At 31.4% G+C, this 144,179-nt stretch overlaps 3 protein-coding genes and 2 non-coding genes across 5 annotated transcripts; 3 read left to right on the top strand and 2 right to left on the bottom strand.

The window, feature by feature from the left end:
- Positions 1 to 32,900: 32,900 nt before the first annotated feature.
- On the top strand, positions 32,901 to 35,190 carry LOC126778250 (2-aminoethanethiol dioxygenase). The gene has a single exon (XM_050501738.1). It carries the CDS (start codon positions 33,215 to 33,217, stop codon positions 34,094 to 34,096), a length of 882 nt encoding a protein of 293 aa, XP_050357695.1. The 5' UTR covers positions 32,901 to 33,214; the 3' UTR covers positions 34,097 to 35,190.
- A 1,724-nt stretch (positions 35,191 to 36,914) lies between these two features.
- LOC126778145 (phosphoacetylglucosamine mutase) lies at positions 36,915 to 52,580 on the bottom strand. Its single transcript, XM_050501560.1, has 12 exons — positions 52,353 to 52,580; positions 47,855 to 47,925; positions 46,905 to 47,037; positions 45,815 to 45,910; positions 44,859 to 45,010; positions 44,165 to 44,367; positions 42,228 to 42,352; positions 41,424 to 41,583; positions 40,876 to 41,030; positions 40,347 to 40,536; positions 39,779 to 39,949; positions 36,915 to 39,268 (listed from the first exon to the last, which is right to left on the bottom strand). The coding sequence occupies exons 1-12, from the start codon at positions 52,454 to 52,456 to the stop codon at positions 39,182 to 39,184; spliced, it is 1,647 nt and encodes a 548-aa protein (XP_050357517.1). The 5' UTR covers positions 52,457 to 52,580; the 3' UTR covers positions 36,915 to 39,181.
- A 10,080-nt stretch (positions 52,581 to 62,660) lies between these two features.
- Trnaf-gaa (transfer RNA phenylalanine (anticodon GAA)) lies at positions 62,661 to 62,733 on the top strand. The gene has a single exon. It is a non-coding gene; the product is annotated as a tRNA-Phe (tRNA).
- Positions 62,734 to 63,347: 614 nt separating this feature from the next.
- Positions 63,348 to 63,420, bottom strand: Trnaf-gaa (transfer RNA phenylalanine (anticodon GAA)). The gene has a single exon. It is a non-coding gene; the product is annotated as a tRNA-Phe (tRNA).
- A 16,206-nt stretch (positions 63,421 to 79,626) lies between these two features.
- LOC126778245 (homeobox protein BarH-like 1b) lies at positions 79,627 to 134,765 on the top strand. The gene is made up of 2 exons (XM_050501733.1): positions 79,627 to 80,230; positions 133,515 to 134,765. The coding sequence occupies exons 1-2, from the start codon at positions 79,708 to 79,710 to the stop codon at positions 133,904 to 133,906; spliced, it is 915 nt and encodes a 304-aa protein (XP_050357690.1). The 5' UTR covers positions 79,627 to 79,707; the 3' UTR covers positions 133,907 to 134,765.
- Positions 134,766 to 144,179: the final 9,414 nt, after the last annotated feature.

Below are 144,179 nucleotides of genomic sequence, written 5' to 3'. Positions count from 1 at the left end.
ATTGAGTTAAACAAATAGTCGGCACGTGAAGACATTTAACGCTTTTTATTATACAGAGTTCGTGTTAATTAAAGGGCTTTTAATTGCATAATAATTTATTCATACCGTAACCGTAACAGCCTGTGAATGTCTCAATGCGGGGCTTTAGCCCAAAAAAAGACCTTTTTTGAGGAGAAGGTTTGGAACTTATTTCACCACGCTGCTCAAATTCGGGTTGGTAGAATACACATGTGGCAGAATTTCAGTGAAATTATACACATGCAGGTTTCGTCACGATGTTTTTCTTCACCGTAAAGCACGAGATGAATTATAATCACAAATTAAGCACATGAAAATTCAGTGGTGCTTGGCCGGGTTTGAATCCACGATCATCGGTTATGATTCATGCGTTCTTACCACTGGGCCATCTCGGCCCTCAGATTTTTTCATAGGTTTACTTAAATTCACTGATTACTTCAATATTTTAGAAATATTTTATTAGCTTAATAAGTATGCGTCGTTGGTCCCGTGCTTTGGACGGCACGCAAAGCTTTTGGTTCTGCGTCTGAACTTTTTCCGGCCATGTTTTACCGATTATAAGAGTTTTTTTTATAGAATAGGAAGGCGCACAAGCATATGGGCCACCTGATGGTTAGTAGCCACCAAACGCCCTTAGACATTTACGCCCTTAGAGTAACGGAATAGAGAACGCACATGTGTTTGTGCACACACTTGTGCAATATTATATTTTCTGCGTCGTTGTCTTCTTTACCTTGAAGAAAGTACCTTGAATCATTTTAAGGTTTACAGCTTATATATATTAATGGGCACAAAACACAATACACGTATACACTTGTGCACTATATGTCCTGCGCAGTTGGCTTGTCTTGAGATTGGCTACCGTGGCCGACATTGTTCAGGAGGACATCGTTATCATCATCATAATAATTACAATAAAGACATTTTTCGAAATACTTCGATAACTCAGTATATAAATAAATAATATCCTGGGACATTATTCACGGCCATCAGATCCCAAACTAACAACCTGACAATTGATATACTACATATACCTCTTTTCTTTTGTAAATACATACTTAAGTATATATATAATTGCACCCAGACTCGAGACAAACAGACATATTCATACACAAAAATGTCTGTCCTGGGTGCGTGAAAGGCCGCCTACCAATCTACCAACCTACCAACCACGCCAGCCGGCCCGTCATATAAAACTGTACATATTATGTACTCAATATATTGTTGATGCTAAAATTTGCTACCATTGTTGTTAATTATCTATCAAGAGTTCTCTATGATTCGGTGAACAGAAAATAAAAGAAAACGATTTTGTTGTTTGTAAAAATAATAATTCGATAGTTCGTATTGAATTATAATTCTTACGATTGATAATTTAAAAAAAATCATTATCGTTTTTATAGGCATGTATTGATTGCATGATTTCATTTATTAATACAAACTCCTTTTGTTTATAGAAATAATTTTAAAAAGATAAACGAAGAGTAAGCACATTAAAGTGTTGTATTGCAAAATAGAGTGGGACCCGAATCAACAATGTCGAAAAACGTATCTACACCTACTCTAGGAGCCCGGTGCCATTTTAATTTGAATTGGAAGCTCTTCTCCTCTAACCTAAACGATTTTTTCGTTTTCTTTCGTAGCTTCCAATTATTATTAATTTCTGGTTGTCTTTTTTATAGAATAGGCAGGCGGACGAGCATTTTTTTTTTATTTTATAGAATAGCATATGAGCCACCTGATATTAAGTGGTCACCAACGCCCATAGATATTGGCGTGGTAAGAAACATTAACCATCGCTTACATCGCCAATGCACCACCAACCTTGTGAACTAAGATGTTATATTCCTTGTGCCTGTAATTACACTGGCTCACTCACCCTTCAAGCCGGAACACAACAATACAAGTACTGCTGTTTTGCGGTAGAATATCTGATGAGTGGGTGGTACTTACCCAGACGAGCTTGCACAAAGCCCTACCAGAAGTAAATATGAATTTCAATTAAAAATATATGTATTATAAATTGCATTACTTTATAACAAAGTATAAAATTATATTTTTGTTGCAATGCCAATCTAACAGCGTTACATTTGCCTTAATATACTACTAAAACATATAAAAATGAAAATGTTCTGTAACAAATAAACATTAATGCAAATAATTTATATGTATATTGTGTACAAAAAAAAATGTAATCACTGAGTTCCTTGCCGGTAAATCTAAGTAGAATTTATGCTTAGAACTATGCTTTTTTATTAGAACGTAGGCTTTATAATATTTTGATGACATTATTATTTAAGCTTTTGCCTTATATAAAAAAACACAAAAAAATGGAATTAACTCCTAGTCTACATCAATCCTCGTGATGGATTACGCTCTGTACACAGATTTGCCTCCCTATAAACAATCACTTGACTCCGGTTCTGCTTTTAAGGGCTGTTAGTCGAATCGTGAAATTTTGCCTATTGCAATCATATCGGTTTCATTGTACGGGAAAAAATGTCAACAAAACATACATATATATAAAGTACATATAGCACATGGTTTAAAATATGAGACTTTGGACGTTTAGAGATAACCGTCGTTCGTAATATAGACGCAAAAAGAGATGTTTTGAACGCATTTTGAAACTTTTTGGAACAGTAAAAATATGTTTAAAGTAACAGCCTGTTAATGTCCCACTGTTGAGCTAAGGCCTCCTCTCCCTTTTGAGGAGAAGGTTTGGAGCTTATTCCAACACGCTGCTCCAATGCGGTTTGGTAGAATACACATGTGACATAATTTCAATGAAATTAGACACATGCAGGTTTCCTCACGATGTTTTTCTTCACCGTCAAGCACGAGATAAATTATAAATATGTACAGATGTAATAATAATTACTTGGCTATTGTGTCTAGTGTACAGCCTTTCAAATTGTTATGGGCGTCATAAAAGTTAAAAATAAGTAAGGGAATAGAATAAAAAAGATTGAAATATATAAGCAGACTGACAAATGTACGAACTGATGTTAATTGGTTATCACCTCCCCAAGACATTCGCCGTGTAAGATATATTAACCATACCTTACACTAAGGCACCACCAATTCACTAATGTCACATGTACTGAGCTGGAGGCACGTTTTTATCTTGTATATTTTAAGTACATACCTAATAAAGTTCTCTATAAGGCTACCATGAAATCTTCCCACTGACATTAATATATAACACTAAGCCCATTATCAACCGGCCCATAAAGAGTCAAAGAAGCTTAAACAAATTGACACTCCACTCATTGATTATCTGTGGGCATATCCCATCTCGTTATTATATTATCTGTACCACTCGACTACTACAACGTCAATTAAAGTGTACATATTACATATGTATGCTATGTAGGTATAATGAGATGTCGAGTGTTCGTCTATATTTTTAATATTGCTGCTTGTTGCTATAGGCACAGATTAATAATACTTTGACTGAAAATATTGAATAGAGTTTCACTCAAAAATCCGCTAAATATTAAGCTATGCATTTTAAAAGGTTACAAAAAAAATCATGTTCGTTTAGCAAAAGAGGTGATGTATGATAAGGTTAAATTTTTCCAAAAAAACCTAACATTTTATTAAAATTCCATGTTAATACAAATATTTTCTGCCTTACTTTTTCTTTTAAATATGATATACCTACTTACCTAATAATATTGTTGACAGTTGTTCAGCAATTAAGGACGCGACTTATTTTCATTATAAATTTATTAATTCAGTCAGCAGTTTCACCACAAATTTTGTGTAGAAGATAATTTTTAAAACAATGCTGAGTCTTCCTCTTTCGAATGTCAAATTAATAATGATAGAAAGAGAGAAATCAATGTTTAACTAAACGCTCCTAAACCGCGATTATAAGGCCGTAGAAAAATAAATAGATACCTAAATAAAACTTACAAACGTCTTGTAGAAATAATTATGATTAATTTCAAGAAGTTCGATTATCATAGCTCAAGTGTTACACAGAGGTCCGTTGATGAGGGCTCCCACGATTGACATGTTGCGTCTTAACAACATCTTACATCTGGTAACTAGTTAAGTGTCTACAATCATAGAGACAAACGACTCGTAATGATAGTTGATACGTAAGGCAATTCTCATTGGCTTATATCCGTTCCAACTAGGTCTTTCATTATATTACAATTTCGTTTAAAAGCATGTTATAATTTTTTTTCAACTGTAAAATGTCAACAATGTTAATTTTTTCTTTTAGAACCACCATTATTTCATGAAAATTCCAATTGTTTTTTAAAAATTAAAATATCTTTTTTGAAATTGAAATATAGCCAAGATTGTATTATATTAATTTGTCTTTTTATATTAATGTATTTTTGCTTAATTTCAAATAATTGCGCTATATTTACAAAGGAGTCTAATATTTAAACTCCTTTGTAAAAACAAGTGCTACGTAGCGAATGTTATATTATTAATGATAATTAAAAGGACACTTAAACGTGTTGAACCAATACAAAAAATTGTATAATTGATTTACGATAACCATATTTAATTAGTAAGTATAAATGTGACATTAAAATTTTAAAAGTTAAATAATTATTCAATGACGAATAATAAGTATACGATGACAGGCCGTTGGCGTGGTTGGTAGATACTTGCCGTTCACGCCGACGGTTGTGGGTTCGATTCCCACCCAAGACAGACATTTGTGCGCATGAACATGTCTGTTTGTCGTGAGTCTGGGTGTAATTATCTATATTAGTATGTATTTACAAAAGAAAAATAGTATATGTAGTATCAGTTGTCTGGTTTCCATAGTACAAGCTCTGCTTAGTTCGGGATCAGATGGCCGTGTGTGAATAATGTCCCAGGATATTATTATCACCCTTACAAAAAATAAAAAAAATGTAAATAATACTTAATAGCTATTTAATAATGCTTATCAATTGGTATCGCGTAACCAGCTATAATAAACACATGCACAAATCCACTTGGCTCTTATTGCCTTGTTCATCTCTAATTTGTATCCATTAACGAGAGCATTCAGCCAATTTTGCATTTCCTATCGCTTACAGTTTGAGTCTAGAATTAGGGAGCTATCACACTAATAGCCTTAGCTTACGATACTAAAACGATATTAAATATTTATAAATTTTACCCAATTGAATAGGATGGCTTATATACCGAAAAACTCTGAAGTAATTGTTTTGAAGCTTCAATAGGAATTAAAAAGTAGGCGTGCACTAAATAACTCTAATGTTATTTTTATTTTTTTTATTTAGTTCTGGCTGTCATCACTAATGCTTAGAAATGATTAATAAATCCTTTCTAGAACATTAAACGCCTATAGACTTCATAACAAATAGTAGTAGGTTAGACTTCATACTAGTGTACTGCCCTTCAAAGTGTTGATAAATAATTTTAGAAAAAGAAAACGTTGAACTATTTCATAATATAATCTATTCTGACCTAACGCATTAATTCCTTGTATCGTAATATTAAAAAAAAAGTGCGTGACGGCTTGTCAAAGAAGCAGCTAGTTTGGTCGCTTCGGATAAACAATTACTACTTATTTCTTAGTCTATTTGTCCTTTAAGTTCGTTTTTGTTATTAGTTAATTTTGATTTCAAGTAATTAATGTATAATTTATGCTTATTTAAAATATACTTATTTATAAAATAAAGGATAGTTATTTGTGTATTGATTTTAAACATATTTTTCTCGTCTGGTCTGTAAGACTGTATTAAGTCATAATCAATTCCAAGTTCAATCATAATTGACTTACCAACATCGAAACTTTCACGTTATAATATTAGTAAGTTTCGATTCAATACTAAACAGCAATTTCTCGTCTCGTATGAAAAGCCCATTAGATTAAAAACACTTCAAATATCTCAAGTACAATTGTATCATTTGGCATTACTTGCGTAACGCAAATAGGTAAGAGCTATAAAATCTGACTCTAATAGCGATGGTTCCGTTCAAATACTTGTGCGTCAATAAAATCAATTCTAATATTATCATAGAATGATAAACACGGTTTGTGTTCTAACCTTTTTTTAGATATAGCATATATGCAAATGATATTGATATCATATACATAATTGTCTACAATAATAGCAGTTATCATTTAATGAGTAATTAATTATTTTTAAATTGTTTATATTATGTAACTATATTGTAAGAATAACTTCGAAACTCGACACAGTAGGGCTGTATTGTGTAAAAACAAACTCGAAACTCACTGCAGATACGTTCGTGAAATCTCAGAAATGACATGTGGCATTGACCATAATATTTATAACATTTCGAGAATACACGCATCAAAGTAGTATCACTATAAGTCGATTGTCAACATTTCATTTTATTTCAGGTGAGTATTGAAGTGATTTCTTACAGAATTGCGACATTAATAATAATTATAACATTTAAAGGAAACGCATCAAAATTGCGTATTATCGTTAGTCAGTTTTCTAAATGTCAGTGAGCTACGATGAGTTCTTACTATAGAGAATGAACAGCCGCGCTTATAATGTTTTGTTGAAATCAACTTGTTTTTTTTATCTCATAACATGTAATTTATTTATTTTAATACTAAGTAGTAACAGTAGTAGTAACAGCCTGTAAATGTCCCACTGCTGGGCTAAGGCCTCCTCTCCCTTTTTTTTTTTGAGGAGAAGGTTTGGAGCTTATTCCACCACGCTGCTCCAATGCGGGTTGGTGGAATACACATGTGGCAGAATTTCGATGAAATTAGACACATGCAGGTTTCCTCACGATGTTTTCCTTCACCGAAAAGCACGAGATGAATTATAACAGAAATTAAGCACATGAAAATTCAGAGGTGCTTGCCCGGGTTTGAACCCACGTTCATCGGTTAAGATTCACGCGTTTTACCACTGGGCCATCTCGACTTAATACTAAGTAACTAACAATAATCCGATAAAACCTTAATCAGTTAGTATGCAATAACGTAGTCAAAAGCTACACAGAATGAATCATAAACATTTCCAAAAATCGTATCCTATATTATAAAAGAAACATTACAATTATCTGTAAATTAAACTAATTATCTGTATTTCTGTAATACAATAATATCTTGTCAGTGTCCAAAAAACGTAACAATAATTAAATTGTTTACAAAGACATAACAAAACATAAAGTAATACACTAACGCTAAACTACTATAAAGGTGGCTTCCCATAGCGCGTGATTTTGAGGATTATTCACGCCGAGCCAATGACCACGGATCGCCACGCACTGCACCGAGGCTCTTCATACCGTGCGTGTCAGTCTGTGTCGATCTTAAGATTCGAATCTATTTTGTCATTCTAAAATGCAAAGTGAAAGAGAACTTATCGCTGTTGCTACAGTTCTCGCACCACAAATTTGCAGAGTTACCAACTCGCAGATCCGACGCACCACTACGGACTTGCTTGCGATTCCACAGACGATATTCTACCCACGGTGCGCCAACTGGTCTCGGTGTCCGTACGTAATATCACCATAAAGACGAAAGCCACCTTTACATCCGTACTTTATTAAACGAATGTCATGAAGTCGTACAGACCGTTTTATTTTACTTTATATAACTACTTAACTCTTCTACACTCCTTGATTAAATAAAATACTACACATTCTTCAGTAGATATTCAAATGGCTTCTGTACGAAATATTACTATTATTACGTATTATCGGATTTAGGGGATAGCACAATCGAGATTAAAAAAAAAAATCACAAATCCGCCGAGTACACAGCTTAAATATATACGTTGTAAAAGTAAAATACCAGTTTAATACTAAAAACATATATATAGCATATTACATAATTATGTATCTCATTCTCATTTATCTACAAGAAATTTTAAGCAGCAGAGTAAATTTGAAGTTTGGTAGTGTTCCCCCCGTACTTTGAAAAGCACGTGAAACTGTCCTATACCTGAACTCTTATTGGTGATGTCGGATCACCATCGCATCGAACAATACGAGTGAAAAGTAAAGTACATGCACCTGTGTTTGTGCATACACTTGTGTACAAACAGAGTACACACGCACTTGTACGCACACACTTCGACTTTGCCATCATTATCATTATCATCACGTTAATATTTTATTTGAAGATTTTCTTTAAAGTAAAACAAATAATATAAAAATTATATAAAGTAAATGCTTTTTTAGTACTTAAATAGATATAACAATATAAGTTTCGCTTGCTTTTAAAATTGAGATCAATTTTAACCCGATGGTGACCGAATTTTAAAATATATTTTTAAAACTTAAGCCGAGATGGCCCAGTGGTAAGGACGCGTGAATCTTAACCGATGATCGTGGGTCCAAACCCGGGCATGCACCACTGAATTTTCATGTGCTTAATTTGTAATTATAATTCATTTTGTGCTTGACGGTGAAGGAAAACATCGTGAGGAAACCGGCATGTGTCTAATTTAATTGAAATTCTGCCACATGTGTATTCTACCAACCCGCATTGGAGCAGCGTGGTGGAATAAGCTCGAAACAGTGGGACATTAATAGGCTGATACTGTACTACCACTTTTAAAACTCTAAGGTACCAGGAAATATCATAATAAATGAAAGCATATTTTGTAAAGCACGTCGTACCTCTAACCTCTCAAGATGTAAACAGACAAGGAACAAGCAGTAGCAGATAACCGCCAATGGGTTACACACACCACTTAAGGGTTGCGATGCTTTATTGTAATAATGCTGTGCGATGATAGATTTAAGTCATATCGATAAAAATATATATATAAAAAATTTACATTAATATGCGAAAATTTTAAGAAAATGTTTCTTGGACTTAAATGTTTTTAAAATTATAAATGGATAAAATTTAAATTTAAGTTTTTTTATTTTTATTTAAATTCTAATGATAGTTAAAGACTATAACAAAAAACAGTTTTTATTATTTGTTGATATTTCTTTATCTGTTTTATGTGTATAGAATTAAAAGTAAAAGTAACCCTTCAAATTGTTTTAATTTATCGACGAAAATCATCCAAATCGATAAATACATAATATTGAACTTTTTGACATCGATTAAATTAAGCTGCCCCTCACTAGAGCCTGTCAAATGGAATATGCACTTCAGTCATAAGTTGTGTGAAGAGCACTTCACCTGTTATTTATGTTTGCGTGCGTTATCTTCGTGACGATGCGCAGGAGTCGGTGGCGAAATAGATGCTCCGGTTATCGATAACGTCGACTGTTGTCAGTGTTGGAAACGTACGTGACTATTTCAAATTAGGAACCGATTTTGTTTTGCAAGAAATTAAAAAAGTTACTTGTTATTTCAATAAGTGGTGATATACGAAGAGTGACATACATTAACCGTATGTTCATATCCAGTTATGATCGCTCAGATTTCCAGGTACTAAATTGTTTTTAAAAAATAATTATTATTTTATAAGAGTAGAATGAGTTATAAGATAACTTCGTAACTAAGCTATTACTCAACTATTAATATCAATACTTTTTTTTAGAATAGGAAGGCGGACGAGCATATGGACCACCTGATGGTAAGTGGTCACCAACGCCCATAGACATTGGCATTGTAAGAAATGTTAACCATCGCTTTCATCATCATTGCGCCACCAACCTTGGGGACTAAGATGTTATGTCCCTTGTGCCTGTAATTTCTTTAAATAATTAATGATTTTAGAAACAAATATGGAAAAACGACTTATGGTTATTAGCTATTGGTATATTTTTATGTGTGTCAGGCACATACAGACACACTTATTAAATTTAATTTCAATATCGATTTTTTGAGCACACGACAAAATATTTGAAGGTTGGGTTAGTAAGCTGTTAATAATGTCCTCCAGACCGTTTTCGGCCACGGCGCCCAATCTCAAGAGAGATTAGCCAACTACGCGGGAGATATTATAGTGACAAGTGTGTGCGCAAACACAGGTGCACTCTCTATTCCCTAACTCTCATAATCCGATGGGACAGCAATCCGACACGACCGGAAAGAATTCAGGCAGGACCAACAGCTTTACGTGCTTTCCGAGGCACGGGAGTGTACACTGACTCCGTGCTGCTACTGAGAATTTTCTGAGAGAAAAACCCAATAACTTTTTATTGGCCCGACCTGGGAATTAAAACCACGACCTCCAGGTCTGCGGCCTTACATAGACCAACGAGGCAGTCAAACTGTTAATAATAGATGTAACATTATAACTCATTTGTGTATCATTTCATATTGCAGAGAATAAAAGCAATCAATTACATAAACATAAGCTCTTTACGTTTTATTGCTCGAAACAAGTGATCTAAATGGAGAGTAATCGCGGCTGGTCCGATTTTGATATGATTTACGATAACGACAATGTAAGTGCGGCGGAAAAACTCGTAAGTAGGAGAGCTTCATTCCGCTTGCCAAAAGAATTAGCAATGAACAATCGCAGAGAGAAGTGATCAAGACAAATAAATTTCAATTCTGTTGGTTAAATAGCTTTATTGAAAATCTGCTTGGCCTTAAAGTTCACTGTATATTTTTTTGGTCAATAATTTTTTTTCACTGTCCCTTATGAACCCCATAACTTTCCTTAGTTTAAAGTGTGTATAGCAATCCAAGTTAAGAGTTTAATTATAATCTAAAATTTCCACGTGTCAGGCAGAAAAACAAACATTAATATTTTTGTACATTTCTAAAGGGCAGATTAATTTTATTATTATAACACATCTAAGATCAATTTAACTTATAATGGCAACATTATATATAATTTTAATTAAAAATAATATACAGTTGTATAGTTGACAGTCCATATGAGAAGTGGCGTTGAATTGGGCAAGCGAAACTCAAGTGGTCTTTTAGAGGCACATTTAGTCTGCATTCGGGTTAATGGTGGCCAGCACCGCTCGTACATCTAGCGGTAACAACATTGTTGTTAATATGAAGTTAAAAAACAACATTGTTGCTTTATTATATAATTATTATTGGTTTAAATGTATACATATGATTGTAATATGTATATATATGTTTGTAATCAAACCAGTTTTATAAGTAAATTATATATATATATTTTACTTTTTACAAACACATATATAAAATATATATATATATATATATATATATATATATATATATATATATATATATATATATATATCTGTACTAAGCAATACTTTTCAATGATTGAACGTTGAATCTAATGATGATGACGTATGATGACGTATGACCGATCTCGTCCATGGCAGACAATCTCAAATGAGAATAGCCAACTGTGCAGGACATATGATAGTGCATAAGTGTGTAATTTTACAATACCATAATACTCACTCACAATCATAGAGTTCAGGTGTAGGATGGCTTTATGTGCTTTCCAAGGCGCGGGAGTATAGCACTACCATGCACAGCTAATTTTCAGATTTCAGGCTGCTACTGAGAATTTCTAGTCAAAAAAACCAATACAAACTGGGGTTTGAACCCATGACCTTGGGATCTGCAGTCACTAGACCAATGAAACACGCATGCTCCATATAAGATTAAACACGACCTACATTTAAACATCCAAAAAAAACCATGTCACAAAACACGTAATTCTCAAAATAAATCGCGAATAAAGTCTTTTAAAAGAAGCTTCGTGGGACGTGACGGCGAGAAATCAATTTGGAGTCAAACGGGAAAGAAGGCTAATCAAAAGAGATTCAATAGGCGGAAACCGACATTACGGGGAGGGGGAAAAAAGTGGAAATAATTCGTTAATCCCGTAATTGGAGCCCGCTACCGAACCGGAAAACAAATTTCCTATTATTGAACGCTAGGGTTGTCCTGTATTTTAAAATTATTAAGAGTTCTTATAGAAGACATTTGTCTTTTTTTATATATGGTAGATTTGAGTTTTTATAATGGAAATATCTTCAGAAATCATTATGAAAGGTCTTCGTAAATATAATAGAAACTTAAACAACATCAACAAGTCAGATATATGTTTTTTTTATTATCTTCATATGTGTGTACGTGTATCGTGTAAGATGGCCCAGTGGTAAGAACGCGTGAATCTCACCGATGATTGTGGGCTTAAACCCGGGCCACTGATTTTTCATGTGCTTAATTTGTGATTATCACTGAAATTCTGCCACATGTGTATTCCACCAACCCGCATTGGAGCAGCGTGTAGAATAAGCTCCAAACCTTGTCCTCAAACAGTGAGAGGAGGCCTTAGCCCAGCAGTGGGACATTCACAGGCTGTTACTGTAAGTTATTCATCTAATGTCCTTAGGTTATTAATATCTTGCAACATTGCTCTACTAAATGTACAAATTATTACGCTTTGCGATTTATATATAGATCTTATTTTTATGAAAACATCTTATATTTATTATTGATATCGTGATTATTATAATTGATATGCATAACATTTTAACTTTAACAAATTCTCAGAATTAAGCGATAATGTCTTAGATTTTTAAACTGCATCAAACTTACTTAACCCAACTTTCTTTAGTAAATAGTCATTAGTTTATTTTCAAGAACAGAATTCATACGGTTTTCTTTCGAAACGGAGTACATATTTTTAAACAATAAAGTAAGCGTTATAGCCTTAATATTGAATATCCTTAAAACATGCCAATTATACATAATTTTATGAATATTATGATTACAGTTAAGACAGATTTAAAAATGTAAAAAATTGAAAATATATTATTGCCAATATTAATTATTATCAATTTCAACCCTGGTGAAAGAATCGTCGCTTCAGAAAGTGTAGGTAGATAATTATTATTAGAGACTCATTAGAGGACGATTGTCCTCCCCCTGGCGAGCGGTCGAGCGACCTCCCTCACACCTGACCGGACGATTTATTATTGCCTATTGGCTAGGTTATTTTATGTACAGCGTGTTTTTTTAATTAATTTAATAAAAGTAAGTATACAAAATATAGAACAGTGTTAAAAATGTGTCCACTTTTCTTTTTTAAATCAAAACTATACATTGAAATTATTTTTATTAATATGGATTCATAACCTTAAGTCGTATCATGTTTTATTTTCAAATATATTTAAATCATAACATCGTTATTCATTAAATCATAATGTTTTACTTGTAATACATAGGTATACAATAATAAAATAAAATTATATGTAAGATTACCAAATTAGAACATGCTGTATAAGGTTGAGTGCTGAGACTCAGAACGTTTCTAGCTCAGCTTTTTATTTGTCGGTGCTCTAGTCGAGCACCAGCCGACGTGACCGCAAGTCTTACTGCTAACATTGCCAAGTATTATATTATATAAAAAAAACAACCAAATTTATGTAATATTATTTTATTAAATTATTATAACATGTTAAGGTACATTTATTAATTAGAGACATATAATATGATTCCTATTACTCATAAATTTCATTTTAATTAAACAGTATACTCATATTTTTAATCACTTTTATGTGTCCTTGGAAAATCATATGTATTTTTAATTACTTTTATATGTTCTTGGAATATGAATAATATATGAATCTTATTTACGAAATATATAAAGTGTAAAAAAGTTTTAATTCTATAATCATGCTGGCTGGAAACAAAAATAACAGGCATATAAGAAATAAAAGTCAATAACAAAAAAAAAAACACAAATGCATGGCAAGCACGTCTCTGGTGATTTGTTTATTTAAGGAAAAAACAACGTTTTGTAAGAACATAACATATCTAATTATGGAATGATAAATGTGATATTGTTTTAACATACCAAAACAAACCTTAAGTTAGAGCTTCAATACAGCGTACTCCTGAAACAATTAAGGCATGTCCATCAAGCGTTTTTAACTATGATCGACACCAGTTTATTTATTATTCCATCACAATTTGTTGATATTAATCAGTTAATTCGACCACACAATAAGGCGAACTTTTAGAGAAACAAATCAAAATAGATCGAAACGTATACCTTCATGAACTTAATTCATTTTTAAATTAATAATAATATTACATCGATTCGATTCCTTTTTTAAGAATTCATATTTTCTTTGAAATGTATATTCCCAGACCGCCCAAAAAATATATTATATTTAGCTATCACGATATAATACGGCTCACAATATCGCAATCTAAGGTCGGAAATAACGCAATGATCTATCACCGCTTCCAAGCTGTGGTAACTGCCAAGGCGTCCTAAATATTTTTTTTTTAATTATTCAAACAAAACGCTCACATATCAACGTCTAAACAGTTTACTCTATTGTTCGGGGAAATATATTTCGGATCACCTTATAAAAAACGGCAAAGAAAAGGTCGAATATAAAAATTATTAAAATGTTAATTATTTGTCACTTACTCAGTTGAAAATACATTTTTTGTTAAATAGGTAGGCGGATGATCAAATTGACCACCTGATGGTAAGTGGTCACCACCTATATACATTGGCGATATAAGAAATAATACACATTCTATATATTGCCAAAGCGCCGCAAACATTGGGGATGTTATGTCCTTTAGGCCTGTAGTTATAATGTTTCCCTCAGTCATACGTATTTTATATTGGAATAAATAAAAAACATCTCATAATAGTTTGTATTTGCATTTTTCGAAGATGGTATGCTTATTTAGATAATTTAGAGGAATTTAATTTTAGCGTCATAAGTCAAATTGAGTGTTTCGCTAAAGAGTTTGAAGGGTGAGTGAGCCAGTGTAATTACAGGCACAAGGGACATAACATCTTAGTTCCCAAGGTTGGTGACGCATTGGCGATGTAAGCGATGGTTAACATTTCTTACAATGCCAATGTCTGTGGGCGTTGGTGACCACTTACCATCAGGTGGCCCATATGCTCGTCCGCCTTCCTATTAGATAAAAAAAGACGTACGAAAAACAGTTAACAATTCTTTGAGGTATCAACTACAAGCTATATTAAGTATAACTAAAGATAATGAAACATTTTTCATTTTTATTTTATCTGGATGACGTAACATATTACGCAATATATTTTGAACTTGCAACACTAAATCTAAATATTCCTGGTATTAGTAATTGTATGTTATGAATGAAATTAAAAAGTAATTTGTGTACCAGTTTATGAAATAAGAACAATGTGGAAGCGACGGAAGGCACGTGCAGTAAAACGTAGAGAAACAAAACAAATAATATATCACTTTCAAAACTCTGGTAAACATTACATTAAAACGTATCAGTCATTTGAAAACGTTCATCCAGAACGTTTTGAAATGACTTATGAAACTAATAATAAATTAAATTGGAAATAATAAAAACCATTATACAGAATTGTGTGTTAAAAAACTTTGCATAGGTTATTTTTGCCTTATTTTTATTAACAGTTATAGGCAAATATATTTCTGTAAAAAATATAGCTTACGGATAATCTTTTTTATTGTTAATAAAGTTCAAACAATATATGCGTACACTACACTAACAGCCTGTTAACGTCCCACTGCTGGACTAAGGCCTCCTCTCCCTTTTAAGGAGAACGTTTGGAGCTTATTCCACCACGCTGCTCTAATGCGGGTTTGTAGAATACACATGTGGCAGAATTTCAATGAAATTAGACACATGCAGGTTTCCTCACGATGTTTTCCTTCACCGTCAAGCACGAGATGAATTATAAACACAAATTAAGCACATGAAAATTCAGTGGTGCTTGCCCGGGTTTGAACCCACGATCATCGGTTAAGATTCACGCGTTCTAACCACTAGGCCATCTCTAGGCCATATATGCGTACTCGTACATATTTACAACGAAACTATATTTTCTGCATCAGCGGTTATCTAGTGATTGAGTGTACTACTGCAAACAGTAATATCTTTGGTTCACGTTTCAGTGAGTATAATAAAAAAGTTTTTCTGTCAATATTACTCCCCTCCAGTGTCCGGAAAATATGTAAAGTCCTTGGTCCAGAACGATCTTTCTCCGGTCGTGTCGGATTGCCGTCCATCCGGACTATGAAAGTAAGGAAGTGGATCAGTATTTTCGCACATACATGTGATATATATCTCATGTGCAGTCGTCTAGTCTTTGGCGACCGTGGAGGAAGATCGATTAACAGAAAAAATATTATTATATATAAGCACCTCCGAGTGAGCCAAGATGGTTACATCCGCATCTTAACCGAAAATTGTAGGTTCAAGCTCGAGAAAGGATCACTGAATATTTATGTGCCTAATTTATGATTATCTCGTACTCGGCGGTGAAGGAAAACATAGAAAATCTGCTTGTATGCAGCTTGAATAAGCTCTTAAACTTTTCCTCAAATGGAGAGGAGTTTTTGGCCTAGCGATGGGATATTTCAGGTTGTTACTTTACTTTACTTTATATATACTAACTTTCAAAAACTAGCCATGGACATAAACAAAAATACATATATTTTGCTTGAAAAGTTCTTATAAGGTGTTGATTTTTCTACAGCTACTTACTATATTACTAATTTAAAGTAAAAAATTGTAAAAACTAACTAGTACATACTGTAATAAACTAATTTTGAATTATAATAATTATTTGTATTTGTAATTCTAATCCTAGAGAGAAATATGAAAACTTCAAAATTTAATCATCAATTTTCTACGAAAATGAGGTTAAATATAAAAAAGTGAGTTTCAGAACAGATTATACACACATTTTTAATTACGAGCAATTATGATCGGCCGCAACGTTACGAATGTGTACATTTTACTGTTGTCGTAAAACAATAAAAAACATTTTAGTGACACACACACATTGCCGGATAAATAAACAATATACACATGTGGACGTACAAAAAACAAATTGTATTTTAAACGTTCTTCAGGTTGCTATTTTGGTAGGTATTCTAAATGAAAAAGTTTACCCTTTTTCATTACATATTAATTTCTATAATAGAAATATATATATATTAGATATTTTTTATTTATAATCTGCGAACTTTATAGTTCGCAGATTATAATTCTATGTTTATTGATCAGCTTAATATTAATTTATGTAAACACAAATAATTAAATTATTATTTCGTTGTTATCTCTATGTTTAATTTAAAATAAACGAATATAATAGATATTGCTAAATATATTTATTCTACAGTTTTAATGAGGAAGCCCAGCAAATTATAATGTTGATATAGTTTTAAACTGGATTCGCTATAAAACCGTGATAGAGCAGATGTACTGCGGACAAGTAAACACATCTCTCTGGTCGTGTGCTCTGTAATTACGCGCTAAAAATTGACTTTGCTCTAATTTGATCTACTAAATATTATAAAAAGAAATAAAAGATACGTATCAGTTATAAAATCAAACAAGTTAACAGACCATTCCATAAATACATGAATATGTTTACTATCTATTAAATTATTAATATTACTTGTGGAAAAGAACACCAAACTACTAACTTCTCGGTAGGGTCTGTATTCAGAATCCCTAGCAGCTTTAGAGGTGTAGGCATAACTACACCTACAAGACACCAGCCTAGGGGACCGGCTAGCCGAGAGGTCTCACCTAACCAAATATAATACATATAATCTTAATCTAACCGCTTCGGAATAGGTGCCCCTTAAATATCCTAAAATATCTTATAAGACGAATCTACCTGAATAAATTTGATTTTGAATACATCGACGAATTTAGAAAAAAAAAATATTTTGATAAAATATTTTTTTCATTTGTACTATTAAACCCAAGAAATATACTAAATTAACTTAGAAACAGCTGTTATGACAATACATTATATATATATATATATATATATATATATATATATATATATATATATATATATATATATATATATATATATATATATATATATATATATATTGTAATCAATTGATTGGATTTCAGCACATAACGGAATAAATCATTGAGCATAGTCGAGAAATAGCGATGATTATAAAGTTTATGAGCGAGTAATTTTTATAAAACCAGTGATAATTGTGTCGAATGGACGTTGCGGAATGTGAGGTGATGCGTGGCTTCTAATTACAAGCTAACAATAAAATTGTTCTGCTTAATTAAAAACTATAATTAATATATATACTACATAATTTGTGTTACATGTAATTTTATGTATAAGTATACATAAAGTAGTCTATATTAATAAATGATTACACTTTGTTGGTAATGCCTAACTGAAAAAAAACTATTAAACTCGTATACATTAATTTATACATACCAGAAAAAGTCGCGCGTTACATAGAAGGTTTTAGTATATAACCTGTATATATAAAAGTATAAGCTGTCTGACATATCAACGCACGACCTAAGCTACTAGGGCGGAATGAAAATTTGCCCTTGGGTTATTTTACACAGTAGGTTAGCGCTAAGGAAGATTTTTTTAAATTTACCCCTAAGCTTACAAAGGGAATGGAAGTTTGTATGAAAATCCTTCAATTTTGACAAAAGGGCAATGGAAATTGCAAGTAGGTCTGAATTAAGAAGTGACCGAAGCCGGTAAAGAGCTTGATGTATTATTATAGCTTTTTTAGACTATTGACGCGAAGAGCCTAGTAGGTATATCTTTAATCTTTATATGAAACTAACATAAGATTGCTATGTTAGAAATAAGTACGGTAAAATTAATGGTTCATATTGTTTCATGTTGAGATTCACAGTCATTCATTATGTAATACAATATGTTTCTATTAAGTACTTTACTAATCAATTGTTACAACATAATCAAGCATAAGTAAAATTAACATTTTTCATTTTTTTAATAGGCACGAATATAGCAAAGAGCATTCAAAGTGTTCAGATAGAAAGGATCTGATCGTATTGCAAAAATAACCCGAGTTAGAAAAGGCTCTCTCTCCTTCGACTTGCCACGTAACCGAATCAAAAAAAGAATGTTAGCTTACTAAATTTTTTGTAGATTAGTATTATTATTATTTTTTTGTAGATTATTTGACTTAAGTCTCAAAAGTCTCGAAAACTGGATATAGCAGTCTCGAGTCTCAAAAATACGATAAAAACGTCAAGACCTTCGAAAGACCGCGACTACCGGGATGAAAGCCTTAGAGTAGGCTCTACACTGTAGAGCGTGTTGCAAACTAGATTGCTAACAATATTGCATTACTATATATTATAATATTTTATTTCGAATTTAGTCCATATTTGAGCATGTGAAGGGCTTTTGCAGTTAATAAGGCTAGTTTTATAGATAAGCTCCGTATTATAATGACGAAACATATAGAAATAATTCGAAATAGGCAGATAAACAACTATTGTAAAAATATGCTACTGTGAATCATTATTTAAATCTAAAAGCAGTATTTTTTTTATTTTAACGATACATAAAAAGTCATTGTCATCGGTCCCATTCTTAAGCATGGTTTTAGATGTGATAAGACCTTAATCCAAATCAAATTGATCTCCAAGAAGACCTTTATACAGTGACGCACTTACAGATTGTCATTCAAATCTACCATTTGGATTAAAACTATGACAGTATTAAAGGACTTATTATTTATCTTATTTATAATATTACATAATGCTATGTTTATGAGTTTTTTTTTGTTATAGGTAGGTGGAAGGGCCAACGGGCCTTATGGTAAATGGTCACCAACGCCCATTGACGTTGGCGATGTAAGAAATAGAAGAAGAAATTAACCATCTCTTACATTGTTAACGCGCCTCCAACCTTGGGAATAAAAATGTTATATCCCTTGTACCTATACTTACACTGGCTCACTCACCCTTCAAACCGGAACAACAATACTAAGTATTACTGTTTAGCGAATACCTACCTAAGTATCAATTTACTAGGCAAAGAAAATAATTTCCGACGCGCAGTTCAAATAAATAGGCCGTGAAGGAAACGCGGGAAACGACTTTGTAATTATAAACCAAATTCTAATTTTATCTCAACGACTCAATCAAGCTAATAGCAATTAGATATTCAACAATGCGTTCATAATGCTCAGTCAATTAGGTGACCACAAAGCAGACCGATTTAACCGCTAACTCCACACGTGTTCGAAATAAAAATAAAACTACCCATAGACAAGCCGCTTCGCTTCTTGAAATAAGGAGTGCGTTTGAATAAATTGAAAGTACCGTGCGAGTTCACTCGACACGAAAATTAATAATTTATTTTCGGTTGTAGTACACCTTACATATAGTCCTATAGACTATGGGACAAAAAAAATAACGGTTTATATAATAATTCTACAAATAAACACAAAGGATAATTTTATAGCAGTATATATGTATATATTTAGCATCCAGAAGAGATAATGATTTTATAAAAATCTCGTTTTTTTTAAATAAAACATCAAATCATACAAATTGAAGTAAATTACTTACTCAATTACCCTTAAAACCCAAATAATACAAAAGAACACATTCAACAAATCACAATTTGAGAATAATAATTGATTATCGATATCTGTCATCCAACAAAATGGCGGCTTGAAATTAGCGCGCGTCTTTTTTTAAAACACTATTGTCAAGATCAATCTCCTAACTACATATATTAATTATTTATAATTCAGTAGCCTAATCGTAACAGTTTTTATATTGAGGATTTAAAATCGCTAATAACTAGCCCGATTGAAGCGCAGCATCAGCACTTCCGAGCCCGGTAAACAGGTAAGGGAAACATATCAGAGTTTACGCTACTGAAATGTAAATGTGGCTAACGAGTGAATGGATCGCTGAATGAAAATAAATCCCATTTAAATCATACGCATTTCTCGCTTTATTAACTGACTTGTATGTTATATATTATGCACGCGGATTCTTTCCGTTTTAATTATAACATAATAATAAATATAAATTTATTCTGTATCTTTGTATACTATATATGTAATTATATTAGGTATCGTTCGTTATACATTATATTACTAAAAACAAAGGAATGCAAATTAATCGAATATAAGTTCTAAATTTAAAATGTTTAAAAATAAACCGGATAAAACTAGATTTCCACAGAAAACAACTCATTCGTACATTCATATTATCTGGAACGAGTAGCAACCCCTTCCGCCGTGTTCACCAAACTGTAAACATTTTAAACATTCTTCAGAGTAATATTACATTTTATTAGTTTATAGTTTACAACACATAATTAACTAGTTTCCTAGAACGCCGCAGCTTGACGTTCGCTATTAATTTTATTTTAAAACTTTTTTGTCGCTTCAACTAAGACAGTGTTTACGTTATACGCAACACGTATAACGCGGACTGCTCCTAACTTTGTTTATATTTAAAATAACAGAAAGAGACACGAATATTGGTTATGATAATAATAAGATAAAACCACTGCACTATTAAGTAACAAAATTATATAAATTAAAGTGGTTTTTTTAATTACTAATTTATTGAAAACATTTTTAACAACAAAGTTAAATCAGCCGTTGCAAAGTATATTTTCATGACAATTAAAATAGGTATATTCCATTTTTGAAAATGTTCCGACTAAAATTCGCTTCGAGAATTTTCCGCTATTACCGTTGCGCAATAGTTTGAAGTTACCGTTGCGTAGACCATCTTACAATATCATCGTTACCCGTCTCTGGTTTTAAAAGAGTCGGGTTGATCTAATAGGTGTTTAAATTTTTTCTAGGCCCCGGTGTTTGACTTTTTTTTTATTATTATAACTGGCGAGAAACAGAACAATGTCTTAATTTTCGACTGAAAGCATAAGAGGTTTCGTGGTCACGTTTAATGAGCCCTGTTTCGATTTAACTAATCGCTTAACTTCCGTTGTCATAAAGTAGTCGATATTAGTGTTTACGATATTATAATTATAGACACGGAAGATATAAAGCTTTACTTGATCGTATATTAACACCGTTCAAAATGTACCAATATTCTTTTTTAATAATAACATTTTTTTAAAGCAAAGGTTTAAATTGATTAATTATAAATATTATTTATATATATCATATTAAAGATTAATTATATTATTAAATACCATCCTGTTTATGGTACACTTAGTAGATATTTTTCTTAACGCAATGAAAATGGCCAATCCTCTAACCTATAATGCTTTCGAGTTATAAAATACCGGTAGTATTAGACGTTAATTTTCTCAAAAATATTATCATTACGTGGCTATTATAATAAAACAGTAATTTTACTTTAGTACGTTTTAATACTGTAAATATCTTGGAAAGACTGGATGTACGCCAGAGCTTGGAGTTTTGACAATGTTTCTGAAAAAAAAAACATATTATAATCTGTTCCTAATTACATATGTTATATAAAGTTTAAGTTGTGCATTGATATAGTAAGTCTATCAGGATGTTACATTATATTTTTTTAAAGAAATATTAACAATTCCTTACATGACCTACGTGCCCTTGGGCCTATAGTTACACAGGCTAACTCACCCTCCAAACCGAATGTCAATACAGCATATTGCTGTTTGGCGGTAAAATATTGTGTATGATGATGAGTGGGTAAACCATACCCACTCATTAAATACCCAGACGAGCTGTCCCAAATTCAAAAAGTATACAAAAATATTGTTATGTAAAAATCTTAAGTAATTTATCTAATCGCAGATGTAAAAATAGATCGGAAAAGAAAACATAATACTTAATTATTGTGTTTCATTTTACGGAAGCGTAGAGATTAATATTTAAAAAATATTACTCTTTATCAAATTCATAATCAATATAGGTCCAAGGGATGTCATATTTATCTAAAAATATTATATTTATTATTTTTTTATAAAGTTATTTTGGTAAAAAACGACAACAATAGAAAGAATGGTTTAGGAACGAATAGAGAAAAAACATACAAAGAAACATTCATTTTCATTCATATAAACATTAACTGTGTTGTTTTTAAGGCTTAAATTAACTTATGTACAACTAAAATATAAAATTTTATACAAAACATATACGGTAATTAAAGACATGATAAATTTTTAGACTTGGCAAACGAAATTGCAGTCAGACTATAAATTTTTATTCGTCGATTTACCCTCTATCGTTTCTTTACACTACACCCAGAAGCGTCACGTAGTGTTCTTAGTATCACAAGCGGTATAAATGGCCCGGTAAGGTAAACACGGTGAACGGAAACGCCTTGATCGTCTGTCTGTCTGTCAGGCAATAGTTGCCACTAGTATTGTTATGTTGTGAAGCTTCCGTACGAATTTAGCTTTGTAGCTGGTTTTGATATGGTTGTTATAGTTTTTTGAATTGATTTGGAAATTTTTGCTTTGATTACGATGATCTAATGATTCGGATGTAACTTTATTATGGAAATGTATGTATGTATAGCGTATTCCAATCGAATAAGGAGTAATAAACAAACCTTAGATTTAATTATTCTAATTCGCTAATATCTCTGATATTTTATAATACAAACAGTTCTTGATTAATATATCTTTATTTATAATACAATAATCCACATAACTACTTACACTACACATACAATTTAATTTTATGTCCAGTTTCGATAACAACTTCGCCGACTTACTATCAAAAGACACGTAGTTTGGTACATCCAAAGACGAGGGCGGTATTGCTTTTGTAAGAGGTATGGCTTTATCTGTTAGATAAATTATATGTCTTACAAACAAATGACCGCATACTAAATTTATAATCTTGTCGAAAATACTATTTGAGTTGTTTCGACTTACGTTCTGTAATTATTGATTTAACCTAAGATTTACATTGTGCTCGTCATTTAAAATAATAAGTTTTTTCATCAACATTCTCTAGGCAACCTCTAGATATTCTACTGCTAGGGTAAGACCGCCCCTTTTTTGAAGAATTTTGGAGCTTATTCCACCACGCTCTCCAATGTGGTTTGGTTGATACACATGATGAAGATTTTCATTCGACACGTGCAGGTTTCTTTAAGATGTTCATGAGAGCATGTCTCAACATTGCTTGATTATATACATAATATCATATTTTTGCTATCAATACAGTATACCTATTTTATTTTTATAAAGTAAAAAATGAAGTTGTCGCGTTTTATTGTAGTAACGAATACATCAAAACAGAGACTTATATCGCATTATGTGTACGCCCACGCAACCGTAACTCCCAAACTTTTTACATTACAAACAGTTCATCCTCGTCGGTTTGATTATGTTTATTTAAATGTTCTGATATACAATTTTCGAGTCATTCCAGTCTTTGTAGTCGGAATAATAGCCGCTCTGTTTGATGCGAATCGCGAATAGTGCGCACTATTTCTAATGGAACTAGGGTTGCCACCTGCAAATTAATTAACATAAATTTAAAAATCATGTATTTTTTATTTATTTAATAGGAACACTCACAATATACATATTAAAAGGTGGCATACATAACATTCACAGAGAAAAAATCAACTTCAGATGTATATCAATTATAAGTGTACACAACATTCACAAAATATCGCGTCAACATAAAATATATTAAAAAATAATTATTATTGACCTATTCTTCACACAATATAAAAAAAAAACATCCAAAAATATAAAAAATAAAATTTAAATAAAAAAAAATTTAAATAAAACAACAACAGTAAATGTATCATTTCAAGACACAGTTAAATTAATTTTGTTGACCGTGGCGACATTTGTAATGGACTCTGAAACATAATCTTGGGCTGCAAAGGAGATTGATTACATTGAGTAGCACTTACAAGTGTGGATTTAAAATGTCAAAGTCAAAAATCTTTAGTCAATATAGAAGCGTTACACTTGCTTATTGATTGTCATAAATCTACCACCGGTTCGGAAATAAACACTTCAGACCTGAGAAGAACGGGCGAAAGAAACTCAGCGGAGTTTTTTTTATATCTCAGCCTTTACAACTAGTAATATACAACAATAGCCAAATTATATATACCTTTTTTATTTGAAATAACCTGGAGGTGATCGTTTCATTACCAGGGTGTGCAATCATTTAAAAAGTTATCGGATGTGTAATATCCTTTAGCACACAAGCGTTCTTTAACGATTATTTTAAATAAGAAAATGTAAATGTACTTTCTCTCTGAGTGAGAGTTTTTATATATATAATTAAGAAGACATAAGAGCGGAGGGGCTTTATGACATTTAATTTTTAATAGTATACCTAAGATGTGTATAAATTTTCAGCTCTACGCGAGTTACAGTAATTAAAATGTCTATTTTGACCGGTCTACAGCCTTGGCCAAAAGTATTAGGCACCCCAAAAAAATGCTCGAAGCTTGTTTACTAATCGAACAATGAATAAGTGCTTATCTTAGATGACGCGCCGGGGTGGTAAATAATTTCTTAGAACAGCAAGCGGCTATTTGTAAAGGTCATAAAACTTTTGGCCAAGGTTGTATATACACAGAAACTGACTCCCTCGTTGGTCTTTAAGTGGCTAGATATAAGGCCGCAGACCTCGAGGTCCTCGGTTCAAAACCCCAGTCAGGCAAAATAAAAAAGTTATTGAGTTTTTCTGCCGAAAAATCCTCAGTAGCATTTTGGAAATTGGAAGCGTGTACACTCCCGTTTTCCTTGGAAAGCACGTTACGTGGTTCGTCTTGCGCCTGAACTCTTTCTGGTCGTGTTGGATTGCCGTCCCATCGGGTCATAAGAGTTAGGGAATAGTTCTAAATAGTGCACACTTGTGCACTATTATATCCTGCGTAGTTGGTTAATCTCTCTTGAGATTGGCCGCCGTGGACGAAATCGGTCTGGAAGACATTATTATACATATAAAAAAACTTTCTTTACTAAACTATAATATATATTTTTAATCCAGTAACACGTATAATTTTAATTAGAAAATTTTACTTTCATAAAAGTTTACCAGGTGTGATGTGATAATGAGCAAACATATTTATTTCAATACAAAATTTAATGTTATATTAAAATGGAATAGTTTTTCATTTTTGAAATACATACATATACAATAATTCATACATACATATAAAAACATATATTCTCGACTTATATATGTATATCCTATAAATACAAACCACTTAAATACAGTCAACCCTGCAGAAGTTGTTTGTGTTTCCACGTGATTGTAAACTATTGTGTAACTAAATCTAGTGTCATTGCGAAAGATCAGAGGAAATCGTTTTAACCGTTCGCAAAAATATCACAATTTTTATTTTAGAAATCAAAAAACTGCAATTGTATATCTCGTAACATCACCTTTATTTTTTATATTTTGTAAATCAAATGCCCGAATACTGCAAAGGACATTTCCCGCAATCATTAATCAATCAAGCAAGTTCTAGTTCACTTGCACGTTGCTACATTTGGATTAATTGTACAAATCCTAGATAATTTTAAGTGTGATTTAAATAAATCATTACCTAATATTATATATAATTAATAATAAATTTTATATATAAATAATAATCAGACCTAACTTTGATTTCAACATGCCCAAATGGGCAAAATCAAAGTTAGGTCGATTTTAATTGCAAGTTTTCAAACTCAGTAGCATTTGCTTTGTTTTATCATGATAAAAAAGTCTTAACTTCTAGATTTTTAAATATTATTGTTTTTTTTCATGATTTGGTCAAAGTCGAATTCACCTCATGACGTACTTACGTCATTACACGTATTTACGACTTACCGAGGAAAGCAGGACCGAGATGGCCCAGTGGTAAGAACGCGTGTATCTTAACCGATGATCGTGGGGTCAAACCCGGGCAAGCACCACTGAATTTTGATGTGCTTAATTTGTGATTATAATTTATCTCGTGCTTTACGGTGAAGGAAAACATCGTGAGGAAACCTGCATGTGTCTAATTTCACTAAAATTCTGCCACATATGTGTTTCACCAACCCGCACTGGAGCAACACTGGTGAAATAAGCTCCAAACCTTCTTCTCAAAAAGGGAGAGGAGAGGCCTTCAGCCCAGCAGTGGAACATTCACATGCTGTTACGGTTATTGTTTTTTTTTTGCCCACTTTCTACTAAACATAATAACAATAGCAATTGATTTATTATATATTTACATTGCAAATTACAGTACACCACGTACTAACGTTAGTTCTTTACCCCAATAGTGTACGCTTAAAACTAACACTGGATAGACTTTACCGCCAAGCATGAGAAAGCAAACATATTATAAAGGTAAGTAATAGATGAATATGTTTGTTATGTTTTCCAGAACTAAGTTCCGTGAGTCGTGACTTAGGAAACACCTTTACGCCAATTATTATTAATAACAAAATAGAAAATTATGAACGTACTAGTACGTAGTACTTATGTAACGTATATAATTAAATGTTACCATCTTTTTGGCATTTTCATTAATAATCTTTTACCTATAAAATTAACGATATATATCTTTAATTTCACATTTATTATCCTATGAGAACGTGGAACAAAAATCTAATTAATTAATAATAAAATGTATATAGCCTGTGTTTTTCAAAGCATTAGGCTTAAAACCAATTTTTTTATTAAATATGTTTATTACAAAAATCAGCAAAGGAATGTAATCCATTTTTAAATTCACGTATTTAATTTTATAAATAGAACAAGTTTAAGATGAAAGGTTTGCTAATGTTAATTATTAATAGTGCTCTGTAGGCACTAGCCGTTAGGAAAGAGTCGACGAGGATGGTATTATGCGGTAGCACTTTGGATATTAAAGTATCTGGATAAGTTTACCAACGAAAAAAGATAAGGATAATTATAGTATTTACTGATTATAGGTTCAATGATAATTGTTTATTCAAGATAACATAAACAAAGAATCATACCACGGTCTGTATTACTGCCGGGTTATAAAAACATATAAGCACATTAAAATAGTAAAAATCAATATTGTACAAAATCTTTGTATACCTAACACAACGGACACGTCTGTGGAGATATCGTCTGGTGGTAGCGCTTTGTGCAAGATCTTCTGGGTAGGTACCACCCACTTACCAAATATTCTACCGCAAAACAGCAATTCTTGGTATTGTTGTGTTCTGGTTTGAAGGGCGAGTGATCCAGTGTAATTACAGGCACAAGAGACATAACATCTTAGTTCCCAAGGTTGGTGGTGGATTGGTGATGTAAGCGATGGGCTGATGGGATGAGATGGATGCCAATGTCTATGGGCGTTGATGACCACTTACCATCAGGTGGCCCATATGCTCGTCCACCTTCCAAAAGCGACAAGGAATAAGTAACAAATGACAAATGATTGTTACAAATCTTTAAGGACGAAGAATCGTATGACGTGACCTGTTATATTATTATTTTATCAATAAACACAAGAAAATAATTTTACTAAAACGATGGTTTTATAATCAATATGTAAAAAAAACTAGCGTACATTAAATGTTATATAAAAGATATATTCTAGTAAATCAAGTAGCTACAACGTTTGAGTAATCTATAAGCCAAACATTTTAGTTATTATTATATATAATAAATTTCTCGTGCATTTTTTTTTAAATATTTTGCAATATTGATTAACCAATGTCATAGACTATAACAGATATGAAGGAAAATAATGAAAAAAAAACTCAAACGAGTGTAAAATGTTGTATCCTAATAAAATTCTGAAAGTCATAATTACCGCTTAAAGCCATCCAACTTCTCTCGTAACCTGAGCTAATACTAATTGCACATGTTGAGTCGAACAAAAATAAATAATTTCAAATAAAAACTGATGCAATTCCAACGATGATAACTTTTAAAACTAAACGGAACTCGTGTGCCAGTTATTGAAAATATTCTTGTTAAAATAACACTGTTTTTAATATAAAAGGTTAATACTTACTAACCCTGACTTTATTTTGGTATTAGATATTTATTCGATGACAGTTTTTTTTTAAATAATAACGTACCTCACAAACGTTTTTTTCTTTTAAAAGTGACGCCAATTTCCTTACTGTTCTTATTTGACTATGCTTAAGTCAACTGTTTCCAAATACACTACGACTATGACTTTACCGAATGCTTGCAATAATTTGTGCGCTGATGTGCTTTAAGTAATGTATACAAAACATCTAGGTACAAAAAAAACAGCTCGCAACGCGTTGTGGTCACTGTAAAACATTCACATCGTGAAATTAGTATTCTTATACGAGTAAAAAAAACAAAATGCGTTGTAGAAAACACAGAAAGACACAAGTGTATAGCGGAATTCATATAATGACTATCTTGCAATTCGACCACAATGCGTTGCGGCAATCAAGAAAACCCATGAAAATGTTAAGGTAATGAAGGAAAATGTATAATTCTGCCACAGCTTGCTAGTAACAATATAGAAAAATAAAAAATTTAGATATTCTTTCAATGAAATTAAGTAACTCAAGTTAAGTTAACCTGATGTTGTTACTTAGTATAAGGAACTGCAACTGCAGTAGTTCTCAGAAGCCCACCCACGTGCACCTGACAAACAAACAGACGAACGCCAGAACACGGTAGCTTTTATGTACTCCACTCACCCTTAACTCTCACTTCGTAGAAAACTAAATTATATAAATAAAAATCAAGTAGGTATATTATGTTTCAAATTCTTTAGTTTTAACCAAGAGTTAGACATAAGCTAGTGTTCAAATTTTTTTAAATAATTTCTATTTCCCGCCAAACATTACTTTTAAAGCTGTCATATTTACAAAATGGATTGTGATATAGTTGCATTCAGCCTATATTATATTTTATAAGTCATAGTAATTAGACAAACGATTAAGAGCTTTGATTAAATCATTTTATTTTAACTATTATATAAACAGTTTGGCAATGGCATATTTTATAAATCGTCTGTCTAAGTTCGCACAGTAGGATTGTATAAGATTCTATTAAACACACATGTCTGTTTGTCCTGAGTCTGGGTGTAATTATCTATATAAGTATGTATTTACAAAAGAAAAATAGTATATGTAGTATATCAGTTGTCTTGTTTCCATAGCACAAGGTCTGCTTAGTTTGGGATCAGATGACCTTGTGTGAATAATGTCCTAGTATCCTTATTATCAACCTTTCAAAAATTATAAAAAAATGTAAATAATACTTAATAGCTATTTAATAATGCTTATCAATTGGTATCGCGTAACCAGCTATAATAAACACATGCACAAATCCACTTGGCTCTTATTCCCTTGTTCATCTCTAATTTGTATCCATTAACGATAGCATTCAGCCAATTTTGCATTTCCTATCGCTTACAGTTTGAGTCTAGAATTAGGGAGCTATCACACTAATAGCCTTAGCTTACGATACTAAAACGATATTAAATATTTATAAATTTTACCCAATTGAATAGGATGGCTTATATACCGAAAAACTCTGAAGTATTAATTTAAAGTTTAAATTTAAATTTAATTTATGTTCAGATGGCCGTGTGAAAAATGTCCCAGGATATTATTATTATTAGTATATGAGTAGTAATCGCGTATATAAACTAAGACATGCCGTTTTAATTAATAAATATATTCTTAATTGTTGATAAAAATGTATAATCCCGCTGAATTACTTTAGCCGTTTCTTGTCAAGTGTGTTGTGGTTTATCTTTCCGAATGAAAAATGAATGCTGATAAAGTTTTTTTTTAATTCATTCTTGTTTATATTTTGATAGATACTAATTTGATTTACATTAAGATGTAAATTATATTTAAAAAAAAAATTAAATGTTATACATGTCTTAATAACCCGAGATGGCCTAGTGCTTAGAACGCGTGAATCTTAACCGATGATCGTGGGTTCAAACCCACCAAGCACCACTGAATTTTCTTGTGCTTAATTTGTGTTTATAATTCATCTCGTGCTTGACGGTGAAGGAAAACATCGTCAGGAAACCTGCATGTGTCTAAAATTCTGCCACATGTGTATTTTACCAACCCGCATTGGAGTAGCGTGGTGGAATAAGCTCCAAACCTTCTCCTCAAAAGTGAGAGGAGGCCTTAGCCCAGCAGTGGAACATTAAGGCTGTTACTGTACATGCAATTTTTAACGAAATAATTCACTTCCTTACACAAATCTTCAATGAACGTTGAACATTATCTGAATTAGCGTTAACAATAAAATACAAAATTAAGCAATACATTACAACAACCGTTTAGTGTGAAACATTCAAGCCCATTTCTATGTAAAATAGTTCGGTTGTCGAAACGTCCATCTTATTTACTGTATTGATAAATTTATCTATGTTTAGAACTGTGTTAATCGTGTAGTTTATAACGAAATTACGATAAAACAGTGTAACTCGTTGAGTCGTTGCAAACACAATAAAATCAAATGTATCTGTTACATTGAGCGACTTATTTATTTAAGTGGTTTACGGCTCACCACCCGTGGGGAACTATTTTTGAAGACCACACATTTATTTGACCATTAAATTTGACCTCCGTATATATTTACTGTAATGCCTACTTAACGCCTCTATATTGATTTTATTGGGTTCTGTGGGAGTTTAATTGTGGGATTGGAGATAATATAAACAGTTCTCAAGAGAAACAATTGTTTTTATTTCGTATTTAACATTCGGTCATACGATTTGGTGCTAACGAACTTAACGTAAGTTCATTTTATTGCTGCTGTTAGTTACATGCTGTGAACGTGATTTTTGCTTTCGACAGAATACTTTAACCCATTCCACAATATTATGAGAGCTACAAGAAAAATAATAATATGTTGCCACCGCTGAAGGATATTATATATAAATACCACATTACCTACATGATATTTATATTTACTGGTGGTAGGGCTTTGTGCAAGCTCGTCTGGGTAGGTACCACCCACTCATCAGATATTCTACCGCAAAACAGCAATACTTGATATTGTTGTGTTCCGGTTTGAAGGGTGAGTGAGCCAGTGTAATTACAGGCACAAGGGACATAAAATCTTAGTTCCCAAGGTTGGTGGCGTATTTGATATGTAAGCGATGGTTGACATTTCTTACAATGCCAATGTCTAAGAGCGTTGGTGACCACTTACCATCAGGTGGCCCATATGCTCGTCCGCCTTCCTATTCTATAAAAAAAAAAAAATAATATTTATACATAATGCCCTTACCTGCTCTTCTGATCAAGATGCACGTACCTAAAGCTTGGTCCCGCGCCACGGTGTACGGGAATAATTTTACTGATGGTAGACCTTAGTGCAAGCTCGTCTGGATAGGTACTACCCACTCATCAGACATTCTACAACAAAGCAGCAGTAATTGGTATTATTGTGTTCCGATTTGAGTTCCGAGTGAGCCACTGTAAAAAGAACATAACATCTTAGTTTCCAAGGTTGGTGGTGCATTGGCGATGTAAGCGATGGTTAACATTTCTTAGAATGCCCCTGTTTATGGGCATTGGTGACGACTTACCATCAGGTGGCCCTTTTGCTCATCCTCCTACCTATTTTATAAAAATAAAAATGAAGCGTTCCTGTGCTTGCGCACAATATACCTATATATGTACTATGTCTCCTGCGCAGCTGGTTATTCTGTTCTCGGTCAGAAAGTCAATACCTACCAAACCATCCAGATCTGTGTGGATGTTAAGCCAAGTATGCAAATATGACAGTTAGTCACAATATGTATTATAATGATTTATAACATCATCATTATCATTTGCTTATAATTTTCCTATTTACATATTAGGGGTCTAGCTCTGCGCAGTATGAAACTCCAAGAACTCCAAAAAAACGTTTCGTAGACAGCTGACCGTCAGCCTGATGTCAAATATAATTTTTGTGCTTTTGCAGATTGTTTCGCTGCCACCATATAATAGGGTGAAACGATTAAGTGTTTGATTGAGTTCATCTAGCGTCAAGCAAACTATTCTATACATATAACTACTAAAAAACGCGTTCTCCCTCTAATTTAATAACCGCCATTTTGTTGCTGGACAGAAAGGTAAGGTAAATTAATTAATTATTAGCGCGACTTGTGATTTGTTGAATGCGTTCAAATGTGTTATTTGGATTTTTAAGAGTAATTGAGTGAGTTAGTTACATCAATTTATATAAATTGGTGTTCTATTTTTAAAAAGACCAATTCAAGGTTTTGTAAAAATCAGTTCAATTTCACTTCTGAATGCAAAATATCGTAGACAGAGAAACTAATCTCTGTCCACGCTAAATATACAATAAAAAATTGCATTAGGCGACATCTATGAACAAAGTAAGTGCATAATATCTAAATTAATTTTTATGCAGAACGAACGCCATCTTCAGGATATTGTTCAAATATATTTACTTATATATTTAATTGGACATATTAATGTTTATTGGAAAATAAATATTATATTATTTCAATAAATAACAATCTTAATATCAACTAGGATATAAAAAATGTGTTACTTATTATTATATTTTATTACATTATAAATATTTGTAAAAGTATCCGATTTAATGAAAGAACAAAAAGAAAGATTGTCTGAAAAGGAGTAATGGAATGGACGGAAAAATGACGTTTGTCGACAGTTTTGCTTTGTTATCGTGCCGAATAATTTCAACATTTTTTAAGAGACAAAATTTATTGTGTGTTAGTGCGAGTAATTTTCATATGGATAATAAAGATGAAATAAAATCAAATATGGAAATTGTTAACATACCACCAATTATTTCCACTTACCGGCAAGCATTGCATACTTTTGATGAGAAATTTAAAAGCGATATTTCGACCAACTTGAATAAGTTAAAACAAATGATGGATAATTTAAAAGCCGATGACCTAGGTTTTGATCAAAATCTTAATAACCCTTCAACGTGGAAAAGACCAAATAAAGCGCCTTGCACATACATCGAAGTGTTTCAAAATAGTTTAGTGAACATGAGTATATTTGTGTTAAAACCCGGGTTCAAAATGCCTTTACACGATCACCCGCATATGCATGGACTATTAAAAGTAATTTCTGGTGCTGTAAGAATAAGAAGTTTTACCGAATATCCATTAACGGAAATAGTAAGCTCTTTGGACTTCGCTGCTCGAGCGAAACACGAAGCTGCGCGTATAGCTCAAGGTATTCACAAACGTAGAAGATTATTTGCTAAAATATCACAAGACATTATATGTCAGGCTAATTCTGCAACATGTGTTCTGACTCCTACTTTATCTAATTACCACGAAATAGAAGCTTTAAATATGCCAGCTGCGTTTTTTGATATTCTATCGCCACCTTACAATACGTTAATACAGGAAGTAGGTCCAAGAAGATGTGGATACTATTATGTAGCAAATGAGATAAGTACAAACGTTGTAGAATTACAAGAAACTGATGTGCCAGAATGTTTTTATTGTGATCAAGCACCATACTTAGGGCCTATGCTTATATAGCCATAGATTATTTAGAAATGACAAAAATAGAATTCTTAGATAATTTGAAAGTTACCAAGAAAACGAGGTTGTTGTTATGATCTCTATTGTCGAAAGTAACTTGCAACATTTAGTGCAAATAATTTTGTGCCTTTTAAATATTAATGCCAATAAAAATATTCTTAGATGAAAAGACTTAGGTAGCGTTTTGGGTGTATTTGTAAAAGCTTGTCAAATTCAATACAAGTTACCATCTGGTTACAAAATTGTGTCTTAATTCAATCAATCAATTAGATTAAATCAAATATATTAATAACAACACTGAATTGTATTATTTTGAAGAATATCTCAAGACACATTGTTCTATACTAATTTTCACATATTTTTGTAGATATGATGTTGAATTTTAACATAAGTATGAGAATGTTGCTGTTATTAAAATATTTGCTGACATAATCTAAACTAAGATAATAAAATACATAGTCAGAAATGTAAGAGTATGTTTAAAGCTCATAAATAATGCAAATACTGTGCTAACAATTTGAAAGAAAGCTAAAATGCTTCATAAAGCACAATACTGTATTAAAATCATTTAACCAAACAATACAGAATGTTATTTTGTACCAAATATAAACAATGTTACAATAATATGTGTTCAATAAGCAACAAAACCAAATCTGATATAAAACTATATATTCTAAAATTCATCCTTTCTATCATCAACTCACCAATCAGTCGAGATGGCTTAGTGGATAGAAGCCATGAATCTGTGAAAAAATTAATAAATAACATTACAACAATTATTTACATACATTTTCTTATTATAATAAACTACAGATAAAATATAAAAATATCTAGAAACAATATTAAAAAAATATATGTTTGTATAATATCAATGTTCTGTCTTAATACACATTGTGTGTGTACATAAAAAAGGTTTTTTAAACATCACACAAATTTTATGAGGCATAGTTAGCCATTTAATTAATATATAAAAGTTTGTAGTTTTAATGACAAAAGGTGTAAGTATTTTAGATAACATATCTGGTATATGTTTTTTTTTAATTAACTGGTTTTTTTTTATCCAATGTCTACCAAAATAAGTAATCTATGCTAATTTTATAAATATTATAATACTTTTTAATAATCAATACTGTTGGTTTTTAAATTGGTGGCTTAATTAATTACGTAATTTAAACCAAGTATGTTAATTATTCTATGATGCATTCCTTATGTGAAGTCTTTTAATGTAAACAATCTTTTGTTTTTTTTTTAATGTATCAAATTCTTTAAGATGTTTCTTTTTCACAAAGATATTTTCCAAATAAAAGATTGCTTACAAAATAAGATATAATGGAAACAATTCAAACAATATTTTTTGGTTTTTGCGCATGAAAAAATATATAAACACAAATATCTTATATTTATTTCATTACATTATGTATATATGCGGACTGCCCAAGATCGGGATGGTTGGCGTTCTATGGGGGAGGCTTTCGTCCAGCAGTGGACGGCAAAAGGCTGAAAAAAAAAAAAAATTATGTATAACTATTTGTTTTCTTCCCAATTGAAAGTGTTTTACAAAGATCATTGAAGTAGTTGCAAGTGTATACTATATTGAAAGTTCATTTATAAAACTAAATATTCAGCAGGTTGACACCATGAAATACAATGGAATGCTTTTAAAGCCTTAATTGTTTATTTTTTGATATAGTTATTTGAATTAATTAATTACATATTTAAATGCATGTTATTTACTAAGTAAGACGAAGCATCTAGTTTATTCCATCACATTAGGATAACATTCCAATTTCAAAAAGTTCAATTAGAATCAATTGGATTATGGCTTATAAAATAAGGCAATTTTGTAAATTATCACCTGATCTCTATATTGTATTAAATTTTACAGTCATGTTCAATATACACTTATTAAATGTAAATACACATGTATATATATATATATATATATATATATATAGTGTTTTCACATTTAAATATATTTTCTTAGAGTTAAGTTAATTGGTTCTCGTTAATAAAATCTTAAAATTTGTTGCTATTCATGTTTTTTATTTCTCTCTATTAATACAATATAACGGTGATTATATTAATAATATAATTTTGATTATATATGTACGATGCTATTCACATGATTAGGGCGGCCCAATAATATAAAAAAAATCCATTTAACAATTAAAACCTATTTTTATTCGTAGTACTATGCGTTAGCGCATCGTTATCCAATTTGTGTTGTTGTTGTTATAGCGTCCGTAAAAGTGCTTTTACTTTAGTACCATCAACAGCGTATCAGATATTTAATTACAACAAATATTTAGACATTGCAACAATATAAAAAAATCTTCTAATAGTTAGGGACACAAATGATGATGCCAAAAATCTGTTTGTTGTTTTTATTTTAGTCTAGAAAAAAGAATGTTCAAAACTTGGAATATTCGATAAGAGAGGACGAGACGTGATTAAGTAAATAAGTATGAGTTATCACTCATCTCTAATTATTTTGCGTATTTTTATAATCCAAATATCGTAATCGAACACAATTTTCAGTGTTTTCTTCTTTTTATTGAATACGTTTTGCCTTTAATCTGTAAATACTTAGGTAGGTAAATAATAAAAAGCAACAATAATATTAATGATTTATTGAAACAGTACAGCATGACTTGAACACACAATTGCACGTAAATATTAAACAATCATTTAAAATTATAATGAAGAGGAGATTTTTTTTCACAATAAGAATAAGGCATAACATTTCTTTTAGCACCTAATTCAAATATTTAATGTGTCATGTTATAATATTATTTGCGACAATAAAAAATATAACTTGTTAAAAATACATTAAATAAAAATTACTATTAATATTTTTGGTGTATAAGACAAAACTACTCGAAAAAAAATATGTTTATTATAAAAACAATTGTTTATCGCATGCTTGAGATTAACCACACCTAGATCAAAATATAAACGCGATAAATGTGTCACAAATATTGGTATCGTATTTTTATCGCATTTTTGATAAAATACTTTTAGCATATTTCTATGTCTACATAACCATTCGTAAATAAAAAAAAAAATGGAAAAAACAGTTGCCCAATTGTTTTTTATTTTAATACTTTACTAATTTATCAAATGCTGTATGGAATTAAGAATAACACTTTTATCTCTAAATTCAATGAATTATTAACAAAAAATATATAAAAAACAGTATGTATGAGAAATAAAAATTAGCTACCACGGATAAGGTTATACTATTTTTCTTATATAGTAAAAATATAACCGGATTTATACCGCATACATTATTCTTTTAAATTAATTTGAAAGTGAAGTTGTGGAGAAAATCTAAAAAAAATTACGTAATTGTTTAAAAAATTATTATCTTATAGTACTAATTTGTTTATTTAAAAATAAAATGAACTTATAATTATACTTGAAATAATAAAAAAAAACCTATTAGAAGTTATTAATGTTTAAGGTCTTTAGTATGCGAGGCTTTTATGGAATCCAAACAGCACTTTAGAATACCAATAAAATTAAAAAAGTTTATATAAAATTAATATAAATCATTATTAATAACTTTTTAAAACAAGCAACATGATTATTTTAAACATGGAACACAATAACAAATATTGTAATTTCAAAATGGCCGCCAAATAAATGCAAATTACAGTTAGAACTTCTTTGTAGTTTTTTTTTTTTTAAATTATATTATTTTCATGTAAAGTAATTGGCAGTTGTTATAATATATTAATACTTTTACCATGACCAAAAATATAAATGTTATTGTTGTTTTATTTAGCGTCGAATGGAAAAGACCTTAATTAAATACATATATATATTATATTACTTTTAAAGTATAATGTACACTGTTCCCTTTTTAATCATTGCATACAAACTTAATTATAAATTGTGATATTATATTTTGTTAATATTCTATAGACTATTTGTTTTGTCTGGAAATTATGATAATATATTTAGATGGTAATCATGTTATTTCAGTTCTTCGTCTGGATTGCACAAGTCATAAATAAAATCATTTTTTTATTTTAAATAAAAATTAATTAAAAAAGTCATACATACAAATAAAATTAACATAATACAAATTAAACTCGATTTTGGTTTTTTAATTGACTACATATTTGTTTGAAAGTATTATTTCCACCATAACATACTATATAAGCAGTTTTTATCTTACTTATTCATACAACCTTTTATAAAACTTTTATTTTGTGCATAAAATTATAATACAGAAAATCAAATTATTCATCAAAAATTAGTAAAAGAAATTCGAAATATACTCGACTAGTAAAGCGTTGTATTGTTTATAATCTCATCAGACTAGTTACTTTCACAGACATCATTAAACAAAGTTTTTTTTATTATTTAGTGCTCTCAAATTCTATTAAATTGGACGGTGAAAAACAAAGTTACATTTACCCCTTTCCGAAAGTCTATAATTTTTTTGTATCATCTTACAATATAAAGAATAATATGGCAGCTCTAGTTCGAATATCACATTTAATTTTAATTCGTGTTGAAATATTTTAATTGTTTATGTTGATCGATACTTAAATTACTATTAAAATTTGCGACACGACTGAAAATGACATTAATATCAGATCCACAATAGCTAAATTGGGTATTTTAATTAAAGGCAATTATTTAAATATATTTCAAAAATTAAATTAAGATATATGTTTATGCTAGTACAAATGACACGCCGACGTCAGAGCGCATATGACGTCATGGCTCTTTCCAAAGGCAACAATACTGCATATTTCAGTGACTGCATTTCTATTTGAATTATTCTCAGTATTCTTCCATATTTGGATACATTATAATAAAATAATCTTCACATTACAATAAGACGTTTTTATTTTATAATAATATTTTAATACGCAAGGAATAAACGTCACTTTAAGGTCATGTTTTCTACTTGGTCATCTATATACTAATGATTAATATTGATTAAAAATGTCTAATAAAATAAGATGAAATATAATGAAAACGTTTAGAAAGTACTATGCCAATTGGGTCGTATGAGTTATGATTTAATAATATTTTCAGATCACTATAATGTAGATATTAAATAAACTATTCAGGTAATTCCGGCCTATCACCGACTCCTCCGGCTAAATCGAAAACTGCTTGGGCGACTTCGGCTGCCAATTTATCTGCTGACTGTAAACAAGAAAAATATTATGAATATTTGAAAAAAGGTAGGTCATTAAATATAAATAATGGAGATATATATATATATATATATATTTACGGGTGGTAGGGCTTTGTGCAAGCTCGTCTGGGTAGGTACCACCCACTTATCAGATATTCTACCGCAAAACAGCAATACTTGATATTGTTGTCCGGATTGAAGGGTGAGTGAGCCAGTGTAATTACAGGCACAAGAGACATAAAATCTTAGTTCCCAAGGTTGGTGGCGCATTGGCTATGTAAGCGATGCTTGACATTTCTTACAATACCAATGTCTAAGGGCGTTTGGTGACCACTTACCACCAGGTGGCCCATATGCTCGTCAGCCTTCCTATTCTATTAATATATATTTGCATATATTGATTTATATAATACGGGCTAAATATAAATAGTGAAATTAAGCGATTTGTAAATAAAACTGATTTACTTTTACTAGGTAATCTATTGCTATAATATGTACGGTATAATGTTTATGCTAACCTCCTGCGTGTCCGCCTCAGAGTACACTCGCACTACGTCCTCAGTTCCGGACGGCCGGACGAACGATCTACCGCTTGTGTATTTTGACACTAGCTCGTTTATCTTCGTTTGTAAACCCTCGGGAGCCGTGCATTGCTGTTCGGCGTCAGTCGTTGAGATTGCATTTCGATCCTAAAATTATAAGAGTTTATTGACTATTTAACGATATCTCAGTTGCATATATGTATTATACTGTTTATGGATAAAATGTAGCTTTTGGTTCTCTTATTTAATTTGAATATAGATCGAAGAAATGATGATAATAGTGTCTAAAAAAGCCCAGTTACAGATGCTGGGACTTTTGTAATCGTCAGTGTTGGCAGTTGGCACTAATTTGCTTGGAATAACAAGAACTACAATTGGTCAGTAAGGTCTAACTTTAATAACGATATGCCAACACTACATTTAATGTCTATGTTTGTACACATATGCCGCACACCAAGACATCTCTAGTACAAAATCCGCTTAATCGGCCAGGAGGATATCACCAATGCTTTTATTAGAACATTGACCTTGAGCTGTGACTCACCTGCACGGTGACCTTGAGCTGCCGGCAGGGCAGGTCGCGGTAGAGCGCGGCCCAGGCGCGCACGTCCATCCCGCGCGCGCGCAGCACGCTCTCCACGAGGAACAGGTCCGATATGGCGTCGCCCACCGTCTCGTTGGTCACGTCGATGAAGTTCAACAGCAGCGCAGCCGCTTTCCTTTGTTCCGCTTCACTGGAGTAATAAAAGCCTTAATTTAACATCTTGACATGTTACACGATATTAACATTTATTATAACTTTAAATACCTGGCACAGCTTCAGTAGAATATGTATTTAATTAATTACGTCAAGCCCGTCATATAGTGACAAAATATAACCTTAATACATTGTCATATTAAAAAAAAACGGTAAATACACTCTTTGTCTTTAATAAGTATTTTCATTTATATGTACATTTGATATGTAGATATTTATATTTATATGTCTGGTCTTGCTGAATACTTGTTTTCATTACAAATAAAGATCTTTCTATTACCAGTCAGTACTAGAAACAGAAAAATTTATAACATACCCTTCTTCAGCGATCTTCCTGACTACATTCTTGGCTTCTTTGCTGTAAACGACAGTCCCGTGACCATTCGCCTCGAAATATATCCCGATGTCGTACGACAGCGCTGCGTGGTGGAGATGTTTTACACCAGTCTTCACGCACGTCACTGGAATTTTCTAGAAGAGACCATATTTATCTTATATGATATGAACAGATTTGCGATGTTGGGATTAAATGATGCGACTCGTTGGTTCCAAGTCCACTTTAATAATGTTTTATGTACTTAAGAGGCATAGCAACTTACACACACTACAGATTAATAAAGCTTGAAATTAACCAATTTTAATACGCTAAGAATAATTTTTAATATTTTTATATTTAATTTTCTAATTGCCGTTGACATGTGGTTTGCATCTTTGGTGTATATTTATCTTGTTTGATCGCGTTATTTAATTTCTGCATTTTTTTTTCAATCAACAATCAAAACATCATGATTACAATTTAAATGTGTTTTATGAATTGTAAATTAAAAGTATAAATAAAAAACGACAGTGTGCTTAACTGCTTACCAGATCCTGAGTAATGTAGCGTGTGGAAGCACCATTAGCGTACGCGGTTTGAACAAGTCCGAGGCGAAGCTCTGGCGCTCCGCAGGACTTCAACAGCTCCGTTATATAGCTCGCTAGGAGGATCGCGATCTGGTCTCCGTCGAGTAAATGCATTTCATTTCTGAAATTAAGCGACAGTTGTTTACAAAAATATAAATAGAATTATAGGGCATTCGCGGGTATTAGTTGGTTCAATATTAATTTATATAAAAATGGATGTAAGTATGTAATCTGTTTGACATAAATAAACTGTGTTAAAATTTATTAATCACAAACGTTTTACCAATTAACATTAAAGTTTTTTTTAGTGTAGGTAGGCGGACGAGCATAAGGGCCACCTGATGGTAAGTGGTCATCAACGCCCATAGACATTGGCATCGTAAGAACCATCGCTTATATCGCCAATGCGACACCAACCTTGGGAAGTAAGTTGTGACGTCCCTTGTGCCTGTAATTACAGTGACTCACTCACCCTTCAAACCGGAACACAACAATACCAAGTACTGCTGTTTTGCGGTAGAATATGTGATAAGTGGGTGGTACCTACCCAGACGAGTTTGCACAAACCCTACCACCAGTAATAAGTAAGTAAGTACATATATATGTGTCATGGATAATGTTTATACTATATACTTCGCTGTAACTCGGTGCAAGATTACACTGCAGCACATAATCCTTCATACTGTTCAACCGACAGACAAATATGCATACAAAGGTACTAGCTATTGCTAGTAAATTATATTTATTTATTAAGACTATACATACTTGTCATCCAAATAATAATATACAAGACGATCTCCATCCCCATCAAGTGAAGCCACTCTTTGATATGGCACATGTTCAACTCCAACCGGTGGTTTCTGGGATACTTTGACGAAATCCGCACCACACTGGAAAAAAAAATATACACAATAGAAAAAAATATTAAAACTTGCGATTTAGTAAGTTTAGAGTGGTAGAAAACTTTGTGATAAGTGAGCACTTTTGTATGACATGACGTAACATATGACTGAAAATGAGTAAAGTGAGTGAGTGAGCGAAATCAGATTTTTAAAAGAAAATTAACAATGCCTGTTTTAAGGAAATTACTTATATTTCTATTTAATAATAATGTTCTCCAGACCGATTTCGGCCACGGCGGCCAATCTCAAGAGACATTAGCCAACTACACAGGAGATATTATAGTGCACAAGTGTGTGCGCCATAACAGGTGCACTCTCTATTCCCTAACTCTCACAATCCGATGGGACGGCAATCCGACACGACCGGAATGAGTTCAGGCGCAGGACTAACGGCTTTACGTGCTTTCCGAGGCACGGGAGTATCCACACTTCCAACTTCCAGACCCCGGGCTGCTACTGAGAATTTTCTGACGGAAAAACCCAATAAATTTTTATTGGCCCGACCTGGGAATTGAACCCATGACTGCTCCGCGTCTGCTGCCATCAAGTCACTAGGCCAACGAGGCAGTCATTCCTAATTACCGCTCCACTTAAGCGCAAAGCTTGTGTTAGGAGTGGGGACGATAATAACCCAAGGGGTCAGGACCGAACCCTATTAGATTTTTATTTGCCAGCTAAACCATTGCGCTGTTGACGTTGCTATTAGTTCATACTGTATTGTTCATATTGTATTCATATAGTATGAGCATAGGTTTTCTTTTGAAGATACAGCTCCGACCTTATTTTACTACATTGCTCCAATTCAAATTTAAGAACACACATATATAGCCCGTTCCAACCACAAAAAGAGTAAATAAAAACAAATTTGACATCCATTTGACACAATATCATTGGTTGAGATCTTGAATAAAAAATAAAAAATCTGTTTAGTTAAAACACGTATATATAAATAAGTATGTATATCCCTTTAAAAATAAGAAAGAAATGTCATTTTTTATTATAAACGTGTAAAGAGTTTGTATTACATTTAAAAATATATATAATTTTCAAATTCATTTGTTAATTCTTTTGTTACTTTCTTTTGTTTTCTTCTTTTTTGTTATGTCACATTGTTCTTATACATTACATGTCTCAACCGAATATTCCAAACAAAATCTTTGATATTCACTATGGATTCGCGTAAAAATCGCGTTTAGAATGTTCTCGAAGTTGTAATCAGAACTTTGGAGGTAAGATTAATGTGTTTTTAAGTTGTAGTGTTGTGTTATAAAAAAGCTTAAATTAATCAAGAACTGTTTGCAGTAAATACAGCAGAGCCATTAGTAAATCGTGTGAAATAAGTAAATCTAAGATTTGTTTATATTCATTCCTTGATTGGAATAGGCTAATAATAGGCTTTTTACTGGTGGTAGGGCTTTGTGCAAGCTCGTCTGGGTAGGTACCACCCACTCATCAGATATTCTACCGCAAAACAGCAATACTTGATATTGTTGTGTTCCGGTTTGAAGGGTGAGTGAGCCAGTGTAATTACAGGCACAAGGGACATAAAATCTTAGTTCCCAAGGTTGGTGGCGCATTGGATATGTAAGCGATGGTTGACATTTCTTACAATGCCAATGTCTAAGAGCGTTGGTGACCACTTACCATCAGGTGGCCCATATGCTCGTCCGCCTTCCTATTCTATAAAAAAAAAAAAAACATGAACACATACAGCGGATTTGATGTTTAACTGTCTAACATGAGCACATGAATATTCAGTGGCGCACGGTCAGTTTGAGGATGAAAATCAACATATCTTACATTCAAATTCAATTTTCCGCCATTCCCGCCGAGGTTATAGAGAACCAGATCGAGTTCTCCGTCTAAGCTCTTTTTGATGATGTTCAGTTTCTTCCCTCCTACACCATTAGCGCCGTCGACATAGAGCGTGGTATTGTAGTCGCCGACCACGGGTAACTTCTGGCAGATGTTTTTGAACGCACCGACAATCTTTTCATAATAGCCTGTAAACATTTTATAGACAAAGTCACTTACATTTGTTAGTTTATTTATTTATTTAAAAACTTTTTGCCCACCACATTGAGTAGTATGTATGAGTAATATATATATAAAAATTATAAAATATCTTTTGAAAATTTATTACGGTTTCATTATATATGTTATGGATATTAACCAATTCCATCTTTTTCATTGTCTATGCGATGTGGTATGGTGTAAATAATAAGTTTTGAACTTAACCCACGTTTTAGGTGGGGGGGGGGAGAGTGATTGAGTGTAAGGTATGATAAAAGTACCCTGTACTTCCTTGGGGTTCAAGTTTACTTTATACCAAAACATATCAAATCGGTTCAGAGGTTTAACCGTGAAAGCGTAACAGACAGAGCTACTTTCGCATTTATAATATTAGTGTAGATGTGTGAATGTTCATGTATTCAAGCATTTGTATAAGTGTGAGTACTTATTATTTATTAAAAGTGTATGTAAATTGTATTACCTTCTTCGGTGGGAGTTCCATACGTGTTATCGTTGCGACACTTGACACAGAAGTGCAGCATGGGAGTCGTGACGATGCCAAATTCCTTCGCTGTTCCCTTCAGAGCCATCACTCCGTGAACCGCAGCCGCGGCGAGACGGGGACTTGTATATCTATTTAAATATTAAAAAAATATTATATGTAATTTTTTACTGTGCAATTATATTTAAGTTGAGAAATTGTTATCAAATACATAGTCACATAAAGATTATAAAATCAATGTTGTTTCTACTCAACTAGCAATAATCACCCTAACGAGTCCATCAGAAATGTTCTTGTTAAAAATTAACGAAAATTGAGACGCCTTAATAAATTATTATTATTAAACGTCTATTGTCTATGAAATTTCACTAATACACTAAAATGAAAATATATATATTTTTAAAATATATTATTTTAATAACTACTGAATGTCTTTTTTTTCTTGGCAAAGAATTGACAGATATATTTATATCTTACTCTCTCAAAGCCCATTCACCTCTCACTCGCACACTGTTGCTATCTCTCTATCTATACTCACACCGGCAGGTAAAGAGTATGTATCTATGTATACTCTTTACCTGCCGGTGTGAGTATAGATAGCAACAGTGTGCGAGTGAGAGGTGAATATAGGTGGCATTATTTTTAATCCCATTCTTTATCTGCACGTTATACTCCTTGGTGGTAAGAGGCTTCGTGTCAGCTTGCCGAACAACAATATTTAGTATTGTTATGTCCCGGTTTGGAGGGCGAGCAAGCCAGTGTAGCAACACAAGTGACATAACAAATTTAGTTCCAAATATTGGTGGTATATTGACAATTTAAGGGATGGTTATTATCTCTTATAGCTGGTAATGAGTGGTGGTGATCACTTATAATCAGTTAGCCTATTTGCCAGTCTGCCTAACTATAGCAAATTAAAAAAAAAAAATCGTTACCTTGTATCCATGCCGATGTAGACGCTTGCCTTTAAAGCCATATCCGAGTTCACCTCTTTAATGATTTCGCCGGTTGTTGATTCTAAGTCATTGTCGCTGAAAATAAATAAAAACTCAATTATTATTTTTTTAATATAAGAAAAAATACTTTTTGAAATATTTGTACTAATGAATCGAGTTAATTGTAGACAGAGGAGCACTGAGAAAAGTGAGTGTAATTTAATAAAATTAATGAAACCAATTTTATAACTTCATTAAGACAAAAAGAAATATGTATAGAAAAAATACTAATCTGTTTTATTATATATATATATATATATATATATATACATATATATATATATATATATATATATATATATATATATATATATGTATATATATATATATATAATGACTTCATTACACGACGTCGACCTTTCTCTATAATGTTAAACTTAATTTAAACCTTCTGGAAGATATTTGTGCGTAATTAAGAAAAACTACGGACGAACGTACAGAACGTTATATAGTATATATGTATAATGAACTTGACTTGTTACTGCTGGGCTAAGACCTCCTCTCCCTTTTGAGGAGAAGGTTTGTAGCTTATTCCACCACGCTGCTCCAATGCGGGTTGTGTGTGCGGAGTGGCAGAATTTCAATGAAATTAGACACATGCAGCTTTCCTCACGATGTTTTCCTTCACCGTCAAGCACGAGATGAATCATAAACACAAATTAAGCACATGAAAATTCAGTGGTGCTTGCCCGGGCTTGAACCCACGATCATCGGTAAAGATTCACGCGTTCTTACCACAAGGCCATCTCAGCTTTTCGTAAGTAATTAGCTCATAGGACTAAGGTTTAAGCTCAGGGTTGAATAAATAAAATAGTTTGTCAGCTGGAGTCTAAATTGGTATAACCCATAATTCTACGTCTGAACTCTTTCCGGCCGCGTCGGATTTACCATCCCATTGAAATACGAGAATTGAGTAATAGAGTGCAGTTCTGTTGGCGCATAAACTTGTGTAATATAATATTACCTAAAAAGATGGCTAGTGTAAATATGGCCGCCGTGGCTGATATAAGTCAGGACATCAAAATATTACCTGACATTAGCGAGCCTCGTTGCAATTGCTTCCCAGCTCTGTTCCAACATTTCACCGTCTGGGTCGACGAGTTTCACACCGTTGTCTGGTTCAAGGTTGTGCGAGGCGGTTATCATGATGCCAATAGTGCGACCTTGAAGTAAACGGAATCGATTTACTCGATGTAACAAAAAAAGGGATGAAAGTCATAATAATAAGAATTGACAAAATATAAAAAAAGGTAAAATAACGTAAGTCTTTGTGACGTTATTTCATACTTACATATAAGTAAAATAATGTAACCGCTAAAGTATGCTAAATTAGAGAGATTTTCTCCCTTCTAAGAAATATTGGAGCTCATTCTACTACAAGTACTACACAACATACTATACATTACGCTTTCACAGCGAGCCTTAATCGATAAATCTGACAAAACAGAATTAGTCACATGCAGGTTTCCTTTGAAGGAAAATCCTTCAACGCCGAGCAAGAATTGAATATATATTTATATAACAACTCAACCACATCGAAACTGCGTGGTTCTTGACTGGAACTGGATTTGAACCCGCAACCAACGCTTAAGAATTGATGCATTCAATGAAACTATGCCATCTAAGCTCTAAATAAATAAAAAAAAATTTAAATTCTATATATCTTTTTAAATAACTTAAAGCAGAAGGTGTAGCGCGTTCCGGATAAAGTTTTAGTAGTGTCTGCAGCTTTATTCACTTTAAATTCAGACGTGAATTTCATATTCATGTACCTTATATGTGGTAAGTTATTATTTGTACAGACTAATGACTTCAATATCGAGCTAACTGCAATAACATAACCACTTGCAAGGTCGCAGGTTCGATTGAACGCTAATGACTTTATGCCGTGACATATTTTTTTTAAACTTTTTAAATTATTAAGTGTACAACTCTTATATCTTGGAATAATTTAATTTATAACAAAACAAATGTTCTTACCATTTTTGACTCGAGAACGAAGCACTGCGAGAAGTCCCATACGGTAAACTACATGTTCTAGAAGACTGGCTCTGATTATGAAAAAAAAAAATTAGACCATTTTATTTTTAATTTTTTACATCAAAACTTTTTTATTGACATACATATTACTACAATTAAAGATCTAACAGCATCATCGGTTTAGTGACTACACATTAATCAATGCAGATCCTAAAGTCCTAGATTCGAATCCAATTCAAATCAGGTCTGGTCATAAAAAGTTATAGCAACAGTGACAGCCCGGAGTTAAAATGTCAATCCTGCTATCTTTTCAGTCCAGGTTATTCTCCTTTCCCCTGCCATAATACTAAGTAACTGATAAATTTAACTAAGTGTATCGTTTATTTTATCCCATATTCTAAGCACGAAAATGATTATTGTAACTTATCTATTAATATCACAAGTCTTTGGTCTTGTATGCTTCTTAAAACTCGACATAACTAATAATCTTTCATTATTATTTATGGTGCTTAAGTGTCATTTTTGCATGTCGTGGTTACCAATAAGTATGGCAAGTTTTACCCTTAGACCTATTAGTTTGTTAACTTTTAATTTGTAATTATTACTGTTTGCCATGTTTGATGTCTTGGAGTAATGTAATTTATTAACTTCTTAAGACTCGATATAACTATTAATCGCTGTTAGGATATCCAGCACACATACAGATAATAATAGTATCCTTCTGTCTAATCAAATACATTAAGACTAGTTAGACGTATTGCTAACACTATAAAAGATAGATATATGTCGCGTAATGCTCTGTAGTTTTTATTAAGACCAAAGATTATGCTAGTACATTAATTTGATGTGTGTCTTACGATTAACCGACCATTAGTCCGAACATTAACCAAACTTTTAACTTGAACACAAAAAAATAAAGATGTATTATTACTAATACTAAAAATTACTATACTATTATTAAAAATGAAAGTATTATGTACTAAAACCTTCGGAAACAAATGATACGACTATATGGAAATTGCAAAATTCGAATATATACAGCGGACAAACGCAGTTAATATATCAACCTATTATTCTTAAAAAACAAAAATTCCGTCTGTGATGTCTCTAATTTAAAAAGTACATCTAAATATAAACTATAATTTATTATTTGATATAATTATTTTCCATATATTCTATTTATTGCAGTGAATATCTTAGCAGCATATTTACAGTCTATAATAATAATAATGTCCTCCAGACCAATTTCGGCCACGGCAACCATGGACAATCTCAAGAGAGATTAGCCAACTGCATAGGAGATATTACATATAGTGCAAGCATGTGCGCAAACACAGGTGCACTCTCTTTTCCCTAGCTCTCATAATCCGATGGGACGGCATTCCGACATCACCGGAAAGAGCTTAGGCGCAGGACCAACGGCTTTACGTGCTTTCCGAGGCACGGGAGTGTACACACTTCCAACTTCCAGACTCCAGGCTGCTACTGAGAATTTTCTGACAGAAAAATCCAATAACTTTTGAATGGCCCGACCTGGGAATTAAACCCAGGACCTTCGGATCTACGGCCTTACATCAAGCCACTAGGCATTTACAGTCTATATCTACATTTAAGTATATAAATACTTCATTTTTTAATGTTCAAAAATGGTCTACATTGTTTTCCGCAAAAAAATGCTCAAGCTTAGTAAACATTTAAAAAAAATTCTTAAAAAAGAAATATTTTCACGTAGTTTATTGCCTTCTTTTGTCGTTGAAGTCAACAACCAAGGCACATATCATTATTTTGAACTTGACTCTCATTTCACCATTTATGTTTTTGATGGGACATCATTACTTTTTGTACAGAAATTATCTAGATACTATAACGTTAACTGAGATTTATTATAAATTATTATTTCAATATTTTGCGCACATCAATAGTGTAAGATCATTACTGATAAATAATTATTAATAACGTAATAAATACGAATGTCGACTATACTCTTAGATATGAGAAGTTATAAGTACAAAAACTGATATGTTTGGATTAAAAAAAAATTAAGGGTGGTATTCCACTCGTTATATATTTACGTGAAGACCTTAAAGCCCACATAAAGACCGGCTGTCATCAATTTTGATTGCTAATTCTTACATAACAGGCACTATAAATAAGTGTTCCCAACAGAATCAATTAATTGAAAAATTATAATAAAATGATAAAAATTTACTAGTTTCTGATTTATTCCTTTGTATACGCCCAATTACCTATCTCGATGCCAAATTTGAGCTTTCTAGGTCATCTGAAACTGGGTTAGAGTTTTGATCTATAGGTCAGTCAGTGATAAAAATGACGATTTTTGGACGTTAATATCGAAATAACCGTTTGAGGTGTGTTTATGAAATTTGGAGCACCAAATTTGACATGTTTATGTGAAATAGTTTTTGAGTTATGAGGGGGTCAAAAGTGGCTCCAAATGGTTCGTGTAATATTACACATGGTGCTGCTCGCCAGTTCTGTTAGCTTGAGCTTGGTTTGACACACTACCACGTGTCTAGATAATTGCTAATGATAATTTACAACTAAATTATAATTAGCAATAATTGCATTATCGAATTGTGATTTATTATTGACATGATTATTATTGATAACAATATTGTTAAAAGTTCCGTTGAAATTATTTAATTAAAATTGTTTATGATTTGATGATTCATCTGAATTAATTCTTACGAGCACATGATAAAACTAAATTCAAAATTACAGATTCCGAAGATTCTACTGAGAAAACACAGGAAAGGACTTAGTAGTCAAATTCTTCCAAAAATTAAAATAAAATTGGGCTAATTACTAAGTTCAATTCTAATTAATAAACAGTTACAGTATAAACAGACTCTCAATCTTTAATTTACTAAGTAAATGCCCAAAAATATTGTGATATAGACACATTCATGTTAAATCAATAAATATAAGAAAAAACTTGTACTCATTATAAATAATATAATATAGTTATTTTAATTCTGATTACAACAATAAAGATATAGATTAAATGATTACAAAACCACTGATTACATTAACAAGAACAGTCATTAACTCTTTGCGTAATGATAATTGCACATATTTTTTAGTGATTCGTTACATATGGTTTATATTACCGCAACCGTTTCTGTTCTCACTTCTTTTTTTAACTTTTTATTTTTACTTATGCAACGGTACTAATTGTAAGTTTCTTGTCGTGATATTAAAAAATGTATACATCAGAATCCTATTTGTTAATAAATATTTGTTTGAACTTATCTCTAACTAAACCAATTTAAGATATATATATATATATATATATATATATATATATATATATAATATAATGAACTAGCAGTGTTCCATGACATGGCATTTTCTTTTTTTTTAAATATTCCTACAATTTATTTAGCCTTATCTGGACTGGAATCTCCAGTGTATCTCAATATCAATTTCTTTAAAAAAAATCATTGATTAGTTTTGATAAGGTAACAACAGACAGATTTACTTTTAATTTTTTTTATTTTAGTATATCATTAAAGATTAAATATATTTGTTATTAATATTAAGGCATATTTTATTTTACAAGAACATTAAATAAAAATTCTACTTAGCTAGTAGTCTAGTCTTAGAAATGATAATGTTGAATGTAACTAGACTACTATTACATTTTGCTAAAAATAGAACTAAATATAAATAAAAGAGTATTGATAAGGATATATGAACCCAAAGAATTTAAGTGCTTGGCTAAATGCCAATATACTTCAGACACACCTTTGTAGTGCAAATGTATACTCAATGCATACCTAATTTAATATAATACTGTATGTTATTTTAAATAATGTTTTTTTTTTTGTTGGTTATTTATTATGACTTAATGCCTAAATAAAATGTCTACAAATGTGTACAATAGCTTAGAAATATTTATTGTATAAAAATTAATTGTCACTAAAGCCCTAATTGTTTCTTGTCATGGTTAAAATATATTTACAATTTCACTTTTCTTTATATTTTTAATGAATTAAAATAATTAATCAATTAGTTATTCATTTTAAAGTCTAATTAGATATTGTGTAAGCATTCCTTAATTAATTCCAATGTCAGACTAGCATTACAACATACATAGACATAATTATACAAACAAGGTATTTTTTAATCATTTGCACTTTGTATCTTGTTTCACATATGAACTTTTATTAGATATTGAGACTTGAATGAATCTATTTATTTGTTTTGGTAGTACAAGGAGTCACTGACCATAATATCGGTTACTTCCCGTTATAAATTACACAATAAGTGACTCACGAACTATCCAATATAGAATAGTAAAGTGTAAAAGGATATTCGCATCCTTCGCAAAACCTGCCTACGTGACACTTTGAATAGGTGTGAAAGTAATAACATAATACCATTGTATTGCCCTATTTCAGCTTAAATTTGTTTCATATATAGGAAAAACCCTTTATTGACTTTATATTAATATATAATGACGGCGATTACTCACTTGGTACGGAATCCGGCAGTGCCGTATTGTATGAAAACGTCGGTCGTTTTTGGATGCATTTCTCTAGCGAACGCGTACACCACTCGAAGGCTACTCGGCGGCATTGTGGTTGGTGAAATTAATTTATAAGGCCGCGTAGCACTCAGGTACAATCACTTGGAATCAACAAACTTGATTTCTACATTCCCGCTTTGACAGCGGCACTAGCAAGTTATGACTATTTTTGAAATATCGAAATGTCAATCGGTTAAAGTCTAACCGACCATTAGAAAAAGTTACTACAATTGTCAAAATTATTATACGAAAACGAGAAATACATACCTATTCAATCTTATCACATAATATTCTCCGACTATCTATGCTATAAATTGTCAAACTCAAGTTTCATAAAAGTTCTGCTATTACGCTCTAGATGACGCTACGAAACGTACTGTTAGTGTAGCTACTCAAAAATAGACGACGCTTCGAGCACGCATTATTTGTGATTAATATTTATATGTTGTGTTCAATTTATTATTTTATTTAATTATAATATTGTTCTAGATACTACTACTACTACTACTGTAGTACTACATAGTTTCTGCTCATCATCATTAAACGATTATAAATTTTAAGCCGAATGATCTCATACCATTTGTTTCATCTCTTATATATTACATTGGCAGAATATTTTGCGCTTAAATAGCGTAGACACACACCAGAAAAGGAAAAAAAATAAGGTTTTCAATATGATATATCTCTGTCTGTAGTTCTGTATCTACTTTGCTTGAGTTACTTTAAATGTACAAGAAATGAAGATAAATTTACAGGTACGTATTAAATTAATATTCAAGCTAAAATCTATTGTATCATTGCCAATTTAAAACAACAAAATGCGTTTTTGTATAATTGGAATTAGGTACACGATAAAAATTAAATCTGGAAACTTTATGCTGTCTTGGATATAAATCCTAAAAAAATGTTTGTTGTGCTGGTAATGTTTAAAACGAAATAAAACATTATTATATGCATAACTTTACGTTTTAATACTAAAACGAATAATTTAGTACTCGATAAACATATATATAAAAAGTGACACAACTACTCATTGAGTGTACAAAATATTTAGTCAAGGATTTTTAAAAAGGTAGCATACGTTACTATGTTTAAGGCTATTTGCGGATACGTACCTAATAATAATTTTTAAGAGTGTCAGTCCTATTAAAAATTTTAAAATCACATTAATGGGAAAATATTAATATGAAATAAAATTTAATTGTAGACGTGTGGCATTGTCTTTATTATTGAACAATATGCCAAGACCTAAGTTCGTATTGTTGTTAGAGATAACGGCATGAGAAATTGAATTATTTAAGTTTGAATTATTCATTATTTATGGCTGTTGCAGATTTGTCGTTAGCGATTGTCTAATAACTTTCATAACAAATTTATTCCTATTATCTCTATGTTGTCATATTTATGAAAATAATTTAAAAAATATTTATTATTTAAATGAATTTGTTTATAATTAGATTCGCCCTGACTCTCTGTCAGTCCTAAAAGCATTTGATTTTTACACGGATCTTATAAAAGAAACATTAACAAATACTAGAACTGACTACGAAGACCGGTATTAGATTATTTGTCATTCACGTGTCAGCCTTCTTTTAAAAGATCGAAACTGAAGTTAGTCGTTAATACTACGTAAATCCGTATTACAAAAATTCCCCTAGCACTAAATCAATTAGGTAAGACAGAGACATGTGCGTCTATTTGTCTAAATTAGACGACCGCGCCGAACGACGAACATTTGAAGTTTTTCGTCACGCTATGCTGACGAACTAACCGAATCTTCAAACAACTGGATGTGTCATTAATTGGGTAGGCACATTAGAGACGGAATACTTTATGAAATTTAAAATAACAATTTTTTTAAGAACAAAATTAATAATTATAAGTACATGCTAATCTATTTTTTTAACTAAGTTTAGGTAAAACTTTGCGAACGTGCGATGTACTACGTAAAGTCAGGTATCAGGATACATCTAAATAGTAATCCCTTCCCTTTATTTTACTTATAGTAGACTATTGGAAATAAATGGAATGATAAACCAGCAGATATGTTTATAAAAATAAAAATAAAATCTTAAAATATGCCATAAATTAAAAAAGCGTAATCGCTGAGCTTGAATCATCAATATAATCAAAATAAATAATCGGTAAGATTTATGGTTTCTTTTATAATTATAAATTCCTAAAAAAAAACAAAAAATAATAATATGCAACTTTTATTTAATCGTCGTTCGTAAAATTTTAACATCCTTTTTCTGTCAACATCACTTAGTTCGTTCTACACAGATTATAAATCAGCTCCACAACATTTGCATTAGTTAATCCGCACGCTCGACTGCTTCCCTCCAACTAATTAGTAATTAGTAGAACTAAAATAAATGCCTCCCCAATTTGCGCTTCAGGGAACGAGCGGGCATAATCAAAGCTTGAAAACCTTGTAATATTGGATTAATTAATATTTATAATCTGTGACAGGCATACCAACATTGCGCATATCTATCGTTTTTATTTTCCTTGGTAATTATTTTAACCAATTAACGGTGTTTACATATTCTAGACTATTTAGATTAGGTATGTATTTAGCGTACGTACACAAATATTAAATACAAATATTGTATATAAACGGCTATGGCTTGTTAAGAATACTTTCATAATATTCATTTTCATTTACTGAATAATAATCGGCGCCAAATTTTATTTAAAGTTAATTGACACTGCCTGTCACTAACATTAGTTTGATTGATAATAAAATACATAGATAAATACTAACAGTAACAGCCTGTTAAAGTCCCACTGCTGGGCTAAGGCCTCCTCTCCCTTTTGAGGAGAAGGTCTGGAACTTATTCCACCACGCTGCTCCAATGCGGGTTGGTAGAATACACATGTGGCAGAATTTCAATGAAATGCAGGTTTCCTCGCGATATTTTCCTTCACCGTCAAGCACGATATGAATTGTAAACACAAATTAAGCACATAAAAATTCAGTGGTGCTTGCCCGGGTTGGAACCCACGATCATCGGTTAACATTCACGCGTTCTAACCACTAGGCCATCTCGACTCTTAGATAAATACTAAAATAATATAAACTAAGTTATCCTACTCAGTAAAGAGGACAATATTTTGTGTAGCTAGATTGATAAGGATAATAGATACACCTGGTAAGATAAATATATAAATATTATGTAGAACATAAATATATATTATATTGGCTGCGTTTTAGTTTGATAAAAATAGATACTAAAATCGATTCTATCTAAGTATCCTTTCATATTAATTCGTATTACTAATGTATGCGAAGCATTTTCTGTAGAGTAATTACCGGCTGACTCTAACGGGTTGATCAAGATAGCGATGAGGTATGGTCGTCTGATCGTCTGCTGCCAACTCGTGTACAGCTAGAAATAAGATGTGCATTAGTTTTGTTTAAATTGCCTTTAATATATTCAATTATAATACGATGACGCATTTCTGCATCTAATTAATTAGATTAAGTAAATTAGAAAATATAGTTCTTATTTTTATATAGAATTTTAATATTATATAATATGCGATTGAGGTCTGTGTCATTACTGTTCTAGCAATCTTCAAATCAGTAATAGCCTGTTAATGTCCCACTGCTGGGTTAAGGCCTCTTCTCTCTTTTGAAGAGAAAGTTTGGAGCTTATTCCACCACGCTGCTCCAATGCGGGTTGGTAGAATACATATGTGGCAGAATTTTAATGAAATTAGACACATGCAGGTCTCTTCGCTATGTTTTCCTTCACCGTCAAGCACGAGATGAATTAAAAACACAAATTAAGCACATGAAAATTCAGTGGTGCTTGCCTGGGTTTGAACCCACGATCATCGGTTAAAATTCATGCGTTCTAACCACTAGGCCATCTTAACTATTTTCAAAACATAAACAAAACTATATTAATATATTTTGTGCATAAGATCCGTACTTTATTTTTACTTAAGCATCTCTGGTGCCGTAAGCGTTTAACCATAATACAATCTATATAAAAAACTAGTAAATATTTTAACTTACAATTTGCCGCGTTCAGCCTAAATGAGAAATAATATTTTTTTATGCATATTACCTATATGCCGTAATATCATTGTACTTATATAGCATGATGCATACAATTTTTTTTTAAATTATAATCATAAAATTGTTTTAATTTTTGTATTTAATAAAGGCACAAATGCTCTATTTGCGTCCATTTTCTTGTCATAGTTTTCTAGGAAAGATCTATAACCAGTTCGATTTGTGTTTAATACATTTAAATTTACAGCGGGCATATCCTACTTCGACCTATTATATACTTGTAATATGTCCTAATTATTTATGTCCGAATTTTAGGCAGAATAAAAATACCGTTACAAAAAAAGTTCTACACACTAATCTATTATTATTTATTGCAGTTTATTAAGCTAATAATAATTGGTAATATACATATACAATATTTAAAAAAAGTTTAATAAGCTTACAATTATTAATAACTAAGAGTGATTCTATAAGAAGATCGATGATGTCGTCATTTAGGTACTATGAAATATTTTTGCAACATCCTGCACATAAATTAAAGGGCAATAATTTATGTTATTTTTTTATTTAACAAAATTACTGTCTATTATTATAGTTGTAAGTTGTATTTAGTAGATATAACATATACATATGGCAGAAGTAAAACCTCTTTGTGTCAGAAGATTAGGTAAACTCAAAAGGTACATATCAATCGTTGCACTAAATCTTACTATTGAAATATCGCGTTACACCCAATGTTTCACGTAAACAACAATTAAATACACTGAAGCTTTTAGTTTTGTAGCGGTATCCCATGAATCAGATATATATTTATTAATCGTTGAAAATATTAAAATGAAAATGATGAAAAATATTTATCTGTGGACCGTGGCAATTATACTTACTATTTAATATATGTATACGTAATCAAAGCGCACAGTTTAGCATCGCGTCCATCAGGCGGCAGCAATGCGCGACGTGCGCATGCGCTGATTTACGACTACCCACCATTAAAAATACATCGACGCGTTACAAACTGGGATCCTTACCATTAGTATTTATTGTTAGAAACTACGAGTATATTAATGTCTGAGTTCAACATGTCATTTTACGAATTAAAATATATTAATATTCGTGTGCTGTTTTCGAGATCTTTATTGTAAAAATAGAGTAGGTATTCTCTATAAATACCTACTAAAGAACTAGTTTAAGAGTATAGGTATACTTATTTACTAGTTGGGTCTCTGTTTAGTTTCGTCTCCGTAGGTTCCAGTACTACCACTCACCAGTTATTCTCGCTTTTTCGTTTGAAAAGTGACAGCGCTGTCATCCAGTACAGCGCAAGTAACAAAATATATTTTTGAGGAATGAAAATCTCTTAGAATGCTGTCGTCTGGGCTGAAGTAACCATACCTATTCCACCAGTTTTCCACTTGTTATATCAAAAAGCCAAAACACATAGATTTAAAATATATATATCTCTAATAACAATCTGTACCAAATTATACTAAAATTATATATATATATATATATATTCCGTCTATCTGTTAAGGTTAAAACACAAAACTGAAACTGAACTGAAACTTGGCATGAAGGAAGCGTGCACTCCGAGAAAGGACATAGACTTCTGTATTATAACAAGCCCTCCCCCTAATAACATCTCCCACCCATAGGTGGGCGAACCCGCGGGCGAACACTAGTACATTAAAAAGATTAACAAGCATCGTTAGCCATCAAGCTTATATAAAACCTGTTCAATCTCTCCTTAAGAGTTACAACATGAAATTAAAATATTCCTTCAACGATACTTAGTCGAAATCCAAGCAAAAAAGTTAATAAACAAAACCAATCATAAGAACTTAGTACCGAGTATAATGTAATTAATATCATATAGTTTTTTTGTCTATAATGATATCTAGTGGCGGTGGTACCATTAATGATAGTGCGCACATGCACTGATATGATACGAAATTGTGGGTAATATCATTGCAGTAATGGGCTGAATTATTTTCCACGTTTCCATTATCTACGATGGGAAATATGGACGCCTTGTGTGATAGCTTTTAATACATAAAAGATACAAGATAGTGAATATGTAAATAGATCAAGTAAAGTGGTCAAGCAAAATAAATACTACATAAATGAATATTGATATTTATCTGAGTATGTTTCTTTAAAAATTTTGTACATGGTATCTTTTGTCATGTTGCATGTGTCTTGTTATGTTTTGTGTATTGTTAGAATTAATATAAGTAAATTTCTGTTTCTTAAAAAATAATAAATAATATTAAAAAATAAAAATAAATAAAATAAGTCAATATATCGGACAGGTTCGGGATGGATGCGGCCTGCCCATGATCGGGATGGTTGGCGTTCTATGGGGGAGGCTTTCGTCCAGCAGTGGACGGCAAAATGCTGAAAAAAAATATATATATATCGGAATTAAGAAAAAAAATTGCCTTGGGAATACTAGTTTGGAATAACAATGTATAAACTACGTGCATACTCCTTTATTAGTATCTAAAATCTAAACAGGCGAAGCTGCGGGCATATGAATGTGTGATTGTCAGATTACACGTTATCCTTTTTGACGTATCGTTTTGATACAATGGAAAATAAACGTTAATGGAAATTATTTGATGATTGTTGCCAGTATCGCATGACCCGCCGTGCCTTTTCTGTGGATATATTCACTAATTTACTTTTTGCTTCAACGAAAACTTTATTCATATAAACATTAAGATCATAATTCAATGACATAGTTCAGCTTAAATTGGTATTAACGATGTAAAGGGTAAGTATCGATATAATTTTAGAGGTCTATTAAGCTGGTGGAAAATGTTAGGTTATTTAGTAGTACGCCGGTTTCGCTATTACGTATCTATTAGCCGTTTTGAAATATCAATTTGGATTGGTAACGCTAATGTGGCTTTGTTCTAATTTAGTTATTACCCATTAAAAGGTGAAACGATTATCTGCATCTATTTAGTTATTAATACCACTAATCGTAAGTCAGTAGGAATTTACAGCTATTAAATAAAATTGTTTGTGGATATGTTTTGTACTTTTCGAATATGTTTATCTATGTGTGTTACATACACACATAGATAAACATATTCGTATGTGTGTTACATGCACACGTAGATAAACATATTCGTTAATGTAAACTATAGTAGAAATCACAATCGTGTTCAAATTGAAAGCGATCTTGATTTAAATGTTATCGAAGCGACTGAAGTGTACGATTATTAAATTTATTAATCTTAAGCAGTTTAATTTGTTCCTTTACTTTTTTTATTTCGACATTGCATGTCAAGACCCGTTATAGTCAGCATAAACTCAATGAAAGGAAATAGAATCTATTTTTATATAAGGCCGAGAACTTTTATATTATGAAACTAAAGTGATAGTGTAAACTTTGAACTACTTAACCGATTGAGGTCATATACATACATTGTACTAATAATAATTATCTGTGGTATGATTGAGGTCATGTACATACATTGTACTAATAATAATTATCTGTGTCCGATAAGTTACTACCTAGATCACTACATATCGAATTCGAAAACAGATAATGGTAAATTGATACATACAGACAACACTCTGTAGACTTTATAGAAATTCGATATTCATAGAGAAAAATAACTTCTATTTGAAATATTTGCCTATTAAGTACGAAGAATAAAAAAAATAAAACATATCTACATAAATCACCGCTAATGAAATTGCAAAGTACTATCTACTTGATTTTTCTTTCAAATTTTTCAACAAACCATGTAGGTACCTTTATAAGTATTTATCCAAACAATAAGCAGATATACATCTATATGGAAAGCTAATTTCTTGGATCATTTTGTATTTATTTAGTCTGTTTTATATTTTAATAAGAAACATACACACTTTATAACATTTTCTCTCGAACATTCCACGATTGTAAACTCTTTGATAGAATACCGCCATACTAATTGTATGAATGGACCACACAGTCCGACACAATGCATATGATGGATGTTTTATTAACACTCTCATAATCCATACACCCTCGTGTATCTTGAAGTTAAATTAAAATGTGCTTTATTGCATTAATATAAGAATTAAAATTGAATACGATTAACTTATCTTCCTTTGGATGGCTAAACTAGTTACGAATGTCAAAAGCTTTGACATTACATAATAATAAGATATATTAAAGTTGTAAATGGATTGTCTGTAAAACAATGTTTTCAATAAATAAAAAATGTATTTTTAATTATCTTTCATATCTACATATATCACACAGGATATCTGAATTATCAATAGTTAGTAAGTCCAATAGAAAATAGTCAATTCAATTGACGCTAGCGTTATTCAACGCGGCTGTGATTTGTTAATATTTCTTTCAATTATTTTGGTTTATATATATTTTTTTAATGATTAGTTTGTTGTTAATTATGACAAATAGCGATATATTCACGTTCTTAATTTTGTTATGTCGTAGTACGGTTCAAGTAAGATAAGAAAGCACTTAATTTAAATGTTATTAATTTTATGCATTATATTTATTAGTGTGTGTCTTGTTGGTTGCTTAAATAAATAAATAAACACATTAAGTAAGGTTTTAAGATATAAGTGTAAATAAAAAATACATATAATTGTGGTTATTTTGGTTGTAACATTTTATGGTGGCAGTTACATATGTGCAAACCCATCTCGGAATCGTTACAGCGTCGCGGTAGCATGCGCAAGCGATGCCGTTGCGCTCCTCGTTAAGACGAAAAGGGTATCGGGGCGTACTCGCGGCCTCGGACACTGGCGAGCCCCACATACCCCCTCACTATTCCCGCGGGGGAAAGCCGTAATGTGTTTTTCCAGCGTGAATAAAAACCCATTTCAAGTTAAATATCTCAATAGTTGCTCCGTATTATCAGTTATTCATTAAGTTGCTTGGTATTGCTGTGGTACGGTTTAAAGGGAGAGAGAGCTAGACCGTTTAATATAAATACAAGTACAATAAAGTAACAGTGTACATAATTTAGTTGTATTCGTATTTACAGTGCAAGAAATGGTTAATAGAAAAGTTGCATATATTTAACAGTATATATGTAACCCATATAGTCTTTGCGCTAAGGTAACTTCTTGCTATGATAGCCCAATTGCTTATCTATCTTTTTGCTATGAAACACTACACTTTACTTGGTGGTCGGGCATTCTGCAAGCCCGCCTGCTTCCACCCACGCATTACATATTCTACCGCAAAACAGCATTACTTAGTAATGTTATGTACGAATATGAAGGTTGGATGAGCAGGTATAACTACAGACACATGGCACATTGGCGATGTATGATTAATATTTCCCAAAGCGTCAAGATCTAAAGACAACGACCATTTACCGTCAGGTCCATTTGCGGGTCCGCCTTCATAATTTACAAAAAAAAGTATATAATAAAAATCATATATCCACCGAAAGGCATATAAGTTTGTACATAAGCGAAATGCACTTAAGCACCTAACAATGATAGGATGTGATGTTACGAGATCAAAAATACCACCCACAGTTTTCTCACACTGTACCTGCTGTCAGTTCTAATGGATACCTAGTAGCCATATTTTGTACAGTCGGCCCCTACTCATAGTGTAAAAAGATTGAACAATCATACTTCATTTTGCTAATGAAATGTATTTCATTCCTTTGCTTATATGTTTTATAAGAACTTAAGAATATTCCACAATATTAATATAATATCAAACTCTTTGATTGCAACGCTTATCGTAACGTAAACAATAGGTATTGTGTCTTCTTCTTTCGAATGTCAAATCAATAATGAAAGAATGAGAGATATCGGTGTTTAATTAAACCAGCCAGCAATGTTAATAAGTAAAGCCGTAGGTAATGTTTAATGTTTATTGAAACATGTCATACGTAAATGGACGTAGACATTTCGGTGTACCAAAATAAAATATTAGCTATCTCATAAGAAGTTTAATATTTAAAAACAAATTACCTGTTAATAAAAAAATTACTTCAACGATATAATGGACTAAAGAGTGAAAAACAATTTCTTAAGCCTTAGCCCAGCAATGGGATTTTCACAGGCAAATACCTTATTTTACTTACAAATCATATTATTAAATAATAACGCTAACAAATGGTAAGTTAATGTACCAAAATGCTTAAAATTTTTCGAGAACGTGGGAAAGACTAATAAGTTTTGTAAAAATATGATAAATGCCTGATAAAAGTTCCTTTTTCAACTACTTTTACATAGCCGAAATAGCTCAGTTGGGAGAGCGTTAGACTGAAGATCTAAAGGTCCCTGGTTCGATCCCTGGTTTCGGCAATTCTTTTTATAAAACATCTATTTTAAACTATTTCAGTATTTATATTTTTTATATGAAACATTTAATATATGATCTATCCTGTTTTGTTCATAGTAAGAGCAATGCAAATCGTGTCGCCAATGTCAATATGAATGACTTTTGTAACACAGGTCAGTCCTGATTTAAAAATATTGTAACAAAAAATGCAATATTGTATTATGCAGGTAGGTAATTAAATTTTTAATATTGTTGTACGATTTTTATTCAGAATAGGTTACAAATATATATAATCATATTATTAAGTATTAATTCAATACGCTTACGATAGAAAACATTGTTTACGCAGTACACTTTTAAAAGAAAGAAAAAAAACACTTTATCCTCTGTGTCAGTAAATCAAATTCTCCTTTTTGTGAGATAATAATGAACATAAAGATTAATTTAATATATGAATAACGTTGCATTTTGTTTTTATAATAAACAAAAACTATAATTATTTAAAATCATATTTAATCGTTTATTCGTTGTACAGGCTTATCAATATTAGTACAGGTCAACTCAACAGATCACTAAATCAGTTGAAAAAAAAAAATCTTAAAAAAAATTATAAGTTTTGAAATTTGAGCAAAAGGTTTGCCGAAACCCGGGATCGAACCAGGGACCTTTAGATCTTCAGTCTAACGCTCTCCCAACTGAGCTATTTCGGCGATACATGACGTGTTGAAATATTGAATTGCAATTCAAGCCTCCTATCATTATTACACAGTATTTCTTGATATTGTTAAATACTAAGGTTTATATGAAATTGTAACATTGAAAAATTTATAGCAGTGCTATATTACACAGATATGCTACCTACCTTTAATATGTTTGTAAGTCAATGCGGTATATTTCCTATTATACTATATTAAACCAATAAACCCGGCAGAGGTTGTCCTGCCGAGAAGGTTATATGTTAAAGCGCCATCTAGCGGCGAGTTATAACAAAATGGATGTAAAGCTTCTCCATTAAATAATATATTTAAGTATTTGTGCCAATCGGTACACTTCCATACTAATCGGTAAAATAGTGTCGATTTTTATAAATACATATAAGTTATATTTTTATGTTTATACCAATAAAAATTTTATTTGGGTAGGTAAATTGTAGTGCACTGTACCGTGCGGGCACAGCATCTCTTAATGTTTGTATCTCATCACGATCACAATGACTTCGTGGTGGTCCCGTGAACCGTCTCTGAAATAGTGAAATTTTATGGCAACTATTGAACACTGAAATTATGGAAGAAAAAATTCAAAATATCTATTTACAAGATAGCTGTTAATATTTTTTAAATGTGATCATTTTTGTTGCCAACTAAAAAAGTTTTATTCATTTTAAAATAATATTAAACCACGATTATATAAAAGGACTTGGAGTCCAAATTGCAATCAGGTATATTTAATTATACGATTATGTATTTAATATGTTGTAAAAGTCGAGATGGGCCAGTAGTAAGAACGCGTGAATCTTAACCGATGTACGTGGGTTCAAACTTGGGCAAGCACCTCTGAATTTTCATGTGCTTAATTTCTGTTATAATTCATCTCGTGCTTTTCGGTTGAGATAAAAAAAAACCGCATTGGAGCAGTGTGGTGGAATAAGCTCCAAACCTTCTCTTCAAAAAGGGAGAAGAGGCCATAGACCAGCATTGGGACATTTACAGGCTGTTACTGTACTGTTCCATTATCTCTGACTAATTAATATTTACAAATTACAAAAGTATATAATATGTCTCAAAATTAATAGGAATAATTTGACTTTACGATGTAAATAGTGGTAGGCGGACTTGTAAATGGGTCACCTTATGGTAACTAATTGAGTACCACCGCCCATAGCGACAATGCGTTATAGGTATTGCATTGCATAATGCCAATAGCCACTTACCATCGTCGTAGTCGATTTGCTTGCTTGCCGTCCTAAAATAAATTATAATGTATAAATAATATACAAATAACAGTGGGAAAATTAAGTAATCAAGTATATAGGTATTATTAATTCATTATATGCCTATGTGCCGAACACAAATATGTTATTCCCATTCGTATTTTTAAAGATTGAGTCGCTTTCGTTCCTCATATCATCACATTGCTTCCTACACAAATTAATACAATGTTCAAGAAACACATATAAATACTATTAGTTTTATTGACAATATGCAAGTAGGCATGTCAGTATACAAGTCTTACATTATTCACGAGCCAAGCTACTCAAACACGATTAGAGATTATGGTACCTTTTTTTTCTGGTTTTCGCCGTCCACTGCTGGACGAAAGCTAACTTATAAGCTATCAAACTATCTAACTTGGCTAATGGTAACTTATTTCTCTATTAATATTTATTATACCTAAACATGATAGAAAACTAATTTATTACAAAATAAAGAAGACGAAAAGTTACGCAAACAGTTATTAAAATGACATGAAACAAAAAATCTGACGAATACGTATTCGACTATTTAAAAACAGTAGAAGCGGAAATCATCCACCAGTATGATTTAAAACGAGGAGAAACACAAACCATTTGAATAATTATTGCTTATAAATGAACAATCATAAACATTGCTTTATAAAATAGCTGAATGGGATACAGAAGATAAATTGATCTTCATAAAACCAGGATATCGTGGTTAAATTAATTTATTTTAAGCCTCCTCAACTATCTAACTAATAAAGCTAAGAACTGAATTATAGCAATAAAATTAGTACGATCCTATAACTCGATGATAAGGCTCGCTCTGCTAATAGAGAGCCTATTAAAATCACCTTTCAATCTATATGGGGACCAATAAATGAATAAAAACAATTACTCGAAACTTTAACAAACTTAAACGTTCGCCTATTTTCACATTGTCCTGATAATTATCTTGGGATAATGACACTTATTACAACGTGATAAGGTTAGCATTCAAATAGGATAAGTTTTTCGATAACTTTGTAATATGTTCTAAGAAACAGATTTATGTATTGATAGAATAGCGAGCTTTTTGTAACTTCCTAGACTTATTTTGAGCACGTGGAACTTTATTTAAATTTATATTCTCTTAGCAACTATTGTTTGGTAAAAATAAGTTTGTTAAAGTTTCGAGTTTCGATTCATTTGTCTCTTTCTGTCATTATATCAAGTGCTCACATTCCATTGCCCGTTCAAAACATACCTTTTATGTCCCAATGTGTAGAACGAACTATGCTAAAAATCGCTTTTTAGTAAGAGCATGTGACAATCATAATAAACGCTACACTAGTATAGATATATTTAACGAAAATTTATTTAAGTTCAAAGAAGCTCTAAAAAACTGTATTTGTCAGTAATATACTTATCTTTTTTTTTTTTCTGTTTTGAATTATTTTTAATACTTTATTCATATATCTTAATAAATTGTTAAATAACTTGTTATCGTTAGGTTCACTCCATGTTTGTTTGTATAAGTGGAAACTTTGTTGGCTTAAGTGAAATTTATTTTGTTACTAAATTTTATGTATTATATTATGCTGTATGTTTCCCAAATAAATAAATAAATAAATAAATTATTGATTTGTTATTCGGAAGAAGAAGATAGCATTTATGCCGCAAGCAAGAGAAAAATTTGGATTATATAAAAAAATATATAATCCAAAACTATCCTATCAATTATTTATTCACTATGAAAGTTTCACATAATAATAGACTATTCATTAGAGGTGCAATGAATATTTAGTTACAATCCCACCGAATACTTAAAATTTCAATGGAAAGTCACATATGTAAATATTTTTTCTAAGAGATAAAAAAACAGTTAAATAATTTTAAGCTTACCAGGAACTTATTGTCTAGACTGGTTATGACTACATAAATGATACCAAAATCGTATTATTTGAAAACAAAAAAAAATTATAACTTATAATTATTAACACGCTACCCGCTCCCACTCATATACTCTGATCACTTCCACAGTTCGGCAAGATGAAAGCGGTCGGCGCGTTTGAGATGCGTATTGCAGCGCAATTAGGGCGCAGTAATGAGAGAAGCGACACAGCCACCGCTAATCGTCCGATTCGGCTCCTAAAACAGCGCTTTGTTATGAGAGAACCCAAATGAAAATGAATACTTTCGGATATTGGTTTAATTTAATTTGTAGTCCTTATTATGATTTCGTAATGAACATTAATTTTCCTCTTAATACATTACAGTCGGGGGCGATTTCGTTTAATAAATACTATGGCACACTTACAATACTAAACGTAAGCTACGTAGCTACGTTTATTTAAACACAAATTTCTCTCTTACTGTCATCATCTCTGTTACTGGTGGTAGGGCTTTGTGCAAGCTCGTCTGGGTAGGTACCACCCACTCATCAGATATTCTACCGCAAAACAGCAATACTTGATATTGTTGTGTTCTGGTTTGAAGGGTGAGTGAGCCAGTGTAATTACAGGCACAAGGGACATAAAATCTTAGTTCCCAAGGTTGGTGGCGCATTGGATGTGTAAGCGATGGTTGACATTTCTTACAATGCCAATGTCTAAGAGCGTTTGGTGACCACTTACCATCAGGTGGCCCATATGCTCGTCCACCTTCCTATTCTATAAAAAAAAAAAAAAATTGAAACATTCGAAAAAAAAACCACAGCATTTAATTTAAATAACAACATTTACCTATAGATAAAACCGTACCTATGTACAATATACACATATCTAAAGCTGTCTTAAAGCTTCCTTATGACATGTGTAAGGAAAACGTACTTTTTTATCAGAATGACTCATTTATTTATAACGGTTATAATTATATGTTTTAATCGGTAATGGTGCTGCGGGACCGCTTGTGTTGTTATCATTCACTCATTAGTTATTCTAACGCCAAATATTAATACTTTGTATTGCTGTGTTTGAAGGGTTAGTGAGCCATTGTAATATAAAGTGATTAAATACCTAACTAAGGAGTGTTTGATATTCTTCCAGTGCGAAGGTGACCACGTAGGCATTACCAGGAAATATTTACTTACCTGCCTTCCTAAAATAACATACAAAATATATATCATTCATAATATCTATATACATATATCAGCTTATTATTTATTTATCCATTTTGAGTCACACCAAAAATTAATAAAGTAATGTATGTAGTGATGAAAGCAAAACAAAAAGTTTATTTTTCGACCTTGTTTAAGCTGTTTGTATTTGTGGATGGCGGTTAATGTTATTAAGATTATAACTATATTTCCAAAATATGTTTCGTTTTATGGGTAAAGGTAACATATTAATCTAATTCATTTATTAAATGCGGTAAAACCAAGAATGTCGATTTTTCACTCAGAATGGGCTTAGATTACTCGATCTAGATTTTGTCGGGACTAATATAACGATTATACATATACGCAAAAGTAATTTAAAGACGCCGTCACGATAACGTTGCTGAATGTTAAAGATGAACCATAGGGAATGTCAATGATTATATTTTAATAGGGAAAACTGAATTAATTTTTCTCTATAATTAAAATAATTTAAAATATTAAATTCTAATTTCTCGCAAATAAAATAGAGGTACTTTCGTATTTGTATTGTCTTGTCTTGTGTTATTGTCAAATATTAAAATCGAAGTCGATTGAAGCAAAAACACTGCCCTAAATTATTCTCTTTAATTAAATTATCAAATGTATTTTGTTTTAAATTTAAAATGTTATAGGTTAATTAAGTTATTTTTAGGAAATATAAAATCATTTCCCTAATAATTATAAAGTAAAATTAATGTGTACTTAGGTTAGAAATTTTCAAGTCGGTTAATAAATCGACAATAAATTACACCAATGAACGACAATACTTTGATAGCTTTATTGTTGCGAATATTTTATTGCAATTTTGAATTGTAAGTTGAAATTGAATTAATAAGTAATATATCAATAAAAGTATTTTCTTTTGCAATTACATGATTAGAGATGACTACTTGAAATCAAACATATTTCAATTTGTCTTTTTAAAAGTGCAATCGATAATTACACACATATATTAAAAAACTTACAAATTGAAGTTAGTTAGTAACTTTATAATGTAGGTTAACCAGCTGGTATTTCGTAACTATTTTTATCTTAAGGATGCACACGATACAACATTCTTATGATTTTTTTTTGTAATAGATAAGAAATCCTTCTACAGGCATAAAGATGTCATCAACTCACATTCGACTAGACATTCATTGATTACATTGTATTTGGTTGTCAATTTACACCTCATGAATACATTTTAAATGTCCACAACATTATTGATCGAATATTTTAAATGTCATACAAATAACACCGACAGTACTATTAACATTAATAAAGCGTAGTACATTGTTTATTTCTTTAATATTCAACCAAATAGCCTTCATACGAAACTAGCATTGGAAAGCACTTTAATTCTTTCCTCACTATAATAGAATAGCTCCCTTGATTAAAAGGGTACCGGAATTCTTTGTGAACTTTAAAAGACCTTTAATGTGACACCCGTTGATGACAGATGACTAAGAAACCAACATATAATGTCTACATTGCTAATGTAATTTGAACCTTAAATCCTGAGTAATAAATGTTAAAGCAGCTATTGAAAATGTTTGTTTTAAAAATATAAAGGGGTCGGAATTGAGTCCAAATACGGAGGCGCTAAAAGGTAGTTCCATTTAATATATTTATTTAAAATGACGTGTTGACTTTCGGATAAAGACGTTTGGTCCGATATTTAAACTTTGTTTTCAAGTTACTCTGTCAAAATTAGCGGTTGCTATATTTACCCAATTCAAAATCTACCTGCACTGTAAATAACAAAGAAATGCCGAAAGTTTTTAAGTAGTTGATTTATTAGTATGAGTACCTATTATCGTCGAAATGAGATGTGTTTAAAAATATATTGCAACATTTTGTTTTGGAATTTATCGTACCATTTTAATACACCAACGAAATTTGGCATAGTCATTGAAAAGGTAAAATCACAAAAATAAAAACAAAAACCTAAAATTGTTTTCTAATAAGCCTACCTATGACTTATAAAATTCTACTACAGTTAAGTTACATTAGATTATTTTATTACATTTTTTTTTTAAAATTGTAACGATATTTTTCGCTTTATTATTAGTATAAAAGCCAGTCATCAAAAATCATTACGCATTCATTTGCTCTGATTGAGGGTCCGATTATCATCTATCCATCACTGGGGCATGAATGGTGACACTAAATAAACTCAAGTACATCGGTCACAGATAATTAAATGGGCTCATATTGTTCGTAAGGGGGACCATAATTCCTTTATTTTAATTCAATTCAGTTCTTTGTTTAATGGCTTTAAGTCCTAAAAGAGTACAGATTATTTCATCTTATTGTGAAAGGATATCGATCGTTTAATTGAATTTTAAGACTTTCTTATCTTGTTCTCTTTCTGTTTCTGTTGGATTTGCGGTGTCAACGGATTATCACGCACACTTGGGCACTATTATTCATATGGGTAGTCTCTCTTGAGAATAGTTGTCGTGGCCGAAAACGCTCTGGAGGACTTTTTATAGAATAGGAAGGCGGACGAGCATATGGGCCACCTGATGGTAAGTGGGCACCAAACGCCCTTAGACATTGGCATTGTAAGAAATGTCAACCATCGCTTACATAGCCAATGCGCCACCAACCTTGGGAACTAAGATTTTATGTCCCTTGTGCCTGTAATTACACTGGCTCACTCACCCTTCAAACCGGAACACAACAATATCAAGTATTGCTGTTTTGCGGTAGAATATCTGATGAGTGTGTGGTACCATGCATATGTCTATGGACGTTGGTGACCACTTACCATCAGGTGGCCCATTTGCTCGTCAGCCTACCTATACTATAAAAAAAACTTTTTACAATTAATAATGACTTGAATTTCTTCCAAAGATCCGACAAAAATTCAACTAAGCAAATAAAAAATGATTTTTTTTAGTTTCCAATATATCATTAAATCATGGTCACCATAGTCTGTAAAACATCTGCAGCGTTACAATACAAGTGATTAGCCATGTCGGATGGCTTCATTGTCGCTTGGTGACATCGCTCGCGGTAACATCGACCGTGTTGCGACGAATACCGCGTGATGACATGATGAATGTAAATGATTAGGGTAAATATCGACCAGAGCCGGGAACCGTATACTACTACAGACATATTTCTATCAATTTATTTTTTCGTTCAATCTGCTGGAATCTGTGTCAGATATCGAATCATTTTCAATTATTTATGTTTTTGAATACAATTTTATTTATTTACCAATGGCGTGGCGTAGAAGACGTGACGTAGGAAAGCGATCGATTGCATTTGTTAAAACGGTCCACTAACAGAGGACTGGCGATGTCTTGGTACAGGAACATGGGCACAGAATAACAATCATGCGAGGCATGAGAAAGGGCTATTAAAAATTGCACTTCCAGATCGTGCTAAGTCCTCGGAGAATGGAGGATCAACTGTACGATGTAGCCGTTCTTCACGACATTGATAAGATCCATGGCGCTTTATGGGGTTCCACATAGAGCAATGCATAATCGGTCACAAAAAAAAAAAAAAACATTTAATAGTATATAATGAACATCCAATTGACATTTAAAATTTGCTCACAAAATTATCCGCCGAGCACGGGAGCACAAGAAAATTTAGTACTGTGCTGTTTGCCCGGATTGAAATCTGCGATCTTCAATTAAGATATCATTTTAATATCTACTGGGGTGTCGTTTATCTTAAACAATTATAATCTAATCAATATAACTGAAACATTACATATAGAAACACTTGTTAATTACGTACTATTCTCAAAATTGACCTTTGAATTTTACTCTCGTCACGCACAAGGAAGTCTTTAAATAATCTTTTACAAGTTTCTGAATTAAAAAAATAATAATGTTACAATAGGCGTTAGTTATTAATAGGTCTAGCGCGGTTAAGTCTGCACAAATGACGAAGAACACGCCTTCTGCTCGCATGATATCCGCTCGCCTTAATCATTTATGTGGAGAACATCTCAATTTAACTCGAGTGCTTGTTTTTTTTTTATTTGTTATTAGGCTAAGGCGCTTAACTGTCAATGTATTAAAAATACTTTTTAGTACTCGAAAGCAGTTTTTTATACAATGAAATTATATACTAAATATAGGTATTTTGTATTCACAGTTTGTTACATATTTTGATAACAAATGTAGGTAACGCTTTCTATTATTACACCATATAAGTTTAATTATTTTATATAACTAAGTTTTCTTATAAAATAATAACCTTACAATAAACTTTCACACGCATATTTCATTCATTTGAGATTTTAATAATTGTCGCACATAATATAAAGACCGCATTTTAATTAAACGAAAATGGCATACAAGGTAACGTAAATATGTATAAAATGAGTGTTGATTGGATGTTTAATTGTTGGATTGACCAATTACAATCGTGCGACTTATTTTTTAAATTTGCCTTTCTGTTATACTAAAAAAAATATGTAAGTACTTCCAAATTTAAAAGACAGAAATGAAATTCCTTCTAATTGACTAAATTAATTATCAACTTTTATCAAAACATTTTATTAATTATAGAGCGTTTGCTTTCTACATTGAAAAGCGCATGCGCGTAACAATAATAATTATAAACTCGGTAATTATTATGATTCATGTGTTACGTTGAAATGTTAATAAGCACGCTGTTTACAAATTCACAGCCTTAAAATTTATTGGCCTGTAGAATTATAAAGCAAGATACTTGCATACTCACTTAGAGTGCTATATTTTGTGAAAGTTGATGAAACTACCATTATATGAAAACGAATACACAAAACATTCGTTTGTAATCAATTGTACTAAACTCACTTTTATGTAACTAACTGCAAGGTCAGTATGCAAAATAACTAGGAAGGTAATACAACCTAAGTTTAATAGTCAAAACTTGTGATTGTCTTATATAGCTCGTATATGTACTTCGTGCATTAATATAATAATTAAACACCTTTTCATACGATGAACCCTCGATATAATGGAGCCAGGGTCGTGGAAATTACGTGTACTTATTTTTCTATATTATGGATGAGCAAAAGGTGGCCCACCTAATATGGTCACTACTGCTCATAAACATGACACAACACAACTTCGGGAACTAAAATGTTACGTCCCTGTTACCTGTAGTTACACTGGCTCACTCACACTTCAAATCGGAACATAACAATACGAGTTGCGCGGTTTAGCGATAAAATATCTGATGAGTGGGTACCTACTCAGATAGGCTCGCAAAGCACTATCACCAAGTAAATGGAATGTAGTCATCATCTCGAATTTGGATTTATTTCTACAACTATCCCAAGCCCAATCGAAATATTTTTTTAAATAATTACCGATAGGTACACCTAACATAACATAATGATCTTCAATTTTTTTTTATGGAATAGGAAGGCGGACGAGCATATGGGCCACCTGATGGTAAGTGGTCACCAACGCCCTTAGACATTGGCATTGTAAGAAATGTCAACCATCGCTTACATAGCCAATGCGCCACCAACCTTGGCAGCTAAGATTTTATGTCCCTTGTGCCTCTAACTACACTGGCTCACACACCAAACCGGAATACAACAATATCAAGTATTGCTGTTTTGCGGTAGAATATCTGACGAGTGGGTGGTACTACCCAGACGAGCTTTCACAAAGCCCTACCACCAGTAGTAGTAGAACATTATGAATGTGAATATAACTGCGAAATCAAATACGACTAACAGTAAACTAATAATATATATATAATAATGACACATGGCCAGCTTGCTTAACGTAAAAAAGTCTAAAATTCGGTATTAGAATAGTTACCTCAGTAATCTCATTATTATGAGTAATGCCTTTCGATCTCGTCCCACGCTGCCCACCCGCATCTGCTTATTACTATTTATGTGTTAAAACCAAATTGAGATGTGTTATAATGACGGGGCCCAGAATTATTAGTGCGGTTGGGTGCATTCCCGTAACGGAAAATCATTACAGACCACATATATTTTGTTTGTTTTATATTTATGGTCTTTTAAATAATTTATAGATAATTTAATGTCTATATTTTCCTTATCAACTTATTAAAACTTTATAATTTAACATTATCAAAAAAAAAAAGATGTCTATATTGGCGAATTTTAAGCGAACGCTGGCAAAACTATAACTGATATAAATTTTAGGTCAACGCTTGGAAAAAAATTTATATAAACATTACTCGAAATTACATTTATCTATCATGAAAAGACCGTAATATTTTAAAAATAAAATCAACAACTTAAATTATAAGTTAATAATATAAATCAGTAACAAACAAAGCGTCTAACTCAAAAACCATAACAGCACACCACCCTTCCGTGCACCCGGGCACTAGACACAAATGACTTCTCCCTAACCTGACTTCGCTTCCGTCTGAAATATACCAAATAACACTTCACCACTAAATACGGGGTGCATGTTGAATTTAATTCGGAAATATAGATGTCGTTCGTAGGAATGATATAGTTTTTATGTAAAATATTAGCAAAATGTTGAAATGTGTTTTCTGTTCTATCATGGTGGTCTACCGGAAGTTTTATTGTGGTTTCGTATGTGTTCGTGTAAGCCGTGAACTATGATATTTTACTAAACATACTGTTTATTTTAAATATAATGATTATAATGAATTATTTAGATAGGTAACCCCCTTTTGGGGAGTTGCCGCTCCCTCATTAGATATTTTACCGCCAAACAGCAATAATTAGTAATGTTGCGTTCCAATTTGAAGGGTGAGTGAGTCAGTGTAACTACAGAAACAAGTGATATAATATAAGTTCCCAAGGTTGGTGGCGCATTGATGATGAAAGAATGGTTAATTTTTATTACAACGCCAATATCTATGGCCGTTGATGAACTTACCATTAGGTGGCCCGTTTACCCTCCCATTTACCGTTCCTAGTTAGAGAACTAGGTAGGCCCTAATACACCAAAAAAATGGAATAAATAGCAGCTTTATATAAAACTTATTATAAGCCAGACAGTATTTGAATGTTACCTCATGTATGTATACGATTACTTATATTGGAACGACAAATTCTAATTATTAATATAATTTGAACGTCGCTGACGTCATTTAATAAGACTTTTATTAAATATTCATTTAGAAATCGTTGTATTTAATTTAGAAAGAGAAGCGGTCGGTTGGAAATTATCGTTACAGTTAAAGTTAGAAGGATGTAGGCGGTCTAGAGGAAACGAAGCTGTATGTAGCCTAAGCATTTCCTGAGGAAACGTGACTAACGCTTTTTTTTAAAGGTTTTAAGGCTTGTTATTATTAAATGTTTTTAGTGTTATTATTATTATTCATCATACTTGTTCGCTATATAAACCACATTTCAAAGAAACATATGTACAGGTTATTTTTTAAGAACAAATCTAGGCAACCTGTAAGTTAAATACTTCTACTGTAGTGTTTGAATGAAAGAATGATTTATTTGCAAAAAACATCAGGTTACAGTAATTTACTTAACTTGAGTGTTTAAAGTATTTTCCGGTGACGATATTGGCTCCGCTATCGTTACATGTTCTTTCTGTCGATAACTACACTGACTCACTCACCATTTGCATCGGAACAGCAGTCCAAAGAATTGATTGTTGTTTAACAGTAAAATAAATTATTTTGTACTTAGTACTTACTCAGAAATGCACTAAAGAATTTTTTCTTACTGGAAATTGCATTTATACATCCCTGCTATTATAACCAGATGATATGTGGAATTTTTGAGTGAGGAAGCCGAGCACTAGAAGAAGAAGAAGATACAATATGGTCTCCGTCAATATGAGTCTACGCAAAAACCTCTTCAATCATCAAATTTCTTTTATAAAATCAACATTGGCTTGACAATAGTTTATAACATTTTTTAGATATAAATAATTATAAATTTATGTTCTATTGTAAAGGTGGTAACTTAAATAGCGTACATGAAATATTTATCCTGATCCCGTAGTATGGATAGTATATGATATTCTACCGCAAAACAGCAGTACTTGGTATTGTTGTGTTCCGGTTTGAAGGGTGACTGAGCCAGTGTAATTACAGGCACAAGGGACATAACATCTTAGTTCCCAAGGTTGGTGGCGCATTGGTGATGTAAGCGATGGTTAACATTTCTTACAATGCCAATGTCTAAGGGCGTTTGGTGACCACTTACCATCAGGTGGCCCGTATGCTCGTCCGCCTTCCTATTCTTATAAAAAAAAAAAAAAAAAAATGGAGATTTTTGAAACGGATAGGCACGCTTTATTTATCAAGAAAATTTATTCCAACCGTGAAGACTCAACTCAAAGAGTGGGAAGGGTGGTAAGATTTAGGGCGAGTAGAGGTCGCTTATAACTCTTCAGTCACGCTTAGAAACTAGAATCGCTTTTTGCCTACAAGGGAATCGTCGTCACGCTTATCACAAAATACATGTTTGTACAATAAAGCGGCCTTATCGCTTAATAGCGATTTCTTCCAGAAAACCATAGGGTTAGAATTATGCAGCGTAAGAGAAGGTCAGGTGCAATAAAAACTTTTAAATACCTGTGTTCTATAGGTACCTATTAGTAGTAGGTAGTTGCCAATTGTTTATATGTTTAGTTTGTATGGAATATTCATTTCCTTATCTCTCCCTCATGATCATTCTTGTCATATCTTCGATTGTGAATATTTTATTAACATCTCTATTAAACAAAAACTTACATTAACACATACCTACCAACAATTCAAACACACTTTTTGGTTTTCAAAACAGGAGAAGGATAATTTTTTCCAATTTTTCTGTAAAAAAAATGTTCATTTAAGGCGGACTTACTATAAGACTAACCATAGCCTTAAGCTTCCTAAAATAATCATTTAATAAATAAATTGAAGCAGCAAATTAATAGATACTTAGGTATCCGCATGTTCGACAAACAATAAACAGTTATGTATAAGGTACGACATTCAAAATCATATATGAAAGTTAGTAAATATACCTACTCTACCTACGTACATATTTAGGTATACGAAATAGCATAGGTATTAAGCTTGCCATCGTTTTTTATCATAAAAATATATTAAGCAATTTCCTGGATAATACATTTATAATAGCCTAATTTCTCTGTGTCAAAGATAGCAACATTCATTCCATAAGTAACAATTATATTAATGCATAACTAAACCGGAAATAGACATGATTGACCAATCATGGGTCAGGAAAGCGAACAATATGGCGTCTGTTCCGGTAATAGCACAAAAAAGAACCCAGTAAAACGTACTATCAACTCGCTAATAACCGAGAGCAATTGATTTTTTAACGTAATAGCTGTTCCGATCGGATGGTTTCCATAGCTATTGGTAATTTACTTTACCATAAACAACGATATCTATTTTTTTTTTAATTAATTTTATGCTGAAATATATATCAATAAATGGTAGTGTCTATTGTTTTAATTCAATTCATAAAAAAATAATATAAGGGTTTGTTGTACAGCTAAGCAACACGGGTACGTATAATAATTTTGACATACCTAACACTTGTTACTTGTACCTACAAGTACTAAACGAAGGAACTTTGATCTAAGTATCCCCTGAAAACCTATTTTTTTTATAGAATAGGAAGGAGGACGAGCATATGGGCCACCTGATGGTAAGTGGTCATCAACGCCCATAGACATTGACATTGTAAGAAATGTTAACCATCGCTTACATCACCAATGCGCCACAAACCTTGGGAACTAAGATGTTATGTCCCTTGTGCCTGTGATTACACTGGCCCACTCACCCTTCAAACCGGAACACAATAATATCAAGAACTGCTGTTTTGCGGTAGAATATCAGACGAGCTTGCACAAAGCTCTACTAAACTTATTAAAATATCAACACCAACAAGGAGTGCACTGATACATATAAATACAAATAAGGCATTAAACATAGAGTTATATAAACCAAGTGAGTCCAAGTGTCTTCTTTATTACAGGTGTTACAAAACTATTAAGAATTATGTACCTAAGTATCTTCTATGGAGTTATTAAATACTTAAAAGCCATCAAGACTAAGGTAAATGTACTTATTTGAAAATATGCCCACACGTAGGTGTGTGTGTGTGTGTGTGTGTGTGTGTGTGTGTGTGAAAGAGTATTACAATTAGTATATACTGACACATCTATTGATTTCATCGAATAATAGGTAAGTACTTAATATGCCTACCGAACTAAAACTATTTAGCTAGGTTTCTTCTCAGTAGATACAAATATGAGGACGTTTTGTGTCTGTATCGATATCAAATAGCCTATACGATTTCAAATCATGTTCCTAAAAACATTTCATCGTAAATAAAATCAACAAAGAACTAAATATGAACGCCAACAAATATTACAGATATAAAAACTACCTCATCATCATTCACCGATTCTTTTCAAACATATAATAAGGAACGTCCCAAAACAACTGAATGTCAAATTAGATTACATTTCCACGCTCGCTCACCCTAAAAACCACTAACCGTGAAGTTGCACCGAAAGTAAATAACGGAATACAAGATGGCCGCGCCGAACGTCAATTTAAACGTCAAAACAATTGTCATTTAATGTTTACTTTGCACATTAACGTATCGTATATAAGGTTTGTTTTGCAATGATGTTGCGTTTCAAACTTAAGGAATATGTAGCCCACTTTTGTATGATGTTTTGATTTTTAGTAACTTCCGATATATTAATTTATGCTTTCACGACTTAACCGCTCAACCTATTATCATGACATTTCGCATGACACGTTACAAGTTGTCTGGAATACAGGGCAAGGCAGGGTACAAGATACTGGACGATTTCCCCTCAAGAAAAAGGAAGAAAGATTCAATAAGTACATCATGTATAGAGGATAATTTATGTAAAAAATATTGGGATCAGTTTTACTGAAAAATTATTAAAAAATTGAGGAAAAATATGTCGTTATGTTTTGAAAGTTTTTTCAAATTTTTTCTTTTGATAACGCTAAAACTCATCAATAAATATAACACAAAAAACTAACTGTTTTGTGTTATTTACTTACCTATAATTTTATTTAAACCTACTTATATAGGTTATTTATTTACATTTAGATTTATTTCTAGCAATTACAGACTTATTTAGGTATAGATTGGAAACAATAAATTTTAGAGATCTTAAGTTACATCCATATATTAATTTTATGATTCCCATCCGGTTCCTCTCGCGCAAATATCGCGGTAAGCTTCGTAGAACAAAATATCCACGAAGCTGATTATATATATTTTAATATCTACATAATTTTAATGTAATCATAATAATTCCTCAGCTATCTTAAAGTAAAACTCATTTTATTTTTATTTCTTAAAATACAAAAAATAAACATTTCATAAACAATAATATAATTAAAATAATTAATTGCTACCGATACTCTATTCACAATGTCCACTTCACGGACGGTAGTAAATATCTTTAATAGTCGTCCAACAGACACTTAAAAGCTACTGTGTTAAATTAAGTCAATTAACCGATGAACTATAAATGAAGTAAAGTAGCAATTTCTAAGTGACAAACGTCAGTCCCATCGACGCTAAATAATGTAGAGCCGTAGTTAGAGTCGCGTCTTCATCCCGATAATTAAACGGACACCGATCACCCCGCCTCCCCTCCTCCCCGGACCGAGCTAAATTAATCACACTATGAATCTCGCCCCCCAATCCGGGGCCCGATTAAAAAGTTTTATTGGAGAGCCGAGTGTGAAAGCCCCGCTCGCTTAAGCCACATCCTCCAACCAATTGCTGATCGGCCGCAAAGGAACGACGTCCCACCATTGGTCGATAGTAATTATGCCACGCCCGCCATCGCCGCCCGAGCCAGGGCTGTCACACGCCACGTCAGTTGACCGATGCGCGTCGAACCGTCAGCCGTATCTCGTGTTGTTGTGAGATAAACAGCCTCCGATATTTACTGTGACCGTGTGATGGATGTGAATTGAACTATGGAGGAGGAGTCTATGTCCGGGCACAGCTGTTCCGAGGACGATATCAGTGTTGGGCGACCGTCACCGGCGCCGTCGCGGTCGCCGTCGCCACAAGATTACTTCAGGCCGCTAAAACGATTGAAGATGGCTTCGGAGCCGGTCGAAGAGCGTCGTGGGGAAGGCGTGAAGAGTTTCTCTATACTGGACATTTTGTCGCATAGTCCTCGAACGCCGCCGCGTATAGTGCGTCCATGGGATGCTTCAGGGTTTGAGAGATTGCAGCGGTTGCAGCGCTTAGCCGGTGCGGCACTGCTGGATGGCGAACGTTGGAGATTGGCAGCTCTTGGGCTGTTGAGGCCGAGGGAGATGGCGCCGGCAGAATGCTGTGACTCAGCGTCGGAAAGATCGTCGTCGGCTTCTGATTGCTGCTCGGAGCCAAGACGCGCTTCGCAGGCCGGCTCGAACGCTCCCCACACGCCACTGGACGCCCTGTTCCACATGACCAGCAAAACTTTTGAAGCGAATAATCCTGACAACGGAGGTAAGTTCTTATATAATTTAATTCCTAGTTTTATCTAGAATAATTGTGAACGAATCACATCGAACAAACTTCTAATGTTACGTCGTACACAAAATTTAATTTTTTCCACAATGACGATTTTATATCTAGTTACTAGTAGGTACTTATTTTGGTTTTAATCGTAACTAGGTAACTATAAAAAAATACTTCATTTATTTTGTAATCTAAAATCACTCAAATCAAGTTATTATTTATTCAATTAGGCTCATACAGGTACTTTTGAATCATCATGTGACAGTACATATGTAATTAAATGTAAAGTAACCACGGGTTCGGAATGTAAATTCTGCAAAGAATAACCGGCAAGATAGTCAAAAAAAAAAATTATGAATAATAACGATAATAATGGTGATTAAATTTCTTATTCGAATAGCTGAAATAGTTTTAATCGCATATTGTTTTTTCCATATCAACCTACTTACCAATGTTTATCTACTATGTATTTAATAGGATCAATTTTTGTAGTTGATGTATGTGGACCCTTCATCGGTATTCTAGATTAAAAAACATACTTATGAATAAATATTTATAACTAGGAAATTTTTGTTTAAATATTTATTGAGATATAAAAATATGGACAAAAATAAATAAGTACCTAGTAATGTATTAACTTCCTCGTTCAGCTCAGTTCTATCATAATATTTTTGTAGGTATTAAATTATGTAGATAATTCCTTGAAAATTTGTTTTTATTTTTGAAACTCATTCTCTATTATATTAACATTGATTTCTCTATCATAGACATCATATCAGAGACCAACTCAAAGTACATTTGGATATACCATAAAGATTCCATACGATATGAAATCTAGTACATTTTTCAAGTCAAAACAATAATTTTTTTTATAAAAAAAATCTACTTTATTGTATGATTTATTCGTAGTTCTATAAAACTCAAAATTAAGGTTGATATAACAGGTTGATTTGAGACTCATTACCATTTTATATATTAATTATTGTAATCCTCACTGCATAAATGATATCCACGTGGGATGTAAACGAAAAATTTAAGATCGTTATTTGGGTGCTACCAAATATTCGTGTGGTTAATTTCATCTTATGCTCGACGCGAAGGAAAACATCGTAAGGAATGCACGTATCAGATGCTGCATCTATTACCTACTATTGCGAATCTGGAAACTACATTTGGCAATACCTTACTATGAATGTATATTACGATAAACCATTCAGACTTAATATAAGCCGAGATGGCCCAGTGGTAAGAACGCGTGAATCATAACCGATGATCGTGGGTTCAAACCCGGGCAAGCACCACTGAATTTTCATGTGCTTAATTTGTGATTATAATTCATCTCGTGCTTTACGGTGAAGGAAAACATCGTGAGGAAACCTGCATGTGTCTAATTTCACTGGAATTCTGCCACATGTGAATTCTACCAACCCGCATTGGAGCAGCGTGGTGGAATAAGCTCCAAACCTTCTCCTCAAAAAGAGGAGAGAAGGCCTTTAGCCCAGCAGTGGGACATTCGCAGGCTGTTACGGCACTTAATATAAATGATTAGTAAAATATCAAAAGACTTAGCTTCGATGTTTGTTTATTGATAGACGTTGCTGCATACAGACAAATCATCATGACACAGGAATCAGGATTAACAATTCTAATAGCGTAATCAGTAGTTAGACGGCCTTATTAAATATAGGGTAGAGTTAAGATTAGACAAATATTTTTTAAGCAAAAGTCGATCTCACCTCACTATTTGCTAAATCTTCATTAAAATATTTTAACTATATTTTACATAAGAGGTCAAAAATATTTCTCGTGCTAAGCTATTTTATATAACAAATTGATTACTTACATTAAGCATTTTATAAGAAGAATTATACGCTCCTTAATATGTAATTTAAAAAAAATTGCCTCATATTTCTTATAATTTTTTTAAATAAAATCACTCTCGTCACTTGATTTAGTTCACTAACAATTGTCGCTCGTGATATATTTTTATTATCTATTTATATATTCCATATATGGGTTCTTTGTTTTGTGCGTTCCAATATCGATACAAGATATTTATTTCATAACCATTGCTAGTGTATATTAATTTTCTAAATTTATTCAAGAAGAATTGTCTTAAACCGAATAATTTATGTGATTTTGTGTTTAGTCTTAGACTACATAATATACGTATTTATATTAATAATATGTAATATCAAATCATCGAATAATTATTTATTTAAAAATTTGTGCACAGTAATCATAAGCTAAGCTTTAATTAAAAAATACTTAAATATACAGCACGCGAGGTAACCTTATCGCTTTGTAGCATTCTCTAGTGAAGGGAAAATTGATAAAAGTACGTTTACAAATTTTACAAGATTTCATTAGACTTAAACTTTTATTTGCTATGGTTGGATTAACATGCAAGTTGATTTTAAGTTAGTTAAGTTAGTAGTTTAAGTTCCAACCGATTGAGATTTGCATGCTGGATGCTGTTGACAATTACCGTAACCGTAACAGCCTGTGAAGGTCCCACTGCTGGGCTTAAGGCTGTTGACAATTAAGTACACTTGAATTTAACTAACAAAATTTTATGCACTTGAGCATTAATTCAGTAAAAATATTTTTTTTTGTTAAATATAAAGCATAAAAAGACATGACTCTTCAAACATCAATTTTGAATAGTGACGGACAAAATCGGTAATTGTGTTCATACAATTTTTGACCATTAATGTAATTTATGTTCGGAAAATCGTTACTAGTTAGTGAACTCAATTTATTGTTTATTCACAACAGTAATATGAATTTGATTACTTATATCGAAAGCTAAATATAATATTCGTCAATCAACATAAGTGTGATGAGAGATATCAACCTTTTTTGTTATTTATATCTTAATAATAATGTCCCTCCAGACCGATTTCGGCCACTATTTATTATTTATTATTATATAGATTAGCTAACTAAGCTGGAGATATTATAGTGCACAAGTATGTGCGCAAACACATACACTCTCTATTGCCTAACTCTCATAATCCGATGGAAGGGCAATCCGACACGACCAGAAAGAGTTCAGGCGCAGGACCAACGGCTTTACGTGCTTTCCGAGGCACGGGAGTGTACACACTTCCAACTTCAATTATTACTGTATATAGAAAAGAATGAATTATATTATGATTGGGGGACTAACATTTGACATATACAACTGGTTTTATTGATTCTTACATAAAATATTACCAATTAAAACTATTAATTACGTTCAACTGAACAAGAATTACTCTATTAATATTCCTATATGAGTCTTATATTGTGTACCTTAGCAGATAACATTTTTTATATTAAATGTTGACCGTAACAGCCTGTAAATGTCCCACTGCCGGGCTAAAGGCCGCCTCTCCTCTTTTTGAGGAGTAGGTTAAATGTTGAATGCAAAGTTAATCAAAATAAACTCTATGTAAGTAAAACCGGTTGAATGAAGAGTTGTCCAAGAAGAATAGGCTAGAACTTCAGTAGAACTTTTAGCCAATAAATTTTCACTACAGTATTATTGATAAATTCTAAAGCAAAGGTTTTGTCATATACATAATATATGTAATATATATGTTAATAGAAGGAAGAATTTATAGAAGTTTGTCATTTTTTAGTTAAGAACGTGGAAGTCCCGTGGTATTTATTATTAATTTGCCAACACAGAAATAAGCGTGCGACTAAAGGCTAACACAGATAATATATCAAATTCGTATGGTTTCTTAGGTGTTGCTATTGAGAAATCCCATCGGAAACATGGCTATTTTTTAATAAATATTATAATATACAACCTCTTCATGATCGATTGGTGTGTGTATTTTCTATGCATCGATTTCATATTAATATTTTTGCATGAGTTTATTTAATAAGTTAAATTATGAAAAACTAATCAAATATTTTAAAATGGCTTGAATTTCCACACTATTATGTTTTTTAATAATTTAAGAATTTGTGTTTTTAACGCTGAAGCAATATTTAAAACTATTTATATACTATTTTTATTATATATTTTTTCATTTGCTCTACCAAAATGACGATTCAAGGACTTGAAAGAGCTTATTTGTATAAAGTATATTTGGTTTGATTTTGACCGACATTGATATATTTCATTTTAAACAGCTACACTCTTTCAAATAGCATTAAGTAAATATCAGACCTCTGAAAAAAAAGAGACGCAAGACGGGTAGCTTATCGGGGTAATACAGTTCTACTTTCTTAGGAATTAAAGCCTGTAACTGATTGATTTATAAATTTACCTTGTCTATTATTTCATGACCTGTGTATGTGTATTTTTACGTATTCAATACTAATGGAATTAGTATTAATACATAAAGTAATGTCAGAATAAGCTTAATTTATAATGAAAAATAGAAAAAACTTCCTAGGTAGGTACATAACATTTTATAATAAAATTTTGCTAAATCACAGACGTATACGACACTCCCAGGAAAAAATTCTTAACTATAATAATATGCAATGCAAATGTCAAAACAATAGAATTTTGAAATAAGAACAGCACATAAAAACCTTTCAATGACAGTGTTGCTATTGTAAAGAATCAATGGACGATTAGGTACGACGATAATACTTATTGGTTATCGAGGTATGTTAACATTGGTAATATTAACTTCGGTATAGACGATTATATCATGATTACAGAGCGGCTTTTGTAATTGAAACATGGCTGAATGCATCTGCCGAAGCGCTCTGTTATTATCTGTGCGTGTTTTTTTTTAATTGTCAACGATGATTTTGGCAGTCATTCTGTTTATTGTGATGTTGAGAATGTGAATGTGTTTTAGAATTTCATGAATTAATAAAAAAATTAAAAATACCGTCGTAAGCCGTCTGTTTTAAAATGCAATACAAATATTATTATATTAATTCACATAGTAATCTTAATTCTATAAATATTTTATAAATATGTACAATTGTTATCATTTCTCATACGTATTTATTAATTTACTGCAATTTGCATTTAAATTTACATCCTCAGATCTAATTCAAAATTTAAAAATACGGTATTAACATAACAATGATTAAGTATAAAAATTTATAATAATTTTAAGGATTTTAATTAATACCCTTAAATAACATCAAAAAACCACTTAATCATATAACAGAACAAATCAATGAGCTTTTAAATACCCCAAAAGTTGTATTCGACATTACACAAAAAAGAGACTATATTATAAGCGTAATTTACACGGACGTTGCAAAAAATCCATTGTTACTGGCACAAAAGAAGACATCACCATTAACAATCGTTCCAAATTCGAACAGACGTCAAAAGGAAAGGCGGGAATTGTCTATGCTCCATATGTTACAAGATTAACATATTAAACGGCGAACTGGCTGAGTAATTTGTCATTGGCGGCTTGATTGAGGAAGTCATCTCGTTCAACGGAAATAATATTTTTTTAACATCCCTCTGGCGGCATTAGATATTATTGTTGATATCTATATCATTATGCATACATTCTATATGTACTTATGTGTATATCAAATGATCGTGATTTGTTTTTTTTTTAATACAATCTAATACAAATAGATAAACGTTTTAGTGCGTACTTACTTCAATTATTAAAACAAAATGATAGGTACATGATATAATAATATTGTTGGGTAACATATTTACCTATATAATAATACTACATTTAATACTAAGTGCAGAGATATAATGCCGAATTGTGCAATGTTTACTTTGATATTAGGTACTGTCATTTTAATTTGGAATATATATTTTTTTTTTATAATCATATTTTCCTATAAGGAAAATTGAAACAATAATTAAAATTACATCGTTATTTTTTGTAATTGTATTAGTGAGAATTACATTTAAAAGTCGCTATATTTTTTTCTAAATATTATTTTACTAAAAAAATATACTACATATTCTTAAAAGTATTTTTTTAAAAACACGTTTGAAATTCGAATACGAACAAATAAATTAACAAAACTATATATACACTGATGCTATATATATATATATATATATTAGGTATAAAGTTGCATTGCACAATTATATGTCACTCTCATTTAAACCAAGGACGGTATGTGCATTTATGTCACCATCCAACAGATAAACATTAGGCATAGTTACGATGCAATCACTGAGATGAGTCGTAATAAGTTAGCTATTTGTTTTGAATTTAAATACTTCGTTCTTTTTTAAAAAAAAAATGTTAAGGATTCAATCAGTACAAGATAAAGAAACACACTTAAAGTTACAACATTGACCCCTAAAGTTTCCACAAGTAAAGAAAAGAGGTCGGATATTATATTTATATAAATGTAATTTATATTTTAACCAACTTCAAAAAAGAGGAGGTTCTGTAATCGGTTATAATTTAGATGTAAAACTAAAAAAAGTTTTCTTTAATACATGTACGTAATAACTCTTCGTAGTTTCCCCCATAGCATTGATGCTCCCAGAAAACACATTATAACTCATTTTGTCTATGGTCGTCAAGCGCGGGCCCACTTCGGATTATTATATTTTATTACCCCCACGAATTGTGCTATACAACCTCATGTGGGGTCCAAAGGTGTCAGAACCGGCACGTTTGTATTACCCCTATTATGAAAAAAAGAAAAAAAGGCAGCAAAAAGCCGCTCCCGCCATTATAAAGCGTACAGGGTGCTTTTAGCCAATAATACGTTTAGAATTCGCTGACTAATTGATTGTGAATAGTTTTATTTAATTGAAAAACGATAGGGTTCAGGAAATAATTATTTATAATAAATTTAATGTATTATAATCGATTACGTTGTAAAAAATAGAGGATTTTTTTATTGTATACCAACCTATGTATGTACATATATAAAAAATATGTATATATGGTATCTATCTATAACTTATTTCGCGTTGTTATTTTATATCATTAGAATTTCTTTGGTGCATACCGATCATAATATTAATTTATGCGAAATAAAACAAAATTTAAAAAAGGAACAAAATGTTCTATTGTTCCCCATAATTTGTACAAATCCACGAAGCCCACAGGCATGCAAGGTGTGTACATCTACCTCCCTTCCTCCTATGAGATTAGAACGAGGCAGGTGCACACTTCGATTAATTTAATTATATTATTCGGATACACCTTCATCAGTTGATATCTTTTGTCCATCTGTGGTAACGTTATGACATAGTTCGTTCGACAAAGAATGGTGCACAGTTCTAAAAGAAATAAGGCTTATATTCTTTTAATATCCATCAATAGGATAATGGTAACCTCACAATGAGAAAGTTACAGGGTCCAATCCTGATCTCATTACCTTTAAAGGGAAATTTAAAAGAAACATTAGCACTTAGATCTACTTGATCTTGCAAAAAGGAAAAAAAAATAACTAGACCATGCGTCACAGTTAAATACCTTAATGGCGTTAGTATACTAAAATAGGTAAAACAAATTAAAAAAAAATTCTTCGGCAATCTCGAGGCCCTGACATTACAAATACATTGCGAATTACAATTTTACGATATCATATCGTCGCAACCTGTAATTATAGTCCAACTCTTAATTAACAAATAAAATAATAAGACAACGATCTCCTTCGGACGAATATTGCGCTTTACGAATCAAAAACACATCTTTAAGGTCTTATTACAAAATATCTAACAAGTCTTTTTCGGGTCTGTTCTTAAAATATTTTTATTAAGATTATTTAAGATTAATCTTGGCGGTATCACTATCGACACCAATTACAGGCACAAGGGACATAAAATCTTAGTTCCCAAGGTTGGTGGCGCATTGGCTATGTAAGAGATGGTTGTCATTTGTTACAATGCCAATGTCTAAGGGCGTTTGGTGACCACTTACCATCAGGTGGCCCATATGCTCGTCCGCCATCCTATTCTATAAAAAAAAAACCTAACGGTTTAGACACTCAGAAACTATTGCGGCAATGATAATACATGATGATATAAGCTTAAGGACAAATTATGGATTACGTATAGGCCGAAAAGTTTACATGTGATAGTCAAGAAACTAAGTCACTACCTATATTTGAAAATTTAGATTACTTTTTTTAACAAACAAAGTAATGAACAAAAAAATAATAATAAAATTGATCGCACCGTGTAGCAGCGACCGTAGCACTTCATATTACCGTCGGCGTTCGTTCATTACTAATAACCCTACATTTGGACACCCGGGCGAATTATAGGGCCGTTTGTAAATAAACCGGCGGCTTTGTGGGAAACCTGATGTTATCCCAAACGCACCATACAAACATAAATACCCACTGTTGACTGTAATGTATGGGTGTCAATATAGAAATGTATGCAAAATTCTCGAATATATATCAGTAACCTTTGTAGGCTCACACTAAAGTAATTCGCGTCGCTTAGAATATGAGTTTTATTATTATATAAATGTACATCATTAAAATTAAATTCGAATTATATAAATAAACACATTTGGTGCACAGGCAATAGTGCCAGCGTCTTGGGTACAATGCCACAGGAAAATCTTTTAGACGGCGTGTTTTGCTTTAAATTTGTAATGTGTATTTTGTTCTTTTTATTTTAATATTGTATTTTATAAAAATGTCTGTACATAATTTAAAAAATATATAATAATAATATATAGGCATCTTTCCGAAATAAACTTTGAATTCAACAACTGTTGTATATTTCATTCGGCGGTGCCAATGTTTTTAATAAACATTTTAGCATGCAACAAATTCCTTATTAAATATAAATAGGTATACCTAACATAGTTTATATATGTATATACAATTTTCATTAAAATAATGTTAATTAGGTATTTTTTAAACAAAAGATATATTACCTTACAATATATAAATGTATCTTATGCTTAAACAATTAATTAACGATATGTTTTAATTCGAAATATAAAAAACTCGTAGGTACCTACTATCTGTAAAATCAAAATAGCAGATTTGATATTGTTTTTTTAATTTAATTGTAATCTGTGACTGCAACAGTCTCGTGGCAGAACCATTAAGATCAATGACCAAAGAATAAAAAAAGCAGCCATTAAGTTTCACACCTTTCTAATAATTCAGGAGATATTGATTTAGATAATAATCGATGCTCCGTCGATTTATTTTTTTCAAATTTCGACCACGTTCTGTAATTACGTGCATTTAGTGGCGTTTAGAGTCGCTTTTGTGAGTTTTACGTACAAGGTGTGTTAGTTTTTAGTCAAAATTTGTAAAGTTTTTTATAGTATATGTGGTGGTGTGTGTGGGTGGGCGTTGCACACATTAAAATTAATTTGTATATATATGGACTCCTGTCAATTAACTTTATAAGAATATAATTTTTTAATGCATTCATAAGTTTTTTTAATGTAACGGATAAATATTTTGTATAGCAAAATAAATTATAAATAAAATCGGATACAGGAACATTGTCTCAATAGTCATATCATATAATTTATTAAGTTATAAGTGATGTAAATACAATAACAATAAAACAATGTATCGAGAACACCTGTTAAAAAAACATTATTCGTTTTATCGATGAAAGAAATATTATGTAATTATTTATTCAAAAAGTTTTAATAACGTTTAATAGGTGATATTATGATGAATTATTAAAAGTCAGCTGCGTGTGAAAATAATTTTATATAAATACTAATAACTCATGGAAAAATAGCTTTAATTAAACGAAATGTTTCATTCCTTCAGTCAACTCGATGCATCAAAGGACTATAGAAGTTCACTTTCCAAAAATTACGAATCTCTTTCAACGCCGTCACGACTTATTCTTCCATTATTAAAACACGCAAACCATTTTTCATTCAATATAAATTCCGATGTAGGCCACGAAGTTTCATTATCTTCATAATTAGCACATTCAAATCTACGCTCTAAATAAATGAGTATAAAAGGTACATTCGTTTGTGTGAATTAAAGCAGATGGCATAATGTTGAGTTCAGTGCACCAAAGATTGAGCGTCGAATTATTTTCTTATTGGCGCGATTGTTTGAGAAAATGGCTTTTAATAAAAGGAGTGCGTTTTGAATCAGACAAAAGTTGCTTCAATTGAATTCGGTGCATCCACTCGATTCACTCATTTACGCGTAAAAATATCTTTGACAACGACCTGCCAGTTTAAAAGTTCTAAAGATAATAAATTGCATGGTGTGTAATATAATATAAGGTATGGAGATATAGATATGTAAACTGTCTATTTATTTTAGTGTGCATACGTAGTGCGTGTGTGGTACTTTGGCTTGATTTAAATAGTTTTATTATTGAAAGTAAGATATAGGTAATATAAATTTGTCGCAACTACATTATGTTATTTAGAATAAAGGACTGAATCCTGTCATTATTCTTCAATCCTTTTTTTTTTTTAAATTAAGCCGACCAAAGTCCAATAATAACCTCCTTTAATATTATAACCTAGAATAAATAAACTAGGAAGGGTAATGTTTTTATTGCCAATGTAACATTATCTTAAGCAATATTGAGTCCAACCTGCTAACATTTGCGTTATATGAAAAGCTATCGATCCATTTTTAATAGCTGATAATAAAAAGTTAGCATTCGTCTCACGTGATAAGAACACTACCACTTAATTGAATTATGTTTACAATACTGGTATTATGGCGCGAGTGAGCGAGTTGCTGATTGGTTAATTTGAATCAGTAAAATATAATAGTGTTTTGTTTTAAAAAGGAACAAAATGCGTAAAGAATAGAATTAAAAAAAAAAGGTATTTGATTTTACTGCTTGTGGATTTTAAGTAGGTATGTAATTATATTACAGCAGATAATCAGTGTTTTCATTCTTTTTAAATGGTCTAGTTTGCCTAAGAAGTAAGAACCGTCATATTTGACGCAAATAAAAAGAAAATAAACATTGATTTTTTTTATAATTACAGGCTTGTGCTATATCTACTAAGCTTTTAAATATAGAAACAAATTTATTACTACGAAATGAAGGTTATAGTTAAAACTATTAGTTTTGTATAATATGGGCATTTTACAATAATAATTTCGTAGCTGCAATAAATCATCTAATATTACAAAGTCCATTAGCAAAACGTTTAATCTTTTCATTACAAAACTACTCGAATACTGAGCCATAGAACGAGTGGGACATTTACACGGTGACACAGATTGCACAGTGCTTAAACCGTTGCACAAATAAGTTGCATAGAAGACGGGGGCGTTTGTCGACACAGTGCCGCCTGTGGTTGTAGTTGGAAAACCCACCACAAACGCTTTGGATGAGTATTGCGTTGTCTCTTATAATGCAAACCGCATTCAATTTGAGACGAGGAAGCCGCGGGTATAATTTAAATATTTGACAGGCTTATAGCCTAATTTGGAGACTTGATAGCTCAATTTTAGTACACGCTACCGAAATTCGCTGGTCGAAGGGCAACGATTTTTTAAATTACTTAGCAACGAACTCCTGGAATAGCTTAATTTGTTACAAGGTGTGTGCTGCCTTATTGTACTTAATATTCATAGTAGTCAATTAATATTTAATTAATGTAGTAATATGACGTTAAAACGTTTTTTTTTAAATATTAGTTACATGCAAAAATAACCCACATCCTACTTATTTTAGGGTCAGTCAACACTTGACGTGTTTTATTATCCATGCATGTTTAGTCTATTTCATCTGACAACCCATTCAATTTTCTTTCGACGTCTACATGTCTATAAACAAATTTAGCACTTACCTTGTGATATGATGTTTAATGTAAAGAAATCATTATTTGATAAAATATTGACGTGACATTAGAAGAATATTTTCTAAGCTAGCGTACATACACACCAGAAAAAAAAGGAAAAATAAAATAAGAATATTTTATCTGTATTTATATTATCTGTAAAATGTAATTTGTTCCTGTTGACAGTTTAGCTATAGTCAGTGTAATCATTGGATACAGTTACGTATACGTAAATATTTTTAAATATAAAATCCTTAATCAAACGATTCCTAAAATTCACCGAAGTTCATTTCGTCGAACTATTAATATCAAACGTCAATACGAAAGCACAATAAAGCGTCGATTTGCTCGATACAATAAAGGCTACTTGCTATAAATACACCCCATTGTTGTTCTAATCCCGAGTTGACTAATCGACCAACGTTTGGCTACTTCACATCGAACGCGTTTAACGCTTAAAGCGCTTTTCGCAATTATTATTTTTTAAGTGAAATTAAATATAAATGAATTACATTTTTGTGTTTGTTCAAATATAAAGCCAATCATTTCATCGAATCTAAAATATAGTATTTTTATGAATATTATATGACAATAATAATATAATAATAGGATAATACTTATAAATAAAGCAGATATACCAATTAAAATATAATTATTATCGAAACTTTATTTTTATAATAATGTTAAAAAAAATAACTTAGTATGAATATGTATTTTTATATGTATAAGCGATTTAGTTTATCTGATACAGTTTATTTGATACGAAACGCTGTGTGTGCCCGTGTGTAGGGTCTCTTATGTCAGGGGTAATCAGTGGCGAGCAGTAATGGTGGCCGTAATTAAACAGGCCGGTGGCTCGTTGTGATTGAATGTGCCTTATTTAGTTCGCTTTGACGATATAATACTACCTATATCAAAAAGTGTATAACGTAAGCACAAACGAGACAAATATTACTGGTGGTAGGGCTTTGTGCAAGCTCGTCTGGGTAGGTACCACCCACTCATCAGATATTCTACCGCAAAACAGCAATACTTGATATTGTTGTGTTCCGGTTTGAAGGGTGAGTGAGCCAGTGTAATTACAGGCACAAGGGACATAAAATCTTAGTTCCCAAGGTTGGTGGCGCATTGGATATGTAAGTGATGGTTGACATTTCTTACAATGCTAATGTCTAAGAGCGTTGGTGACCACTTACCATCAGGTGGCCCATATGCTCGTCCGCCTTCCTATTCTATAAAAAAAAAAAAAAAATATCAAAACTGCCCATGTTAAAATGCGACACCTGGATTAAATTTAACCTTTATACTATCTCTGCACACAAATACAATATGGTTACATGTAAATTGCATAAATATTTTCATTGCATTTTTTTATTTAAAAAATACTCGTGTAATAAATACTCTTGTTCCTTATAACAAACTAGCGGCCCGGACTTCGTCCGGTTTGAACAATTATTTTGCACAACACACACAAAACGCTAGTAACGACTTTTATAGGAAAAAAAGTTGTAACTTGGATTACGTTATCGCAATTGTCGTTGGAATATATAATTTTTTTAAATGAAATATAGCCCGTGGTATTCCGTAACAGCCTGTGAATGTCCCACTGCTGGGCTAAAGGCCTCCTCTCCTCTTTTTGAGGAGAAGGTTTGGAGCTTATTCCACCACGCTGCTCCAATGCGGGTTGGTAGAATTCACATGTGGCAGAACTTCAGTGAAATTAGACACATGCAGGTTTCCTCACGATATTGGTATTAATATATAGTTATTATTAGATTTTGAGTTTACCAATTACAAACAAACATACAAAAAAATCAAACATTTTCTCTTTATAATATTAGTTAGATTTATCCAATTCTTTATCTGAGTTTCTGATAGCAGTACAAAACAATTTTACTCACGGATAATATCTAACCCGACACCTCGTAACATCTTAAAATCACCTAGTGTTATAAAAAATGTACTTATTCATTATACATGCCAGCAATAATCAGGTTAATGCCTTACAATTAGTTTGAAGCGACCACCGACGGAGTAACATGTGCTCGAAAACCGGTTACAATATAAAACGAAGTGTTTTGCACAGGAATAAAATAGTGTGAATTTAAAAAAAGAACCTAAAATAAGATGGCGGTTCAATGTGAGCTGTCAAAATCATATAAAAATGCAATGTTGTTATTATCCGGGCCGCGGAAAATAATAAGGATTTTATTTTCTTAGTTAACAAAACAATTTAAATTTTTTTTCAGATGGTTATAATAAGTTTACTAAACATTCAATAATACGGTAAAACAAAATCCAATAAGGAAGACAGATATGCCAAAAACAAATTTTAGAAATTTGTTAGCGTTAATCAAATATCGACATAACATTTAACGGTATAAGTTGCAGAATAATTTATATTAAATTATTATGGGTCATTAAAAATTTATTTTCTATTCCTTCTTATCTTTCGGTAAGTTCCGAATTCTTTTTATTCGTGCTACTATGGGTACCCTACTCCAAAGATTGAGCCATTTCATCGCAGCCCGGGGTTCGATGCTATCTATTGCATCTTTCTTATTGTTCACTTATTTTGATACCCGCTCCGTGTTTCGGGTAACCGTTCATTATGAATTAGAAGCGCTTTGTCGGGTTAAGCCTTAAGAATGCGAGATAGTTCGAAATTTGAATACCAGTTTTTCTTTTTAATTTTTTTAATAAGCTGCCAGTAAACTTAAATTAGAGAAAGAAATACTTTATAAGCTCCATAACATTTTAACAAAGCAAAGATTTTAACTTGCATGTTTTGTAAGACTGTAAAAAATACCAAAAATGCAAATATGAATTTACATATATTTTTTGAACATTGAAGTCAATCACAACGGTCATGGAATTGCTTTATAAGTTTTAAAATTTATTATAAATTATATGACTCAACCGCCCACGCGCTTTAACACTAAAGATTTGTATCTTATTGCCGTAATCCAATTACCAGAGTCTTTAATACCAAACCTCCTAATCCTATCAAAGATATATATTTATACAAAGTTAATCAAAAACTAGTAATGTCAACTCTATTCCAATGTATTAAAGACTTTACTTACCGTAAAAAGTATTTAGTGCTTTTACTATAGATCCCAAAAAAATATATAAAATTATAGAAAAATTGACTTTAACTCAATAAGTGTAAGGAACATGTAATTAGTAAATAAGATTTGTAAAAAAAACAATGAATTTCTTCATTCGGGATTCATTAATTTGAACACTATTCCACTGTCTTAAAGACTATTTAAAGTGAGAATGTAAGTTTGTGTATAGGTTAAAAGATGGCGAGACGAATGCGTAGGAAATCGGGACTTAGTGTCAACACTTCACGGGTGATGGCTATAAATGAGGGTAGACACACAATGCGGTCACCTCTTTGTTGTTTAGAGCGGAGTTACACGCTCTTTGACGTTCATCTTTAGAAATAATTGTAATTTTTTTATTTTATTTATATAATAATTATTAACATTAAGGCTATACTACTGTAAAAATCATTAAAAAAATGTTAAAGTTACCACAATTAACAAAAAATATTACGTAATAGTTTACCATACACCTATATTATAATAATAATAATCGACTCCATAAGAAAAGTTGGAGCCGCTGTAAAGATTTGTTACTTATGATATCTAGAACACTCACTAGATAAAACCTTGATAACATTGTTATAACGTAATCCTATAAGTATCCTATAAGATGTACCAAAAGCCATACCACACAAATCGTCTACGGTGACCTCAACAAAGGCATACTAATTGCCTAGCGCGGATCGGTGAAATTAATCAATCTGCGCAGGAGTGAACTTTAATATCCGTACATTGGACCATCGCTCTTATATCTTCTCGTTCAAAGATTAAAATGCATTAAATGTATTTATGTATACCTGTGGTCGACCGTACCTGCCTAATATAAACGTTGTAGTCGGCGCGCTTTGAAGTCGCTGCACTCTCCAATTAGCGTTCGCCGCCGCCTTTGGCGTCCGCCGCCTTTAAGATGTTGTCCATCTCACTCGCACGGCCCTCTCGCTCTAAGCCCCTATGGGTGCCATCGCGGTAGGCTTTAAACGTGTCGTAATGTAACGTATATAGTGTTAGTGTAGTGTAAGTTCACACACGTAAAGATCTTTATCGATGTAAGAATTTTTTAATGTGATGAAAGAGTAATTGGCCGAATCATGGTCTATTTAAATGTTTAATGTTAGAAGAAAATTTCTCATTACATGTAAGACGTGTCATAGAAAACATGTAGAGCGTTTGTTTTTTCAATATTTGTGTTCAAAAATGACTATTGACAATTTGTTGCGATATTGTTTTACCGTTTTTATCGTTCTATATTTGAAAATAATTATTTGTCGTCAGTTTTTTCGTTTTTAAGTTAAGTTTTAGTTAAGTTTATGGCAAAATATTTGATTTTAAAAATGCATGAACAATCCCTCAGTATTATTAAAGATATATATATATATATATATATTTATATATATATATAAATATGTATGTAAATATTTCCAATTGCATGAATAGAACTTTGTCATCAGCGTCTTTGCATAAATATCCGAGATCAGCATAAAGTGAGAACCATATAACCACTGAATCATTACTTGTTTGGTTTTTTAAGTACATCACTTGTTTCAAATTAAGGCATCGTGTCAAAGGTTTAGGATATTCCACCACGCTAATCCAATGCGGGTTGGTGGACACATGAGGCCGAATAAAACCCAACATGAACAGGCTTACTCACGACGTTACGCTTTACCGCTAAGCACGAGAATGGATATAAATTATTACCACAAATTAAGTACATGAAAAGTCTGTGGTGCTTGCCTGGATTTGAACTCGCGATCTTGGGTTTCGATTGATTTGTTTTAACCACAGGGCTATCACAGCTCATTTTAGAATATGAAATATATAAAAGAAGCATGAAAAATATATAAGGAACAGTTATAGTAGGTAGGTATATGGTATTAACTTTATCATTATACTAATAATCATATATTTTATTGATGAAAAAAGTTAAATGCATTTCACATGAGTCGTGAAACAAAAATATTTATTTAAAAAACGTGCGATATAAATAGTTTTTATATGCAAAATAAAATATAATTTATGTTATCTACGCTCTACATTTATTCATATATCAATATTATGGCAAAGATAAAACGATCACCAATAAGGCTAAAATAAGAAATAGCAACCGTAAATCCTAATAACGCATTCAAGCAGAATTGAAACGGCCACCCCGTCCTCACAATAAATCTTTACGAGGATATCACTTATTTTGCATAAATAAAACAAAATTAACCCTTTGCATCGCCCGGTAGCCGCCTGATGATATTGTAACCAATAACAAAAATGAATTAAAGAAAAAAAAAACTCGTAAATGGTAAGAGAAAAAAGGTTTCACATCAAAGAGTTGCCGCGGTCACGTACTGGCTGGTTATGACGACCAGCGGGTGTTAGTCGCCTTACGAAGGAAATTAAAAATTATGCTAGATGAGATTTGAAAAAGGAATTCAATAGGGTTTTAACTTTTAATTTGGAGTTGTGAAAAAAATTTGCTTGGAATGCAATGAAATGCCATTAAGAAGAAAGTAACGGAAACGTCATCCGATTGGAAAACCGTTCGATTAGTTTTCCAAATTTAAGTATCTCTACTTAATACGATCATTGTATTAAATGCAATATACTATTCTAAAGATATTGTTGTCAAGCTAATTTTAAATTATATTAAAATTTCAGTATTACACCCACCTTATTGGAATTAAATTAAATAGTAAAACCTATTTGTAATAATTACTATATTCAATCTCTATTATAAATAAAGGTTTTATATAAGTATTACACAAATACATATATGTACATACGTGAAGGTATATCTCGTGTTACATCTATTTAAATGAAAATAAAAGCACGAGCTGCCTGGTTCATCTGTATTGCTGCCATTCACGATCACCTACACGTAGTTTTCACTGTTATCGACACAGTGTCAAATGTACACATTCATTGAAAGGCTAAAAAGCATTTTGGGCTAACCTAATCTAACTGTTATCTAAGAGACTCCTGATTCGAAGTAGACGAATCATCTAAGGTGTAATGATTCGAAAATTAAAATAAGCACATTCAATAAAATACATTGTTTTCGATGAGTACGAATGCTTCCGAACTCCGACACGTTACGAACCATTGGAATAACACAAGCTCTTTGTAAAATGCCGCGGCTATTAAAGTGCGATTAAGCTGGCCCCCGAGACGAAGCGGCTCCCACTTTCGATTTTACAACTATCTAAAATTGAACAGCCTATTCTGAAATATAAGAATGGAATAGTTCCGACAAGTATCTACCCATCTCTCTCGGATGAACCCGTTTTGATAGAGATGGGTTAAGTATTGCGAATCGATGAATGTTTACGTGATAGCTATTAAAAAATATCTCACGGTAGTAATTTATGTTTACGATAATGTATGATACGGCTTATGAACTAACTAGATCAGTATCTATCGTAAGTTAAAACGCTATCATTTAAAACGTATAATTTTTTCTGCTTTAGTATTGAATAATATAATGTTCATTTTTAATATATTTCCATACAAACCTTCACTCTAAAAAAATATAAAAATACTGTCATTATCAGTAGATCGTTAAAGTTTCTCTCGGAAATCGCTTTAATTTTGTATCGTAATTTTTGTTTGTTAAGTTGATCTTTGTACCTGTACAAATTACCTTTCCTGAAACGCAGTTATACAAAAATATAAATAAATTGATTACATTTTAGTAAATATCGGCAGAAAATTAACAATATTGTGTACTTCATTATTATAATTACTTATGTGGTATAAAACATACATAACATACTGGTGGTAGAGCTTTGTGCAAGCTCGTCTGGGTAGGTACCACCCACTCATCAGATATTCTACCGCAAAACAGCAGTGCTTGGTATTGTTGTGTTCCGGTTTGAAGGTTGAGTGAGCCAGTGTAATTACGGCACAAGGGACATAACACCTTAGTTCCCAAGGTTGGTGGTGCATTGGTAATGTAAGCGATGGTTAACATTTCTTACAATGTTAATGTCGGTAATGTCGGTAAAATGGCGTCGGTAACCACTTACCATCAGGTGGCCCATGTGCTCGTCCGCCTTCCTATTCTATAAAAAAAAAATAGTCTGGATCACGTAACTTACGCTGCTTGGTTTTCGAGTTACATCAACGCCTTGAAATTCTTACCTATAATAGGTAAGAATTTCAAGGCGAAAGTCTAAAAACCTACCTTCCTTAACCACTGATAAATATTTAAGAACTGCGTACCATGCATCGATCGATGGTTGTTTGTGATAAAAAAGTTAATAACATAAAATCTAAATAATTGCTTGATTAAATTTTAAGTTTTATAATTATTTTTCAATACTCCACAATGTTTTCAATACCAAAGGGTCGAATTTCACAATGAAACTAGCTAAAATGCTAATCATAGAATCCTTATTAACTTTTGCTTGTATGTCAAACTAATAAAACTAAAATATGGTTTTAATCTCGCGTCGCAAATCGGCTTAGCAAATTTAGTGGAATTAACGTCTAAGCTTTCGCAGACATTTTATTATACAGGCTCATTATGGATCATTTTTATGTGTTGGATATATTTTTTAAATTCAGTTTACATTTTAAGTGTTTTTTAAAAAAATTACATTAAAAAACAAAAAAAGTAATATACTTTAGCACAAGTATATTTTATAGTAAAAACAAAATCATAACTATCAATAGTTATGTTACTGAAACATATTATCTAATAACAGATTAAAAATATGAATAAAGAAAAACTTTCGAAATGATAAAGTTGCTTAAATCCTCATTTACATTAAAATCTTGATTTATAGTGTCGGGTGTTCGAGAGAAAATCGATATTTACCGATAAATTATATCGTTTCTCGAATTTTGACAATTTTAAATATACGTTTTTAATGATGATGCAAATTTTAATAATATAACGAGAACAATATCGCCTTGTGATTTAAGAAAGTGTTAAGAAGTTAATTTAGATCGAATGAATATGTTTGTCTGTTTATCCTGAGTCTGGGTGTTATTATCTATATAAGTATGTATTTACAAAAGAAAAGTAGTATATGTAGTATATCAGTTGTCTGGTTTCCATAGCACAAGCGTTGTACAAGCTTAATTTGGGATCAGATGGCCGTGTGTGAAAAATGTCCCAGTATTATTATTATATTTCGCCAAGGTAACCTATGCCTGTTTTTAAGGAATATTATAAGTTAAATTGTATCAGAATCGGAACGATAACACTCCCAAGAAATATCTAAACAGCGACTTTTATATAACTAGGCGGTTCGTACACCGTTGAGTTAGTAAGTTTTTTTTTCTAAAATTTATAGTTATTGTATTTATTTTTATAGTTTTTTTTTTAAGAAAATGTTTCGAATTGTTTTTATTTATTCAACGTTAAATAACGAGTGGTACCAAAATCAATATACACTTTATTCACTTATAATTAAAAGCACTTTTGGATTGCTATGTACAAGCTGAAATTTTATGTAAAGTTACCATGTAGATCTAGTGAGAAAAACTAACAAGAAATTCAGTATATGCTTTTTCTCATCAGTCATATATATATATGATTGAGATTATATATATATATATAATATCTCAATCATATACGATTAAATTTGTGTAAACATACCCGTAATTTAAAAGTAACAATGTAAATTGTCAAATATTGATGAAAAGCAAAATTTTAAGGTAGAAGGGGAAGATGAGTCTGTGGAAAAAATTGCTGACTTTCTCTTGGGATTTCTATAATAATATTACTTATGCTAGAAGGTAATTTAGAAAGGGATAAAAGTGAATTATTTACAATACTGTAAAATAAAAAGTGTTACTAGATATTTATTAATATTGTAGGTCGAGAGAAAAAAAAATGCGATCTTAATATATCCACGAGTAAAACTAAATGTATAAACTAACTTTAAGTAAACTACTAAAAAACTTTAATATCGATTTCGTATTTACTACTTTAAAAAACTATTTTAAGCGAACTGAACTCTAACTAGTAGAAATCTATAATGCAATCTTTAACTAGCTGTCAATATTAATTTTATGCGTTGAAATAGGATTTTGCAAATTAGAACTTCGAAAACACGACAGATAACAAATTAATATTTATTGTCATAAGCCTAACTTATGTGATTGACGATTATTTATGTAACGATTCAATCGGCGCCGCGCGTTAATTAGCTTAATCTTAAATTTCCTCTGACAATAATTCTTTTTAAATCAGCCTCTACAAAAAAATGCTTACTATAAAATATGTGTCAATTTTGTTTAAGTAATATAAGAATATATAACCATTATTATTAAAATTAACACCTTGACAAGCTGTGTTTTGGTCTAAAAGTGACAAAACAATGTTACTAAGCTTTCGTCGCGTGCTTTTATCAAACCTTTTATATTAAATAAATGTTTTTTTCTTCGTTTGTGGTCTTTATACATCGTTTAACCAATTGATTTAAGAATTTGATGTTGTTGATATGGATGAAGATTTCGAGTATACTATCAATGTACATTTATAAATAGCGCGCTTGTTGTATTAAACAATTGAATGCTAAACAAATAAAACAGCATAGCAACGCATGCCTAGCATTAGCGAGTGTAGACACTAACCTATCTACTTTTATACTTATGTTGGCTGAATTAGGATATTATAATTTATAATACAAATAAATGTAACGATAAAAAATAATCTAATAAAAATTAAGAACTTTTTTATATTTTTTAAAATTAATCATTCGTTTTTATTTAACATATCATAATATATTATTCTTACGTTTTTTTAACTTACTAATTTATTTTCCAAATGAAACGTCTGTTATATCCCAATCCTAAGGCTCATATCCGGAGAAATATTCTTGTGCCTTGAGCTATTGGTTTTCGAAATACGTTCCAATCGACTTGTCCGTTAGAGATTGATGTTTTTATCAGCGTTGCTTTGAAACGGGTTTTATAAGACAAGAGAACATTGAGTTCTTTTTCTTAGACGAAGCAAAGGATGAAGACAAACTTGTGAAAATTTATTTACTTTGTAAATTCACAATGATTTCGATAATAATATAACGTTATCCATTATATTAACAATATAAATTCGAGGAAATGTTGATGCCGTCGAAATAGGAATTAGATCCGTTTTGCTCATTATAATTATTATAACGCTATGTAAACCTGGAACGGAAAAGGTCTATTATTCATTATAAATATACTTTAAAATATATACATGCAAATACTACTCACATATTAAATACATTTTATTTTAATTAATAAGCAAAAGAAAAAAGCACTTAGTGAAAAAAATATAAAGTACCTAATTATTGAATTAATAACATAACGAAAAATGCATAAAGTTTAATTATAATAATTGAGGATAATTTTATATTAAATTAACTTACAAACACAAGACTGTGAACGATCAAAGATACCGCGAGGCGTGCCATTGGACCAACAGTTAATTTGATTGAGACAAATTGAATTAATATTTTTTACTACTCATGATTTTTATAAGTACAATAGCTGCGATCCTATGATATTCATACACGTCAAAATATCAAACAATTTTTTACACTAACAATAATATTATTTTCATTGAAAACGATGAAATTCAATTGACAAGAAAGATCACTTAAGACAAGATGAAACGTGCAAAATAATTAACCCAAACATGAAATAATCACTTAAAAATTAAATTTGAAACTTACAATTTTTTCTTAAATTATGTTATTTATTATTATTATTCTTATATGCTATACGGTAAAGGAAAATATCGTGAGGAAACCTGCATGTGTCTAATTTCACTGAATTTCTGTCACATGTGTGACACCTTCTCCTCAAAAGGCAGAGGAGGCCTTATCCCGGCAGTGGGACATACACAGGCTGTTACTATACTACAATACTATTATTCTCATAATACTTTATATTATGAATATAAAATATATCTCAATTCTGACGTCATATTCATGATAATGAACATGTTACGACTTATATTTAGAAGTCGTTGATACATGTCAGTGCTATGGTGTAACTATTATTAAATGTAAGGCTAAGTCGTATGCTATTGTTCCAAGTGACAGCCTTTATAATAGACTTATTGTCATTATTGTCACCGCTGAATTCACAATATCCTTTTAAATATTTTAAATAAATTATAGAATAATTTGAAAACATTACAGGATATATGATGTTTTTTTTTGTTTATTATTAAAGATCTATACAAATGTAATATGATACGTGTATGCTTATTCTATATATTATAATAAGAACCTACGATAAATAAATAACTTATCAAAATATTTATGTTGTGCGAAGAACTTGTTTACTTCTTTCTATACGCGTAATATATATAATAAATGCGCATGGGATGTAACGTGTTGCAAAAATTGTTTATTAGAAAAAAATACCATTTAATTTGCAAAATCGATATTTTGAATTAAAATAATTGCCGTTATGAATCGAAAAGCGATTCAAAAGCCAAGCATAACAAAATAGACATAAGCGTCATATTGTTTATTAAAAAAATCAGATGCAGATTTTTTATATTACATACATATGCGAAATACTTCATCAATCAAACGGAACGACGCGATTGATAAATGATTCAATCGATAAAACTAAAATACAGCTAGCATAATAAACAGTCGGCTGTGTGTAAATTCAATACTTGAACGTTATTTATATACATACGTAGGGAGTAAATTTATAAAAATAAATCTTATGAATTCTATTCTATTATTGGTAGCTCCATGGTGAGAAATCATCAATTTATAATACGATTCTATTAAAAACTGTGATTTATCAGTGTATATTTACTGAAAATCACAGGTTCGAATACGTACAAGCTTTTCAGGTGCTTAGTTAGTAATTGTAATACAGAAACGTCATAAAAATACATAGGTATTGATGATATTCTGCATCCTGGTTGGTTATACGCGCAATCGTTAATTAGCACCATTTTTCTTAATTTCTTATACATGCTGGGTCATCATACATCGTATATCCAATGATCATAAACAAAGCAGATTCTTCTTAAATTGTCAATATGTAAAGGTGACATTTTAACAAAAGCTTCAGTCTAAAAAAATCTATTTTATAGCATATTCGTAAAATTACCGAGATTATAAAATGTGCGCTCAATAGTTGAGCAACCGGACAAGTTGTTAATTATTCAATTCTATACATTATCCCGAGTCGAGGTGCACCAATTACATCGTTAGTTGGCTGTAATGAGGTAGCCTCGGGCGATCTTGATCTTGTAATACGGAATAAAGCTACTTGCGGACTTGTTGCGATCGATCGGAGACGGCATTTTGATCACGTGACTTCATATCCTATACTTTATCCACGTAAACTGGATGTCATTACACTATAATCTTCTCTAACCTTAGCTTGTATCTCATATGTGATACGTAATAAGATTCAACGATTCTTCTTATCATTATTAGAATTTAATTCATTTAAAATATTGTGTTTTTAATTATACTTTGGAAACGATTCTTTACCATAGGGTAGTAAAAATAATAACGAAACAGGCAGAGTAACATAAAGTAAGTTCTTTAGTTTTTAAGAAATAAAAAACGAGGATAATGATTGAATTTCATTACGTAAGCTAGTATTATCTTTCGTCTATAAATAATAATAATAATAAATCTATAAATAAATCTTCTATAAATAAAATAATAATGACTTCAACATAGAAAGATATTCCATACCGTTATATAGATTGCTGCTTGTTTCCAGTGTGAACACGCCTTAAAATTTTGAACATAATTAATGTTTAAATTTATTAAAATAACACATAGCACTTACGTTTATTACTCATGAATAAATTGAAGGATATTTTCTCACAGTGTGCATACAATTTGCATAAGAAAATGGATTGATTTATTGGTTAAGTGATTTTAATGACAGATAATATTTCAGCTTCATTGTAATATACTTAATGACATTATAGACTATCAATATAATAATAAAACTAAGTACTTGATGAAATTTTATTAAAATAATATTTTAAATTAATCGCTTAGGATTTTTATTAACGAATAAATTTAACGATTTATTCATTTTAAATTCTAGAAGTTTTAAGTCTTCGCTTTAGAATTTTATTACTTGAAAAAAAAAATCATTATCTGCAATGACGTGATCTTCATTCATTAATCTTCCTGTGTCATTATACTCTCAGAATACAATTAATGGTATTCACATTGTAAGAAAAAAATGTTGTAAAACATTCTGAGACGTATTCTAGACTTGTTGATAAGCAATGTAAAGCAATATATATTACATAAACATAATATATTACATGAACAGTAATTAGCATTAAATGACAAGAGAACACAACACGCGTATTACGATTAGTAGATTGAGACAGCTTGTTGTTGTTGGACATTGATAAGTCGATTAGTCTCCGAGCTAAAGCCTTATTTTTTATCTATTGCTTCGCATGTGTTGCAATTCCTATTGTGTATTGTTGATACTGTACCAGAAACCGCCAACAAGGTGTCACAGGGAACTTTATATCTTAGTTCCCAATGTAAGGAACGGTTAATATTTCATACAGCGCCAATGTCGTTGGTCATTTGCACGTCCACCTGTCTAATTTATTTAAAAAAAAAGTGCTAGCAGAAAGAAATGACCCGGATCCGAACCTCGAAACCCAGACGGACTTGTTCTGTTGGAAGAGTACCACAACTACACGTGCTAGCAACAACTATACTATACAATATTTCAATTCAATTGAACGATTGATGCGTGAATGCATAGAATATTATAATAACAAATACAAGCATTATTTTTTATACATATAAGACATAATAACATCAAATAAACATTATGTCAATTATGAATCTTGATTACAACATGTAACGATAAAAATAAAATGAGCAATTTTGAAAGTTGCTGTCTCTTAATCATTTATATGTAAATTGTTCAATTTTAAGGTGATTTAAAGAACGATTTATGAGTTTTGAGCATTATTATTTATTAATTCACAATATATGGTTACAAATAAACGGTTTAAAAGTACAGTTTAAGGCTCATAAGGAATATTAACAGCTGTGTTACAAATCAATCGAACCTTTACTCGGTCGATTCAGTTTTTTCTTTCTTTGTAATACTTATAATCCTTTATTACAGTTTATCTTATTATTTTTTCAGTCAATAATTGAAAATGTTAAGAAAACATTTTTTTTCTCTTACGATTTTTTATTATCGATAACACTAAATCTTCAATAGTACGAACAAAAAAAAAACAATCAGTTCAGACAAATACTATAAATAGAGGAGGAAAACATATTATACTATTTTGTCTCTGCCTATGTATGTATATTTAAAAATATCCTTTCAAGTCACCGCGGTACGCGGGTCTTCGTTGCATCATATTTGACCAGTGCCTTTTGGCTCATAAAAGCACTTATTTTTCCAATTAATTCCAAATTTAAAAAGTACGGAGTATATAGTCCAAATGTGATTAAATCAATTAAAAATACAAACGAAAGGTTTGAAGCCCAAAGGGTCGTTTCTTATTACGTATACTATTTTTCTTTTATAATTAACTAACCTTCATTTCTTTTCTTTTAATATGTTCTTGGAACTGTTTTAGTTTATTTTCAATTTAAATTAAGAACACATAAAAAAGTTACAGCTCACAAAATTCCCAATGCTGGTAGGCCTCATGTTCCTTTGAGGTGAAGGTTTTGAAGCTTATTCCACCACAATGCTCAAATGAAAAACCAACCCGGTTATTCATCAGACACATGCAGGTTTTTTTCACATTTGCCTTCACAGCTGATCACGAATGTCATTGTAATTATAAATCACACACATAAAAATTCAGTAGTGATTTTTTTTTATAGAATAGGAAGGCGGACGAGCATATGGGCCACCTGTAGGTAAGTGATCACTAACGCCCATACACATTGGCTTTTGTAAGAAATGTTAACCATCGCTTACATCACCAATGCGCCACCAACCTTGGGAACTAAGATGTTATGTCCCTTGTGTCTGTAATTACACTGGCTCACTCATCCTTCAAACCGGAACACAACAATACCAAGTACTGCTGTTTTGCGGCAGAATATCTGATGAGTGGGTGGTACCTACCCAGACGAGCTTGAACTTGAATGCTCGTCGTTTGAACCTATAATCTTCGGTTAAGATTCACGTGTGACATACGGTCATCTCGGCTCTAACGACATTATGTCTTAAGATTTTTATTTTAGCAAGGCAATCTACGCTATTAACAAAGGTTAAACGTTTTGACTCCATGGACTATGATTTTGTTTGTTTGTAATCATGTCAAATGTAAAAAAAGGAGTAAACGTATTCCATGCAATTTGCTAATAGCTTTGATATATTATGCACAACAAACAGTTCTTGATTATCATATATTTATTATAATACAATACTATTTCATTGACTACTTATATTCACTTAAATTTTACAATTAAAGTTTCGATAACAACATCGCTGATATTCAAGACGCCATTTTTTCTACAAGTCATAATGAAAATCATAGATTATAAAATACATTGACCAATGATGTTGCGTCAATTCAATGTCAAAGTTGTTATTCCTTATAGTTAGTTGTATATATATATATACATAGACTATAGTTGGTTAAAATAGGCCATAGAGAAATCCTTTCTTGATATTATAAATGTGAAAGTTACCTTAATTCTCCTGCTTTCACGCTAAAACATTAATATATCGTTGTGGAATTTGACACATAAATACTAAGGCATGAGTTTATTCGGTAGCATAAATCTCACTCAAGTAAAGCCGTAGACAAAAGTTAGCCAGACTAGTATTATAAATTCGTGTCTGATAACCTAATTCTATGTTTCTATTACCTTATCACAATTAATCAATACATAGCAATCCTTAAATCAATTCCTGGAAGATTGAAATTTTTTAGCTCTCCCTCAATCTTTATAATAAATAAGTTATTTAGTTATTAAAAAATGCATAATTCGTTATATTTTTTTATCTTAATTTTAATTTTTAATAATTCAATTATGATTATGATATATCTAATTGTTTTTTTTTACTGATTTTATGACTTCAATGATATTAATTTGTAATTTAATTTTAACATATTTTCTAATTTATTTATGGTTAATGTAATAGTTATGTGGCTAAAGTAGTAAGTTATAGTAAGTCTTTTGTAAATGATTTGTATGAAGTTGTAAGTGTGCATGCGTGTGTTACATATAAATAATTATATCAATATATTTAATACGGATAGAATCGCGACGACCAGCTAGTGTTTTTAAAATTAGTAACTTAAATATAAATTTTGTCTTGCATGTGAATGCTTATTTCCTTCACAATATTATCATAAAAACTTAGCTAATTATATTTTCTTTATGACACATCCGGGCCGGCGCTTTTACTTAATTTTAATATACAACATAATGCCGTGTCTGTTGCCACTAAATCTAATTAAAAGCTTTAACACCTAATAGCTATCAATGTCACTATAAAACAGCCTTGTTGTTTAATTTAGAATAAATTGAAAAAAAAAATCATGCGTATTTTTTAAAACAATATGAATGTGAGTTGAACGAACGAAATGTACTTATACGAATTTGACAAATACAATTTAATTAATAAGTAAAACGGAATAGTTTTTTTGTGTTATCCCCTTGAATAAAAAGTATCATAAATAAGTACAAATTTATCACTGAATGAATTTTACATAGAATAACTACTTATATATATACTAGTATATATATATATAAATCAATTTACCGCCAAACCTCATTATAATAAAACATAATGCAAGCATAACATAATAATGATGTTTTATATTTATTGTTTGAATATGGTGTCTATGTATAAATAGGCAAAAGAAAAACACTTAAGAACATGATTCCCTCTATTTATTAAACTTATTTATAAATAAAGTAAATTTTAAAATAAGAGCAGAAAAAAGATGTTTGAATCATGCAAATTCAAATATGTTAATCAAAAATTTTCAATAATTATAAAACTAATTTTTAATCATAATTTTAAACGACTTTATTTAAATTTCATGTGTGTTATAAAGTTATATAAAAAATAGTATAGAAAATAATATGTGCTTTGGTTGGGATGATGAGTTAAAGTTTCTTAATCTAAGTTTTTTTTTATTCCATAATACTTTGATAATCTGCTTGCCAATATTCATTAAATTTAAACCAAAAATAAATGACTAAAATTGACGCTTTATGCTATAATTTAATATATGGATAATAAATTAGCAATTTTATTTAATATAAGAGTGTATAATTATTATAGGTACCTACCCATTAAAATTAACTAGCTCCTTTATTCCATAACGAGAATTAAGTTTTTTATTTTTTCCTTAAGTGCCGCTGTTATCGTACTGATGGCAGAAAAAAAAACTTAAATGGCATTAATGAGATACTATCCAAGTATTGCAAATGTCAAATTTAAGTGGCAGTTACACGTGTATGTTCACGTTATATTTTAGTCAGTTGAATTAAAACCATAATAATTTTATTATACTGACATCGGTTATAATTGAGACGTGAGCTTTTGATTACAACCAAAACGAGTATTAAATCGCTTAACACTTCCTAAATAAAATTTTTGGCAGTTTTTTTTAAATTCGTTAAAAAGAACACAATATAGCTAAAGAAAACAATAATAATGACATGTTATGGTATATTTTAAAACAATTAATTCTGAAAATCCATGTGAATTAAAACTGTAGGATATAATTATACAAGTAACTTCATATCTTACATCGACATTAACAATAATCGCAGCAACCTTGTAACATTGGAACAGATAACAAAACTAATTAGAAGAACAAGACAAATACATTTGCAACAATGTGCGGCAAGTCGGCAACCCTTACCGTTTGACGTGTAACCTCGAGTAACATACTATTATGGGTGATGTACACCACAAGTCACAACCAAATCGCGATTATATTATTAAACTACGTAGTAAAGTTTTTTACCATACACAATTATGCACTTATTTCGAAAATAGAATACTTACGTGATTTATTTATTATAAGAGAAAAAATAGTTTTCACTTATTTATTTTATCAAATACAATAAATTCTTGTATGTGTTGTCTGCTTATTTTAAATTCAACGATTTAATATTGATGATGCACAGATTACAGATTTTAACCTTTATGTTTTAATCATAAGTTTGCTCTTAATAATAATTTTATAGTAATTTTGATTATATTATGTGCAAAATAAATGTATTCTTCGACTGCCTAACTAAATATTTTTTATTAACGATAGTCTCTAGATATATTTCGTGACATAGACCGCAGACAAGAACGTTATGAAAGGATCATATATCTCATTACACCGAGAAGTTGTTATCATCATTACACGTGCCTCGTACTAATTGTTCAAATTTCTTACAAATTGATGAACTTTGAAAATATTTTAACCTATTTCTAAACATACGCCAATGATTAAATTTACCTTTTTTTATAATTTGTCTTATATTCGCTGTACCGATTTAGTTGCAAAATATAGAGATAATTGTTATTTAATTGACAGAGTCAAGCGTTAAACGCTCTTGACAAACAGTTAATTACTAAACAACAAGACACGCGCGTGTCAGTTACATTTTATTAATACTGATCTGAGAATGTCAATTATTTGTCCGCTAATTTCCGAAACGACTATCTGGCCTAGCCTATTCTAACTACACGAGTTAAAAGAAATAGACAAGTTTGACAATTAATTGTAGCAACATTGCTCGAGATCTTAAAATGTAATCTATGGTATTTATTATGGATTTGGCAGTAATATTAAAGTGAATAAAAATATATGTTAATCAAGAACTGTTTATAGTGCATAATATAGTAGATATATTAACAAATCTCATATGAAAATCTCAGGTTTTTTATCTCTATTATATCTGATTGGAATATGAAAAGGGTATAATTAAAACTATTAATCAAACACGTAAATAAATAAGTATACACTTTATCATTTTGTATCTGTTTCGTGTGTAGATGTACCTACACATTGTGATAGTAGTGTATATTGTGCATGTGTGTGTATTTCAATTAAAACTTTCGAAAATGGAAACAATAACTAAAATTAAATTTAAAACATAATTTCAAGTAAAAGACTTGTTTGTGAAATAATAATGATAATTTATTTTGCTATATTCCTTCCGTGACTACACGCACGCTCATGTTACCAATTTGTAACGAGATGCGATCCGCAAACCATTAACCGAAGTACACACGTCTTAGATTTAATACGAAATGTATATATTAAGAACAATTTTTTTGGTTTATTATGAATTTTTAGAATCTTTTATTTAACTTGCCATGTTTGTTTATTCGTTCGTTTAAGTCAAATTTTAAGCTTGATTAGAACGATTTCCTGTTAACTTACGGAGTTGAAATTTTACATATCGATTTAGCTCCGATGACAATGCGTTTTATGTTGAACATTACCAGATTCTACACCCAGGGTTGGATCCAGGTTACCGCATACAACAACCATATAAGTATATAAGCTTACTGTTATTTTTTAATCATTAAATATTTTCTTTACAATCGTTTATTTAACTGTTTTTTTACAACTTAACGTTAAACCAGTTTCATAAAGACTTATTTGGTATTCATACTTGGTACGTGTGACAATACATACTAATATACTTAATGTCAGCCTGTAACTCCACACTACACACCTGTATAGTCCCACGACTAGACTAAAGTATATACATACATGTCACAAATGGTATTATACCTTAAAACAAAACTATTAAAATAACTATTGATAAAAAATAATAAGCTGCAGATCGAATCTTACTTAATATATTTTTTAAATTATATTTAAAAAAGTATATACCATTATTAGTTATACCTATAGTTTAATAGAAAAAAAGGTTTATTTAAATGAACTAAAATATTTGGTGCATATATTTCATTCAAGCTTTGGAGAAATGCGTCAAACTATTAGCAATATTTTTTTTTTTTTAAACAAAACGTGTCTCAGGTCTTGTTCAAGCTGTGTGGTCGGGTCACTGCTTTTGTTTTACAAAACAAACATTTTTACGTAATAAATTGTTGCTAACAATCGTGTCAAATGATTCTGAACATCTGTTTAGTTTCAAATATGTCAAATATATTTTATACTTTTTTATTTGGGATAAGTACTTAGAAGCCGTTGTCTATGTTCATACAGCCTACAGAAAAAATACTTAGTATCTAAATACCTATAATAAGTTATATAATAAAATATAAATTTTAATGAAACGCGGGAAAGTGGCATGTAATTTATCTGTATGTGATAATATTGATGGATTATTAAAATAAAAAATAGCAACAAGTTTTAAATAATAATCAAACAACTACAAGTAAATATCTCCTAATCCAAGTCTACAATAACGATATTCATAATGACGTATATATACATATCGCTTTATGTGCATAAATATTATATAAAATAAGCATTCAAATAGTTATAAAAACTATACCTCTAACTATGCTCATGGCATGGCAAATCAGGGTTCATGAAAAAGATTTGTTAGCACTTTGCAATATGTCAAAATATTTCGTCTGTTAAATATTGGCTGCGCAATCGAAACATGGCGCCATACGATACAGAGCGGTAAAAAACGCTGTTAAAATAAATTGTTGAGTTTTTTGTATCACAGTAGATTTTTCAGCAAAAAAGGTCAAACTTGACGGCGTTTTTTTCTTCTTCATTTCATTAAATGTTATATAAAGTTACCTTAGAAGATTCAACTAGTTTTCTTCGTAATTTACAAATATGCATATATACGTGCATATAATGTCCTCCAGCCCGATTTCGGCCACGGCGGCCAATCTCAAGTGAGATTAGCCAACTGCGCAGGAGATATTATAGTACACAAGTGTGTGCGCAAGCACAGGTGCACTCTCTATTCCCTAACTCTCATAATCCGATGGGACGGCAATCCGACACGACCGGAAAGAGTTCAGGCGCAGGACCAACGGCTTTACGTGCTTTCCGAGGCACGGGAGTGAAAACACTTCCAACTTCCAGACTCCGGGCTGCTACTGAGAATTTTCTGACAGAAAAACCCAATAACTTTTTATTGGCCCGACCTGGGAATTGAACCCAGGACCTCCGGGTCCGCGGCCTTACATTAAACCACTAGACCAACGAGGCAGTCAACGTACATATACATATATTATTATAATAAAGTACTAAGTATTTAGTTAGTTTTACATAATTTAAATTATTGAAACACGTGTTTTAATTATGAATCCCTACTGAAGTTTAATTCTTCACTTGATTGCAAAGATTTATTACACCATTAATTACGTACAAACAGACGCTACCGCGAGCTAATTTATATTTAACGGACACAATTTGCTAATAACCGACACTCATTCATTACAGCTACCTAATTTCGCTCTGTCATTCTCCTTTGTTTTGTTTTATGAAAAATCATCTCCATGAATAAATTGGAAATGAGTTTTTTTACTAATCACCTCCATTTTGAGGTATCTAAAACAAACGTCCCCATTTCGTATAACAGTCGACTCACCGTCGCGATTGCTTTCAATTTTTAAATTAAGAACGTCCGCTGGCGCCTGGTTGCTACTCTCTCGCTAATGAAGATTTCGTATGCTGCCGTCCTTTTTTGTCAGCCATATCTGTTTGTTTTGAACTCGCCATCAATTATTATCCAGTTTTAAATTAGTCGTGTTTGCGAGCACCGGTCTATTGCCGTCTCGTGTGGTGCGGGGGCGTTTTGTATTCGCATCTCTGTCGCGCGCTTGTCGCTTGAGTTTGTTTTGTGCGTGACGCGCCACGCCCCTATTTCTTTTGCGGCACGGGCGGCTGCTTTGACCGGTAGCGGGCGACTCGTTATCTTCAGTTTTTTCGTCTGTCTGTGTGTGTCCAGCCTAATATTTAAGTAGGGCGCAACGAAAAAAGTCGATTTGTGTGCAGTAGGAGGTGCACAAGTGTCCGTTATTTCGTTTATTACTACCGTGTCTTAATTACCTTGAAGGCAAATATTATAAAAAAATAACAACCTCAGAAAGGTAAGCATCTAACTCACTAGTAAGCTAAATTTGTAAAAAATAGGAATTTATTAAAAATGATCTTGACATCTAGATTAGCCTATAAATCCAGCCAGTCAGTCAAAAACGAAAGTTTATAGCATTCCTTGGATTTGATCATTTCTATTTTCTTTTGAACTATCGTCACTAATGAGTCCTAGTTCGTAATTCTAGTGATTTGTCGTAGTTTCGTGTAGTTGCTCGATTTTACTTTGATATTCGTGCACGCAAGCCTAGCCCGCCCTTAACCCTAATATATAAAAGCAAATATGGGCCTTATTGACAAGACTTACTAACCATAGTTGCGTGACTAAGATAAGCTGTTACAAGTAATGTCAATTGGGTTGGAATATGAATGGCAATAATATTGTATAAGGTAATTATATACCGCCACCAGCGACATTTCCACTGTCAAAAATACCCCAATGTTATTCAATTTTCTACATAAGCAGGTACCTATGAATTTTTTTTAAAAAATAATCTTTCAACGCCGTAGAATTTTCATTAATGATTTTTAATTTTTTAATTTAGAATTTGTCTACAAGTTAAACTAACAACAAATAAAACACGTTAACTATACTTATTACGTATAATATTATAACCTCAACTTATTTTTAAATAGTCTTGTACCTAACATATTTAAGGGTAAATAGAATAAACGCTTCTAGCAAGTTATAATTATAATCTACATAGAATGATTATTAAAAACTTCACATTCCTAAATGCCATAAACAAGTTTATTTTTTTTAAATATACTATTACATAAAAATGCGAAACGGAGCGAACGTATATCATACGAATAAATAAAATGAAAACAAACCGACTTAAATAATATATTCAAGTGAATCGTTGTATGTAATTGAACAAAGTTTTTATTTAATTAACACTGACAAAAGACACTTGTGCGTATTCTATTATAGGGCCGATTCAATTATACGGACGGTGAATAATAATGAATCGGATAATCGAATTTAGCAAGCAAACATTTAGAGCTTTAACATTACTACGTAATACATTGGTGCTATTGTTTATCATCGAGTAAGGGATAGCAAGGGGAACGGTTAATAGTATAAAATCAAAGCTGTTTTCTCAGATGATATAGCTATACAATTCATTGCCGTTTGTAATCGTATATTTAATTGATAAAAAATGTTAATAGAAGCGTGTAATGGAATGTAGTATTAATAATAATTTCAGATTAATTAACAATGCATTATAATAAGATTTTCAAAATTTATGTAGGTATAATGTTTCTAGTTGTCTTTTTAATTTATAACATTCGAAATATAGGTGATACAAATCAATGAAAAGATATTATAACGTGAGAATTTGGGATAAGTCCGACTTTGTACAAGTTCAAATTAAAAAGTTTAAGATAGATAAAAAAAATTGTCTGGTAATTTTTTTATGTTATGTATACATTAAAGAAAATAAGCAAACAAATAGAACTTTCATATTATATAATATTTACTTAATTAAAGCGTAAATTTTTATACGGGAAAAAACTAGAGCTTTCAAAAAAACGCATTTAAAAGAATGGCACACAAATCAAAAAGGTTAACAATAATAATGATGAAATGATTTTACATATTTGGAGACTAGAAAATCAATGTCGAAGAATTTATGCTTTGACTATTTACTAAGGTACTGCTCAGTGTATCTTCTTTATTTAATATTTGGTAATTACTACACTACTTCTATAGTGTAATAATAAGTACGGGTGATGTCACCTGTCTTCCTAACCGATTATCGGCCACGGCGGCTAATCCAAGGGAGATGGTCAACTATGCAGAACATGTGCAATCTCTATTCCCTCACTCTCATAATCCGACGGGACAGAGTTCAGGCGCATGACCAACGGTCTTTACATGTTTCCCGAGGCACAGGAATGTACACAGTTCCAACTTTCAAACTCTGGGCTGCTATAGAGAATTTTCTGAAGAAAACTTTTTATCGGACCGGCCTGGGGTTTGAACCCAGAACCTCGGGATCTAAACAGTCGTACTAATGTAATTGTCGATGGTCTAGTACAGTATTAACTAAATAGATTGTGTAATAATAATGAATCGCGTGCTGTGTTAGTAAAGTAAGCTACAACTACACCTTTATGTAATTTCAATTAACCGAGGCTCTCGAGTTTGTCTTAAAGTTTGGAATAATAAAGGACAACAGTAATGTGTGCTTAGCGAGTTATCACAGTTGAAATAATTCGATGACTTCAAACAAACCCGCCTAATCTGCTGCTAATGTTTTATAGTTCGGCGGAGGGTGATTTGTCACGCTTCGAACAGATTGCACATTTCGTAAAATTCGATTTGACACAGGAACTTGTTTAAATGAGTTTTGTTTTTAATGGTTTCTTTAATATAAAGAAGTCACACTATTATCTTTATTAGAATAAATACTGAAAATATGTTTAAATATATATTTTTTTAATTTATTTACACGATATTTTATCTTTTCATCGTACATAGCACATTCCTCAATTTTATTATTTTGATTTTCACATCCAATATTATTTATTAACAGTAAAAGCATATTTTTAAATTATAATATGTCAATAAAAGATTAACACCAAAACTAACAAAAGTACGGCGAAACCGAACGCTATTGTAAAGCAAAAAAAAAAAACAGAAATTGGTAAACGCCAATAAAAGGCGCAATATATCCGAGTAGTGGCGCGGAAAATGACAGAATAACAGTGCTGCCACCGCAAAAAAATACGATTGTTCGCGCGCGTTCGCCTGTGCAAGGGGTTGCAAGTGTATTTTTACGTCAACTCAATAAATACTGGGTGTGAGTTTATGGACAGTTTTATGTACTCACTTTTAAAGAATAGCACAGTTGGATTAATGGATACACATAAGTTAAGGTTTTATTTTCCGCACTATCTACTAACCATTTTTACAAATATCCTTTGAATTTAATAAAACACTTATCAATATAATTATTTATCTATAATGAACGTTTAAAATTAATGTAGGTATTTTACTTCAGAACATAATTAATCAAATAATTCAATACTAATAATACTTTGACACAGCAAGCTACAATTAAATTTAATAGACACGACTATAAAGTTGATAGGTAAGCAGGTGGCAAAAAAGCTATAAACAGAAAATGTTTGACTTAACGCTATAAATTAACGTGAACATTTATATTTTTCTATTTCATCCGCTTGTATTGTTCATTAAGTCGTGTGATCGAGTTTGTTTCAGACACGTGTGGGGTTGAGCAAGTTCGCATCAAATGATATATGCATGTTAAACTTCTGTTGAAGCTTCTAGAAAACAATTTTGTCAATGAATATATTTTGTCTACAAAACAAACAAATAACAACAAGTAACGAATGCTTATTTATGGTTTTATGATATGGACAAAACTTAACTATGAAGAAGTTTGTAATGGTATGTTTAAGTTAATAATGTAGTAGTAGATAAGAGATGTAATAGTATGTAGCTTTAAAAGAAAGAAACAAAGATTTCTTAAGTGAATGTTACGTTTCATAGAATATTTTAGGATACATTCAAGACTAAACATATCATTGGAATACTATTCTATCTTCCGTAATAGGAAGATTCAGCTCTGCAGATTAGAAAATTGATTAGTACAAATGATTGTAAAAATAGTTTTGTTTAATTTTTGAATATTAGTCGTGCGGTATATATCTTTGATGTTTTGATAATATGTATTATATTTATAATATTAATTCTCGATACTCGGCATGTTTCTACAACGAGGAATACTAAAAGCTGCGCCATTAACATACAACACAGTAACTTACAGGTTTATCTCCACAAAATGAATGCGTCCTTCTTGGTGCAAGATATTTGTTTATAATAAAATTCCACAGCTATTTTTAACATTACCTATTAAAAAAAATTAATCTCATGTCAAAAAACTCAAAAAGTCAAAAATGAGGCTTATTACTCATCACATGATTATATAAATGATGAAAAGCAAGATATGTATACTTAATTGTAATTGATTAACTCTGTAATTAGAGGATGAAAAACAGTTACTACTGAATTTCTTGCGGGTTTCTACGGGCTGCTCTACATTTTATTCAATACTGTAACATGACGATTCAAAAGAACTCCTGCAGGCCTACTAATAAAGAATTATTTGATTAATTAAAATCCTACAGATATTTTACTACTATATATTAATTAGCTGAAATCTTATATTAAAATCTTGAAAAATATCATGTTGATAATAAAAAAGCGTGGAGTTCGTAAACTTGTAATGGTAAATAAGTGCAAAAGTTTTGTATTTAATCTGAGTAGGCCCTTTTAAACGTGCTGCTCAAAATAAAAGCCGTTTCGGGAAATAAGTACTGAATACCGTAATTTTCTACACTTAGTGGTGACTTTTTTAATATGTGATCCAGATATAATCTATTCAATAAAAAAAGATTAATTAAAAGGCGTAGATACCAACGCAAACAAAAATAAAAAAAACTAGACCCAATTAAAACTTCCTTTTATGAAGCTAGCTTAGTTTCACTAAAATCATGTAAATATACTTAAAGTTTAAATATAATAAAATAAGGGCCGACCGTACATCGTCACATGTTCAGCACACCACGCAACTTAAGTTAAATGTCCCATGTGCCTGTAATTAAACTACATACTAAGCATTTTAGTATCATAAAACGTAAATTTTGTAACTGACATGTTTCAGTGTAATTTTCAAGGTAAAATTAATTATTTTCTCTAAACGTTAGTACAGTTAACTTCAATTTCCATTTAGTCTAAATTGAATGCATTAGGATACAATCTCGCCAGCCATCTCGAGACTACATTTAACCTCAACGCTGCATTTTTGGCGCACTGCCAAAGAGCCATCTTAAATTGATTGCTTATTTTATGTACAAAGTACAAAGATTTATATATATAGCTAGTTATGTATTAAGACATTTAGCGCTGTATATTTTAACTTAATTAAAATTCCTGTAATAAGACGAATATTAAATATATTTTTAAATTGTATGTACTTATATTGTATTACTTGGTTTATTATTTCGTGCTACATTATTCACTGAAAAACATGGCCACAAATAAAATTTGCATACTCAGAATAATAAAATATGAAGATTGTCTACCGATTAACGTGAACGCATCGAAGCGTGCTTTACCTTAAAGATAAGATAAAATATGTTATGTTCTTTTCTTCCGTTTTTACAAGTACCGTCAGCTTTTATCATACTATTACATGGTCTTTGGTGCTATGATTTAATATTTACCAAGACCGAGTGTTTATTTATTACTTTAATATTGTAATGAGTATCGTTTATTATGAGAATTATCTACGTGCAGCTTATACATCAAGATAGATCGTAAAAAATAAAATCATTCTAAAAAATATTACAATTTATAAACCTTTTAATTTTTCAAACATTTACAGTACATTGGAGCTAAGAAAGTTCAGAGTAAATTTTTTATTAATGTCACTATTGACGAAATCAAAAAGTAAACTTATTTTGTTTAATATTTACTAAAATAATTGAGCATTACTCTTTGTAGACATTCGGAGTGTTGGCGGGATTTTAGCCTTCAAAATGACAACACAGTGTTTATAATCTTTGACAATTAACTAGCTGTCACTCGCGCCAGCGCGTTGACAAATGAGAGCGGGAAAAGATATATTTTTCAAGCTCTTAGCTTTACAACGTTCTGAGACATAATTACTTTATTGACTAAATTTCTTTCATCTTTTATATATATATTATATTTAAAAATATCAACCTTCTTAACATGTTTCAATAATAATGAGTTTAACTCTATGTAAGTATACTTCCATTCATTGTGCTTAATCGATATATAGCGAGACGTAGCATAAGGAATTAGGAAAAGGATAGCGTCTCAAATGCGATAAAAAACAGTAATTGTCAAGTTGCGTTCCATTTTCAAATGCCAGCCATCTTCAGCATTACGATATGCGCCCTGCCGGGATTCGAATCGATTAAACTGCATCGGTATTATAATCGGAATCTAGCAACTCAACAATGCATTAACATGTAAATGTAAGAAACTTTGGAATGGATTTGTATGACAAAGCGAAGAAAATTATTCGATTAAATAATATTTATCTATCTTAACAGTTAACAAACTAAAAAAAATGTTACTCATATCAAAAACAAATATATGAGCTTGTTACAAAGGGAACAGTAATATTGTAACAATATAACTATGAGCGGCAAAAACTGAATCGATATGTACTTACCGATAAACGAGTTCTCGGAACAGGGTATAAACAGAAGCACGCGCAGTTAATAGCTCAGGTGGACAATAAGTACATTTTTTATCTGTCGCATCGCAAGGTGGACAGTTCAAAAATAAAAAAGGCGTAACAATTGTAACGAGTGACAGAGCTTTTGATGTAGATGATATATATCTGAACGTCTCGATGATTTTCATGTTCAAGATTCTTTTGTAAAGATGAAATATGTTTTTTTTTTTAACTTCGTATTAGTGATGACCTCGTAGTAACTCTGGTTGGTTGTAAGATCGAATGACATACGAGTACAAAATAATTATTGTGATGCTGCCTCACTGCAGTTTAAAAATATTTTTAAGCATTATTGAGCACCTAACACTACAACATTTACAAACGAATGTTCGATTTGGTTACGAGATGCTATCAACGCTACCAAACTGATAAACATTTTGTAACTTTGTTGTATAACATTTTATTAACTCTCAATTTGAAATTTAAACGCTACAGTTAAACAATATGACATAATATTTGATGGCGTTTGCTACAGTTATTAAACAACTGCTAAATAATATTTTTTAACACTATAAGTGTAGTGTGGAAGCAGCATTATTTACTCTTTTACAAACAGTTTCAAGTTACAATGTTAACTTTGCGACGTATGATCACAATTAAACAAATTGTGACATTGTCTACTCGGACTAATAGCTGTGTTGGTAACAACTAACAGGTAAGCAACAATGTAACATGACATTCATTGCTTACGATTACCTGCAAACGTAGACAAGCAAATTACGATAACATTAAAACGAACACTTTTTATATTTTCCTGTAAAACGTAACTGACTCTATATTAATTAATAAGTCGGTTAATTTCCTTGAATAAACTTTTTTTGTGTCTTTATGCAATATTATTAAACATTTTAAATATGTACTTGACAAAAACATATCATAAGTTGGATTATATACATATACATACATACAATAAGTAGCTACTTGAAGGGAGAGACCGTTTAAAAAATTAAAATCAAGTGTCGTAAGACTAAATAAAAATTATTTAAATAAAAGTCAACAAATTAAACTACCAGGAGACCATGAATCCGATGCAAGCGCTAAATTGAATCAATTCAGCGTCTCTCAAACTAGTGCCCCTACGTGACAGTTATGACACTGGGCGTGCCTAGCGCCCTCTTCATTTGTCGAGCCATTTGTTCGCAGGAATGCGGTGTCATCAGTGGCGAACGGAGCGTGAAATGGAAAACGCCCCACTGGTGACAACCCCCTTCTCCCGAACCCCCTCGATTGCTAACGAAAATTGTTCAAGCTTAGACTTGAATTCTATGATATGTTTAAATGGCCGAAGCGATTTACTGGTAATAGGATTTTTCAAGTAAGGCATTAAATATACCTCAATACAACCTCAAATATTTGAATTAAAAAAACAGTTAAATTTGTGATGAGATAAAATTTTATTAATTTATCATTGAATATATTACACAACAAGATATATATACCTAACGTGTCCTTCATAATTAAATAGTTAAGATCTATCGTCATACGCGTTGGTCATTGATTGTGGCCTATAAATAGAAAATAGAAATAAAATGTCTTAAATACCTATACAAACAATATTTTTCTGTAATATTAATATATTCCTCAAATTAACTAAAAAATGCAAGTAAAATTTTAAAAGACTGGTATGGAGCTATATCTTACATGATAGAATACCGACGAACAACCTCATTCTGTAACTAATTCGCACCGGACTTTTTATACAATTGAATAAAATGTAAATTAATGGCGTATTTTGATTAACCACTAAGTATGATTTTCATTTATATACTCAACATAAAGTATTTATAAATATAATTAACAATTCACGCTCTGAAACTGAAATCGTTTAGTTTATTGTAGCGAATCGAATTTAACAATTCAAGTGCTGTCATTCCTCTAAGTCGTCACCCTAATCCGAGACTGTCTATTAAGAAGATGAAAAAATTAAACAGCAACGCGCTTTTATTATTGAACAGAAACATTAAACATAACAACAGATAAAATATGTTATTTTTTTTAAAGCAAATATTTTATGAGATAAATTGTGTTAACTATTAGTGTATTTTATTATTAAACAATTAGGTACATTATATAAATTATCTAACATAATTTAATGTCATCGTTGTTGAACACAATCACTAGATTTGGCATTAACATTTATTAAAACTTTTTATATGACTTGCAATCCTGTTATTTAATCGTGATATTTCAATTTAATTATTTATCGAGTGATTTACAACCGATTCGTGTGAATGCTGACAAATCGCCGCTCCGGGATAGCGGGATAATCTGCGATCTCAGCGTGTCCCCACACCGTAGTCGAAGACGTAATAAATCGCGTCACGGGAATAAATCTGAATCGGCGCTGACGTTTTGATTGTCGGCAGCACCGCACTGATTGTTTCCCGCTGTTTTCCTAAAACGACGCTTTATGGCGGAAAATTTTTACTATTTGTTCTACAAAGTACTTTACTTGTATGAACACGTCGCCCAAAGTGAAAGAGTTAAGAGCTATATTTTTGAAGTATATTTATAAATTATGAAAACGTTATTTGTTATATTAGTTAATGTAACTATTTATTGTTATTTGAAAAAGTATAATAATAATGTAATCTAAATTATTGTTATTAGATATGTATATGTATATATTTTACAAATATTTTTTTTACTAAATTATACTAAGCTTTCGTCAATATATTACATTTTTAAAATAACATAAAATAGAATAGAACAAAAAATCAATAGCTTTTTGCATATAAAATCAATTATTTGAATTTATAAGTTTTAATTACTTTAATTATCATCACTTGATTTAATTGTAGCGTTATCAAAGTAAATATTGAATAAACCCACAACATAATAATTAAGTAACGTTTGTGGCTGTGTATTTATCTTTAAAAAGTAAATTTTGATAAAACATTATTTTAAAAATCTCTAAACAGCCCAAGACCACACAACGTTACGTCCAAAGAATCTGTAAGTAATCTCTACGGGATACGACACATTTCTAAGTTCTAACAATATGTCAATCATGGAAACATATGCGAATATTTCATGAAGCTAAGCTACTAAAATTTAAATAAATACTAATATTGCACTTTTATATCATTTACATTTAATTTTAAAATTTCTGGTACCAATATTTTATCATTTTTTATTATCATGTCAAAACTAAAAAAAATCGATACCGTTTTTATTTTAACGTAAAAAATAATAATAATTAACAAATATTGTAGCATTATCAACGTTCAAATATAATTATATATTCAAAAAGAAAAAATACATCTACGATTATGTTTCTGACAATTGTCAATTTGGTATCGACAGAGCTGTCATGATACAAATTTTAAAAAATCTGACGTTCAAATATTTATAGACTCTATCACAATGATGTAGAGTTTAATATTCAACAATTTGTTTTAATATAAGAAATTGTTGTTTTTTTTCATTTGAAAGCGGTGTTGCTAATATATCTGTCATGGAGGCGTTTTGTTTTTCGGTTTTGACAACACGTGGCATTACGACGGGACCACACAAACCCAACATTGTTATTAGGCGACGATGTATTTGTTATAGTTTTAAACGTTTACGTAATTGCCTCGTAAACGTATTAAGAGATATAACGGTTTGACGAGTTTTTTCGTTTAAATTTAGAATTAAAATTGTTTTAAATTATACTCCAAAGATCAATTAATGCTTTCTATATTTAAACGATTTTTTTTCTAACAAATAATTTTCTTTTGTTACTTTTATAAAATAAATCGTTACGGAATTAAGCTGTATTTCTCCTCTGAATTATAATAATGTAGAAGTTTTCTGATCTAACTTTATATAATGAAATAAGATAAATTAAGACAAACTGTTATATCACCAATAACAACGGCTAAAATCGTACAGGCTTTTTTTATAAAATAATAAGCAGACGGGCAAAAATCGGCAACGTAATGGTAAATAGTAATTATCCCCCATAGACATTTACGCGGTAAGAAATATTAACTATTCCGTATATCCTAAATGCGCCACCAACCCTGGGATCTAAGATATTTTGTCACTTGAACCTGTAGTTATACTAGCTTACTCACCTTTCAAACCGGAACATAACAATACTAATTAGTGTTTGGCGGTAGAATACGTGACGAGTGGCTGGTACCTACCCAGACGGGTTTGCACAAAGCCCTACAATAAACAATTGCTTACGTAATAAACTTAAACTTCACAAGCTACCACTTATAAAATATAACGGTAATATTACCCAACGAAATTAAAGACACAATGAATCTTTTTCCAAACTTAGATAGCTTAATTACTTCACAGCACCAAAACGACACCATTTAAAACACATATCTCATTCGTCCTATAAATATCCGACCAGCATTCACCCTCCGACTCATATGTCTTTATTCCGACTAATAACAATTTAAGCTATTATGTGACAAACCGACTAAAGGAAGTGTTTTCGGCACATTTCTCGTAGACTCCCCTGGGAGACAGCCCACATTATTGCCCCTTAGTGATTTAGGACCGCTACCAATCTTATTACATTACTAGATAACACGGATTTGTGTGCGATTTTTGTATGAAATTCTAATGATTTTTATAATACACGAGTATACTAATTACGATTTTTTATTTGGTTTTATTTTGGAGTTATATTAACATACGCTAGTAAATACGACCTTTTTACACTATTTATAATTTTATTTAACTGGACCTATACGTAACTATTAATGGATGTAGTTAAATCTTGCAACTCATTTTTTCCAACATCTGGACTTTTTGTATTTTTGGACACTTATTTTTATTATGCTGCTAGGATGTAGCAATCATTTAGTACCGGTTCGGAATGAGAGCTACCCAAAAGAACCGGTAAGAAGCATAGTGTTACTCAAAGCTTAAACAACAAATGGTATTGCACTGTTTTTTTTATAAACTAAATAGGCAGACAGGCAAATGGACCTTCTGATGCTAAATGGTCACCACCACTAATTATAAAATTGATAAATGTAAAAATATTATCCATTCCTTAGATTGCCAATGCGCCACCGACCTTAGAAACTAAGATGTTATGTCCCTTGTGCCTTGTTCAAACCGGAACACAACAGTACTAAGTTTTGCTATTTAGCGGTAGAATATGAGCCGAGTGGGTGGTTCCCACTCAGAAGGGCTTGCACATAGCCTTACCACCAAGTAAATTTAGTAATAAAAGACTAAAGGATAGTAACTTTAATTTATAACATTAAACATTCATGAAGAAAACACTTCACGTGTCTTGTTTGCCCTCGTTTGGATGTATGAGACGTTTAACAATAAATAAAGCATAAAAATAAAAGACAAGTCAAGTGGGAACTTAAAAGGGGCTCAAATGGTTTGTTTTGACTACTTAGGTCTGAAGAGGTGGTAAAAAAATTATCTCTTGCAATGAAACTTCAAAGTACCCGAACTTGAACACTCGATTGACTAAAGAAATTTAAATATGTCTTCAAGTATAAAGACATATTTATAATTATGAATATACTATATTAATAAATTTAAGTTATTTATTTGTCAATAAATACTTATAAGTACAATTTGTAAGTGTATTACTTCACAAGCTTAACTTTAATGGTTTAATAAGTTAAATAAGTAATATATCCACAAAATATATATACTTTTCCTTAATAATATAATAGTAAATACTTCCCCTTATAAGCAAAGTATCGGCACGCAACCTATTATTACAATTTACATTTAAAACAAGCATAAACGGTTGGATGAGAACTATTCATTAGCATGACTAGAACTAGACAGTCGAGTCGACATCACTAAATGCGAGCTTCACTAACGATAAACATCGATAGTTATACTGTCACGGCCTTTGCACTAACTGCCGCGGTACTTCACGCGTGCAACCTTTTTGTTCAAACCGAGTTCTTTATTTAAAATATGCCGCGAATGGTTCGTACAGTTTCGAATTTCGAGTGGATTCTGGAACGCGTTATGTTCCATTAGTAAGCGCCTTTAATTTATGTTAATATTCGCTCCAGAATTTTGGCGCCCACTTTCATAGATAGCCTCGATTTTTTTTATATAATAAAAAAAACTTAAATATGACTAAAGTAATTTCATAATAAAAAAATAATAATTGATCATATTATAACCTGCAACAAAATAAATCATACCTTCCAATATAAATTGAATTATCGCTCCGTCATAACTTCATAAGCAATTATTCAAATAATATCAAAGGATCTTCGCCGACAAATCGAATATTAATTAGTTTTTGCAATAACAATAGAAATAGAGTGTGACTCATTACATTTAAACTTATTATAATTTGAAAATTACTTGCTAATAAAAAAAAACATTCGAAATGTAACTGGCCGGTAAATCGAATTCTCAAACCTTTGTAGCGGTTACCGGAATTAAAAAAATGAACCGCATTGAAGTAATTCACGAATCGATAACGTTATAAAAACAATCTTAGGCGGTGCTCAACGGGGCGTAAAACCAGAAGTAACTTGGGAGCTAGGTACACCCGTGTGAATTGTACTCCCGTGAGAATGCGGTTACGGTGATTTTTATCTATTATTTCGGCAGTTTAGGCTGCCATAATGTTCTTGTGTAGACTAATGTAATGTTAAACGCAGTAGTATATTCAATCTGGAACGCCATGTAAACGCTTATTGGAGCCGGTACAACTGAATTTAAACAGTGAAGTTCCCCAAACGGCGCTTCATCCACAAAGGCAATTAAAGTTGCGATGTACAATTAATTTACTTTTTTTTAGATATATGTGAGCAATGAAATAAACATTTATAGTTAAGTTAAACAAGGGCACGGACGTTTAAACATTATATTCATTGAAAATGTATAAAAAAGTATATTAATTCGCGCCGCTTCGCATATTAATTTTGCTACTCGCAATTTTTGTAAATTATGAATTAACAAACGAAAAAGATCATAATTAATAAGAAATATTATATTTAACGTGCTAATTGGACTTTCTATTGTGAATTTTATTTCAATTAGAAATCTGTTTGTGTCTTAAAATGTTTTATTGGGTAAACGAGGAATTAGCTTAAATTTTAAATATCAACTTTTATGAAAAAGTATGTACCTATATATATTATTACTAGTTTTCGCCCGCGGCTTCAACTGCATTTGAGGTATTGGAGTTGGGGGAAGAATGGTTATAAAAAAGAAGCTTATGACCATCCGCGGAGTTCAACCTTGTTCATTTTAAATTTCATCAGTATCTGTGCAGCGTTCTAGCCGTGAAAGCGTAACAGACAAACATAGTTACTTTCGCATTTACAATAATAATATAGAGTACAGATTGTTTAAAGCTTATAATGCTATACAATGATCTTAATCTGATCTCCAAATTACTTAAAAAAATTATTTAACCGGATACTTATCCCTAATTAAGAAGCAAAAACAGAAACATAGCCATGGACCATTACAGCACGTTCGGCTGTCTGTCGAGAGTCGAGACAGACGAAATCGGCCGTGGCGCTAAACCAGCCGTTCAGCTGCGACGCCGTTTGTGAATGTTTTGATAATGCCGCCTGATAAACTTTTGTCACTGAAAAGTATAATATTAAACGTAAAAAAAAACTAAAATTATAATCCGAGCTGGTTACGCTTGTGGCGGTTTTAGTAGTTAAGTTATCATAAAAAATTTATTGTTTGTTTTAACTGTATTACTGTAAAAATAATTTTATACAAGTGAATGCGTTCTTGATATTATTGGACGTGATTATACGATTTTGAAGTAAAACTTGTCTGATGGTTGTAAAGATTCGAGGTCGAATTTCATCGCAACTTTTCTATACGATTTCGTAAGCTTTTTCTAAAAATTAGCACTGCAGTAGTCAACTCGGCCGCATCAAGTTTAGACTGATAAGTATTTAAAACTTGTAATCGTTTTTTGTATCTGTAGCAAATTGCAATGGAAATATTTCAAGCGCTTTTTATTACGCTTCGCTCTAAATATTAGCTATCATCTTAACTTTAAATGTCTTAAACGGTTTTTTCTTACATTATAATCACTGGTTTTATGATTAAAAATGTCTTAACAAATAGGCCAGATAGATCGTTGACAGCTGCATTTATCTTTTAAATTTAGATTTTGCTAATTTTCCTAAAGCTCCTTATTTGTTCTTTTAATTTTACAACATAATATTTTATATTTATTGACATACTTTTCTACTTGTAGGTATATACAATATAATAATATTCAAATATTAAATCAAGTTGTCTATGTTGTAATTGTGTTCTATTCATTTATAAGAATAAACACAAATTAAAAAAAAAAAACCTTAATTAAAATAACAAAGATGAAAAATAATATTTGAAGGATTTGACTTGCTTATAAGTTTAAATTAATTCTATATTCCAAATTTAAATACACGTCTAACAGAAATATTTATACACATTATCCTTAACATATTATTAGAAAAAGTTCAAACGTCATGGGCTTCCGAACAACGCAATGCTAAATTAAAAAAAAAAAAACAAAAAAAAACGTTGTTTCGAATAACAAGTAAAGAATTACAGTCATTAATATCACCGCAGTCATTCATATGCAGTTGTGAGCTTTTTATACCGATCTCGACTCTGTTATTATGACTACTTACAATATTACGATTAAACAACTGATATTTTACACTCGTAATTATACATGATCCATCAAATATTGTTTTTGTTTTTAAAACTAGCATTTTTTTGGTTAGTTTGCATGATTAACTATGCACGTAAGATAAAGATTCTATTAAAAATTGCTATTGTATTTTTTATCTGTGCCTTACTTTCTTGACTATACTTTGTAGTGTATTTACGTCAGATTGTGTTTATAACGTACGTAATATTAATATATCTAGGAAATTTGGTATTTTAATTAAAAACTACAACGCAAGGAAAATATTGTACTAAAAATTATAAATGTTTTTTAGATAACTAACTCTCACTTTCTAAGTTCCACGTGTATAAAGTGCTTAAAGCCGAACTAATTGTGTATACAAATACTAAAGCTATATATTCCGAATTTTACGATATTAACTATACAGAATTTCTATTGAAAATATATTGTACGTATGTATTTAATTAATTCAATTTTCTTGATACATTGACACAACTGTCTAAAGTCTAGAGCATTTAATAATACTTTCGTTTACAAAGTAATAATATGTTATATTCGCAAATTTGCATGTGTATATCCCTATATATATTTAATATAAAGATAAAATCATTTTATAGATGTTAATTTTAATTCTTAAGTACCTATATGTATTTCTCTTGACAATACTTATGTAGGTATTTAGAGTATTTCTGAAGCGAATTAGAACTGAGATAATATTGATTTTCTCCGAAGACGTTTTTCGAAATATTATTAAATTTAAATTTTGAGTTTTCAATGAGCAAATTTTCGTTTTAACCTAATCCAAAATCTATAAAAAGCGTTACACTCTTAAATCGACGCACGCATTTTTTTTTTACTTATAATAAAAAATACCCAATGATTCACACGTCAGATCCGTTTCGCTATGCTTTTTTCGCTATTCTTAGAACGTGCCTTGATATCCCACGAAATGGCTTTTTCTTCACCCTAGCGGGATATTCAATTTGATCTCGTAAAGGTTTTAAATGTTATTGTTCGTTATCAAACGTAACTAACATGCGTGGTTCAGACGCTACGATCGAATGTCGAATTATAAATAAACTTTTTATCCATAAATTTAATCAGTAACCATTTAGCGATGTTAATTAAAAACCTTTTGAATATGATGAAGATGTTACCGGTAAAATATAAGGCCAATGTGTTTGAAATAATTTATCGTAAATTATTTTAAAACTTTTTTTTATATATAATGTTATTAATGAAAGAGTTTTTATTTAGTTATTTTACCCCATCAATCTTGTACATGGCAATAGATTATATTTATAGTCATTATGACTTCAAATTATAATTTCTTATTATATATAATTCATATTAAACGTGTATGACTACATTCATCAATTACTGATAGTTAAATCATATATAAATCTAATATTTTTTTTATAGAATAGGTAGGCGGACGAGCATATTGGCCACCTGATGGTAAGTGGTCACCAAACACCCTTAGACATTGGCATTGTAAGAAATGTCAACCATCGCTTACATAGCCAATGCGCCACCAACCTTGGGAACTAAGATTTTATGTCCCTTGTGCCTGTAATTACACTGGATCACTCACCCTTCAAATCGGAACACAACAATATCAAGTATTGCTGTTTTGCGGTAGAATATCTGATGAGTGGGTGGTACCTACCCAGGCGAGCTTGCACAAAGCCCTACCACCAGTGAAATAATAAAAAATACACTAAAAAATACACTATACAAAATACACTAAATAATAAACTAAAAAGCGCCTTTCTAAGAGTTGATCAACGATCAACAATGATTAGTTTTAATGACAAATTATATCGTTTAATGCTATTAGTATAAAAAAGGACGTAACTATTTCAAAAGTATATATTCTCGTTAAACGTTCAAGATGCCAACCAATTGTTGTACCACTTATCGTGAGGTTGCCTGTCATTAAAAATGCCATCCACATTCATTCGCATACAAGCATCTCAAAACAAAATATACCTTCACAAATGCCTACGAGCCGTGCGTATCGATCGAACCCAACAAGGCCATTGAGTCATCGACAAAACATTACCCGGTAACGAGATTACAAATCAGTATCGATTGCTTCTTCTTTCCTATATCGACTACACCACCTTCATTTTACCTTGTCAATGTATATTAAATTACGGAAATTATCTGAATTTACTATTCCCTACACACAAATAAAACTTAAGACAATTTAAGCGACATTACACATTATAGTAATATAATTAAGAGTTATAATGGCATACTAATACACATTTGTGCCAGAGTACTAGGGTCAGGAGAATGCCCCACACAAACACAGTGCTACGTGATGTTATTGTGGAATTAATTAAGTACGACGATCGTGACAAGTTAAAAAAAAAAGATGCTGAAGGGAAATCAATAACGTAATCATGACGGCCGAGCGAAATTGAGAATGCGTGGTATTTAAGATGTCGACTACAGTAACAGGGGCCTTTTATATTTTATGTAGTCCTACAGTTAACAACGTTATTATCGTTTAAAGAGTACGTAAAATAACTTTTAATATTTAGCTTTTTTTTCATAATATGGTTATTATAATTATAATAAACGACTATGTTGTATTATGAAAAAAAATAGCTGTAAAGTCTGATTTGCTAATGACCTTTATATATATTTTCTTGATTTGGTATTTAATTAAAAAAAAACATTTAAAAAAGCATTAAATTATTTCAAATACAGAAATCGCATCAGGTGCGATCAAATGTTAGCAATGTACCATGACTGATTGGCTATTTTTTTGCGTCCGGCTTAAGTCAACCATCCACTAAATCGACAATATCGAATAATAAAATAAAGAAATAATCTATGGTTTTACTCTAAAAATTATATTGAACACATACTGATTTTTCTCTTTCTGTCATCATTGATTTGACATTCGAAAGAAGAACAAAAACATTATTTAAATATTCACCCACTAAGCAACATTTATAGGTAAATAACATGGCACAGGACACCGATGCGCCAACTTCAAGCAATACGGTTAATATTGTAAATACAAAAAAAATTGTTCACTTATATTCAGCACAAATATAAACAACTGTCAATAACCTATAGACTATTCAAAAAATGTCATTAAATGTTAGCAACAAAAATGCTGTCGAAATTTATTAAGAAGGATATATTATGTTGAATTATGTAAGGCGTAAAGCTCGTGTCTGGTGGACAATCCTAATAATATCTTTTGACTTAGCGCTTTTTTAGTACATTGGGTGTTTTATTCAGTCCTAATTGAGGTTCAGATTCGCTAAGGATGCGATTAGGTCGTGATTAATAAAGGCGATTTGGCTCTGCCGACTGCTAAGTTAGATTATAAATAAATTGTTCCTTTTATTTCGAAATTTGTAGAATTGGATGTGACGTCCAATGAATGGAATTGCTTGTAATTAACGATTAGGTCTGATTAGAGGTCGGCTCGATGAAATATAGCTTGTGTTGCCATATAACATTCATTGATTCATGATTTCAAAATAAAAATGTATTTTTCGTAGCATTTTAAAAAATCATAACAACAGCATGAGACATATATTTAAAGTACATTACCATTTGAAAGTGAATTCCGATTGTCTGACTGTGCATAGGCAATTAGAGTTAACGACTACCATCTTGCACTGTATGAGTTATTTTATTATTTTATTAATATCTGTGGTTCACCGCGCCTTAACAGATGAGTGATCTCACAATATAAGAACTCCTTGGAGGTCGTGATAATAACCCATAACCATTTTGCAATGAGAGATGTCCTTAAAAAATTTAAAATCAATTGCTATTTAGCGTAATATGTTAAGCTTCCTCAATATTATGGAACAAACATAGTAAATTATATTCATTACTGAAACTAATTATAATTCTGTAATTTTATTATTATTTCAAAGAATCGATAATGAAACAGCTCGAAGTTACGCCATAAACATAAACATTAACAAGTTAATTACAAAAAACAATTATACCTATAACACGATTTCAGACCATAACGCAGATAATGCAGATAACGTTACAAATAACAGAACAAATGGATGCTAAGATAATACTATTGTTTTTATATTTTTCATTTCCGTTACGTTAAAACGAAGTTTTTTTTTTTTCTAAATGAGATTTTGCTAATACCGGTACAATTATTCGAATGGCATTACTCAACAATGTAACTGATTGCTTTCGTTTTTAAAAAGATTTTACGAAGAGCCCGTATATTGTTCTGTGCTCGTTAAAATGCAACAAGTCCTGGTGTTTTTTATTATACGTTTTACGACGGAAGAGTTACATTTTAGCGCTGCGGGCACTTTATTGCAGTGCCATAGACTCGAATAATGTTTTAGTACCTGATAACGAGTTAAAACGTTGGTTTCATCTATATGACACATACCTACTTTCATACGGTGTGATATAGACATAAAACCTACTTCGACACTATCTACATTTTATTATACTTTTAATTAATCTATCTCAAAAACAAAGTATACTTTTTTTTAATTATCTTAACAATAAACTACCTGTATCGGTTTGTAATAAATTGTACGTCCAAATATTTAAAATAATTTTTCTTGTTCCAGATGGTCAGTCAAATCATTTGAACCTCTTCAACTCGAGGCCACAGCCGAAGAAGAAGCGAAAATCACGAACAGCGTTTACAAACCACCAGATATTTGAGCTGGAAAAGCGATTCCTCTATCAAAAGTATTTATCGCCGGCGGATAGAGACGAAATAGCCAGCTCCCTAGGGCTATCCAACGCCCAAGTCATCACTTGGTTCCAAAACAGGCGAGCGAAGCTAAAACGCGACATGGAAGAGCTGAAAAAAGATGTCGAGAGTGCGAAAGTACTTTCAGCCCATAAGAGTTTCCTAGAAAATGTCACGGACTTGGGGATTCTTAAGAAGAAAGCGATGAGCATAGGCGCTAGTGAGGAGGCTGCTACGAATCTTGTAGTGAACGCGTCTAAATGAAACGAGGCGGCGCGTGCTATCGCGCCAGACGCCTACGATCGTCGACTACTCGATTACTAAATCGATACAGACTATATAATCGATATTCGTATATGTGTTTCTTAAAGGACATAGTGACGTTAGATTTTACCTTCACTAATCTAGTTAAATGTACTTCACTATTTAATAATGTAAATAAATTAATTTGATTGTACAAAATGATATGCTTCGTTCGAATAAATGTGATAGTTTATATTTAAGTACTTAATGTTTTATAGATATTATATTCCTAAATTATTTATTGTAGGTTCTATCGACTGGCATTTAGTGAACTGCAATGTCTTTTACTAAATATAATATATGAAGGTTTTTTATTCAGTGAATATTATGAAAGAATATATAATAATGTGCAATATAAAGAAATAGATTGTTAACTTTTTTGATTGCCAGTGATAATACCTTGGTGTAAATATTATTCAATGTATAGTTATAAAATAATAATAATTGTATTACGTAGTTATTAGAAGATGTGTAAACAGAGTTATTAAAGCATATAGCTGATAATGTAATTTTAATTAGAGAGCTGGTATATGAAACACATTTCATTACACAAAATCTACCGCCATTTTTATAGTAATATATATAATTAAAATTTTATTTAAATATATCTTAATATGTACTTATTCATAAATAAAATCATTGAATTATTTAAAAATCTATAGTTTACACTTTCTAAATAAAGACTGTTTCATACGGCATGTCTCATGTGAATGTCTCATGTGAACATAAATGTCTCATGTGAACATATTAAATGGCTAGGTAATGTCAATAGATTTAACTCAATGAATTTGAAAGCGTTTTAGTAACTTTTCAAAACATATAGTAATAATAATTACCTACATTATGAAAATTATAAAGAAAATGTATAAACATTATATTTCTTACGTAAGTGAAACTTAATAGGCCACATTAAATATTTTTATTTTACAACATTAACATTAAAAATATAAACACAAAATATTAAATATATTAAAGCTTCAAATCCTTTGTAACATTGATTAAATATGTGACAAAGTTGAAAAGTAACATTCAATTAAAGTTCTGATATTGAGGGTCCTAAATCCCGTTAAAGCCAAGGATGAGGCATTATCTATTCATGCGACACTACAGATTGGTGGATCTACCTTCATGTGTTAGAATTTCACATCAAATTTTGCAGGCGTCCTCACGACGTTACCCTCAACACCGAGCACAACATTAATTAATTAATTTAAACAAACATTTAACGAACAACTCTCGCTTGCCCCTTTATCGAACTTAGGTACTTAGAAAGCTAAAAAATATGCGATAAATTTATCTTATCCCAAAACCACGTGTTAAAGTAAACATTTAATAGGCATTACATAACATGATTAACTCTGTCACGCAAAAGCCAAACAAATAATACAATGACCGGTCGCGATATAACGCGGAATTGTTATTTTAACTATCAAAATTTAAATAACCGTTCATATATCAACGCGCGAGAATGTATTATTAATAATAATAATAATAATATCCTGGGACATTTTTCACACACGGCCATCTGATCCCAAATTAATCTTGTGCAAGGCTTGTGCTATGGAAACCAGACAACTGATATACTACATAATATAAGCCGATATGGCCTAGTGGTAAGAACGCGTGAATCTTAACCGATGATCGTGGGTTCAAACCCGGGCAAGCACCACTGAATTTTCATGTGCTTAATTTTTGATAATAATTCATCTCGTGCTTGACGGTGAAGGAAAACATCGTGAGGAAACCTGCATGTGTCTAATTTCACTGAAATTCTGCCACATGTGTATTCCACCAACCCGCATTGGAGCAGCGTGGTGGAATAAGCTCCAAATCTTCTCCTCAAAAAGAGGTGCGGAGGCCTTTAGCCCAGCACTGGGACATTCACAGGCTGTTACGGATATACTACATATACTACTTTTCTTTTGTAAATACATACTTATATAGATAATTACACCCAGACTCAGGACAAACAGACATGTTCATGCACACAAATGTCTGTCCTGGGTGGGAATCGAACCCACAACCTTCGACGTGACAGGCAAGCATCCACCAACCACGCCAACCGGTTCGTCATATAACGCGGAATTGTTATTTTAACTATCAAAATTTAAATAATCGTTCATACATCAACACGCGAGAATGTATTGTTATATTAAAACAAAAGAAAAAGTGTTATTAACAATAAACCTATCACATGATATAAATAATGTTTTTTCTCATCATATTTGTTCATTGAAATTTTTATGTAATTATTCTTTTGATTTTCTTATGTAACATGTAATATCAATAAAAAGATTGAATTTATTAAAAATTTCTAACTTTATTTTTTATTAAATAATAAACCATTTATATGCAACAATCATAATTTCTTAAGAATTTAAACAAATTAACTTCAATTATTTGTTAAGACTTGATACGAAATGTCAACAACTTTAGTAATGCTCTTTTATTGCTAAAAATATACATAAATGCTTAGAAACATTTTGTTTTCCATTATATAATAAGTAATTATATTTAAAATCTCCCTATAGTTTAAAACTAGAATGTATGTCATGTTGGATCAAAACATTTCACTAAGCATTATGTATTATTCCATTTTGTATTATTAAATCCATGTTAATAATAACATTAAAAAATTGTCAATATTAAGGTGGGGTAGATTGAAAGTTGTGTATAAAGCTGATTACTCTATTAATTACTTAAATGTTATATACTGATTACCATGAATAACGACAAGATTATTTAATATTTTTAATAACTTAATTTTAATCACTGGCTAACATGTAAATATTTATTATCTGTGGACTATTTTACTATTTAAAAAAATATTAAGTGCTTATAATAATTTGAAATGGTAAAATAGACTATTATTATCTTGTTCCTATTATAGTTACTTAATATAAAGTAACTTACAATAGCAGCACCTTATGTGTGCTTTTGCAATGTGAATAGTACTTTATGTAAATAAATAATAAACTTATGTGTTCTAAAATACTAGTTTATTTTTGTCTCCTGTCAATGCTTATGTAAACAAAAATAATTCAAAAAATGTCAACAACATTTTTCTTTTTTTAATCTTTTATTTTTAAGGGGCCTTTATAGGCAGCCCCAAGCCCTTATATGTCGGCCCCAAGAGTTTGACATTTTATAATGATGTAAGTAGCGATGTACATATATTTCAAGACAAGGTACATACATATCTGAATAATAAACTTAGATTAAATTATATGGAAGCAGTGTGTTTCCTATCACACTTATGATTTTTTATGAATTTATACGAAAGATCAGATTAGTTATTACGACAAATATAGTAAACTAGTTTACGCCGGCGGCTTCTATCATATTAGGGGAGGGGGTTTGACAATCGTTAGATATGATAATAGTAAGCTTTGGTCCTTGTCCTTCTTTGTGGTGTAGTAGACCAAAATGTAACAGATAGACAGAGTTAATTTCGCATTTATAATATTAGAATATATTGTGAACACTATTCAAGTCATCTTCATAACTTTTTCCTCTACACATGTATCTAAAACAACGTTTGTCCCAATTTAATTTTATGAACTGACAAAGAAACAAATGAGCCTGATCGAAAAAGTCGTATTCGTCGAAAGATCAGCAAATATAAACGACATAACACTCCGTCAATGCGCTGCAAGCCATGGCATCTAAGTTAAGTCGCCTGTAATTACATTGGCTCAAACAAACCGGAACACATCGATACCAAGTAGGTATTTATGATTGGCGGTAGAGTAATATTGTCGAGTGGGTTGCACGAGGTCTGTACAAAGCCACAGATAAATAAAAATAAATATTAATAATAAAAATTGTAAGTTAAAGTAAATAATATTAATAAATTGACTGACTGTGGGTTTTTCTTCCAATTGTGTTTAGCTCGAATTATGTATATCAACAGTTCTTATATTGGATATGTAAATCAAGTATTTAATTTCAAAATGCATTCATTCTACATACTAAACCGAGTTGGTGTTGTTATCTTAGGCAGTAGAACTAAGGGAGTGAAAAGTAACTGATGTTGCTCGGATTGTCTAATATCCGGCTACTATGTTTAAGACACCAATAGAATTGTCTACAAGGAGTAATTGAAACCCTTTTAAAAGGTCTTCGTAAGTTTTGAAATCGCTTGTATCGCTGTCGCTAGGAACGACTTTATCACGTCGTTATAAAAATCCGTTCGTTGCTAGTAACTTTAAAACAATTGGTAACTGATTCGTTTAATATATAACAAAATAGTGACGAATGAGTGCGCGACATCTTTTTTAACAACAAACAGATGGTGAGAGCTTTACTAAAACTAGAGATCCGAATTACACATAATAAAAAAGCGTATGTATTCAATTATTCTTATTTTAACGGTATTGTATGGAGAACTGCCTCTTCGGTCTAGTGGCTAAATATTAGGCCGCAGATCTCGAGGAGGATTTATCTGTTAAAAAATCCGGAAGCTCAAAGTGCTTACATTCCCTTGCCTCGGAAAGCACGTAAAGCGTTGTGCAATACGCATTATTGGCGACGTAAAGTTCACAAACACCCTTGAACCTTTACAATTGCGTCGCGAGATAGCAGCACTGAGCGCTTTCTATCGACTGTATCACGGCGAGTGCTCTGAGGAATTATTCTCTCTAATTCCTGCTTCCCCCTTCCTTCTTAAGTCCACACGAACTGGTTCTCGATGTCACCGCCTAACTGTGGCTTCAATTCCATCGCGCACAAAGAAATTTGGCAACTCCTTTCTTTGGCGCACTACCAAAAAATGGAATTCCTTACCAGCTCACGTGTTCCCCTCCTCTTACAAACCGGGTTCCTTCAAACGAGGCGTGAAGAGGCATCTTACGGGCCGGCAAGGCAGGGACGGCTAGTACAGAACATTCTTCCCGACTGTACTGGCCGTCGTCGCGTTTGGACTCTACTACCACTTACCATCAGGTGGAGTCATTTGCCATCCCGGCGCATACAAAAAAAAGACTTCCAGTCGTATCAGATTTGCCGTTCCATCGGATGATGTGAAAGTGAGGGAATAGTGAGTGCACTTATGTTTGCGCAGTGCACTTATGTACTGGTGGTAGAGCTTTGTGCAAGCTCGTCTGGGACCTACCCAGACATCAGATATTCTACCGCAAAACAGCAGTACTTGTTATTGTTGTGTTCCGGTTTGAAGGGTGAGTGAGCCAGTGTAATTACAGGCACAAGGGACATAAAACCTTAGTTCCTAAGGTTGGTGGCGCATAGGCTATGTAAGCGATTGTTGACATTTCTTACAATCCCAATGGCTAAGGGCGTTTGGTAACTACTTACCATCAGGTGGCCCATATGCTCGTCCGCCTTCCTATTCTATAAAAAGAGACACTTTTGCAGTATAATATGTCCTGCTTAGTTTGCTAGTCTTCCTTGAGAAAGAGCGAAACCGGTCAGAAGGACATCATCATCATTATCACCAATATGAGAATGTCCAGAGACCTTCAGGCTGACCAACTTATCACCTTTATTGCATTCACAGAGACATAACAGATTAATCTACACTTTCATTCGCATTAGAAATTAAATTGATTAGAAATTTATATATCATTTGACTAGTCATATGTATTATGTTACTCACCATCATTTGGTCATAATGATTCACTGATATCAGTGGAGTGAACGTACATACTTAATATATAGAGAGTTTAAGAAGTTTTAAACGTAATATATTGTAACTTAATATACACTAATACGACTTAAATATATCTACAAGCATGGACGCTGGCAGTATCATTTTCAAGAAGGTGCATTTGCATATTGACATCATACAATTAGGTCACCAATACAATATAGTTTTAACGCAAAATAGTTTACAGGAATCTGTAATAGTACACTGAGTAATAAAAAATGATCTTAATCCCTTTTTTACATTTTCTTCAATGTCAGCTTGCACCTCAAGCGCATCCCGTTACACTCACCTCCTAGCGCGCACGTCTACAACTATAAATTGAACCATTTAAATGCGATAATGTTTTTGATACATTCATTCCAGTATCTGTTTGACCAAATCTAAGGAAACAAAGCATAGTTTATCAAATTGCGATTTCAGCCATAGTGTCCGAGTGGTTTGTGATAATTATATTAACGTTCTAATTAAACTCTACTATTCTACATATTCAGCTAAAATGTGCCTAAACTGGATCCGTGACGATATTAGCATTTTGGTAGTACGCCATATAATACTAATACTACATTTCATCGCATACTCTGCCACCAAACAGCAATACGATTAGTATTGTCGTTTTTGCCGGTTTGAAGGGTTAGTGAGTCAATGTAACTACAGGCACAAGGGACTTAACAAGGTTGTTGGCGCATTGGTGATGTAAGGAATAGTTAAAATTTCTTACGGCTTTAATGGTGACCACTTACTTACCTTACCACTTTATATAAAAATATATCAATCTACTGAAATTTCATACACGGTGAATCTACTCGTAAATATTGTTAACTTAGGATCGTGCTCAAGTTTCAAGCAATCTATTTAATTATTATCCCATATTCCGTCCACAGATTTCAAAAAATGAATCCAAAATATAGACTTGATTGAAGTAATAAAGAATCTTTTTTTAATCCAATTACATCACAAACAAAATATGTTATATTTATTACCAGTACCGAAATATGTGCGAAATTTCCCCGCAATAAGTTAATTTAAACTAGCTTAAAATTTTAAGAATATCCAACACGCACTAACAAGTACAGCTTAGTAAATTTAAATCCTTTAGATATTTCACTAGATGAATTCCAGCGTAAATGTTCAATAAAAAATATTCCATTTGAAATTACGGAGGTATGAAGCGAATAGCGGTATTTTCATATTATTGTATGAAATCCATTCGACACACGAAGCCAAATATGTTTGGTTTAGCAGTGTTTGATGTTCGCGTCGCGTGCCTGTGAGCATCGCGGTGTTAGGGGTGTGGCACACTAGCCTGGTTGATTGATATAAAATGGGTTGATGGCATAAAAGAATATTAAACCGACTGAAATGTTCTTCGTAAAACAGTTTTTAAGCTTATATGTCCTACTTATTTCTATTTCACTAGATTTTGGAGGCAAATATATATTTAAACAGCTAGTATAGCTATACTTCCTTTTCCATAATACACTCAGTAAATATGATTAACACGTATTATATAGAAAACAAAAAGTATTTGAATTCATAACGCATCCTACCTACTTATATAACAACAATTACTAAGATGTTCACTAGATGACAGCAGGCACTATACGGGACCTGAAATTATGTGGATTATTAAAAAAAAATGTTTTTACTTTACTTTTACTTTTAAAAAAAAAATTACATATAGATTACTATTGGTATAAATGTATAATTTATTAAGGAAGCGCGGGAAGAAGAACGGTACTAATTTTGTTTTAGCTGCCGTTTTCATCCAAGATTGATATTTATTATTTACGTATATTATTAAGTAACAATATAATATTAATACTATATAGAGTGTAGTTACATCCTAACATTTCAATATCAAAATTACATGAACATTCAAAATCTAAATTGTTAAAACTGTACGAGAATTTGTTACGGCCAAAGTTTGTTATTCGTTAATTGGTCGCCAGATAGCGTTAAAAACCGTTATACATTGAAACTTAATTACACGTAGTATTATAATAGATAGAGGTCAGATTCAATTGGTTATGAACTCGACACGAATAGTCTTTGGTCACATTTAAATATTTATTGGAAGTTGTTAATTCGTTAACTATGGTCAGTATCTTTACACGGACGAGATGAAGCGTGAACAATAAATAATTACTGGTAACGACTGAAAACAAATGCTTTCCTTTGTTTTGCATCCAATTATAGCACTGGTTTTTTTTTAAACAAATTTAATCGAATCGAAAATCGATATCAAACTTTATTCGAATAGGCAATTACAAATATATATTACATATTTTAAGCTACAAATTGCAAAATGTTTGGAATGTGATATCTGGCGAGAATCACCTACAATAAAAACATAATACCTACAAAAGTGTAGGCAGTATTAGTTAATAAACTTAGGTCCTCTTAAGCGATTTCTACCGTAACGACATTCTCAGGAGGAACTAGCCAACTGCGCAGGACATATAAGAGTGCACTAATGTGTAGGCCAACATAGGTGCACTCTCTATTCCATTATTCATAATCCGATGGCACGGCAAATCCGACACGACCGGAAACAGTTGAGGCGCAAGGCAAGGCTTTACGTTTCTCCGTGACAAAAAAGTTATCGAATGGGAGTACAAAAAAATTGCATGCTTTTCCTGAAATTGTGGCGGTATGGTAACACAACGTAAAATCATGAACTTCCACTATTGACTCTTTTGTGGGCCAATAGTTCGCAGAAGACGTTCAAAAATATTCCACAGTGAAATTAAAAAAAACGTTAATGAACGTTGGTTTGCCAAATGATATCCGAATACTATTGGATAAGGTTCAACAAAACTAGAATTATAAGATTTTTTAGTTGATTACACACTTTGGTAATGAATCGATCGCCTCCTGGACATTTCGATGGCAGATTCTACCTACGATTCTATTATACGGTGTTAGATTGTCTAGAATCTGTGAAATAGTTTTTAACTTATATAATTTTTCATAGAATATTTGCGATTCACACCTATAAAACTAGATTAGACTAATTGGCTGAAGTACATTGTGTGTTATTAATTTAGTTTCGATTCTTCCAAACATTTTATTTTATATTTTACGCAATTTTAAATTCTTTGGTAGAAGCTAATCTATGTATATTTACAAAAAGGGCTATTTTAACAACCAATTAAACACGACCAGTAACGTTTTATAAATTACGTTGAAAATTTACCTATAAGAATTTGAAAAAACATGGCTCTATACAAACATTACAGCACTATAATTACGTTTGTAAGCAAAGAAAACCGCAAAGAAATTAAGTGAATTGTATAAATATGTATTACTCAAAGAAAACAAATAAAACACGGACATGAGCTGTTAATTCATGTTCTATAGAGTAATTAGAGCTGGCTATATTGATTTCGCGAGTTCAATTTTCGAAATTTAAAATTCAAAAGTACAGCTTTCGGCCTTTTTGTTCGAAATTTAATACTATAATTTTGAGGTCGGCACGCGTGATGGTAGGGTGTAACGTTGCATTGTAAAATGTGACCAATTTAACTACGCCCCGCGGCGATGTACATCAATAAACAAAAATGATGATTCACATATATAACTTATTTCAAACTGTTAGTCTTTAACGATAGGCCATTAAGTTTATTTTTCTGTAACACTTTTAAACATTCGAATACAATTTTGTTGGTAAGTGTACCGACTCTAGACTCATCTTTTTAGCAAGACAGAGAAAGACAGTGGGCCTTAATACAGTGGTATTATAAACAGTTGTTGATTTCGAATGTAGCAATTCGAAATTCAAAATAATTACGAAGTACAATCATAGGATGTTATTACGTTCCATTTGTTTTTAAAACCGTAATGAATGTTGGTTTGTAGAAGTGTTGCAAGTCTTCATAATTATTAAGTTATCTTTCTATTAATATACTCAATAGAATATTATTAAATTATATAAATTAAATAAGTGTCGTTTAAATATTAAATGATATATTATTGCGGTATTAACTGTTTACGTACAAAAATAAAAAGTATACAAAGATACAAAGATAAATTAAGTAAAAGAATTATAGATTGTATCAAAATAGCATATTAATTATAAAGGTATTGTAAAAGACGTGTGAAAACTCATTACATAATATTATAGGCTAATAATAAACCTTACTTCTCTTATTCTTATAAAAAAAAAACAATAAAACAAAGCATGGCGACAGAATGAGCATCGAATGAAAACTTAATTATAATTTATAATTAAAGTGCAATTATGATTAATTAGACGGCACGCGCCGCCGCGAGCGTATCAGTTGCCTATCTGAGTAGCCATCTTTTTTGTGCTAATTTTTTCTATCATTTCACCACATGCTACTATACATCATACTAAAGAAAAAATCACTTATATATACAATAATACATATATAATAAGAGATTAACATATATACTTGTATAGTATGATTTTTTTTTTTCTTTTAATAGACTTTATGCCAACTAATACAGTATTCTAGTGTTGAAATATTATTGGTAGTAGCTGACTTTGATAAGTTTGATAAAATATAGTCCGGCTGGGCAGTGTAACTACAGGAACAAGGGCTATAA

The sequence above is a fragment of the Nymphalis io genome, chromosome 25, assembly GCF_905147045.1.
Source record: "Nymphalis io chromosome 25, ilAglIoxx1.1, whole genome shotgun sequence".
Taxonomy (NCBI): Eukaryota; Metazoa; Arthropoda; class Insecta; order Lepidoptera; family Nymphalidae; genus Nymphalis; species Nymphalis io.
Note: the sequence above shows the minus strand (reverse complement) of the source record. Positions and strands in the feature narration are given on the sequence as shown.

Coding starts and splice junctions, on each gene's coding strand:
- LOC126778145 (XM_050501560.1), bottom strand. CDS start 52,456: ATGCCGCCGAGTAGCCTTCGAGTGGTGTACGCGTTCGCTAGAGAAATG. Junction 45,911..46,904: donor ACGAGGCTCGCTAATGTCAG/GTAATATTTTGA, acceptor ATTTATTTTCAG/CGACAATGACTTAGAATCAA. Junction 40,537..40,875: donor AGGAAGATCGCTGAAGAAGG/GTATGTTATAAA, acceptor TTATTACTCCAG/TGAAGCGGAACAAAGGAAAG.
- LOC126778245 (XM_050501733.1), top strand. CDS start 79,708: ATGGAGGAGGAGTCTATGTCCGGGCACAGCTGTTCCGAGGACGATATC. Junction 80,231..133,514: donor GAATAATCCTGACAACGGAG/GTAAGTTCTTAT, acceptor TTCTTGTTCCAG/ATGGTCAGTCAAATCATTTG.
- LOC126778250 (XM_050501738.1), top strand. CDS start 33,215: ATGGACGGAAAAATGACGTTTGTCGACAGTTTTGCTTTGTTATCGTGC.